We start from the raw sequence: 142,557 nt of genomic DNA, 5'->3' as shown, positions 1-142,557 counted from the left end.
AGCGTGTGGCACACACGGGGACAATCAACTACTGAGGACTTTCCCCAAACCTATTAGAAAACATCCATTCTCTCTTTGTCTGGGATCCTGTGCTTTAGGGATAATGTGTGCCTGCCTGGAGTTCTCAGTGCCCATCTTTAACTTCAGATGGGGAGAAACTGAGGGGCTTCCCCAGGTGGCTTAGTGGTAAAGAATTCGCCTGCAATGCAGGAGAGGTGGGTTCCATCCCTTGGTGGGGAAGATCCCATGGAAAAGGGCATGGCAACCCACTCCGGTATTCTTGCCTGGAGAATTCCATGGACAGATACAGTCCATGGGGTCTCAAAGAGTTGGACACAACTGAAGTGATGTAGCTTGCACAACTGAATCTAAGTCAGAGGAAACGCTCAGAGAGTGGGAGAGAGAGAGACAGAGTAAGAGAGCAATCATGGCATTTTGAACCTCTAGATCCAGTTGAGCCTGAAGCTACACCATGAGCTAGTAAAGTGCCCTTTTGCCTAAGTGTATTGGATTTCTGATATTTAGAATCATCAGCCTGAGCTAATACAGAAAGGTGTCTTTTCCTCCAGATAGAGAAGATTTAAAGAAGAGGGGATATATGAGCTGAATTTGAAGAACATGTAGGAGTTCATCAGGCAAAAAAAGTGATATTAGTTTTGGGGATTCGGTAACAAATCATAATTCCCAGGAGTTCTTGAGATTTTTTTTCCCCAAAATTATAAATTATTCTATACTTTTATAACATTTTATGTAGTTCTTTTCAAATAATAATGGGTGACCACAGCAATAAACTATGACTCATGTTTCTGCAGTAGGGTTATAATAAGCATTTCAGAGGTTTTGCATTTTTAAAAAGGTATAATAATAAATGCATAGTTTACTATTTTATGAGGAAATATATAGTGCTTATACATTGTATATTTCAGAAACACAAATAATCTCTACCTGATATAGACATTTGAGAGTATAAAACATGAAAAATTATACCAAAATAAATAGCAAAGTCATCAAAATTGAAAGATATTATCACAAATACTGAAAGTTATTGTTCTTAAAATGAAATGTTTAAACACAAAGAGCATCAATTGCCCTGAACAACGGTCTTGATCTTTGTTTCGTGACAAATTTTCCAGATATATAAAGACCTTTCATTTTGTGTTGACACAGGTTGGATTGTTGAGAATGCAACCAAAACCATCTTCAAGTTGGGCCGGAGAGTCCATGTTGCTTCATGTAAACTCATTTCCTGTGTCATGAGGAAAACATTGTCTCTCCCTGTCCTGATTATGATTTTGCCTTTAGAATAAGCATCTCTTTTGCTACTGCAGACTTTAGGCTGTGCCTGACTTTGTGTTGGAGGAGGGCTCCACAACCTCATCATCTTCTCATGGTGTTTCTTCTTTTCTAGCTGGGTACCCCCAGCTACTCAGCAGGGCTCGTCCATTCTGGCTCTGGGGAAGGCCAGCTGCTGGTGGTCCTGCTTGGCCTCTGAGTCTCCAGGTAGCTTTCAGCCCTTTGTCCTGTCCTTGGCCAAGGACCACGACACTCAGAGCCCTGGGCTCCCTTCTCTCTGTTTAACCTCCCCACAAATCCCAGGGGCTTCAGCAAGACCACCTCTCTCTGCATCACCTTGCTGTTGTTCAGAGAATGCCCCCCGGAGCAGGAAGCTGGCATGGATGTGGAGCCGTCCGTGTGTATCTCAGCTCTGAAGGGTCACAGCCCTGAGTTGCTCACAGTCCAGTTCCTGAAAACAGTTGTCTCATCTATTTTGCTCATTTTTCTAATCATTTTAGCAGGTGAGTATATCCAGTATTAGTTACTCCAACGTGGTCAGAAACGAAAGCTCACCCCTGATTTTCAATAGAAAATTGTGACTATGCTTATGATTATTATAATATCATCCAAGTTTATAGCATGTTTGTTCTGGTTTTGTGGCCATAATTCCACTCCTTTCTTTTCTTTTTAGCACTAATACTATGTTTAAATAGATCCAGTATTCTAATTTCCTAGTGTAATTTTTATAATTATCTTTCAGTTCTTGAGTGTTTTATTTGATTCATTCCCCTAAAGTTCTGATTTTAAAACAAAATAGGTGTTTTGTGTTTTTTGGCTCCAAAAAAGACTTATAGGTGCTACATTCCTGAGCTCTTTCAAGTTTGGGAATGTCTGCTTTTTGTCTTTATAATGAAACAGCATCTTATCTGGAGAAGGCAATGGCAACCCACTCCAGTTCTCTTGCCTGGAAAATCCCATGGACAGAGGAGCCTGGTAGGCTGTAGTCCATGGTGTCGCTAAGAGTCAGACACGACTGAGTCACTTCACTTTCAGTTTTCACTTTCATGCATTGCAGAAGGAAATGGCAACCCACTCCAGTGTTCTTGCCTGGAGAATCCCAGGGACGGGGGAGCCTGGTGGGCTCCCGTCTATGGGGTCGCACAGAGTCGGACACGACTGAAGCGACTTAGCAGCAGCAGCGGCATCTTATCTGGGCATCATTTTCCCAGCCATGCTTTCTCTATAGTGCTACATATTTGTCTTTATAGTGGTCTATTTTCTTCCTTAACTATTTTCCTAGTGACTAAAAAGGTCTTTAAAAATGTCGAACAACAATGAGATATCATCCCACAACTGTGAGAGCAGCCATCATCAAGAAGCCTACAGATAACAAATTTTGGTGAGGATGTGGAAAAAACGGAACCCTGGCACATTGTTGATGGGAATATAAATTGGTGTAGCTACTATGGAAATCAGTATGGAGGGTTCTCAAAAAAGCTAAAAACAGAGCTACCATATGATCCAGCAATCCTACTCCTGGGTATATAGCTGGAAAATATTGAAAACACTGATTTAAAAAAGGCACATGCAGCCCAGTGTTCATAACAGCACTGTTTATTAATATAATAGCTAAAATGTGAAAGCAACCCAAGTGCCCATCAACAGAAGAATGGATAAGGATGTTGTATATCTATCTATCTATATATATGTATGTGCAAAACAGAAACAGATTCACAGATACAGAAAATAAGCTAGTGGTTAACAAAGGGAAGACGGAAAGGGGGAGAGACAGATTAGGAGCAGAGAGTTAAGAGATACAAACTGCTATGTATAAAATAGATAAGCCAAGGATATATCAGATAGTACAAGGAATTATCCATTATCTTGTTATAACCTTTAATGGAGTATAATATAAATTAATTACATTAATTAATTTTTAATGTCTAGAATTTTGTTTCCTTTTACTTATGATATACTGATACCTACTGTGGTGGTTGTTTAGTCTGTAAGTTGTGTCAGACTCTTGCAACCCCATGGACTGTAGCCCGCCAGGCTCCTCTGTCCATGAACTTCTCCAGGCAAGAATACTGGAGTGGGCTGCCATTTTCTTCTCCAGGGGATTTTCCCAACCTAGGGATCAAACCCAGGTCTCCTGCACTGCAGGCAGATTCTTTACTGGCTGCGTTACCAGAGAAACTCCATACCTACTGTTTATAACCTATATATCAGAAATCATCATAAAATGGACATGTATGAATTCATCAGCTAACCTCCTAACGGGTACATTATTGCCACTGAAAAAGCTTCCTTTTAGGCACCTGCCCACACTGAGCTCCTCCTACAACCCTTTAGTTCAATTCAGTTGCTCAGTCATGTCTGACTCTTTGCAATCCCATGGACTGCAGTACACCAGCCTTCCCTGTCCATTACCAACTCCTGGAGCTTGCTCAAACTCATGTCCATTGAGTCAGTGATGCCATCCAACCATCTCATCCTCTGTCATCCCCTTCTTCTCCCACCTTCGGTTATTCCCAGCATCAGGGTCTTTTCAGGTGAGTCAGTTCTTCACATCAGGTGGCCAAAGTATTGAAGTTTCAGCTTCAGCATCAGTCCTTCCAATGAACACCCAGGACTGATTTCCTTTAGGATGGACTTGTTGGATCTCCTTGCTGTCCAAGGAACTCTCAAGAGTCTTCTCCAACACCATAGTTCAAAAGCATCAATTCTTCAGCACCCAGCTTTCTTTATAGTCCAACTCTCACATCCATATATGAGTACTGGAAAAACCATAGCTTTGACTAGACAGACCTTTGTCAGAAATGTCTTTGCTTTTTAATATGCTGTCTAGGTTGGTCATAACTTTTCTTCCAAGGAGCCAGCATCTTTTAATTTCATGGTTGCAGTCACTAAGTCTCTCACTGTTTCCATTGTTTCCCCATCTATTTGCCTTGAAGTGATGGGACCAAATGCCATGATCTTAGTTTCTGAATGTTGAGTTTTAAGCCAACTTTCTCACTCTCCTCTTTCACTTTCATCAAGAGGCTCTTTAGTTTCTCTTCTCTTTCTGCCATAAGGGTGGTGTCATCTGCATATATGAGATTATTGATATTTCTCCCAGCAATCTTGATTCCAGCTTGTGCTTCATCTAGCCCAGTGTTTTTCATGATGTATTCTGCATATAAGTTAAATAAACAGGGTGACAATATACAGCCTTGACATACTCCTTTCCCAATTTGGGACCAGTCTGTTGTTCCATGTCCAGTTCTAACTGCTGCTTCTTGACCTGCATACAGATTTCTCAGGAGACAGGTGAGGTGGTCTGGTATTCCCATCTCTTGAAGAATTTTCCGGTTTGTTGTGATCCACACAGTCAAAGGCTTTGGTACAGTCAATAAAGCAGAAGTAGATGTTTTTCTGGAACTCCCTTGCTTTTTCCATGATCCAGCGGATGTTGGCAATTTGATCCCTGGTTCCTCTGCCTTTTCTAAATCCAACTTGAACATCTGGTTGGACAATGACCCTTAGAGGAAGTCATGATACTAAATTTTCTATAAAACTTATCAGGAAATTTTCCTTAAGTAATATAGTTTTTTTAACATGAAATATGCAGTCTGTTTCTTTTTTTATTGGGGCAGTAGTCCACGGGGTTGCAAAAGAGTTGGATGCAACTTAGTGACTAAACCAAAAAGAAGTTGCTTCAGTCTGTTAGTTTCTGCTCTACAACAAAGCCGTCGCTAGTTGTATACATATCTCCCCTCTCTCTGGAGTTTCCCTCCTACCTCTACCTACCATCTCACCTCTCTAGGCCATCACAGAAGGCTGAGCTGAGCTACCTGTGCTATACAGCAACCTCCCGCTAGCAATCTGCTTTACACATGGTAGTGTTTATAAGTTAAAGCTACTCTCACAAATTCATCCCACCTCCCCTTTCTCTCCTCTGTGTCCATACGCTTGTGCTCTACATCTGTGTCTCTATTTCTGCTTTACAATAGGTTCATCTGTACCATTTTTCTAGATTCCACATAAATGTTAATGTATTTGTTTTTCTCTTTCGAATTTACTTCACTCTGGATGGCAGATTGTAGGTCCATCCACATCTCTGCAAGTGACCCATTCTCATTCCTTTTTATGACAGGAGGTCAAACCAGTCAATCTTAAAAGAAATCAACCCTGAATAGTCATTGGAAGGACTGATGCTGAAGCCCTTCCAAACTCCAATACTTTGGCCACCTGATGCAAACAACTGACTCATTCGAAAAGACCCTGATGCTGGAAAAGACTGAAGGCAGGAGGAGAAGGGGATGACAGAGGATGAGATGGTTGGATGTCATCACTGACTTGATGGACATGAGCTTGAGCAAGCTCTGGGAGTTGGTGATGGACAGGGAAGCCTGGCGTGCTTCAGTCCATGGGGTTGCAAAGAGTCAGACACGACTGTGTGACTGAAGTGAACTGAATATTCTATTGTATGTATACACCACATCTTCTTTATCCATTCATTTGCAGATGGACACAGGTTGTTTCCACATCTTGGCTACTGTAAATAGTGTGCAACAAAGGTCCGTCTAGTCAAGGCTATGGTTTTTCCTGTGGTCATGTAGGGATGTGAGAGTTGGACTGTGAAGAAGGCTGAGCGCTGAAGAATTGATGCTCTTGAACTATGGTGTTGGAGAAGACTCTTGAGAGTCCCTTGGACTGCAAGGAGATCCAACCAGTCCATTCTGAAGGAGATCAGCCCTGGGATTTCTTTGGAAGGACTGATGCTAAAGCTGGAACTCCAGTACTTTGGCCACCTCACGTGAAGAGTTGACTCATTGGAAAAGACTCTGATGCTGGGAGGGATTGGGGGCAGGAGGAGAAGGGGACGACAGAGGATGAGATGGCTGGGTGGCATCACTGACTTGATGGACGTGAGTCTGGGTGAACTCCGGGAGTTGGTGTTGGACAGGGAGGCCTGGCATGCTGCGATTCATGGGGTCACAGAGTTGGACATGACTGAGTGACTGAACTGAACTGATCTGATCTGATGTCTTAAGATTTGTTCACATTAACATGTGTAGCTTAAGTTTGTTTATTATCACTGTAAGAAAGTATTCAATTTTATGAATATGCTACAAGAAAACAGTGGAAACAGTGTTAGACTTTATTTTTCTGGGCTCCAAAATCACTGTAGATGGTGATTGCAGCCATGAAATTAAAAGATGCTTACTTCTTGGAAGGAAAGCTATGACCAACCTAGACAGCATATTAAAAAGCAGAGACATTACTTTGCCAACAAAGGTCCATCTAGTCAAGGCTATGGTTTTTCCAGTGGTCGTATATGGATGTGAGAGTTGGACTGTGAAGAAAGCTGAGCCAAAGAATTGATGCTTTTGAACTGTGGTGTTGAAGAAGACTCTTGAGAGTCCCTTGGACTGCAAGGAGATCCAACAAGTCCATCCTAAAGGAAATCAGCCCTGACTATTCATTGGAAGGACTGATGCTATAGCTGAAACTCCATACTTTAGCCACCTGATGCGAAAAGCTGACTCATCTGAAAAAGACCCTGATGCTGGGAGGGATTGGGGGCAGGAAGAGAAGGGGACAACAGAGGATGAGATGGCTGGATGGCATCATCGACTTGATGGACAGGAGTGTGGATAAACACCGGGAGATGGTGATGGACAGGGAGGCCTGGCGTGCTGCGATTCATGGGGTCGCAGAGTCAGACACAACTGAGCGACTGAACTGACTGACTGACAAGGTATCTATTCTCTTGTCAGTTGACTGGTTGTTTCTAGCTTTTTTTTATTCTATTATGAGCAATACTGTTATGAACATTCTTGTGCTTGTCTCCTAGAATATTTACAGTAATTTTTGTAGGATATACATTCAAGGGTGGAATGGGTGTGATTATAGATATGCATTTTCAGCTTTACAATCTAATGCTAAATAGAACAGTTAAACATCCATGCCCACTGTCGGGGGCTGGTGTTGTCTTTGCTTGGTGGTTTGTCTCCACTCTCTCCTGGCCTTGAATATCGCTTGAAGAGGACTGAATCTTACCAGTTTTTGCTTCTCTAGAATGATTTGCTTCTTCTGTCATCAAGATGCCTGAAGAATTTTTTCTTTATCATGACAGTTCACAGTTTAATTAGACTATATGTTGGTATGTAACACTCCACATCATGTTTTCTTGTAATGTAGTGTATACTTCTTATTTATATGCTTCAGTCATGTTTGACTCTTTGCCACCCTATGGACTGTAGCTGGCCAAGCTCCTCGGTACATGGGATTCTCCAAGCAGGAATACTGGAGTGGGTTGCCATGCCCTCCTCCAGGGAATATTCTCCACCCAGGGATTGAACCCACATCTCTTGCATCGGCAGGTGGATTCTTTATTGCTGAGCCACTGGGAAAGATAGTTGGGCCCTCTACCTAAGGGCTTTGAGTAATCTTTATATTCAATCATTACTTTTCTCTATTTCTCAATCTCTCTCTTCCATACCTATTTCTTTCTCATTTACATTCACATGACTATCTTAAGCTTTTCTCCTGCATCATAATTCAAATTTCAACAGTATCTATTGAGTTTCTTCTTATTTTGTTCTTATTTCTAATCTATATTTTCATTCTATAATAATATTGCCCTCTGTTTCCTTAAATCTGAAATCTTCTTTTTCTTGTCATTTCTGTTGTTTTACCATCTTGTCTTTGAGTTCTTTCACCAGATTCAAGCTCTAATTAAACCATATAACATGAAATTGGGAGGAATGTCCTTCTGTTGCTTAAGATGTCTGCTCATTCACAAGTTGCTTCTCCCCAACCCTCGCTCTGCAGTATGGTTTTATATGGTTTTATAGTTTTCATGCTTACGCTTTCCTTTTGCTCACGCATAGGGAACTACGTCTATTCAGTTTATTTGCTCTGATAGAGCGTGGGGGACTTGTGGACCCTCTCTGTTGTATCTGAGATCACTGTTTCATTGTAAGGATGGAGACATCTGTGGGGTGGTGGTGCCAGCAGGGAAGCTCAGTGGGCGGAGTGTTGGTGGTTGGAATTCCTGAGCGCTGCTCTCTTTGCTGTGATTTTGCAACAGTACCAGGATTTAATCCTCAGGGTTGGCGTTGGATAGTACACACCATTTCTTGAGGGGGCAGAACCTCAGGATTTCACTGTGGCTCAAATTCAGTTTGCTGCCCTGAAGCCTTTACTGAGGTCAGAATCAGCCCCGTTTTTCACTCCCCCTATTTTACCCATTTCTCCCCAGTAGCCATTTCTACCACTTTTCAGTCAGTGGAGGAAATGCAAGTGGACACCTACATGCTTGACTTCTCTTGGCTTTGGGGATATTAGTGAGAATTCCCAGGACTTGGCAGATTCTCCACTGCAGCTCCCAGGGCCCCAGGGACCAGGTTAGGAGTCAAGCCTTGTTGGTCTTCTCTACTCTACCCCAGCATCTTGTTTTCTTGCTTAATGGTTTTTGAAGTTTATTGTATTGGGCATGCCTCTTTCCTTATTTGTTTTTGGTGAATTTCTTCTGCTTATTTTTATATGGACCATTTTTAAAGTCTTTATTGAACTGCTAAATATTACTTCTGTTTTATTGGTTTTTTTTCTTCGGCCACAAAACGGGTGGGATCTTAGCTCCCCACCAGGTATCAAACCCGCACCCCCTGCATTGAAAGGTGAAGTCTTGATCACTGGACCACCAGGAAAGTCCCTATTTTGTTTTTATTTCTTTATTCTTTTGGCTATTTTTGAGGTATTGGCAGAACAAAACTTTGAGAAAGTTTCAATCTGCCGTCTTAATCCAGAAGTCCTTTATTTGTTGTGTGTTACCCTGTGACCCCATTGGAATGTAAATTCCATAAGGACAGGGATCTTGTTAGGTTTATCCTTGCGTTCCCAGGTCTAAAGCAGTGCTTGACTACAGTAGGGGATCAGTAAAAATTTATGTGCAGAATGGACAGACTAACGGACAGATGGGGGGGATGGAGAAACAAATCAATCAGAAGGCTATCACCTTAGTCTCATGCAGGGGTGATGCGTGCCTGAGCAGTGGAGGCAGACATGGGGTGGAAGGGGTGGATTTGAGTCACAAGTTGGAATAGAATTGAGTTTGATAACTCAGGTGGGATGAGGGGCAGTGAGTAAGAAGCCCTGTCACTCCCTTAAGGTAAACTGAAGACTCTAGGGTTTCTAGCTTGGATGGTGATATCATTAGGTCCTGAACTGAGAGAGGAAGAACCAAAGGAGCAGAAGATACCGGCTCACCGTGAGTTTGATTCCATCTGGCTGCTTTAGATACGAGGCTGATTTGGGGAGAACACACGGCTGGGCAGTCTGAGGTGTAATCAGCAGAGGTGGAGTTAGAGAAGAGAAAGGCAGAGGAGAGAACAACTTATCTGTATTTAAGGTGGGGGAGGGATGAGCGACAAAGAAACCCAATTCATTAAGCTCCAGATCCCAGACAATGTTTCTAGAAATAAAAAAAACGATTATGCAGATGTATATCACATTTGTGCCCAATCTGACTTCCTCCAGGGTCTGCCTTCTCCCCCATTCTACCATCCTTCCGCCTCCATCAAGTGTTTCCAGGGTACAAAAAGAAAATGCAGATTTATATAATCTCAACAAGAGTGAAATCACTGCATTTGGAATAGGAATGGTTTGCTTCTTTTTGCATTCACTAAAGTGCACACACAGTATGATGCATTTGAGATTCTGAAAATTCAGCAGAAACTGGGCATTTTAATAGTGTAATCAGTGGGGTAAAGGGGAATGGCGGGGTAGACAAGCATCAGACAGGAGGTGCTGAAGGTCAGATCAGGGAAGATCCCAAGAAGGTTTACCTTTGGTGATGCCTCTGGGTCTGGAAACAATGCCATCAGCACAAATAGCAGTGCTGTGATGGTGCCAGCTTGCCTCTGGCTTGGGTCGAGGACCCAGGGCTGGGGACACTTCCCATCATCTCCTAGCCTACCTCGTCTCCCCTGTCCCCGCCCCCTTTATCCTATAGTGTATTTAGGGCTGGGGTGATGAACCCAATCTCTGTGAGCTATGCCCAAGGCCATACTGAGCAGTATCATTCCTGACGCTCACAAAAATTGGACGCTGGGGATGTGGGTTGAAGTGGAGCCTCCCTGGCCTCCCAGGGCTTTAGTTACTGAATTGCCATGTACAGATCTGAGCCAGAAGGCATTTCTCTGTCAGGTAGACAGGAGTTCCTGTTTTGCAAGTTTTCATCTTTTTTCCATCAAGTAGCTGAGACTTCAGAGTAGGGTTTATTGCCAATTGTCACAAAAATAAAATTATAATTATTAGTAATATAATTGGCTAGTTACTGCTAAATTAATATCATTTTCTGTAGCTAATAATTATTTTCATTTATTATGGACTTAAAATGCTAGACTAATTAACTTATACTCATAAGCTTATCTACACCTAACGACTCCTGAAGTACACATTACCAATTCTGTTTATTAGTGAGGAAACACATTCACTCGTTTATTCGTTCAGCCAATGGTTAGGAATGCAATGTGAATGTAAAAAATGCTGTTGATGGCTCGCCCAGATCCCTTCACTGGGCGGGTGGGCCAGTCCCCAGTAGCTGTGTCCACTGGCTGCTAATGCCTCTCAGGATTGCCGTTGACGGAAAGGGAGACGCTTCACCTGGGAAGGTCTGCTTTCTGCTCTGCCGCCCATAGCCAATGACTCAGGCACCAGAGGAACAAATTTGGTTGCCTTCTTGGCTCAAGTTGGACAAATTACTCTGTGGTGTAATTCATTCTCTAGAGCTCCTGATGCGAGTAGGCTAAGAAACTACCTGTGTATGTTAGCCACTCAGTCGTGTCCAACTCTTTGGGACTCCAAGGACTGTAGCCCACCAGGCTCCTCTGTCCGTGGAATTCTCCAGGCAAGAATACTGGAGTGGTTTGCCATTCCCTTCCCCAGGGGATCTTCCTGACCCAGGGATCGAACCCAGGTCTCTTGCATTGCAGGCAGATTCTTTATCATCCAAGCCACCAGGGGAAAAACTACCTAGCCTCAACTAAGACTGTATCCTTCCTTTCACATCCTTCCCTGTCCTCACCCCGCCTTCCTTCGTGAGCACTTCAAAATAAAAGTGACATACCCTCGTGTCTCAGGCTCTGTCTGGTGACCCCACCAATAAATGAGCACAGGCTTTTGTTTCAGACAAGCTGAGTTCAAATCCATCTGTGTGGCTGCGTGAGCTTGGGCGAGTCGATTAACCTTTCTGAGTCCTACCGTACTCATCAGTAGGGAAGTAATACTACTCATTTAATCTTCATTTCTTCCTCCTTTCAATAACGTTTAACGTTAAACTCTATGCTGGGAAAATAGAGACCCAAAAGGTGAGTTTTGACAGAGAGCAGGTTCTGCGGCTTGTCTATCCTTTCCTCTTGCTTTTATTCCTTCCTCTTGCTCCCAGCCCCACCCTGTTCTGGAATTCTACCGGGCTTTCTCTGTTGTGGGAGCTTGCCTGAAGGGGCCTTTGACTGCACTCTTGATGATGAATAATGGAGGAAGGTTGGGAGCCCTTTAGGAGCGTATGGGGACACTGGGCCCTGGAGTTCAGAAAATCTGAAGGACTGAAGTGCTATCCAGGAGACAGGACCCCAAGGGAAATAATTTATTGCATTTACTCCAAGCCAAGCATGGATTGCATGGACTTTACATACGCAACATCAAATATTTATGATAACATGAGAAGGTAGATATTATTATTATTATCACTATTGCACAGATGAGGAATTTGAAGCTCAGAGAAATTTTTATTGCTTTGCCCAAATTACACTGTAATTGCTGAGCCAGTTTTTGAAACCAGGCACACCTGATTCCAAAATGCATACTCTTTTACATCCTCCAACATTGAATATGTTGCAACATCTTAACTTACAATGAACAATTCAGCATATAACAGGAGCTCAATACATACTTTTCATATGAATGGACAGATGGACAGGTGGATGGGATGGTTTGGGGTGCCACAAGTTGCTGTCAATTGAACTCTAGCCCTTGGTTGACGTTCCATCTGTGTAGGAAAATATTTGTCTTTGCATATGTGAAAGGTACAATTTTTCTAAATAAAGACATATTATTTATTCATCGAACTAATTATTATCAGTGACAATTTTTAAGCAATAACAAATACTTGAAATCAAGGTACTCTTTAAATGTTCATTGCAGACATTGAGAAAACATGAAATACTTTTTAAATGTTTATAATGCAAAGCTGGCAAATGGGACAATGTTTTCTTTGTTAGCAATGAAGAATTCATGGATGTTCACAGCTAAGGATTTAGCCATTATTCCTCCCAATACCCTCATTTTACAGTATTTTTTACATTTTATAAGTACTCGAGCCCCAATAAGGAACGTATATGCTTACCTGTTCACGTAATAATTATTCCGTGTTTTACTACAGGGAATACTTCATTTCTCTGTAACTGGTCCTTATGTAAATTATTTAATCTTTCTGTTATTCGATTTCAGTGCTTTTAAAGAGGGAATAATTATCTTATTTACCTTATGCCATAGCTGTGGGAATGAGATGACTAATACATGTAAATGACATATGCAAGGTCCTTAGAACAGTGCCTGGAACATAGTAAGAGCTCAAACCATTTAAATATCATTATGATTATTATCTCCTGGTGGCAAGGAATTGGATTGTTTAGTCATTAAATCATGTCCAAATCTTTGGACTGTAGATGGACTGTAGCCTGCCTGGCTCCTCTGGATTTCCCAGGCAAGAATACTGGGATGTGTTGCTATATCCTTCTCCAAGGGATCTTTCCAATCCAGGGATCAAAACTGTGTCTCCTGCATTGCAGGTGAATTCTTTACCACTGAGCCACCAGGGAAGTCCAAGGAATTGGGAGAATGTGCTAATTAATTCTTAGCTGTTGTTCCTTGAACGCTTATATGTGCTCCTGTGTCAAGCCCTTTGTTCAACCTGTGTTCTGTGTCGATGATCCTCCCCTGCAGAGAGCCTCCTGACTCTCCCCTTCCCTCCTTGCAGCTCTTTGTCACCTTAGCAGGGCAGTCTTCCCTGATCTGGAGTCAGAAATGGCAACCCACTCCACTATTCTTGCCTGGAAAATCCCATGGACAGATGAACCTGATGGGTTACAGCCCATGGGGTCACAAAGAGTCAGACACACTGAATGAGTACAAACACGTGCTTTTCTGATCAGTTCAGAAAGCAATACCTCTGACACTCTATGCCCTTTTACCACTCTTGTTCTCCGAAGTACTCTGCAATACCACAAACACAGTCACACACTCAATACATGCTTGTTACATTTGTTTCTGACGAAAGTGTCATCTTTCCAAGGTCAGGGATTGCATCTGTTCTATCTTCACAGTCTAGAATTTGCCTGCTCAACAACAGGGTTAGGAATAAATTAGTCTTCTCCCTTTTTTTACAGGTAACTGCTTTTTAATTATTTAAAGAAAGAAGGTTTTAAGAGACCTGAAATAAACCCCAGCGGACACGGACCATTTTTAGCTGCCCAGCCTCTGAGCCCCACATTCTAGCCTCCCTGCGGTGGGCACAGATCTTGACCAGGCTCAGCCTATCAGACACACCCACCAGATCTGGACACAGAGAAGCAGGGGCCTGGCAGGGCCACGTTGGTGGTAATGGGGCAGCCGTGGTGGCTGCACCCAGGAGGAACCCACCACACCACGAGCTGTGTTGACACAGCCGTGCCTGGTGCTGGACTAGTTCTTGGGCTCAGCACCGCCCCCTTTCCTAAGCCTGATTTTCCAGCATGCTTAGTGATTTTATGAGCTCCCCAATATCCTTTACTATAAATTTATCTTCTGCTTATAAAGGTTAAACTCAAATTTCTGTTGCTTGCCATTAAGAACTCTGACTACTACGGGGCTCTGCCCCGTGATACTCCATACAAGATAACCACCTGTACCAACAGAGGGTGGGGACATTCAGTGACCCCTGAGACTTGAGGGACCACTGGAAAAGCAGTAGCCTTGTACAAGCTTTCCTAACCTCTCACAAGCTACCTTCCCAAATGTGAGCAATTTAGTATTCTTTGCATCTCATAGTCCACCTCTATCCTTTTTCAGAGTGTCTGTGGTCTTTGGAACAGATGTCTATATTTGAAGTTCTTATACATCTGGGCATTCTGGAGTCTTCATATGGATTTCCTGCACATGATATGCGGAGAAGGCAATGTCACCCCACTCCAGTACCCTTGCCTGGAAAATCCCATGGATGGAGGGGCCTGGTAGGCTGCAGTCCATGGGGTCGCTAAGAGTCAGACATGACTGAGCCACTTCACTTTCACTTTTCACTTTCATGCATTGGAGAAGGAAATGGCAACCCACTCCAGTGCTCTTGCCTGGAGAATCCCAGGGGTGGGGGAGCCTGGTGGGCTCCGTCTATGGGGTCGCACAGAGTTGGACACGACTGAAGTGTCTTAGAAGCAGCAGCAGCACATGATGTGAGCTATCCAACTTGATGGCAATTGCACCACATGGAGACAGAATTTGGATGGGAAGCTTTCAACCCAAACATTCATGCTCCAGGACTCCTCTGGGGGATATTCTTCTAGAGCCTCATTTCCAGAATATTTAATTACTGAAGCTGTGCTCAGGAGTCCTGATGGAGGAAGAGGCTCCCAGCCTATCCCCAGCTCCATCTTCTGAGCTCTTCTTTAGTTGGGAGCCACCCTATCCCACCCTGTTTACCGCAGCTTTCCCTCCTTAATCATGTGTCTTAGTTGAGTTAGGTGCCTTAGCTAGGCACATAATAAGTAAAACTGAGGGACACTCAAAGTCAAGTTCAATGTTGGAGGCTGTGGACTCTAGAACCTGGGATGGGGGAGTAGGCACTCATCAGTCATTTTGGTTACAATTATTTTGGGAAAGAAAGATGTAATTACCTTGAGGGATTTCTGCTGTCTCTTAAGTCCACCATGGTGGACTTGGCTTCACATCCCTTCTGTGCCTGGCAGTGCCAGGCCATCAAATGAATGCTGGACCTTAGTGGAAGGGAGTTGCCCTTTGTAGGCTGGCAGAGCATCTGGAGAGGAGGACATGGCCCTGGAGCCCACAGCCTAGAGGGAAGTCAGCAAGTATTTATCAGGCAGTTATCAAAAGGATGGAGTGTCCATACCACAAGATACAAGGGCATTCTACTTTTACCACTGAGGTGACCTTGATGGTGGGTGTGTCTGTGACAGTCTTGATCACAGCCCTCTCAGGAGAAGCCTGGAGCTCAGGGTCTCTCATAGCTGGGGCTTACTTTGTGCATGACCTTGAACAGGCCAAATGTCCATCTGGTTCTGTACTAGTGACCTTAGTTACTGGCTTGGCCTGGATGTGGCAGAGCCCGAGGTAGGTTCTTCTGTAGACGCCATCTCCTTTAACCCCTCAAGAGCCCTGCAGGGTAAGCAGCAGTATTCCTATTTTGTAAATTTGGAAGCTGATGCTCGGAGAAGATACCTAACTTCCAGATTCACACAGCTCTAAATGTCAGAGCAGGAATCCCAACCTGTGACCATCATAGATTTTTAAAACAAAGTATAAGAATAGAACAACAGGAAAAGATCAAATATTCGACATCTTATAGGCCCACAGCATTGGCTTCCTAATCAAGCTTCTCAAGGAAGCATCACCAGAGGAGCCAGGTTGGTCCAGATAACCTCCCTTTGGATGCACAACCCCCCAAGATTACTCCTACCTTATTTTCTCCTGAATATTCTGAAATAGCTTAAGGACTGTCTCCCTCCCTAGAGATAGACTCTAAAATGACCCCAAAATATTTCTACCTATCGGTGTTTATGCCCCTGTGTAATCCCTTCCCCTTGAGTGTGACTGGGATTTGGAACTTGCTTCTAAGCAATAGAACATGGAAAAGATGATGAGCTGTGACATCTGTGATTATCTTAAGATCACCACTTCTGTCTTGCTAGCAGACTCTCTCTATTGCCTTCTCAGATCATATGTTTTGATGAAGCCAGTGGCCACGCTGAGGGGGTCCACATGGCAAAGAACTGAGGGCTGCCTCTGACCAAAGCGAGAAAGCAGCTGAATCCCACCATCGGCAATGTAAGCTTGGAAGCAGGTCCTTCCTCAGTTGAGCCTGAGATGAAATCTCAGCCCTGACCAGCACCTTATCCATGGCCTGAAGCAGAGGACCCAGGTAAGCCACATTGCATCTCACACACTCTGGGATAATAAATATGTGTTACAATAACTGTAAAGCAATTATCCTTCAATTGAAATAAATTTCAAAAAATAAAATAAATAAAATGAAAAACATGTGTTGTTTTAAGGCACTATGTTTCTGGTAATATTTTTTTAAATGTTTATGTGGCTGGATCATGTCTTAACTGTGGCACACAGGATCTTCTTGCATCATGAAGGATCTTTTGTTGTGGTGCATGGACTTTCTAGCTGTGGTAAGCAGGCTTAGTTGCTCCTTGGAATGTAGGATCTTCGTTTCCCTACCAAGGATCAAACCCCTGTCCCCTGCATTGGAATCCTGATTCTTTACCACTGAACTACCAGGGAAGTCCCCATTTCTGATAATATTTATGGTGATAAATAATCGGTATACACCCTCACTTGCAAGCTCCTGAAAGTCATCTTTGAAGTCCTAGCACCCAGCACAGGTGCTCTAAGATCATGGCCCCACTGCACTGGCCTCTGCCTCCCGTCTAATATATCCCTCCACATTGCCTCAAGGAGATGGTTCTAAAATGCTAATGTAATTGTGTCACTTTCTGCTTCAAACTCCTCAAAGCCCCTTATTATTTTTAATAAAAGTCCAAACTATTAGCATAGCAAACAGGGAACTTCACTGCATGTCCCCAAAGTGCTGTTCCAGGCTCTTCTCCTCCACTATTGACCCTCTGCCACACTATGCTCCAGCCACACCCACTTCCCACTCTTTCACCTGCTCCTCAACGGCCCAGAGCCCTTTTATATGCTGGGCCTCTGCCTACAATACTCTTTCTTCTTTGCCCAGTGAGTTTCTGTGCTGTGCTTAGTTGTTCAGTTGTGTCTGACTCTTTGCAACCCCATGGACTATAGCCCACCAGGGTCCTCTGTCCGTGGGATTCTCCAGGCAAGAGTACTGGAGTGGGTTGCCATGCCCTTCTCCAGGGAATCTTCACAACCCAGGGATTGAACCCAGGTTCCCGCATTGTAGGAGGATTCTTTACTGTCTGAGCCACCAGGGAAGTCCAAGGATACTGAAATGGGTAGCCTCTCCCTTCTCCAGGGGACTTTCCCGACCCAGGAATCGAACCCCGGTCTCCTGCATTGCAGGTGGTTTCTTTACCAGCTGAGCTACCAGGGAAGCCCACCGTACTTAGTCTTTATGATGCAGTTCAAACAGTGCCCTTTTCTAGAGCCTTCCCACCTCCTCCCCCAGCCCAAGGGCAGCCTGCCACTGTGCTCTCCAAGTACTTTGATTGCTGGAATTTTTGTTTTTGCTTTTGGCTGCATCATGCAACACATGGAATCTTACTTCCCTGACCATGGGATCGAACCTGAGCCTGCATTGGAAGAGCAGAGTCTTAACCACCGAACACCCAGGGAAGTCCCTGAATGCTGTTATAACACATATGGCAAGGAGTCATCATTGTTTTCAAGCTCGACTCCCCTTCTAGTCTGTGAGTTTTCTGAAGAACTTCCTAGACTTCTAGTCTTCTTCATGTACCTCCTCCTGTCCTTCTCTTCCCCTGCCCTGCCCCCCAGCTCTGGCCTGGAAAACTTCAGAATGGTTTGATGAGTGAACGAATGGCTTTAATATGAATAATAATACCCAAGGCTGGAACAAGGTGCCCCTGAGTCAAACAAGAGCTAAACAGGCTGTATTCATGGGTCTACAGGGGAAGCTCTAGACACCTACAGTGTTGATGGATGGTGGTTTGCAAGCACCAGAGATATGATCTCATGTTGCTAATACTGTTCCTTTATTGTGAGGGACAGGAGAAATGTGAGGCCTAAGAAACTTCCTCTTTTTGCTGGAGATAGTTGTCTATTTTGTATTAGAACCTTACACAGTGACCTTTTCTGAAACTCTGTCCTTAAAGACTCTGCGTGTAAACTTTACACTTCCTTCCTCTTCGTAAAATATTAGTTAAGGGGACAGGTTTGACTCAAAGGCCCTCTCTAGCCCTCTTGGGTTGGCCCGTTGAGACCACTCAACCCCAAGGTAGACTATATCATAACTTCAAAGAAAATGTCTTATAAATGTCATGTAACTTACATGTCCTCCATGCTCTTTCTCATCACTTCTTTTTGTCCTGGAGGTGTCCACAGATATCACACAAATCCAGTTATCTAGAGAAGTTGTCATGTAGATGCTGAGGCTGCTCCTTATTCCTTCATTTTTTAAACTTTACATTAAGAGCAGCCTCTTCAGTGACAAATAGGCCCAGTGATGGGAGGGGATGCCTGGAGAGGGGGTGTTTGTGGTGCAAAACCATAGAGCCAGTATCTTAAACTGATAACAAATGACTTGGTTGAAATTTGAGCGAAGTCTTGGCACTACATTTCAACTTGAATGTTTAAGTTGGCTAAGTTCACAATTAGGTACGGAAAGCAGGAGCCTGTCTTTTCAATCCATCTCTTATCAGGTCACAGCTGGTTGCAGACAATGAAGAAAATGCATTTGTATATATAAACCACTAGCTCAGATCATGGCAGATCCATGGCTTTTGCATGTCTGTGCCTGAATCAGATCTGCAACACAGCCAATGCAACTGTGCAGAAATCTGCTTTTCACGTGGGCGAAAAGTCTATTTGAAATGAGATGAGTGTTCCCCATGTAAATGGTCTACCTATGGATGCTTTGCTGCAGGAATAGATCCAACCAGCTTTGCTTTTCCCTGTCCAGCACCACCTCAAAACAGAAGGTCGAAAAATCCTTCTGTTTCTTGCCCATGCCTGGGGTGGATATACTGATCATGCAACAAACATTGATCAAGAAACTTTTCTCCATCAGGTCCTGCCGGTGTTGATGGAATGAAGCATTACAATTTCTTGCCTCAAAGAGGAGACAAAGGGAGCCGATTACAATGGGTGTGTAGTGAGGGGTGTTTATTAAATGATTGATGAATGACTGGAAGAAATGAAGAGTAAGCTCTCAAAACACAAGGAAGAACTGATACTGAACTGGACCCAGGAAGACAAGGGGCCTGGGGGGAGGGTCAAGAGGAAATTTTTCTTCTTCGTCTCAACCTAGAATTACAACATGCACAATTTGCATTTTTCTCCTCCAGATTCTATCTCCTACTACTAGTGGCAGAGGGCAGCAAGACTGTGTGTGTGTGTGTTTTTAAATAGCTTTTGTTTTTTTAGGCTGAGGAATTAATCATGAATAAATATTTATGTGTAAGGTAAGGTATTAGGTGTCTGGAGGAAGGAGGGGTCATTCATAGAAATGCCACAGCTGTTCACAAATCTAAGGGCAGACAGAATGTGCCAGCCACTTGCCATGCTGCCAGCTGGTAAGCCAACTCCCTGCCTTTCTCTCTCCCTGGCTTTCATCAGGTGCTGTGGTTTCTCTTGTGTCTGTACCTGTTCTGCACTCCCCACTCACCCAGGAACCCTTTGCTCATTCCTGGTTTCCTGCCTACAGCTCTTGTACGTGCTACACTAGCCCCAAGTTTACCACATGATCCTTCTGCTCGTTCCTGTAATAAGGATTCCAAAGTCCTGTGAGAGCAATCTGACTGACTGGTTCATATTTTCGTGCAAGGTCATTAGGCAGCCTGTGGATTAGCTGTCTTTGGGAGCTTTGTCCATCTCAGTCTAATTAGCTGTGGGTCCAGTGTGGCCCTTTGATAACCCAGCATTTCTAAGCAGGATCAGGCAGCCAGATTCACTTAGAAGGGGATGTGGGCTGGGAACAGGCATCTCTCATGTAGTTTCACGTGCCTGAATGTGAGCATAGGCAGCTAGATGTCATTTAGACCTCAGAATTTCTCAAAATAGAGCGAAGAGAAACTGCCCAAACCTCTCCACCTTTAGTGCTGTCGCCAAGAGTATGATCAGAGTAGTAGATCATAGGAAGGAAGGAAGGGTCTCTGGGTACTGAAGAATCTTATACTGGAAACAACTATTTATTATTGAGTACCTGCTATGTATAAGGCAGATTCTTAGATCCACTAAGTCTTGGATCTTTCTGGTGTGATGGGCTAAAGGATTGAGAGGTACTTTTTAAGAAGGCATATCTTTTGGAGTGTTTCTCTGTGCATTATCTAGTAGATCTTTATAAGAACACCGTGGAGGAGGGTATTATAATGCTTTCTGTTTTATAGAGCTCAAAACTGAGGTTCAGAGAGTTTCAATTACTTGCCTAAGGACACACAGCTATGGTAAATGAAGGTGCCTATAAGAACCTCAGATCTAACTAAATTGTGTCTCCCTCCTACCCTACTTGGCAGCGGCTGAAAGAAGCGCACAGCCTGTTCTGGATGCCTTTCTGGTCTCCCCCTAGACTCAGTGGCAGGGCTTATCTTCATCATCTTGTGTCTAGTAGCTGCTGCAGGCTTGATGCACAAGCTCCCACTCAGTGGTTCAATACCTGAAGGAAGGAGTGAGTTATCTACTGCCTTACACAGATCAGGGAAGGGGAAGGAAGCCAGTGAAGAAGGGGCCAGAGAGTCCGGAGCAGAGGTGAAAGGCAGTAGGAAGCTGCTTTGTGGCCTTGCTCTGCGCTGCACAGGAGAGGAGCCTCAGCCATGCCTTGGGCTAATGGTGTTTTGGAAACTTTATAACTAAGATTTCAAGGAAGGAGTGTAGGAGGAGGGAAAAACTGATGGAGACCTCCATCATCACCCCCTCTATTGCCTGCTCACAGCAGCCAAGTATGGCAGTGGGAAGCACTTCCTTCTGTCTGGGAAATAGGAGCAGGCAGCTTTCCTGATGTGCTGATTCCTTGGCCCTTTTGCATAGTGATTTGATTGCTTAATTCCTCTATTTTTTTTTTTAATTTAAAAACATATAAGACTGGCACAACATTGCAAGTCAACTATACTTCAATTAAAAAAAAACATTAAAAATAAATAAATAAAAACGTAAAGATCCATTCTGTGTAAGGCTAAAACCTAAGGCTAGGAAAATAAATAAATCAGGGTCTTTTCCTTGAAGGGACTTCCCTGGTGGCACAGCTGGTAAAGAACCTGCCTGCAAAGTGGGAAACCTGGGTTCGATCCCTGAGTTGGGAAGATCCCCCAGAGAAGGAAACAGTTACCACTCCAGTATTCTGATCGGAAGAATTCCATGGACTGTACAGTCCATAGGGTCACAAAGAGTTGGACACAGCTGAGTGACGTTCACTTCCTTGGAGAGCTCTATCTGATAGGGAACAAAGATGGGAAGACTGAAGATTTTTACTGTGTAGCCAATAACTTAACAAGAGGTATATATGAGGGGGATGGGGACACAGAGTTATTCCATGAAGTTCCTGAGTGAATTACCGGATGAATGATTTCATATTTTACCCAGAGATGATACTATGTGTCAGCCACTGTGCCTGGTACTCGGATGGAGGCCCATAATAGCCTTGTCAAAAGCTATATCTGTCCATAGCTACTTTTTTAAAAAGTATTTATTAAGTTATAATTGATATACAGTCCACTAAAGTGCACATATGTAACATTTTATAATTTGATAAATTTCATTGATGTAAACATTTCCTTACAATCAAGACAGTGAAAGTATCCATTACCTTCAAAAATTACCTCATGACCCTTTGTCTTCCCTGTCTCCCATACCTCCCCACAGTTCCCCATTTTTAGGTAGCAACCAATCTGCTTTTTGGTATTATAAATGAAGTTGTGTTTCGTAGAATTTTATGGAAAAGGAATTGCACAGTAAATATTGTTTTTAATCTAGTTTCTTTCACTCAGCACGATTACGCTGAAACTCATCCATGTTGTATGTATATTAAGAGTTCATTTTTTTGGTTGATGAATAGTATTCAATTGTATAGACATATCACAATTTGTTCATTCATTCATATGTTGATGAACATTTGAGTTGTTTGCTGTTTATGGCTAATTAAAATACGCTGCTGTGAACACTAGTGTATGTGTATTGTATAGACATTCGCTTTCATTTCTTTAGGGTGAATACCTAGGCGTGGACTGCTTGGGTCATACGATTTGTATGGTTAACTTTTTAAGAAACTGTCAAACTGTTTTCCAAAGTGGCTATATCATTTTACATTTCTGGTAGCAGTGTATGAGAGCTTGGTTCCCCACAATTTTATCAAGTAAGTTTTTGTATTTGTAACCATTCTAATAGGTGTTTAATGATATTTAATTTGGTTTAGTTTGCACTTCCTTACTGATGAATGATGTTGAACATCTTTTCATATGCGTATTTGTCACTCATACCTCTTTCAATGCCCATTTTTTATTAAGTTGTTCTCTTATTATTGAAGTTTAAGAGTGCTTTATCTCTTCTAGATACAAGTCCTTAATAAAATTTACACTTTGCATGCATTTTCTTCTAGTCTGTAACTTGTCTTTTTATGCTTTTCAGAAGAGCAGAAATTTGAAATTTTAATATAGTTCAATTTGTCAAAATTTTTGTGGATCACGCTTTCAGTATTGTGTCTAAGAAATAGATACAATACTTTGCTGCTTAACCAAAGGCCCCTAAGATTTTCTCTTATGTTTTTGTATAAAAGTTTTACGGTTTTAGCTTGTACAATTAGATCTATGAGCCAGAATGAGCTAGTTTTTTATATATGGTGTAAGATATGGATTGAAATTCTTTTTTTTATATGGATATCCAATTGTTACAGGACTATTTGTCAAAAACATTCCTTTCTCCACTTTTCTGCATCCGCATCAAAAATCAAATGTCCGCATGTATATAATGGACCTATTCATCTAACTTTATGCTAATACCACACATTCTTGATTATGATAGCTTTATGATAAAGATTTATCTTGGAATCAGTGTCAGTCCTTTCACTGTGTTTTCAAAGCTGTCTTGGCTTTTCTACATTTTTGTAGTTTTGAGCGAATTTAGAATCAGCTTGTCAACTTCTATAAAAATGAAAACTTGCTTCGATATTGATTTTGGTTGCATTGGCTCGACAGAAATTTGGGGAGAATTGACATCTTAACAATAGTGAGTCCTCCAATTCATGAACATGGTATATCTCTCCATTTATTTAGATCTTCTTTTAATTTGTCTTAGTAGTGTTTTGTAGTTTTTATTCTATGATTGTATACATCTTTTGTCATGTTTATCCCTATGTATTTCATAGTTTTTGATGCTATTAAAATGTTCTATATGACTCAGGGAACTCAAACCAGGGCTCTGTAACCACCTAGAGGGGTGGGATAGGGAGGGTGGTGGGAGGGATGTTCAAGAAGAAGGGGGCATAGGTATACCTATGGCTGATTCATGTTGATGCCTGGCAGAAACAAACACAATACTGTAAAGCAATTATCTTTCGATTAAAAGTAAATACAATTTTTAAATGTCATTTTTAAAGTTTTAATTTCTGACTATTCATAGCTAATATGTAGAAACTCAATTGATTATGGTATACTGGTATCCAGCAATCTTGTTGTTATGGCTGAATTGTGTACCCCCAAATTTACATGTTGAAGTCTTAATTCCTAGTACCTCACAATGGCCATATTTTGAGATAGGGTCCTTAAAGAGATAATTTAGTTAAAATTAGGTGGGTCTTAATCCAATATGACCGATGTTTTTACAAGAGGAGGCAATTAGAACACAGACACACAGAGAGAAGACCATATGAAGGCATACGGGAAAATAGCCATCTAAAAGCCAGGGAGAGAGGCCTTACAAGAAACCAAGCCTACTAACACTTTGATCTCAGACTTCTTGCCTCTTGAATTATGAGAAAATAAATTTCTATTGTCTAAGCCACTCGATCTATGGCACTTTGTTACAACAGTCCTAGCAACAAATACACTAAAAAGTTAAAGTCACTTATTAGTAAAAAGTCACTTATTAGTTCTAGTAGCTTCTTTGTAGCCTCCATAGGATAGTCTGCATAGGCAATCACATTGTCAGTCAATACAGTTTTACTCCTTTCTTTCAAATCTGGATGTCTTTTACTTCTTTTTCTCATCTAATTGCGCTGACCAGGACCTCCTCCTCATGATTCTGGGGCTGAAACTCCAGTACTTTGGCCACCTCATGCGAAGAGTTGACTCAATGGAAAAGACCCTGATGCTGGGAGGGATTGGGGGCAGGAGGAGAAGGGGACAACAGAGGATGAGATGGCTGGATGGCCATCATCTCAATGGACATGAGTTTGAGTGAACTCCGGGAGTTGGTGATGGACAGGGAGGCCTGGCGTGCTGCAATTCACACGGTTGCAGAGTTGGACACGACTGAGCGACTGAACTGAACTGAGGACCTCCAGTACAATATTGAATAGATGTGGCAAATTGCTTACCACTTTGTGCTTTAATTTCTTCGTATATAAAATGAGGGTAATAATAGTATGTATCTCATAGGATTGTTATAAGGATTGAAATATATAAATATATATAATGTGCTTAAAACAGTGCCTGGATAATAATAAGTACTAAGTGCTATATAACTTTTTTTCTTTGCCCATGTAAAATCAAGGGAGGCTACTAGATTCTGCTTCAAGATGCAAGCCAGCCATGCTGGCTTCCAGATATGGGTTTTGCTCCATCTTTCCCCTAATCTCTGTCATCCTTAGTAGCAGTTAGAATTTTAGACTGGTAGAACTATCGTTCTACTGCCAGCCCAAGGCAGGAATTTCTTCAGCATGCCACCCCTAACCAGTTGCTGGCTGCGTTTTAAGCAAGAACTCTTCAGGCTCACTGAACATTCAGGAAGCTCGGATTTCTCAATTCTAGGGAAGGTCAGTGATATCTGCTGTGTGAGGTGACAGTGAGAGTTCCCAGAGGTTAGAAAGCTAAGGTTCTGTGCTCACTGGATGCACTGTTAGGTCCTCCAGCTGTTTCCACCATAACACCTGACTGACATGGGTGTTTGCATCTCCTATGATAGAAATAAACTCCATGGAGTGGGTCTCCTGAGAACTGGCAGCTCCTGTTTCTTGCCACTAGGGAAGTGAATTAGGGACAAGGGTAGGGCTGCCGTCTATGCTTTAGCAACTGCCCAAGTCCTGAGTCAACACCTGAATAAACTCTGGGATCTTTTTATTTAGCCCCATAGGGGATGTGGGCTCCCCTGGTAGCTCAGATGGTAAAGCGTCTGCCTGCAAAACAGGAGACCCGGATTCAATCCCTGGGTCGGGAAGATCCCCAGGAGAAGGAAATGGCAAACCACTCTAGTACTCTTGCCTGGAAAATTCCATGGACTGAGGAGCCTGGTAGGCCACAGTCCATGGAGTTGCAAAGAGTCGGACATGACTGAGCGACTTCACTTCTTACTTCTATAGGGGATGGGATCTGGCGAAGGAAAAGGCTACCCACTCCAGTATTCTGGCCTGGAGAATTCCATGGACTGTATAGTCCCTGGGGTCGCAAAGTTGGACAGGACTGAGCGACTTTCACTTCACTTCACATAGGGAATGAGAGAGGACTCAGGCTCAGTCTTCTCAACATGGCACGTTAAAAAACAAGTGGACTCGGACGTCCCTGGAGGTCTAGTGGTTAAGAATCTGCCTGCCAATTCAGGTGACACAAGTTCATTCCCTGGTCTGGGAAGATTTTACATGCCCCTGGGCAACTAAACCCCTATGCCACAATTATTGAGGCTCACTCGCCCTGGAGACCACACTCTGCAACAAGAGAAGTCACTGCAATAAGAAGCCCACAGACTGCAACTGGAGAAAGCCTGCTCGTAGCCACTAAGACCCAACACAGCAATAAACAAATAAATCAATAAATTTAACCAAAAACAAGTAGGACTCAATATTATCTCATTCCTGGGAATTCTTAGCTAGAAGATCTCTTGGTTTCAGATTGAAGATGAGATTTTTCCTGATGGAGCAGCAGGCTGCTTTTGTCACTTAAACAGTATTGTTACATAAACAATCAAGAGACAGGTTTGCCACAAGCAAAGTTAAAATTTCTGTCTAAATTATGACTAATGGAATATCAGGACTGATTCAGGCTTCAGTATTTTACATTTCCTGAGCCTGGCAGCTGGGTTTTTCCTCTTTCCACGAAATGCTATAGTTTAGGATTTAGGGAATTATGCAAAACACACTTGCAGCGCCAGAGCTTCAATGGGTAATATCCCTGACGGGTAGTATTTGCTGATGGTGGGGGGAAATGTCTCTGGAAAGTGATCCAGTTGCAGGAGACTGAGCAATGGGTCCCAGGCCTTCTTAGTTCCAGGACTATCCTTCTTAAAATAAGTTTGAGAATGAAGTGCAAAAAATATGCCAATGTCACATTTGCTGAGTGCATTTAATAACAGAAAAATGTGCAATGCAAAGGCGTGTTTATACAACTAGCAATTGCACTGCAAAACCATTAACAGCTCACAGCCCAACCAGTCTTCCAAAATACAACTGTGATGCATTTAAAATCTGCAACTCTGCAAAGAGGTGCCCACAAAGTACCTTCTTCGAATTTGCATATTTGTGTACAAGAACACAAACCGTTTACGTGAGGCTTTAGCCCATTTAAAATGCTCAAAAAGATCCCCATTATTTGCTCTGCTTAAAATGCACACTCAAACTTTATTAAAAACATTTTTCAAAAAAAAAGTTTCATAAAGCTAGCCATCAGCGAGGCTCGATATAGGGGGTGGAAAATGGATCGTATATCTTTAACCCGCAGAACTTAAAAGGTTTTTTTTTTTGTTGTTAGCTAACAATGGAAACTTTTTTTTTTAAGTGTTTCCCTCCCTCGGTCTTGCCAAGCAATAGAAAAAAAAAAAAAAAGAAGAAAAGAAAAACTTGTTCCGCTGAGTTCAACCCCAGACAGGCTCACAACTTCCTTCCTGCTTTCCTCCCCCAAGCCCCCGCCTTTCTCCCTCCTCCCTCCTCCACCCCTAATCCCCCACCCCCACCCCCCCGCCCCAACTTTTTTTTTAATCGCACATTGAACAAACACTGAAGTAGCCGGGAGCAGACACTGACAGGGTAGTATCTCCACGGCCCAGAAGGGCGTGCAGGGCCGGCCGGCGTCGCCACTGCCCGGATCTCCCGCCCCTGCCAACCGGTTTCTCTTCTTTCCCACTCCCCCTTTTTTTGTCTTCCAAACGAAGTGAGGAAATCGTTTCTGAGCTTTAAAAAAAAAACTTTTAAAGTCATCTTTCACCTACGAGGTCTGCGTCCCTGGGTCATGTAGTCTGCACAGGACCCGGGAATCTGAGAAACTGCAGGTAAGCTTGGCGACTTTTTAATGGCTTTCGCCTCCGAACCCTCTTTCCCCTCACTGTCTGCTCTGGAGCGAATCTGAGGAATCTGGGATCCGAAAAAGCGCGGAGAGGTGGGCCGGGGAGACTGGAAAGGGGAGGGCGGCGTGCAGACGAAGGACAGGCGAGTTTTCGCCGTCTCTTCTGCTCTTCCGGACCGCTGGCTCTCCGCCGCCTACCCCGGCGCGCTGCAGGCATCCGCGGGCTCGGGCCGCCGGGCGGCCGGCTTGGCGCCGGGAGAGGGTGCCCTGGATGCGGAGAAGCCCTGCACTCGGCCCCGCGGCCTCGGGGCTTAGAGCTGGACCCCGGGAGGTTTGCAGAGCCGGGGCTCCAGCCCTGCTGCAGCAACGCACACGCATCGGTGTGGACGCGAGTCCCGAAGCCCGCAGAGGCAGCCGCGTCCTCGGACACCGGGTGTGTGGAGCGCGGACTCATTGTCCCCACGCGTGCGCGCGCGCGCGTATACACACACACACACACACACACGTCCCTCCACTGGGGTGACGGCGGGTGGGGGTGGGGGGCGGCAAGTATTGGTTCCGGTACAGGGGACGCGCAGCGCCTCGACACCGGGCGCGCGCAGACGCGCCCACACTCACAAAACACACTTGTTTGGGGACTGGCGACAAAGCCAGTGCTTAAAATGCCTCGGCTGCCGCCCTGCCGCGCGCCCAGGCCGTCGTAGGCCGAGGGACACAGCATCAAGGCCAGGGTCAGGAAGGTAAACGGCAGGCAAGCAGGGGTCGCCCCAGACCCGGGCGCAGGCAGCGGCCGGGAAAAGCAGGTTCACATCAGCTTTCCTCCGCGTCGGTCCCTGATGGCCAAGAGAAGGTGGAGCGAGGACATCCTGAAGCCCAAGATGGGGGGGGTGGGGGGGGAGAGGCGAAAAGCTGTCCCGTTATACCCGGTATAGCCAGTGTTTGCAAAGCCGAGGAGACCCCGAGACGGTGGAGAGGGTGTCCTCACTCTCAGAAAGCTCAGAATCTGCCGCGCCCCGAACATAGGATTCAAGTAGTTGTATATCGTTCCCCGCCCGTCCCGCGCGGCTCTGGAGACAACTCTTAGCGTTTGAAATTGGAAGGGACCTTCAAGCGTATCACACACAGCGCATCACATCACCACCGCGCTGGCGACCGAGGGGGGCCCCCCCAGGTTTATGTCCTCGCCGTGCCGCACTGCCCCTATAGATAAGCCGTCCAGTGGCACCAGATCCCCGACAGATTGGAGTTCCGTGGGCCGGGGCCCGTCTTAATCCCCTAGCCGTCCCCCACACCCTCCCTCTGGGGTCCTGACTTGTTTCCTTGTGTCTTCACAGCGGCGCTGTTGTTTATGGACCTCTGGGCGGGGACTGAGCCCACTGTCTTGCCCCCCGCCCGCCGCCCAGGCCATGCCGCCCCATCTGCGCGCGGAGCCGCTGCCGCCGGGCCTCCGCGGCTGAGCCGAGAGCCGAGAGCCGCGGGAGCAGGAGACGCCGGCGGCAGAGCGGGAACGGGAGCGGCGGCGGCGGGCAGCGCGCAGGACCCAGTACTATGGCCATGTACTGCTATGCCCTCAACAGCCTGGTGATCATGAATAGCGCCAACCAGGTGAAAAGCGGCGGCGGCCCTCGGTCCAGCAGCAACGAGACGCCCCCGCCGCCAGGGAGGGCCGTGTTGAGCCCCGGCAGCGTTTTCAGCCCCGGGAGTGGCTCCTCTTTCCTCTTCCCCCCAGCTGAGTCGTTGTCACCGGAGGACCCCGGGAGCCCCCCGGGCTGGCGGAGTGGCCGGCGCAGGCTGAATAGCAGCAGCGGCAGCGGCAGCAGCGTGGGTAGCCCGAGCTGGGCCGGTCGTCTAAGAGGGGAAGGGCAGCAGATGGTGACCGCCGGTACCCTCTCCCCTCCTGGGCCGGAGGAGGCCAAGAGGAAGCTTCGAATCCTGCAGCGTGAGCTGCAGAACGTGCAGGTGAACCAGAAAGTGGGCATGTTCGAGGCGCACATCCAGGCACAAAGCTCCGCCACGCAGCCGCCCCGCAGCCCGCGTCTGGGCAGGGCTCGTTCGCCCTCCCCGTGCCCCTTGCGCAGTGTCAGTCAGCCCCCAGGAAGGGTCCTGGTTCAGAGCGAGGAGCGGAGGACCAAGTCCTGGGGGGAACAATGTCCGGAGACTTCCGAGGTCGAATCCGGGAGAAGAGGAGGCTCGCCCAGCGTCTGCCTCTCCAAGGACAAGGAGGGAGTAGTAGCACCTTTTCTCCGCCCTGCGGCCCCGTCAGGATCAGGGGCTCAGGGTCCCAGCGCTTCGGAGAGAATGGAGAAGGCGCTCCCTGCCGGACCCCACTGTGGCTCACCCACCGCTATGGAAGTTGACAAGAGGGGGTCTCCTCCGTTGGGAACTCAGAACTCCCAGGCTCCCTCGTTGGGACTGGTCAGAGTGAACTTAACCGTGGACACAGCAGTGGCAGCCCGAGCCACATCCACCGTTCCACACCATCCACACGACCCTGCCCTAATTGAGCCGTCTGAGAAGGCTCGTGAACTTGGGGGTGCGCACCCCCTGGAGGCCCTGGCCAAGAGTCAGGGGCAGTTTCTTGGCAGTGAGACAAGCCCGGCCCCAGAGAGGGGCGGACCCCGCAGCGGAGAGCCCCCTGGGAAGGTGGGGAGAGGAACTCTGTCCGATGGCATGCCGAGCTCCCGGGCGCCTGGGGCTGACGGAAGGCCAGAGGAGAGGACTGGGAACGCACAGAGTCCGGCGGAGGTCCCTGAGGCTCCGACCTGGTTCAGGCAGGGTTCCAGAGGCTCTGCCGGGACACAAAGTGGGGCCCTAGTGGTCAGGGAGGCACCGCCGGCCTCTAACAGAGTGGATGAAGGGTCCGCGACGCTGGGCTTGCTTGGGGGCAGCAGCTCAGAGCAACCAGGGACCCCGGAGGTGCAGGCGGGAGTTCCGTCTGGTGGAATGTTGGAGCCTTTGCCCTGCTGGGAAGCTGCAAAAGAACTGAAAGAACCCCAGTACTTTCCTGGGGACAGGGTGGGCGTGCCGCCTGGGACCTCCAGGGTTTGGCTGAGCCCCATGGAAGAAGCCTGTCTGGCCTGGACGTGTGGCACAGCGGTGCAATCCAAGGGGACTTGGGGAGGCCAGCCACAGGGCAGAGACGCCCACCTCAGCCCAGAGCGGCTCTCCCCAGCACAGAAGGACAAGCCTTCCCTGGGAGAGGCCTGTGGCCGAAACAGCATCCCTGCCGTCATCATCACAGACATGGGTACAGACGCGGATGCCCAGGAGGACAGGGCCTTGGAGGAGGCGCAGGGAAGCCCTCGGGGCAGCCTGCCGCTGAGGAAACTCTCCTCTTCATCTGCCTCCTCCACTGGCTTCTCCTCCTCCTATGAGGACTCGGAGGAGGACATCTCCAGTGACCCTGAGCGCTGCCTGGACCCCAACTCTGCTTTCCTGCATACCCTGGACCAGCAGAAGCCCAGAGTGGTATGTCTTGCCTTGAGATTTTTCTAGAACTTGTGCTGCTTTCATGCCCGTGTGTCCCTTTTTCTTACTTTCTACTGAGTCGGGAAGACCCTGACCAGGGCCCTGGGGCAGTCACAACGTGTAATTCTCTCCAGGTGTTCCTGGGAGGCACCTAGGCCCTGGCCCTGCGCTTTGTAGCTTGGACAGCAAATTGGAGTCACTTCTGTTACTGTTTCCATGTACATCTTAAAAGACATTTTTAAAGGTACCTCGGGTAGGTCACCACTCACTTCTTGGGAAGATCATATTCATGAGTGTTACCAAAGGCTTCCTGATTAATCTCCAGAGATAGAGAACAGAGCTGTAGCTTTTGTCTGATCAGGTGAAACCCTTTAATTCTGTGATTCATTTAGGCAGAGGGGAAACTGACAAGGATGTCAGCAAATTAATTCAGCCTGTACTAATAGGCCAGGAAAATGAGTGATGTGATTCTGTGACAGGTCCCTGAAATCTGTAGATAATGGCTGTGTCTGTTGGGTGAAAAACCACCTCACCTCAGTCAATTGTCAGGATATTGCAATATTTGTGGGGCCAACAGATGTAAGAAAGAGTTTGCTGTATGATTTAAAACGAAAAGCATGGTTTGAGGTAAGGAGACGGTTTCTTTAATGACAGAATATTACAATAGGTTGAATTGCCTGAGATAAACACCTGGGTGATACCCTTAGCGTATATACCTCTTCATGGACATACTTATTGTCTGGTACAGGTACATTTCAAGTACATTTCCAAGTGCATCTGTTGTGATTCAGCACACTGACATGTTGTTCTGGCTATGGTAGCAGACAGGGGTTTATTTCTGTACACGGTTTATCTCAGTGCTAGGCTGTTTTAGCTCTTAGGAGGATCAGAGCATCGGACGGAAGACATAAGAGTTGAAGCTATCGCTTCTGAAAAGGTCTGGACTTTCTCTAAGCTTTTCCAGAGTCTGGGGAATTTCCTAGTTTGGTGTGTGAGGGGGTTCTTGTGCTACCTTGGGGGAAAGTCTGCATTTTTATTGTAGTAGGTAGTCTTCCGACTTAATCTTGAGTATCACGTACTATTCACTCAATGTGTTAAGCCACAGCAGCTGAGAACTTTATAGTTCTACACTACATTCTTCTCTAAGGTATTTTGGACTCCAAAGCATATTTCTATCACACTCCCACTTCAGAAATCACAGTCTGAATCTCAGAAGACCAAGCGTTTCTTTTCATAAGACTCTGCTTTCTGCTGATGGTGGGGAGGCAAATGTATATGCAAAATGTGGTCCCCATCACCCTGGCATTTTGTGGCCAGCACAAGGCACCTGACATGGACACATCTGGTCCACCTGGAAGGGGATGGTGGTAACGGGAAGGTGGAATATGCTTCTCACTGAAGGTATGGCCCAGATTTCTCTGCCCGCTTATCCACAATTAAAGGCCCATGAGACGGTCCTCTGTTCCTCTCCTCCCTTTGGCTTTTTAAACCCTGGAGCACAGCCGGCACAGCCAAGTTTTTTTTCACTTGTTCTCCAACTTTCCATTTGCCCTTTCTAGTGGTGGATTAGCAGCTCCTATTGGCTGGCTCTCAAAGTATTTTGTGTGTCCTGATGTTTGAAAAGGGCTCTTGTCTGGAAGTAAGTTAAAGGGGAGATAAATAATGACAGGTGATAATTTTTTTTTTTTTTCATGTGCCAGAAGGATGCCAGCTGAGAAACCAGAGGGTTGAGTGGTGTCAAGTTAGCAAACAGGTCCAGAGGTGGAAATGAGGCCTGACGGCTGTCCAGCTTACCTCCCTCCTTTAAATAAGGTTTCAGACACCCACAGAATAGGGCCAGGGAAAAAAAATCCCCCGACAGCCTCGTTTTCTGAATCACATGAGGCCAAGGGCGAGTGGGGAGGGGGGTGGAGGGAGGGAAGGGTGGGTAGCCAACTGGAAATTATGGGATCCTAGGGACTTTTGAGTTTTTGGTTGAGTGATAAACTCAGTTTTCTTTTTTTGTACAGATTGTTATGGTGGAGCCTTATCAGTGACACCGCAACATCTGTTCTTTGGGTCAAAAATCACTTGATTACCTGAGATGGATATTTTGTCTACAGAAGGCCAGACAACTTGATTGACTGGGCCTTTCGGCTGGGCTGTTCAGTGTTTGACAGATAAAACCCGAGCTGGCGCTGTTTGAGGTTCGGTCAACACTCAGTCCCCTTCTCTGGGCTGTGCTGCTTCTGTCTACACTGCAGCCCTGCACTCAGGGGCATACACATGCCCACGCACACTCCCAACACCCCACTGGGATGCACAGGTTGGAAACCTGAGTGTTCAGCCTGGCGGTCACACAACCAACCCCTGACCCTTAGACCCATGCTGAGAACATTTTTGTGTGTGTGCCACCCTGTCTTTCCACAGAGTTAAACCTTCTCGTGCTCTTGCGGAGGGGTGACTCTGTGTGACGCTGTGTGTGAGGGGTGACTGTGTGTGACGTGTGTGCCGGTGGAGGTGACGGCCCCGCAAAGCCTGAAGCCTGGCTGCCAGGTTAGCTCTCCTGCTCTCTGGCCTCTCTGCCTGCTCCCTGCCTGTGAGAAGCCCCAGCTTTCGGTGCAGGGGGATTCGAAGACGTCCTTGTACTTAAAAACAAAGTGAAAAGTCGTTTGGAAACACACTCTGAAACTCCTTTAGCCATTTAGATGATGCAAATGAGCAGAGGCCTTTTTACTGAACGGGTGTGTGGTGAGAACCTACTCTGCTCATTTGCTTCCCTGGGTAGGAGCTGTAAAGACACCCTCAGAAACATGCAAAGTGCTTGAGGCCTTTCCTGGGCTTCAGGCTTCAGAGGAGCCTGACAGATATGCTTGTCTCGGAAATAGAATGTTCCAAATTTTTGCACCTGTGTGTCTGTTTATAAAGGATCAGACGCTTGAAATTTGCTCAGAAGTAGTTGTTGTACGTGCCTTGCGTTCAATGGCTTAAATTCAGGCATGTTCACATTTACTCTTTTCTGAGATCTGAACAGAAATGAATTGCCCTGAGGAAGAATGGTGTTCTCGCTTGTTCTTTAAGGCAACTAGAAATTAATCAACAGTTCTTGACTTCCTTCTGTTAATCCATTTAAAAGTAAGTGGGCCATTGAAATGCCAGGTTTAAAGCACTAAGTTAAGAAAAGCATGCTTTTTACTTAAAAAAATAGGTTTTTATTGATTTATTCCAAAATCGTGCTAACAGTCATGTGTACGATAACGAAAACAAAATGTTGGTCTGATTATCTGGGAGGCATATAAAGAAGTATAATACAAAATCTTTACCTTCTTGGGGGTTACTACTTTTTCAGGGCCTTTGAAATTTTGTTTCCTTTACTTTATTCGTGTTAACTAGTTTTGTTGTCTTTTTTTTCAGGTTCAAAAAGCAAACTAATATATGGTAAAAAAAAATTTGAACATTTTAAAATGGTTTTATGTGGTTTTTAAAAGTGTGAAATTTTTCCAATTAAAATTTAGACGTCTTAGAGGGATCTTTGGGGGGAAACGAATCTAGTGGTAAGTTCTTTTAAGTGGAAAATTCTGGAAGAGAATATTGAAGGCCCAGATTTATGGGGTAAAGAGTTCAGGTTGCATATGTTGTTTTCCTAAGATGGGGCACCCTTCCACCTCAGGTGTATGGCGAGGGTCTTTCTGGAAAGGGCTTAGGACCTTTCAGATCTGAGAGAACCCCAAGTCATTTATGTGAGGTTCTGACTGTTACCCTGATCTGTTTAGGGAGGAGACCAAGACTCAGAGAGGCAAAGGGACCTAAAGACTGCAGCTCTGGCTCAGATTCCCATTTTAAAATATGCACTCTGCTTGAGAATGATCTCACGGGGACCTATAGAGTTGTAACTCTGCGTGACTATGTAATTCTAGAGATTGGATTCAAAACCTGCTGTATATGAAATAGGTATCAGAGTGTTTGGAAAAGTGACAAGATTTCTGTGGTGTGGACCTCAGGCAGCTGAGTCTGAAACAGGGCACATTTAATTCTGTGCTTTTCTCTCAGACCCATTCATTGATCTGTTTCTCTTACCTGAAAGAATGGTTCTTTATAATTCCACATTGAAAAAGCATCATCAAATAAATCAGTACTATACCCAAGATTCTCGTTAATGATTAGACTGATATTAGAGGCTGTGCTGGTAGGATGCCAGCATGCTAACCTGAAAAGTGAAAAATACATTCTGTTATCTGAGGGCTTTGGCCTCCTCAGATATTTAAGTTTGGAAATTGAGGCTTTGCCAGTACAGAGCCAAAACATCACTTCAAATAATTTGTTTTATCAAAGATGAAAGTATAATTCATCCAGCTTAAAATCCTTCAAGTAAAGGTGAGACAGAGGAAAACAGAGATGGGTATTTAGGCATCACAAAAACACATCTCAAGATTTACCAGGCTTTTAGGTTTAACAACAACGACAACAACAAAACCAACATTAGACTGGACAGTTTCTGCTTTTAGAGAAATGTATTTCAGGTGTTACATAAAGCATTTCCAGAACTTTTGTTTTTAGCGCTGAGTTGCTACCGAATCCCTTTTCTGCTTTTTGTTGGCACATACCAGGTAAATGTAGTTACAGATTAGATTAGTCCTCTGTAGTTTATTTATATTCCTAGGAGCATTGATAACATTGTTTAGGCTTGTATTAGAGGTTTCAATTTAGTTATCTAAAGGTAGAATTTAAAGCAGTTAATGGAAATAATTTTATGTCCTGGTTGAACAAGCTTTGTAGACTTCAGGTAATCAGAGATTCAGGATTAACTCATGAACTCTTCTGTATTGTGTTGTGGGCACGCCCTCAGCATGGAAGGGTCTATAGATTTCTTTTTTTAATCTTTATTGAATTTGTTACAATATTGCTTCTGTTTTAGGTTTTGTTTTTTTTGGCTGGAAGCCTTGTGGGATCTTAGCTCTTGGGCTAGGGATCGAACCCACATCCCCTGCATTGGAAGGCAAAGTCTTCACCATGGGACTGTTAGGGAACTCCCGTCTATGGGTTTTGTTAAGAGGCATGGGACTGTTAGGGAACTCCCGTCTATGGGTTTTGTTAAGAGACGAAATACTGGCATTGTAGGTTATGTATGTCATGCCCTCCAGTCCATGACAAATGTGTCTTGCAATTATTTTTTTCCTGACTAGGTGGAATTGACATTGTGAATGATTTATTTTTCATGTATCAGGGAGCTCATTGTTTACAAAATCACAGCAAACCCAACTGTGAACTTGTTGGTAACGTGAAAAGCCATTTAGAGTGCCAGTGGCCATTGGCTCGTTGGAATATTTGGGGTTTTGTAAGTCCAGTTCTCCTGAGTGCCATTCTGTGGTTGCGTACTGTTAACTTAGTTAATTAAGGGTTGTGGCACTATAGGTGACCTAACAACATAGCAACACTCAGCTTTATAGCATTCCCTCAGACCAGTGGGTCCAGTCTGCTTGACTGTGGAGGCCACCTGGGGGGCTGGAAGAATCTGCCAACCTGGTCCTATGACCCTGTAGTCAAACTCAGCTTGCTGTAGTTGTGCCCTCACCTCTCTCACTGTGGCCCCACCAGATACCTGGGCATTCATTTTTCCAGAGGTGAATTATTATTTAAAGACACTTCAGGTCTCCTGGGCTAAAAGACAATATAGATATAAATATGATCTCATTAGGAAGGTAGGGCTCTGTTCTTAGAATTTAAAAAAATAACAAAATTTTTTCTATGACCTGCATAATTATCATAATATAAATCTGAGTCTGGGAGAGGCTTTAGAGCTCCTTGCCTCCAATATCCACGTTTTACAGATGAGGAAAGTGAGGCCAGAGAGTATTCAATATAGTCATGTTTTACATTTTTTTTTTTCACTTATAAAACTTCATTAGTGGATAAACTCCTTACTCCCCTGGGAAGATCCACCTTGGCTTTCAGCATAGGACATGCTTTTGAAATGTGGGTTAATGGAATGGATGAATGCATGAGTAACAGGCAGTAGCTCTGCTGCATTGTCTACCTGTAGAAGAACTGTGGCGTTATCTGCAAGAGGAGGGACAAAGAAAGGGGGGAAAGAACAATGAAGACAAGCTCGTTGCTCATTCCCGAGACCTTTCTGCCACAGGAGTAGGGGTGTCTGACTGAGGTTTCCGAGAACTGGGTGAAATCCAAGGCCACACGTGCCTGCAAACCCTCTGAAAAATGGGGAGCGGAGGCATGACCTTGCAGAGTAGGGGATGAGAGTTCAGGGGGGCCGTGTTTTAAAGTGCCTTAGATGGTTCCCAGAATGTAGTAGAGGCTCAGTTAACGTTAGTGGAGGTGGAGTTAGGAGACACCTTGAGTAGTAATGTCTGGAAAATCCACTGGGCCTCTTGGAAGACATGCTTGGTAGCAGCTTAAGATTTTGTTTAGGTGTACTACATTACAATCCTAGAAAATGATTGTGCCTCACCCAGTAAGGCTAGAATGAAATCGATTTCTCAAAACCCGGTGTTTACAGTCTACTTGTGAATTCACCAGGCTTCCCTGGTGGCTCAGACAGTAAAGTGTCTGCCTGCAATGCAGGAGACCTGGGTTCAATCCCTGGGTTGGGAAGATCCCCTGGAGAAGGAAATGGCAACCCACTCCAGTACTCTTGCCTGGAAAATTCCATGGACAGAGGAGCCTGGTAGGCTACAGTCCATGGAATGGCAAAGAGTCGGACACAACTGAGCGACTCACTCTCTCTGTGTGAATTCACAGGCGACTGTGGGACCACAGCAGCTTCTTCAAGTGCAGTTCATACAACAGTGAGAAGGCTGGTCTTACCTTCTCTCTGTCTCCTAGTGTAGTTTCCTTTGATTCAGTGATGGGATTGGGGATCAAAGATCAGCACCAGCCTCAGGGAACAAGATCTCCCGGAGTGTCTGAGCAGGGAAGACCACTCTGATGATTCTCATGGGAAGGCAGGGCCCTCCAGGCTTTCTCTGGTGAGGAATGACATATGATCATCATTCCACTGATAAGCCAACACGCAGGCTTTTGACTAACTTGTCTGGAGTGTTTCTAAAACAGTTTCATTAAGAATTCACTCTTAGAGATCTGATCTTTCCCCTCTGTTGAGTTTTACTTGGGCATTTTACTGACTTGATATTACTTAATGGAAACCCATTCAACAAAAGATATCTCTTCAGGCCACTGGTCAGTACTACATGTTTAATTTGCTGAAAATTTTACTTCTGTTTTGCTCCAAACCGGCTGTTAAGTTTTATAAGTAACCAAAAAGAAGGAGGTACTGACAGTAAGCAAGCAGAATGAACCTTTGCAGTTCATATTTATGTAGGATTTAAAGAGGCGGGGGTGGAACATGGAGGGGGAGGATACATTTTTATTTTCCCATTGTAGAATAAGTAGAAAAAAAACTCCTCATTTGATCTGGTGGTGACAAATATTGGACTGAAGAGATCCCACCCTCTTGAAGGTCACTATTATTCTGTTAGTCTAGCTTTTTACCTTTGTGGTAAAATTCTGGGTGGAAAGGGAAAATAAAATGATGCAGCATCTCAAACAGAGGCATTGAGATCATTTCCATTGACCTGGTGACTAAGATTAGGGTTTGCCTAACCCAGAGATGGGGCTTCCCTGGTGGCTCAGTGGAAAAGAATCCGCCTGCCAATGCAGGAGACACAGGTTCCATCCCTGGATCAGGAAGATCCCCTGGAGAAGGAAATGGCAACTCACCCTAGTATTCTTGACTGGGAAATCCCATGGGCACAGGTGCCTGGTGGCTACAGTCCATGGTGTCACAAAAGAGGCAGACACAACTTAGCAACTAAACAACAACCCAGAGATGATGTAAGTATTATGATGCAGGGTAAGCCCTTTCCTTGGCCAAGCAGAACCTGGTCTATTTGCTCACGTTTATAAAACTGATCTTAATGCGTCCAGAAGGCAGGAACGAGGTACTTTTGCTTTGGGCTTTTGGAACTGTGACAGCACTTTTCTTTCCTGACCCGTCTCAATGGGTCCTCTGCTTCCTACTCCCCCCACCATCCATTTAATCAGGATGAATAAACTGATTGTACTGTTTCCCAAGAAGAAGCTGTAATACATTTTATATTAACAGCGCTTAATATTTTCATTCACTGTGGGGAGTCTTCAGAGTGCCTCAGAATGGAGGGATTTGGTTCCCCGGTGACCAGCCATCCACCAGCTCACCCCACAATCTCTCTTGGTATGCTGTGAGTTTGTGGGACCCCGGCAGTTACTGGGGAGGTCCCTGCACCCCCAGGCGGTTCCCAGCGAGTGTTTTTCCAGTTTCACTGACATTCTTTCCAGGCTCAGCTCAATTTGTTTTCTTCTTCTCTATGGCAATTGATGACTGAGTCGTAAAATGTATAATTCAGCAGGATCTCGTGTTAAGCGCTTCTTCCATAGTTGTGTAGGAGCTGGTGTTTGGCTAGTCCTCTGCTATGCATGGGTGTGTAAGGTTTTCTTTTTGCAAGTTAGCTATCTAAAGAGTAGGTTTAAGAAAATACACCTCATAACTATGGGGAAAGGATACCGGCTCGGGTACAGAGAGGAACTCAGGGAGTATCACTTCTGTAATCCTTATCTAACCTGAATCTATTAGCAGGAAACTGAAAAGGCCTGTGTATGACAATGAGATAAACAGTTTAATCTGTTAACAATGTCAAGTGGAAAATCCAACCGCAGCCAGTAGCTTAAGAAATGGCTCTTAAGAAACGGCTAGGACGTTTTGTTGGGACAGCAGATCCTGAGACCTGGGTTGCTGAGCCAAGCATAGGAAAATGGGTCGCTGTGTGTTCAAGCTGGGAGGTTGGGAAGACACTGGTTTGAGAGACTTCTGGAAAATCCTTACAGATAGAAAAATGTGCTGACGTACGGGACATTTTGAATGCGTTATAACTGGATATTTTAGTCTGCATGAGACCATCGAAATCTTTTCCTCCTCTTCACCATTGTCATCATCTTTGCACAGCATTAAGTAGTCATTAGTATTCAGCATTTAGCTAATTCCAGTAATTTAGGACACACAAGACGTTCTCTGAGAAGGTCTTACTCCAGGAGTGCAGTGTGCTGGAAAGACTAGGACTCTCAGATTCGGTCCTTGGTTTCTTTGGGTTTTGGTGACGTCATTTGTAAAATGGGTGTATCGATCATCTTCTGATCTCGTGTGGTCTTTTGTGAGTCTCAAATGACATTGTGTTTGTAGAGTCATTTTGAGAGTATCTGCTTTCCTGTCTAAGTTTTTTTTATTATGAATACTATGATGTTGCTTTTTTCCCCCCAAGTTTTCTCTTTATTTCTCCAGTACTCATTTGTTTATTTCTGTCATGCATACCCTTCCGTATACTTGTTTTTTTTTTAATAAACAATGATCTATATTATTTTTTAAAGTTGACATATAGTTACCTTATGGTATCATATTACTTTCAGGTGTACAAATATGATGTTGTTTTTATAAGTCTTTCCAAAAGTGGATGGATGAGGGCAAGCACTGTACCAATGCAAGATACGCCCACATCTGTGTTGCCAGAGGAGAAATTGCTAAGAAGTATGTCAGAGACAACCTTTATGTCCATAGCAGAGCCAGTTCTGACGTGGGCATGACAGTGGGGCTGGGAAGCAGGGATGAGCAGACACTCGAAATTGCATCCTAGTTCGACTCCAGCTGCTCAGTAGCGCACCTCTTCCTGCCTGAGTGACCATCGCAGCCAGAGCACTTTATGCTTCTGTGGTTTGCTAACCCTGCGAATGCGATGGACACGAGGAACGGCTGGCGGGAGTGAGGAGCGGGTGCAGAGCAGGGGTCTGATGTACCTCGAGCAGGGCTGTCAGCTCCTGAATAATTGAGACCAGACCACAACTCCATCTGGAGTCCAGGGATGCTTAATGGGGGCATTTTTTTTTCCAGTACCATGTGGTGGTTTTCTCTTGTGTCTTAGGAAGTGAAAGAGAAGATTTCAGCAAAATCTTGAGTCTTTAAAGCAGACATTTCATTTGGCAGTTAGATGCTGGGCACTTCTAAAGTATGGCTGGGTCCTGGCTAGATCCCAAAACCCGTGCCCAGAGCTGGACCTCCTTTCCGGTGACTGCCCATGTTGAGAGGCGGAGGTGGCACCCCCGTGGCTGCCCAAACAACAGGCATTGGTCTACCATCTCTGTCTGCAGTTACCTCTGCTGAGGAGAATGGCTTAATTGATGCGATCCCTGTCCTTGGGGATGTGCCCTCTAGGGCAAAGTGGATGCCAACAGACATACTTGAGATTTGCGAAATGCAAGAACAAGTTGTCTAACTATTAAACAAGCACAGTCATTAAATATGAGTTAATAAATAATGAATTGGTGTTGGCATGGAAAATGCGATCCCATGCCCTGTAGCCCGCCAGGCTCCTCTGTCCATGGGGATTCTCCAGGCAAGAATACTGGAGTGAGTCGCCATGCCCTTCTCCAGGGATCTTCCCAATCCAGGGATCGAACCCATATCTCCTGGATTACAGGCAGATTCTTTACTGTTTGAACTACCAGAGAAGCTTGAGTCTGAATCTTTGGAAGAGTTCTGGGGAGGCTGGCTGGGCTAGGGGCTGTGTAGACCCTTCCAGGGAGAGAGCCCTGGTGTGGAGTCAGGACAGTCCTGGGTTTGAGTCTAAGCTCTGCCACCTCCTGACTGTGTGACCCTAGAGAAATGTCTTACTTTTCTGTTCCTCGGTTTCAACATCTGTGCAGTGGGGCTGATAATACCAGCCTTAAGATGGTGAGCCTTAAATGAGGCCATGTGTGAAGTGCCTGGCGCCGTGTCTGGATGTATGAAATGCTCAACAGACAGCAAGGTGGGAGGACTTAGAGGTAGCCCCGCTGTCGTTCCTGAGCATATTAAGCTGAACTTGCAATGTCCACCATTCTCTTCGCTTAGGTGAAAGTGCTGAGGGCACCCAAGGGAATATTGCCTACTGGTGCCCTTCTTCCCCTAGAAGAAAAAGTGGGGACTGAGGTCTTTTGGATGCTGAGGTTAGTGGGAGGTGTAGGGAAGTTAGGGGGGGTCTGCTGGAGAAGAGGACTCCGGCCAGCCACAGGTGAAGTCACACCCTCACTCTGTCCCAGAGAAGAACTTCACCTCTCTGAGCCTCGGTTTCTTCATCTGCCAAGTGAGGATGACCACCCTTCCTCGTGGACTCTGGAGCTGATGAGCTGAGATTGTGTGTCTCAAGGTCCTGACACAGAACAGGCAGGGATAGAGGCAGCCTGTCTCTGGCCCCTCGTCCCCAACCAGGACCCTAACTTGCCTTCGTGGAGTGGCCCCTGGCCGTCTCACCCCAAAGTGCCGTTAACTGTGAAGGATGGTGACAGAATGGGTGGCAGGATTTGTTTTTCCAAGAAGGTTTCTCCGTTGTAGGAGAGGCCTCACTTTGTCACCAGGGCTCAGAGCTTCAAGAGTAGAAAACAATCCATTAGATCCAGCTGCTGGGCAAGAGGTGTCAGGTTACTCACCTGGGACCTGCCTCTAGTCCTTCTGTTTGGGAGGTGGAAACTGACAGGTCCCCCAGGCAGGAGGCCCAGCCTTCTAGGGGTGAGGAACCCTCCATCTCTTCTCTCCCCTCCCTTCGCTCCTCTGCTTTCTTGCTGCATTTTTTAGAGTCACCATCATGCATAAGAGAGAGGATGGAGTGTCTGGGTGTGTGTGTGTGTGTGTGTGTGTAAGAAACACCACCACTTTGTCTAGCTGTGGCTCTTCCCACCAGGGAGGTCTTTGAACTTGTATGTGGTTTGATTGGCCTTCATTGCTTCCCTGTAGTGTGTCTGCTGGTGGGCTGGGCACACGCTTATTAAGACAGGATCTTTCTTAGGGTTTCCCTGCCAGTCCAGTAGTGAAGACTCCACCTTTCAATGCGGGGGGTGAAGGTTCAACCGGTGCGGGGAGCGGGGGGAGGGGAGGAGCTAAGATGCCTCACAGCCAAAAAACCGAAACATAAAATAGAAACAGTATTGTAACACTTTCGATAAAGACTTAAAAAAAGAGAGAGAAGAAGAAGACAGGATCTTTCTTAGGTGGCTCAGCGGGTAAAGAATCTGCAATTCAGTGGACCCAGGTTCCATCCCCGGGTTGGGAAGATCCCCTGGAGGAGGAAATGGCAACCTACCCCCATATTCTTACCTGGAGAATCCCATGGACAGAGGCCACAGTCCATGGTGTCGCAGAGTTGGACATAACTGAGAGACTAACACTTGCACTTTTTTCACTTTTTCTTAGATTTAAGAGATGCTTTCTTCCACTGCAGACCCAACTGACGCCTTGAGGCCCAGGCTGGGTCTCTGCAGCCCGCTTTGCACACCCCAAAGGAAAGAAAGCACAGGAGAGCTTGCCCAGCATTTCCCAGCCCCACAGCTGCTTTTTGCCATTGTCCTGGCTCAACAGACCTGTTGAGCTGCTCTTGGGGCCGGGAGGGTGGGGAATGGTGTGGTGGGAGAGCACAGTCAGGTGGCCGGGCTGAGCTGGACCGCCGGGGCACACCAGCACACTTCGGCGTTGCAGGAGGGCCTGTAGGAGCCTATGTAGACTCTCCCAGGAACTGGGGCTGCGTGGCCACAGGTGGGTCCCCTTCCCCAACCCACAGAGCAACACAGACTGTCTGGGCCACACATCACCACCGTCTTGGGCACCCTGCCTGCCAAACACGGGCCTCTCCTCTGGCGTACTGCCAATGTGGAAATCCCCCTTTCCTTCTTGACTATAATACGCGGTGACAGCTTATGCTGTGATTCCTTGGGGTTCGCATCTTTCCTGCCTGCCTCTGGTCCTCACTCACCTTCCCATTCCCAAGTCGGCCACTCGATGTCCGAGCAGAGTTTCTAGACCCTGAACTGTTGAGTCCTTCCCATGATGTTACTGGACCACATACCCTTTCAGAGAGATGGGTCTCAGGGCTGGCCTGTGATAACATCCCCCTGAGCCCCAGTCTCCTGCTCTTCGCACGACGGAGGGGCTGACGTCTGGGAGGAATGAAACCACGAAAAGAACTTGTTAGCATGTGGCAGCCTTGACCTCAGAGGCAGTCTGGATGGTGAGTGTGCTGGACAGTAGCTCCCTTATTGCTCCGACCTGGAAATATACACAGGATGGTAATTAGTTTCCATCCCAGGCTAAGGCCGTATGGAGCAGTGTCTGAGACGCTGTTTGCCTTGCGGTATCACACTATACATTAAGCATCAGCCCACTCCCTCCAGGGAACCGCCTCCCGCCTCACTGCGGGCTGTTGGTTCATGCCGAGAAACTGAACCAACTCTTGCAGGTCAGAGGTTCTTCCTGGCATTCTTTCTTTGGCATTCTGGACTGGCCTAGATTTTCTGGTCTGTCACCATTGGCCTCAAATACCACATCCCCAGAGGAAGGCAGTGAGTCTCACCAGGAGATGCAGAGGAAGGGAGCTGGCCCTAAAGGTCGGCGTGGGTTAGCCTGGCGGGAAGTGCCCTGAATGTCCCAGGTGGCACATTGCTGGGGATTATTAGTCTGGGGCTTCTGACTGTGGCTTGCAGACATATGACATGTGACCTTGGAAAGAAGATTTCAAGAACTTCAGAAAATAGTTCAGTATGACTCCATGACCAGGTATTGTAAAAGGGAATATAAGGTCTCTGGTGGCTCAGTGGTAAAGAAAGTCTGCCTGCCAGTGCAGGAGAGACTGGTTCCATCCTGGTCCGAGAAGATCCCACGTGCTGCGGCGCAATTAAGCCTGTGTACCACAACTATTGAGTCTGTGCCTGTGAGCCTGGGAACCACAGCAACTGAAACCCCCACGCCCTAGAGCCGGTGCTCTGCAACAAGAGAAGCCACTGCAATGTGAAGCCCACGTACGGCAACTCGAGAACAGCCCCTGCTCTCCCAACTAGAGAAAAGTCCACACCCCGATGAAGACCCAGCACAGACCAAAATAATTAATGAATAAATAAAATTCTAAAAACAAAAGACTGTAAGTCCCGAATAGAAGTTTTACAAAGTTAACTGCATGAAGGATAGGATAGTGGAGACCTGGCTCAGAAATTTTTCTTTTGATATTCACTGGGAGTTATAATGTTAACAAACATTCAGCACGCACTAGTTGGTGGCACGTCTGTTACAAATGCAGTCTTAGGCTACACAGTACCGATGAAGTAACAGCAGCTGTGATTTCTGAAGTATATGTTATGTACCAGGCATGTTCTATAAGTTACTTTAATTTCTCCAAGGCATCTGTTAGTTTCCCCCTTTTATAATGAGCAGACTGGGGATCAGGCAGATGAGGTTGCCAGTTCCAAGGGCACAGCTGGTCAGTGGCAGGGCTGGGATTTGAACCTATCAATGTCTCCCAGGTCCCTGCTCCTTCCTTTGTATGTTACCTGGAGAAGAGACGAAGCGGGTGGAGCTCCATGCAGAGGGCTGCTGAGCTTAGTTCCAGGCCTCGTGCTTTTGGAAGATGAGGACTAACTGTGCTGAATGCAGAGGAAAATGGGTTTCCCCTGTGGCTTAGTGGTAAAGAATCAGCCTGCAATACAGGAGATGCAAGTTCGATCCCTGGGTTGGGAAGATCCCCTGGAGAAGGAAATGGCTACCCACTCCAGTATTCTTGCCTGGGAAATCCCATGGACAGAGCATCCTGGTGGGCTATTGTCATGGGGTCGCAAAGTGTTAGACCTAGCTACCAAACATCAAAGCAGAGCAGATGCTGGGCTGATGAGAGGTTTGAACCACAGGTTTGAACCACAGGTGGAGGGAACTAGAGTTGCTAGCTGCTGCTGCTACTGCTGCTAAGTCGCTTCAGTCATGTCCGACTCTGTGCGATCCCATAGATGGAAGCCAACCAGGTTCCCCCATCCCTGGGATTCTCCAGGCAAGAGTACTGGAGTGGGTTGCCATTTCCTTCTCCAGTGCATGAAAGTGAAAAGTGAAAGTGAAGTCGCTCAGCCATGTCTGACTCTTAGTGTCCCCGTGGACTGCAGCCCACCAGGCTCCGCCGCCCATGGGATTTTCCAGGCAGGAGTACTGGAGTGGGGTGCCACTGCCTTCTCCGAGAGCTGCTTGCTGCCTTGGACTTATTCCACCTGGAGGGCAAGAGAGTTGTCTTCACACAGGTGCCTTGGAGTAGCGCTTTAGTCTGTTCAAGATAAGTTTTCTGTTCACAGAGGTGGAACTAAGAGAGTATTCTTTTCCTTCTAATGAATAGGCTTTTGTGCAGAAACAGATGGGTTGATGGAACTGTAGCAGAAGTGAGCTTCTGGAGCCGTCTCTCTGCCCCTGGCCTGAGGGAGGGGAAAAGTGAAGAACTCCTAACCCAAAAGGGCAATAAAAACTGAAAAAGCTGCTCACTGCTCAGCCGGTGAACCTCTGACCATGGCAGGAGGGGAGGTCTTCAGGCCTTGGTTCTTGCAGCCTGGGATCTCTCCTGCCTCCTCCCATAGGAGAGAGAGGGCACTGCTGCCGGAGGGCAGGGGTCCTGCAGGTACAGAGCTCTGATCTCTAGAATCCCGGTTCCCCAGGCCACCCAGCGCGGGTGTCACGGGTCTCTCCATTTCACAGGTTCCTGGATTGATTACACTGCGCAGCCCCAGGCTTTCTGGCCCCTTTCAGACGGCACGGGTAAAAGCCTGTCTGGGGTTTATATTTCAAACATAACATTAGCACCTAAACTTGAAGTGTGTGCATCAGGTTGCATCACCTGCCTACAGACTTCAGCTAAATTAGGAGACACCGGATGAGCAGAGGGAAGAAATTTATTCCAAAGGGGCAGATGGCCAGGAGGCCCCAGCTTCCCACAGATGCTTGTCTCGGGGTTACTGACCTGCAGGAAGGGACCTCTTTGTTGGTAGCCTCAGTGGGCAGAGCCGAGACCACAAGGCGTGAGCTCTGAGCGCCTTCTTAGAGAGGAGCAGAGCACTGTTACCAGGGAAGGTGGCTTCTGATGAGCACCGTGTAGGGGCCACGTGGGGCGGTGAACAGCCGCCACGGGGCAAAGGCTTGGGGTGGAGTGAGCGCCATGCTCTCAGGGGTCCCTTAGCTTGTCAGTTGGAATCCTCACCCTTGGCGTGGCTTCTGAGACGCTGAAGAAACTCTCACTTTTAGGAGGGGACATCTGGGTGGTTTCCATTATTTGGCAATTTAGATAGAGCTGACGTGAACCTTCATGTACAGGTTATTTTTGTGGCCATACGCTTTCATTTCTCTGCATTGAATGTCCAGGAATGCAGTCACTGGGGCATAGGCTGTTGCCTGTTTATTAAGTTCTTTAAGAAACTGCCAAACTGTTTCCAGCATGCCCTCACCCTTGTGTGTTCCTACCAGCAGTGATCCAGTTTCTCTGCATCCTTGCGAGAACGTGGTGGTGTTGCTATCTTTTTTTCTAGCCACTCTGATAGCCAGGCAGGGCTGTCTCATGGTGGTTTTGTTTTTCCCTAGTGGTGGGCTGCCCCGGTGGCGCAGTGGTAAAGAATCTAGCTGCCAATGCAGGGGACAGGGGTTCGATCCCTGGGTCAGGAAGATCCCCTGGAGAAGGAAATGGCAACCCACTCCAGTATTCTTGCCTGTGGACCGAGGAACCTGGCGAGTTACAGTCCATGGGGTCGCAAAAGAGTCAGACACGACTTAGCAACCAAACAACAAGTGGTGTTGAACATCTTTCCATCTGCTTAGTTGCCATCTGTATATCCTCTTCGCTGAAACGATATGGCTTTGAAAGAAAATTCCACAGAGATGCTGTCAAACAAGAGTCAAAAGCCCTGGGCACTGGTCCCCAACCCTGGCGTGAGCTTCCTCTCTCAGGACTTTGGTGGGGGGCGGGGGGGGGATGCGGGTGGGTGCTTGGTCATCTCTGAGGTCCCTTCCTGCCCCAACCATCTCTTGATTCCAAAAAAAGCATGGTGACCCGGAGCAGCCGCCCCCACGGCGGGACGGCGGTGTGCAGGAGACCCAGGGCGCCCCCACCCACACGCTGCCACCCCCCAGCTCTGGCTCCTCAGGATCCCACCCAAGCTGACTCAGCGGGTGCTGTATTTAGGGAAAGGTGTTGTCGGGCCTGGAAATACAAAGAAAAACAAAGGAAGAGCTGCCGAGTGTCTCCATGCCGCCTCCCTGGCCTCCCGTGGGCCTCCTGGAAGGCTGTGGCCCGGCAGCCCCCCTCCCCGAGGCGCTCCTTCCCTCTTCGTCTCTTCAGTGGCGCCTGTACTGGATTTAGTTTTGCACCACGGTCATCCTGAAGGTCCCAGATATGCTTCCTTTTTTATATTAATTAAACAAACAGAGAAAAGTGTGTGTATCATTTAAAACCGGTGAAGACAGTGGCGACCGCAGTCATTTTTCAGGGTGCTCTGAATGGCATCGTCTCACCCTTAGTTGCTTGGAAGTGTTCTTGATGGTTTGTCTTCTGCCTCCTGGGGGTGGGGGTGGTGGCAGGAAGTGGTCCTGAGTGTTGATGGGATTGCTGCCAGTTTGAGGACCCGCAGGGGCGTTTGGGCTCCCCTGGGAGGCAGGGTAGCTGACTGAAGAATGCATTTATTTTTGTGTTTCTGCCTAATGATGTATACGGGACTTCACAGCACATGAAATAAGCATCCTTAATCTTCACGTCAGTGAGTCATAAGAAATGAAAGGACATGGTTGTTTCTCCCTCGGTCTAATGAAATATAATATTTGCAAAATCTCCTTTGGTGAATGTGCACAAACAATCTATCACAAAGAAGGAATTGTTTTCTGCGTGGCCTTAGAGGAGTTTTGGAAAACGAACAGAGGATTTTTACACGTGTCCCTTGAGCCCAACCCAGGCAGTGAGGATGGTGGATGGTCACAGGCTTTCCACACAGTCACCGTGGCCCATTAGAATATTCCAGCACATTTCAGCGGGTCATTTGATTGGGCCTGAGATCGAAGACGGAGCTGAATCACATGATGCTTTGGTCCAAAATGTTTTTCTGATTTGGTACTTTTTGAAAACCTAGGTTTATGTCTGGTTTGAACTTGTTCAATAGAGTTAAGAAAGGGGAAAACCCCTCTTGTTACATTCCTGGTTCAAATTAAAATTTTATATCTGCCCTTGGTTTGAGTGTGAATAAATAAAAAGTATTATGGCTATTGGTGAGAAGTTCATTTTGATTCAAGTCACTTCTCCAGATAGCATCACTGTTATAAAACTCATTTCCCATGAACTTGCATTCTTCCAGGATGGTGTGTATGTTGATCTCATTTCTTAAGTATTCTGGTTAATGAGAGTTACTATACTTGCAATAGTGCTCTGCAGTGAACTAGAAGTAATAAAATACTTGGCACAAAAACCAGCAGAGGTTTTGCTAAATGCACAGACTTTGTCTTCTTGGGACCAGGTGAAGGGTTTTATCTACTGTTTGCAACTTGCTAACTTTCAGGGAAGAGTGAACTCTTATAAATAACTCTTTATTCATACAGCCCACAATATTTATTGTGTGCTGTCAGCATCCAGGTTGTCCTGGCAGATATGGATCTGTGTATTAGTGAACCTTAGTTCCTATCCTCTAGGAATTTCCAGTTCAATCAAGGATGCAAATGACATACCCAACACCTATTATGCAATAATTTATTTCAGTCCTTCCCCCCCCCCCCCTCACACTCATGACTTGTGTGATCTTAATTCTCTGACCAGGATCAAACCCATAGTCCCTGTAGTGGAGAAACAGAGTCTTAACCACCGGACCGCCAGGGAAGTTCTTAACTATGCTTTTATTATGTGGTCAGCATTGAATGAGGAGTTAATCTGCCTAAAATCACAGTAATAGAAGAGTCAGAATATGAATATGAATTCAGACATTCTTACTCTAGAATAGGTTTTCTCAACTTTGACACTATTGACATTTTGGGGCATCATATATATATTTGTTTGGGGGGCTGTTCTGTGCACTGTAGGGGGTTTAACAGCATCCCTGACCAGTTGCACCTTCCCCAGGTTTAACAATCAAAAATATGTTCAGGCGTTGCCAAATGTCCCCTGAGGGGCAGATCACCTCTGGTTGAGTCACCGCTCTAGACCTTGTCCTAGTAACCATGGCCCCATACTGCCTATCCAGGTAATAGTGTTCAGCACAGTTTCTGTGTGTTTAGAATGATAAGTCCATTTGGAGTCCTGCTGGAAGCAGAGGACAGATGCCACTCCATCTGTGACTGTTGGGAAGAGAAATCTCCGAGGTGGTGCTGTTTGAGTTAAATTTTGGAGGAATTCACTTAGGCAGGAAAGGGGGAAGGATATTTGGAGTAGAAGGACCCCCTTGCACAAAAGCATGAAACATGAGAAAACAAATCTGGCTTAAGGGATGGCAGATAATTCCCTCTGGACCCTTCACTTCCCTCTCTGTTGCAGTTTTCTTGTCTTAGCAGCAAGCTTGGTTCACAGCAGCCTTATAATTTTTACTTTCAATCAGAGGTGTTGTATTAGTCAGGATGAGCTAGGTTTTATTGCATAACAAATAGCCCCGAAACCAACAAAGGTGTGTTTCTTGCTCATGCTGCCTACCTGACCTGGGTCAGCTGTGGGCTCTGCTGTTTGTTGTGCTCACCCTGTAACCCAGGCCGGTGGTGCTACCACTGTCTGGAGCTCCGCTGGGTACCAAGACAGAGCGAATGAGAATGTGGCGAATCCTGTCCTGGCTTGTAAAGCTTCAGCCAAGAAGTAGCACCTGCCACTTGTTTTTATATTCAATTGGCCAAGAAAGGCTCATGCCCTCACCTAACTTTAAGGGGACAGAGGACTCAAGACATACCACGTGCCCAGGAGAAGAACTGGAAATGCTGGAGATAGCACTCACGTCTCCCACAGATGTCAAAGGCCCACCCTAGGATGTGCGAGCATGGACACCTCATCCTCTCCCCGAGGGCCTCCTGCTTGGCTTTCAGTGATGGCCTATTGCCAAAGCCACTGTGAAATAGCCGAGCAAAAAGAGAAAATTAGATAATCAAGAGTCCAAAAAAATTTTAATTCTCTGAATAAGTCAGAGAGGTCTTTGTGGGTTAGGACTAAGTCACAGGCTCTCATTTTAGAGTTAGGACGTCGAGGGGTGAGAGTGGGAGAAAGGATTCCGGTAAATACGGCCTGGATGTGGTAGGTTGTTTTATGGAAGTGGGTGTAGGTGTTCAGGACACACACAGGTAGTTGTCTTCAACATTCAGGATGCTGGCTGTCTCTATCGTAAGTAAGTAGAAGAGCTTTCAAGCCTGAACTAAGTAGAAAGATGGTCTCCTTCGTGGGCTGTTCTGAGATACAAGGAAGAAATGAATGAGAGCAGGAGCCACCAAGAGCATTTAGGATTATTTTAGAAAGTCTCCACCGGTGCCTTATAAATAACCCAGGAGAAATTTTCCTTGTTGGAAACTCACTCAGACCGCGCCTCTGTCCTGGGCCCTGGGGCGAGGAGATAGACACAGAGACGGGCTGCCGTGGATCTAAAATGGGAAAAGACCGGAAATCTGCGGGGAGGATGCAGTCCTTGTCACCCCTAGGCAGAGGGGGCACAGAGGTCTTAGAAAAATAGAAATAAATATAGCAGTTGCTGGCCACTTCCCTCCCCAGTGAAGCGCCCTTTCCAAACCTGGTTTCCCCTCTATTTCCGAGCTATTTCTCACCATGGTGTGTGTAGGGAGCCAGGGCAGGAGGGGTGGAGAGAAATGAGGGGGTTGGGGGGGGCGGGGGGACTCACAGGCATCGACTCACGGGGAGACAGGATTAGTCACAGTCTGGGAACTTGTGGAGGGGGCCTCCAGAGACCAGAAGAGTGGAGAATAGCCAGCTAGGTCCAGAGTCTCTTCACCTCTGGGGTCTTGGTGGAGCATCTCGCTGCATGGCTGTAGGTGTGCACATGGGGGCCTGTGCCCGAGAGAGGGGTGCCACACCAGGTGTGCAATGGAGGAGCACTCCAGACCAGCCTGTGGTTTGCTGACAGCTGCCTAACCTGGCTGTATTAGCTTCCTCCCTCTGTTGTAGTCAGGTACCCCAGGGTGCTCCATGATGTACCAGGGTTCCCTAACATTTTTCACAGCCCCAGCCTCTTCCTCTCTTGGGGAGCATCAAGGTCTGTGGTGCCCTTAAGCAGGTTATGCAGGACCAGACGGGAACAGACAGGTGGGCCTGCTGAGCGCAGGGCCAGGGCCCAGACAGCCCTCTCTCCTCCCAGGCCATGTTCCCCCCACCAGGACCACTGTCCCTTCAACACCTTTTTCTCAGCTGTAAAGTGGGCACATGGGAGACAGCTGAGCAGGAACTGTGTGCAGGCGCATGGGCTCTAGGCATCTGTTCAGGCAGAGGAGGCTGGTAGCCCAGCTGCCCCTCGCCATCTTTCTCAGTTGCCCATGTAGCGTGGGGAGTCTTGCTCACCCATCACTCATCCTCAGACTGGCCCTGCGCCCACAGTGGCCAGGAGGGCAGGGGATCCAGACTCTGTGCCCCTCCCGAGGGCCCGACCCTTCCCAGCAGGGCTCCGAGAAGGTAGGTCTGCTTCCCAGTGAGCCCTGCTCACCCCTGGGGAGGCACGAGGTGGTTAAACCTGCCCTTCCTCGCTCTGAGGTCTCCGGAAGACACAGGTGCTATATATAAAACTGGGCGATTATCTCACGCTTGCTAAGTTTCCACCCTGGTGGCTCACAGCAGCCACCGCAGGGAGATTTCCTGAAGCCCTCCTCTCAGCCCTGGGCATCCGTGGGACCCTCCCCCATCCCTCCCAGGGAGGCCCTAGTAGGGCTTGCTTGGGAGGAGGAGGAGAGAGGAGGGCAATGAAGGGCAGCTAGAAAAATGACCAGCCTCACACTCCAGCTCCTGCATGGTCCCAACCTACAGTGAAACTCCTCTTCTCTTTCTTGCCTTTTAAGGTGGGGCCTTGGGGCCAGGGATGGGCGCGGTGGGTGAGGGGTGCTCAGTACTGGCAGACGCCCCAGCAGGTTCAGCTCAGAACTCGAGGGGACAACGGGCAGGACTCCAGAGGGATTTCTGTTGTCGCCTCCACGACAAAGGAGAGGAGGCGGCCCTGACGGGCAGGTTTCCACCGAAGCTTCGGTGACTTGAAATTCCCCTGTGTGGTTTTTCTAAGTGGGTGTCACTGCTGTGCTGGGGGGACCTGTCTCGTGGTTTGGGACTGCCCGGCACGCTACCGGTCATCTACTACCTTCCGCCCCTTTGCGTGTACTGATTCCCTTGTCCACTGAGCACCCCTCTTCCAGACATCCACTGGGCCCAGCCAGGTACTACTGCTGGTTAGGAACCACTGAAAGGAATTATTTACTTGGGCAGCATCTCAGGAGGATATCAAATGGAGCCAGAGGATTTTAGGGACAGTGGGGAGGAGACAGGGGTCGGGTGTTAGGCTGAGAAATGCCTTGTTACCTAGGGCCAGGTATGGGCCCAGTTTTTTTTGAAGTGATCGAGTTTAATTTTTCATCCTGTTTATGAGCACCGGGCACCCTCCGTTAGCTGGAGGATCTCTTGTGTCTGTTTTCTTTTGTTTCGTTGCATCCTCTCTGAATCTGCACTGTGACTTCAGGGCCAGTTTCCTGAGTACACGACCAGTGCAATCACACAGGGCCCCCTGCTCTCTCCCCCACCCTTGGGCTTAATGCTCTGCAGTCACCATCTTGACATTCTTAATAATTCTGTCTTTGAGTTGTGTTTTGTAAATGAAGTATGGGGAGACTGGGTCCCCTGGCTGGGGCTGCATCTGCCTCCTCTCCTCACCCCACACCCCAGCAGCTGATGATGTCCCAGCGGGGGCCTGGGGGAGGGCTCAGGGAGGGCCAGGGTCTGTGCCACTGGTGGGGCGTGGCGGCCCTCCCACCCGAGGCTGGCAGCACCACAAAGCAATGACTCAGTGGGGTCGAGTCTCCCACTCACTCCCTATCCAGGTACCAAGTGTGTCCCACGGGGAGGTTCTAATCCTGTGGATGCTTCTATCCTGGGGTGGGTCTGTGGGGAGAGGAGGGCTCTCTGACCTGGTGGCTGATGGAAGGGGACCCAGAAGCCCCCTTGAGTGGCCAGAGTCACGGGGCGAGGCCCCTGGGTCCCCTGAGGGTCTGCCCGGGCCTAGAGATGTCTAGACAGCAGAGATCGACACTGTATCAGGCAGAGAAAGAGAGACTGTGGAAGAGAGGAAAAAGGTTTTTATTTTACTGCCATTCCTGGCCCTATTCCCCACTTTTTGAAGACAAGGTGGAGCTGTTTTCACTTTGCACTGGGCCTTGCAAATAATACAGCATTTTTACCTGCCATTTCTGTTTAGTTCTCCTTCCTGTTTCTGGGAAGTAAAAAGGGGTCACTGTGAATGCAAGAGATTCCATTCGTTTTCTCCCTTCTGTCCTTCTGAAGTTCGTGGTCACGAGCCCCAAACTTTTCCGAAGATACCTTGTTGGCACAGCCCCTTCTACAAGAGGCAGCAAACTGGGAGGAGGAGAGAGGGGCTGGGGAAGGGAAATCTGTCCTGTCACTAAAACATGGCTGGAGTTTTTGGTCAGATCTTCCTGCGTCTGTGGGATGTTTTTTCACAGGCACTTACTGTGCGCCAGTGCTGGCCTGGGCAGGACACTGGAGGGATACCAGACAGGAACCATAAAGCCAGGTTCCAGGAAATGAGGCTCTGCTCTCATGGGCCAGCTATATTAAGGGATCGTTTGTGAGCAGGTGTAGACAGTGTCACACCAAGCAAATTCCACACACCTTGTCCTCGGCCTGGGGGATGGTGCCGTAAGACATGATCTGCTGGACGGAGACCACACTGCCGTCATGACCACAGATGAGGTAAGTCTAGAGAAGTGGGCCAGAGTCAGGGGACTCACATTCAGACAGAGTAGGCTGGGGGAAACATCTCTTCTGCTTCATCAATGAAGTTCTTATGGGGGAAGTTGGAAGTCAGGAGCCACTGTGCTCCCCCAAGTGCTCCACCACCTGCTGCCTAGCTGCCCACCTCCCGAAACCAAAGTGATGCCTGCCCTACCCCTGCCTTTTAAGCATCAGCCACTTCTTGTCTGTTCCTCTAACATGTGAACCAGACCTTCCTAGACTCATCGGAGACCTCATGAGGCCAGATGCCGGCCATCCTCCTGCCTCTGGGCCAGACACACTCAGGGATGCCCAGATGATGAGCAGGGGGCATGGAGGTCATCTCCGTGTCCAGTGTGCAGGCAGAGGCCTGTGTCCTGAGTCTGGCACCTGGCAGAGAGGGGAGAACTGGAGCAGAGGCATGGAAGCCTCACATGTGGGACATACTTAGTAAAAAGTTACTGTTCTTTATCTGACTCAGATTTAACTGGGTGTCCTGTGCGTTTCCTGGCAGCCCTACTCCAGAGGGCAGTTTTGTCACAGGCTTTGTGAAACATGTGAATCCAGAAATGAACACTGGAGTCCAGGAGGCCTCTGCCGGTCCCCTCTTAAGGGACCAGTAGGGAGCTCAGCCGCCCAGTGCGGTCACCAGCTTGCTGCACCATCTGGAGCTGTCCTTAGGCCAGGGTAGGATGTCCTTAGGCTGGGTAAAAGCCTAAGTTGTCCTTAGATCTTCTGTAGGATGGAGATAGAAGAGCTACTGCCTTTTTTCCTTCCACCCTGAGCGCTCTCCAGGATGGGCTCCAGCGAGGCCTCCTGCAGAATCCACAGGGCTTTGAGGGGCTGCCAGGCCTCCATCAGAAGGCTGTTCATGCTCCCTGCCCCATCAGTGAAGGTGCTCTCGCTGCCAGTAACAGAAAACTGCAACTCTGCTGGCTTGAACATAAGGAAAATGTATTTTGTTGCTGTTGTGGTATACTCGCTAAGTCATGTCCGACTCTTTTGTGACCCCGTGGTCTGTAGCCCACCAGGCTCCTCTGTCCATGGGATTTCCCAGGCAGGAATACTGGAGTGGGTTGCCATTTCCTTCTTCAGGGGATCTTCTGGACCCAGAGATTGAACTTGCGTCTCCTGCGTGGCAGGCGGATTCTTTACCACTGATCCACCTGGGAAGACCCTAAGGAAAAGGTGTTACCTCACCTTGATTCACAGGCCCCAGCACAGGCAGCTGCAGCCTTGGGCAATTCGTTAGAGCAGCAGGGTCACTCCTGTGCTTCGCATCAGTCTGCTGCATCCCCGGAGCATGGCGAGGCTCCTCTTCTAGGATGACGGGACAGCTGCTGCAGGTCCAGGTGTCCCGCGTGGAGGGGAAAGGGCGTGATTCTTCTCTGTGTCTGAGGCATCTTTCTCAGAAGGCGCCAGCAGATATCCCCAATGTCTCACTGACCGGAATGTGTCGCCCAAGTCTGCCTCTGGTGTGAGAGGAACTTAATTAGTACACGGTTACTCCCGGGGAGCTCCGCCCAGCACACTTGCGGCTGGGTTCCCTGGCACAGTGTAGACACCCAAACAGTACTAGGTCCCTATTTCTGTCCCCTGCCTCATCCTGCCAAAGGTTTGAGGCGGTGTTGATTATCTTCTTTATTCTTTTCAATTTTTAACATAAACATTACATAGAGAGTCTAACAGTAACAAGCAATTTAACTTTTTATTCTCAGTGGACTTTGATAAGCTGCATAACTTTGTTTTACATACTTATAATCTGATTGTAGTAGTTTTATCTTTTGCCTTTATCATTTGAATGTCATCTCGCGTTTTCAGGAACGGACATGGGGTCATCTGCTTGTCATTTTAAATGAATATTTAAAAGAAAAAATTTTTAATTTATTTGACTGCACCAGGTCTTAGCTGCAGCTCGTGGGATCTTTAGTTACGGCATGTGGGATCTAGTTCCCTGACCAGGGACTGAACCCGGGCCCCTTGCACTGGGAACATGGAGTCTTAGCCACCGGACCACCAAGGAAGTCCTCTTTGTAAGTTAATATGTAATAATAATAGCACCTAACTTTTATCAAGCACTTACTGTAGAACAGGCACTGTTTTAAGTGTTTTCCATGGATTATTTTACTTAATCCTCATAGCAACCCATTTTCAGGTGAGGAAATGGAGGCACAGACTATCTAGAAAGGGACTGAAGCCTAAATCTTGAGCCTTAGCTTTGAACCACTGCATAATTTACGTGGTCATGCCTTTACTGTTCAGTTCAGTTCAGTCGCTCAGTCGTGTCTGACTCTTTGCAACCCCATGAACTGCAGCATGCCAGGCCTCCCTGTCCATCACCAACTCCCGGAGTTCACTCAAACTCATGTCCATCAAGTCAGTGATGCCATCCAATCATCTCATCTGCTCTTGTCCCCTTCTCCTCCTGCCCTCAATCTTTCCCAGCATCAGGGTCTTTTGAAATGAGTCAGCTCTTCACATGAGGCGGCCAAAGTATTGGAGTTTCAGCTTCAACATCAGTCCTTCTGATGAACACCCAGGACTGATCTCCTTTAGGATGGACTGGTTGGATGTAGCTGTTGCTATTACCTTGGGAAATGGTCTTCTTAGTGGCATTGTTTTCAGAGCCCAAGAAGAACATACGACTGTGTCATTGTCCCACCTCACCCTCTGGAAAAACTGAACCAGTTCAGGGTCATCTGCAAGTTCTAAATGCTCTGGCTTCCCTACTACTGCTGGGTTTTCTAGTCTGGTATTGTCTAATTGTCCTTTAATCTTTTTTTCCCTTAGAGTTTTAATTTGTAATTCTTTAAATGAGACTCTACATGTTTCCTTGTGATGGTGGCCTTTAATTACTCATGTGCAAACCGACTGTCTATCCCCATTGAGCAACCATGTAATTAGACTGCAGTGTTCATGGCCCGTGTTGATAGCACTTGAAGCTATTAGTTCCATTATTACAAATATATTTCTATTCCATGACTTTCTCTGAAAAAAGAGAAAGTGTTTCATTCCAGTTTATTCTAATCAATCTCTATTTTCCCCCTTATCAAGTTGTTAATTGTCTTGGCCTGGAAATAGGGACCACCTGGTACTTGAGGGCAGTGGTTTTTACTGATTTTGCTTATGCAACCAACCTTTGTGATGGGTCCTTAGAGGACTGAACTGTGCCTCACCCTGTGAAAACTGGGTTTTCTGAAAACCCCCTTTTGAGCTTCCAGGAAGCAGTGTGATGTAAGCTGGTGCCTGGGTGCTAGCTAGCTGGCAGCTGGCCACATCCAGCCATCCCCAGTCCCCTGGCCATCTGTACACCTTGGCAACCAAGTGGTGACCGACACACCCAGACCCAGAAAGCCAGACAGAGTGGCGGCTGGAGACTTCATGGAATCCTTGTAATTAGAATGGGAAAGAGCCTGTTAGTGCATGCGGTGTCCTCCCCTCCCACGGGCCCAACCAGCTTTGGAAGGTGGCATGTAATTTGCTCTGTCACCTGGAGCATGCAGTTGAGTTTCTGAGCCTTATCTCTGAAGCCCGAGAGTTGGACTAGACTGATGGTTTTTGACCCCATTTTGGACCTTGTGTTTTGGAAAGGGGTTGAAAGTAGTGTGTCCTTTCCCTGGAAAAGTGCACATTTCACAAATCATTGTGTATGCTCTTTCAGGACATCTATAGCTAGAAGCCCACCTCCACTTCAGTCCAGTCTGCAGGTTTAGAACCCAAAGATCTGTTGATCTCTGAGGTCCCTTTTTAACTCAGAAAGCCAAAGTTCTAGAAAGTTTCTGGTCAAGGAACCTGGGATTGGAAGTGGCAAAAGGGAGCCTCTTATACTTACTTGGAGAAAGCAACTATCCAGCCCAGAGTTTTACTATCTGGTTTTTTGGTTGGTTGGTTTTGTGTTGTTTGTTTTTTTCCAGGGTTGAGTTCAACTCTGTGATACCACGTTCTTTCCCTGTATCTTATTCTTTGAAAATTTTGTACTGCCTCCGAAACCATTGAAATCTTTCAAGTGTATGTGGAGCTGGGTTCCAAATGCTTTTTGACATTCCTATCACAGGAATGGGGAGGGGAACATCTGCCCAGATGTCCCTGGCAACTCCCAGCAGCCCTTAGCCTTGCCTGCTGACCCTTCGCCTTTAAAAGCCTGGGACATGAGAGAATGGGCTGGTTGCGTTGTTTTTGTGAACAGATGGGTCCTTGGGAGTTGGAAGAGAAGGAGGAAAATTTCTTCTGGTTGATCAGATTGCTTTCCCAGCACCTCTGGGCTTACTTGGTTAAGAAGCTTTGCTTTAGTTCCCAGGGACTTTTCTAATTCCTCAAGTGACCTGCCTGAGAGGGAGCTGAAAGGAATGACTTGGGCCTCAAAATGTGTCTTAAGGAGTCAGGAGAAAAGTCCAAGTATCATTTGATATTAGCTGGAGGGAAGATGCCCATGGTCCCCAACTGAGCCTCCAGCTGTCCAGGCCAGCTCAGCCTCCTGCAAGGGGAGGGTGGAGACAGTCACAAATCCTTCTGGTGGGAGGTTAAAGGCATGTGTGCATATATGTGCACACTGCTGCTTCTCAATACTTGGATTCAACCCAGGAAGTCAAAAGGAGTTGGGGCATAAGGGAGAGAATCAGAGTCTTCAACCCTGATTTTATGTTTCTGGGATCTCTTCTTTCCCTCTGGCCATTGGAACGTTTCTGTAAATTGGAGGGCAAGTGATAAAGGCATTCAGTTCAGTTCAGTCAGTCGTGTCCGACTCTTTGCGACCCCATGAATCACAGCACGCCAGGCCTCCCTGTCCATCACAAACTCCTGGAGTTCACTCCGACTCACGTCCATCAAGTCAGTGATGCCATCCAGCCATCTCATCCTCTGTCGTCCCCTTCTTCTCCCGCCCCCAATCCCTCCCAGCATCAGAGTCTTTTCCAATGAGTCAACTCTTCACATGAGGTGGCCAAAGTACTGGAGTTTCAGCTTTAGCATCATTCCCTCCAAAGAAATCCCAGGGCTGATCACCTTCAGAATGGACTGGTTGGATCTCCTTGCATTAGCCCCTAGATATTTTACAGGATGAATATTTACCCCCTAAATATTAGGATGATTTCACTGTGTAGGACAGTGGCCTGAGTGTGGGGAACCTATGGATCTGGTTCAGCCATACCACTGATGCTGTTCTTGTTTCCTGCCTCTTCTAGAACTCATCTCTGAACGTTTAGCACATCTAACCAAGCAGGAGCAATGCTGTGATTCTTCTAAAAAGCACACCAACAATTTTGCCATTAGTTCTCCTTCCCAGTTCTAAACTTTGAGAAGTTTTTTTCACAGTGTAAAGGAGCTACAACTAAGAAAATCCAGTCCAGCTCAAGAATTCAAAAGTTGAAGTTGTGTGAAGTCACAGGTTTTCCTGTATCAGCTGTGGAGCCGAAAGCCTCCTGTTCCTAGACTGGGCACTGCATTGTTGAACTTCTGTTACTTGCTGTTTAAGTAGCCAGTGATCCCTGAAAAAAAGCCTGGCTGTAAAGTTGCCAAAATGATGCACTGCTTTGTTTCAAGCCACTGTAAACTCTTTCCCCACAGTCATTTTTATCTTCAGTGCTTTTGTCTAGGTCTTTCTATTTGTTTCCCTAGAATGAGAAAACGTTGCATTCTCCAGAAAGACAGTTTTCAATGTTGTCTGCTCATTCAATTCTTCATAATGACCCAAGAAAGAAACTAGATGGGTCTTTTTTTCCCCCCCAGTCTCATACATTTTCATCAGCACACACAAGCTTTATACAGGGAATTCTCACAACTTTTATCAATTATATTTGTTTTGTAGGGGGGGTGGCTAGCCTAGATTATATAGCAATTTTAAAAAAGATAAGTTGTTTTATTACTTTCTTAGTCATGTACAATTACACTGGGGATCTAATTTAATAAGTTTATAATTTTTAACTGCTATTTTATAGCATGCTAAATAGACTTTTCTTAAGTGCTTCTACTGTTAATGTTTATTCTACTCTAAATTCTGATTTTAGCAGCCTCTGTTTTTCATACTCAAAAGTATACTGAATTCAGCCTAAGATTGAATTATTCAAAAGTTCTCTGGGCTGTGAACAAATAGTATTAGGGCCTGACCCTCTCAGTGTTTGGTCTTGGGAAGCTTAAGTCTGCTGGGTTTGGATGCAGAACTGGTCAGTATCTTTCACAAGGTGTCCAAGGAGTTGGGCACACTGTTTTCTAAAGAAATGAAGGTTTTTGTTTACTTGTGGCATTTTTTTGAGTATCAGTCTCACACAAAGTTAACTAACAGTGAGACCAAAAACTCCTGGGGGTAAGAGGGATGGGGGAAGACATAGTCACCCAGTCGTGTCCGACTCTTTGTGACCCCATGGACCATAGCCGACTGTAGTCAATGAAATTCTCCAGGGAAAAATACTGGAGTGGGTTGCCATTTCCTTCTCCAGGGCATCTTCCTGATCCAGGGACTGAACACAAGTCTCCTGCGTTGCAAGCAGACTCTTCACCAACTGAGCCACCAGGGAAAACATCAGAGCTGATTTCGGGAATTCAGTCTAGGCTGAATTCAACATACTCGGCGATATGAAAAACGGAGGCTGCTCAACTAATGAGTGGTATTTAACAGTACAAATACTCCAGAATAAACCCGTTTAGCGTGCCATAAAATATCAATCACAAGTTATTGCTAACTCAGTGAAGTAGGTCAGCACACCTTCACTATCCCTTTGGTTTTTCACAAAATCCCTACAAAAGAGCTATTGTACCTATTTTTACAAATGCGTAAACTGAGACTTCTATAAGTTTTCGAAAAGACCGCGAAGCTGGCAAAGAGCGGCGCAGGGATTCCTTCCGAAACCGTGCAGTGGAGGCCCTCAGGTCTTTGCCACCACCGAGGAAGCAAGCTAATGAGCAGAATAGCATCTCCAGCTCCATTCACCCCGCCGCGGCCGCCGCGTGCAGACGCGCGGGCCCGCCCCTGCCATCACGTGACCACCACGGGCGCGCGCCCCGCCGCCAAGCATGCCGGGAGGCGGAGACCCCTCCCCGGCCGCGGGCTTCCGCGCGTGGGCGGCAGGCGGGGCGCCCGGGAGGAGCCCGCGCTGGGGGGTTGGGGCTGAGAGCTCGGAGGAACCGCGAGGCTGTGAGCCCCTTCGAGAGCCGGCCCTCCCCAGACCTCTCTGGCGGGGCGAACCCGAATGGAGGCCGGAAGGCCCGCCGCTCTGTCGGTTAATTGTAAACAACTCGAGTGGGAAATGAAGTCAGGCCGGGTCTCCTGGGTCCCCGGTGCAGGCTTCGTTGGTTTCAGGGGAGGCTCAGCCGGAAACACCCAGGGGTACTGACCCTCGCTTTTTCTCATGCTTAGGCGATGGGACTTTAGAGTGCAATCTCACTTTTCTAGCAATATCTGCACCCCTTTCCCCTTCACCTACTCAGACATTCCCATTTTTCTTCATAGTCACTTTCTCCTACTTAAACATACACACTTAGCCCTTGGCAAGCGAAGTGGAATCTTGGGTCCTTGTCAGACCTCAATGTTTAAGCTGCTAAAACACAGGGCATATTTGGTTTAGATATTTTACTGTTGTGAAAATAAACCACCTCCTGCAGTTACACCAGCTCAGATTTTTTCCTCGATAGGGTCAATGTAGATTATCTACAGGAGGAAAAAATGTTTAATTAGAAAGGAATGAAATTATTCTAACTCCTGGTTCCTTGATATTGCAGGGAGCTGGGGCAAGGAACAGTTCTATAGATCAGTACAAAACATACCAGGGACTGAAGAAAGCCCTTTGAAATGTTGGTTCCTGGTGATGACCCTTCTTTAAACTCGCTTTCTTGCTCTTAGCACACGAACGGAGGTTCCCTGGTTCTGGGTTTCCCGGTTCTAACTCCACTCTAGACTTAAGACTTGAATTTTAGACGGATGAAGTAGGGAAGTGCCCTGTTAACGAAACCGCGTTTACACCTGCCCAGTAAAGAAACAGTGAGAAGTTGTTCCATGGGTTTCTCAGGGCCAAATGATTTGACTTAAATCTACACTCTTACCCTGCAAGTGTAGTCGGCTCAGTTCATCTCTCTCTAGGCGTGGTGCCTGCTGTGTCCTGCCTTTTTAAGAGATAAAGTGAGGCCCTAGAAGAACATAGGCAGCCCAGCAGGTTAGTAATTCCTTCTTGGTGGTTCATTGTGTTGAGATCAAGGGGGAGTCTCACGTTGATTTTTCTGTTGGGGAAACAGTTGCCCTGCTAGACAAATAGCTGGTGAATTTTTTTTTTTTTTTTTTTGGTCTCTTTCTGTTCTCTGATATTTTCTCCGGTCTTAGGCAAGCATTTCCTGCCTTTTCTGATCCTCTCAGTGTGTGTGTGTGCGCACACGGGTGTTAGAGGAGGAAGGAGGAGGAAGCTTTCTGATAAGGGATCAATTGGTGAGCAGGAAATGGCTATTTGGTACTGGTTGTTCTGCAGAAGTAGGGATGTTTATGGTGCTGATGCTGTGTGAGGTCAGTGAGAAGCATTCAGCACATAAGGAAGGAGGAGGCTTCCCGTCACAAGCAGCTGGGTTAGTGAGTGTCCCTAAAGTATACTCATGTCAGGCCTGGTGAGCAGTGGGAGGACTCACCACCTCTCTTACTCCCTGCCATGCTAACAGTTCACTGAGCAAGTCTCCATGTATCTGCCGCCCTTAAGAGATGAGGTCCTTAGAGAAAATGGGGAAGGTCAAGTTTTTGAAGTACGGCCATTGTTAGAAGATGTTAGAACCCTCAGAGCCTTACAGGAATTCTCCTTTGGGGATTGTACTCTTCTGTAGAAATGGTACTTCTTCCAAAAGCAGGAAGTTCCTGGCTAATATAACAGGGAGCCTTGCCTGCAGCTCCCACCGATCCTGTGTGGCTGGCTTCTGATCAGAGTGCCAAGAGCATCTGAAGTTCTTGGAAGTGTGTTCACACGAAGATTCGAAGGTGCCGTGAGCAAGTACCCTGTGCAGTCGGAATTCCAGAGTCAAAGGGAAGGCAGCAGATGATGACAAACTTAGGTCCAGAGAAGGACACAGGCTTTTATAAGATAGTGAATTTGTTCTGAAGTCTACAGCATTTCTTTTTATATTCTTGTCCTCTCTTATTTGACTGCTGTTTAAAGGGCTCTGGTGCCGTCTTGCTCTGTGCTGAGCAGGTGGTAGTCAGCAGTCAGGCAGCGTAGCCTGTGGCTCTGGAGTCAGAGGCTGAGTTTCAATCCCAGGTGGCCAATTACTAGTATCATCTTAGGCAAGGTAGTTATCGTCTGTCAAAGTACTTCCTGCATTGGGTTTATGTGGGGACTGAGTGATGTAAATCCCCACGATGCTCACATGGTAAATGGTACTAATTGTTTTTGTTTCACACTGATGAGGCCATGCTGGGTACTGTGTAAGGACTGAGAAAGGACTGCTCTGAGAAAGTTGTCAGTAAAGATGCTGGTAGTTAACTCTTGTGGGCTTAATATACGTCAGGCGTTCTCGATGCTTTCAATATCCTGGCTTGTTTAATCCTCATAATGGGCCTGTGAGATCAGGCTGTTAATATATCTATTTTGGAGATGAGGAAACTGAGACACAGGTTAAGTAACTTCTCAAGTGTCAGGGAAAGTTCTAGTATGTGAACATAGGCAGTTTGGCTCTGGAGTTGAGGTCAGAACTGTTCTGCTCTCCCCGACCTCTCAGTGCAGACTGTAGACTAGGGAATCAATGTTGTCAGAGCCAGTGGGTGCCTGGTGGTGCTGAGACCCTCAGAGGTCATCCCCCAGGCATCCCGCCCTTGCACTTCGGCTTTCTCTGTCACACAGCCGCTGTGACCAGAAGGCTGCTTATTCAGCCTTCCTATTGAGCAAACGGCCCACTGAAAACTCCGCTTTGGGCTGAGACCTTTCGCTCTCTCTTGGCCTGACAGGTCTTTATTATCAGTGTGTTAGAAAGTCAAGGCTGCTCTTTATGGGAGATGGTGGTGGGGCGGGGGGAATGGAGGCCACAGGGCCATGGAGAGTTCAAGGAACCCGAGGAAAACTTAAGGCATTGTTCCTTGCCCATCAGCTCCTCCCTGGGTCCTCCCCAGCAGTATGTTTGAGTTTCCAGATGACCTTGGTTTGATACTCGTTTTCCAGCTCTTTCTTAAGCTGCCAGGCTCAGCCTTCTTCATTTTAAGTAAGTAAGTGCAGCAGTTTGGAGAGGGCACCAGCCTGCGCCATGACCAGAGTAACAGAGCTGGTGCAGCCAGGTGCTCTTCCTGGAGCCCAGTGGCAGGTCTGCAAGTGCTGAGTCACCAGGACTGGAGGAGAGGCCAGGTGCAGAGCTGGGCTCCAGCTCCGTGGTCTGACGAGGAGAGGGTTGCCCTGTCAGGGTGCAGCCTTCCAGAACCTTCTGCAGATAATGCCCCTCCTCTTCCTGATGCCCTGGTCCTGGCCAGGGGCTCCCTGGCTTTGGGATCAGCCACCTGCAGGAGGAGCATGTCTTTTCCATTTGTCTCCAGCTGCTGGAGTGACAGAGTTATGACCCATTCAAATGTGAGTGAACCATACCTGTCCCCTGGCCTCTGTCTTTCTAGCTGTGGTTTAGGTGGGCCCTACTCTGAGTCTGGGAAGAGGCAGAATAAAACAAGAAGGCACACACTCTTCTGCCTTATGATTCTGAAAAGCTCTCCTCCTCTCATTAGCTCAGAGCATCCGTGTCTCAGTTAAGAGAGGTTTCTCATCACCCATGGGCTCAGCATTCCTAGCCCTGCCCCTCTGCCCTGAGGTCAGCCCTGTTCAATCCAGAAATGAGCTGTAACTGCCACATTAGAGGCCTTAACAACTCAATGACCTTTCTCGTCTTGCACATCAACAGAGATTTCCTGAACATCTACCCTGTGTTCCAGGCACCATGCTAGGTGCTGCAGAAACAGAAATTCAACACAACTTCTGTCCTTAGGAAACGGTCCGTTGTGGGTCCTCTTAGCCTTTGACAGTCATACGCATGACATTTAGGGAACAGAAAATGAGATTTGATCCGGTTGGGCAAACAAACCCCAAGCTGCCTTTCAGCCTGTGGTACCATCCTGCCATGGGGCAGTGTTGCTGCCCCATCTGTCTGGAGAGGGCAGCATGACACGTGTCTGGGTCTGGTGGCCGTGACTGGCGCTTCCCCAGTAGGCCATTCGTTCCTTTCTGGGGTCCTTTACCTGCAGATGTAAAGGCATCTGTGTGGCTGGCTGTTCTTGCTCGTTCTGACAGGACCCTTCCCTGGAACGATCTCTGAGAAGATGGTTTAGCCTTCATGCACAAGGAAAGGCAGTTTTCAGGGACAATGTGTAGCATAGGACTGGACGCATCATCACAGTCTGCCGTCCCTTTAGAGTTCAGTTTTGGCAATTATATTTTCCCCTTGAGGGCTTGGCTTGGCTTGGGAAAGGCAGGCTTGGGAGCTCGTCGCCCCTCAGGCCTGCACTCACTTTGGTGAGGTCTCCCAGGAGACACCACCAACCCTAGCTAAGGGCCCTGGCCTGGTGCATGGCTGGGGCCCAGGTGCCAGGAGAGGACAGAGAACCGTGGTTTTGCAGGGGCAGCCCTCACCTGGAGAGCTCAGGGTTCTCTGCAGAGATGCTGAGAGCTCTGTCTCTCTCACTGCCTGGAGCGAGGTGCCAGTGTCTTCCCCTTTAGTCGCCCCCTCCTCTAGCTCCCACGGTCATGTCGAGAAGTGAGTGAGTGTGGGGAACCACACGCAGACCCTCCTCATGAGAGATACGCTGCATTTCAGTGCTTCTTCCTCAGCGTGGAAGCGGCGTGACGTCATTTGCAGACAACCAGAGCAAAGGGAACCCCCACCCGAGGTCCACACAGTGAGGGTGCCGAGAAGAGGAACCAGCGCCCTCGCTGGCCCGTGCCAGGGCTCCATCTGCTGCGCTCGTGTGTCTCTTAAGGCAGGGATTCTTTTCCTTGTGTTTGCTGTACTATGTTTGTGAACTTTTCAGATTTGCTTATTTGTGAAGGGGAAAGAAACTTAACCTCTGTTGAATATTTGCTAAACACCTCATCGTGCTCTTAAATGCGTCATGCCTTCATCATGCCCCATGATGATTATTTCTGCCATCTCTCAGCCAAGGAAACATGCAGAAAGGTTAACCGCCTGGTCGTGGACACATCTCTTTAATCAGTGGATCTCTTCCTGGACCTCCAGCTGGTAGTTGACACTTGCCTGTGTTTTCTGGTTCAGTGAACTATGTGGCATTATTCTCAGATCGTGACACCTCCAGATTCAAGTGAACCAGTTTGTTTAGTGGTTTCTGATATGATTTGTTCCCAGGAAGGCCAGGTGAATGAACGTCAGGGTGTGTCCTCTTTTTAATTAAGGACACTCTCTCTGTCCTTATGTAGGAAGTTGGTATCCCCAAGTGTGATCTGTGGTGGGTGTGTTTCCTGGGAGTGGGGACTGCTTGTGCTGAGCCCCCTGCAGTCCCTATGAGGGTAGGGGGTACTCATGCCTGAGGGGGAGTCTGGGACCATGTCACTTCTGCAATGTCTCAGCTCTAAGATTCTGTGACTTTAGTAAGTGTGATGAAGAACTTAGAAACTGTTCAGAGCCCTCACTGGATATCAAGGCATGGTGTGTTGTTTTTCTCATTGCTAATAGCGACAGTCACTTTTTTGTAGAAAATCAGTCACCTTAGTGGGCACTTTGTCTCTGAAGGGACCCTGAGAAGTAGGAACAGCCAATGCTCCAACAAGAAGACAATGTCCTCAGGAAACAGAGGAGAAAGTGCAGGGCCTGGCCTGCCCGTTTCATTTCTTAGCCGTGGCCTCGTCAGAGGTGGGAGCTGGCATTTGTGGTCGTAGAATAAGGTTACTCTTTCCCTGCCAGGGATATCCATTACATCTCATTCTAGCTACAGGGAGCACTTTCTGTGTGCCAGCTTCTCATTTAATCCCAGAGCAAAGCTATTATCCCATTTCACAGATATGGAAGCTAAGAGAGAGGCTAGTAATTGGTAAAGCCAGGATTTTAACCAAGTGTGTTGAATTCCAGAGACTCCCAGGTAGGGGCATTATGAGTGGGTAGTGGGTGAAGCTGGGTGTCCCGGGTGAGGGGCCAGGCAGAGGCTGGGGGACGAGGGAAAATGATGAAAGTGGGGATGATGGAGGGCTGAGGAGGAGGCCTGGGGGACACGCTCCACCTTATTCTCTTTTCTTCCTGGTCCTAGACTTAGGGGCCCCCCTCAGCCCCTCCCTGTCCTCACCCTCACCCTCCTGCAATGCCCCCGCCTTGGCGGTTCACTGCTGGTCTCGCCATGGTCTCTCCGTGCCCCGCCGCCTCTTCTCCCGGCCCTTTTCTCCAGTTTTCCCCTCTCTTCCTTCTTGCCATCTTGTCTGCTGGTTTCATTGCACACCAGACTCCTGGGAAGGGCAGGGTGCGGATGGGGAGGTGGCATGTTCAGGGGCTGTGTGCGCTCTGTAGTATCTCGGGGTCTGCTGCAGTGGGTGGGGAGGGGAGAGAGGACCATAGGGCAGTGCTGGGGCCATGGAGGGTGGGAGTGGGGAAACACCTGTGCTGCTATTCACACACTTGGCCCCCGCCCCCGGGTCCACCATATATAACCGCTGTGAAACCAGCACCCACCTCACTATATAGGGAGTATCTTCAACACCAAAATGTAGAACCTCCATTTTCTTTTATTATTGGTTTTGGCCTAGCAGTTTGCTCAAGATAATTCTGACTCCTGATTTCTGTGTTTTATCATACTCACTATCCATCCCAGCTTTTTGAGAGGGTAAGAAGAAGACCTACAGGTATTTTTGTCTATCACAACTTGAAGGGAGGAGGTACCACTGCTATTGTGTGGGTAGAGGTCAGGGATGCTGCGCGCCACCCTGCAGCGCACAGCAAAGCCACGAATTACTCCATCTGAGCAGTGAATGTGGCAGAGGTGGAGAAACCCTGGTGGCTGAGTCTGAGCTTCTTAAACTGCAAAATTAACGTCATGATCCCAGGCTCCCTCACTTGGGGGTGGGGGTGGCTCAAATGAGATAAAATATGTAAAAGTACTTGATAAAACTGCCAAGTGCAGTGTACGTGGCCAGTTCATTCATTTATCGATTATGATTGAGGCTGCTCCAGACCAGTTAGTCCTGCTGTATTTACCAGTTAAAGAAGTCATTGATCAACAGGTTGCCTGGGACTTCCCTGGTGGCCCAGTTGTTAAGAACCTGCTGCCCCTTCAAGGGACATGGGTTTGATACCTGGTCTGGGAGGATTCCACATGTCGCAGAGCAACTAAGCCCGTGTGCCACAACTACTGAGTCCAAGCACCTGGAGCCAGTGCCCTGCAATGAATAGTAGCCCCGGCTTGCTGCAACTGGAGAAAGTCGGTGTGCAGCAGTGAACACCCGACACAGCCAAAAATAAATAATAAGTAAATAAATAAAAATTAGAAAAGCTTGCCTAGGATTCGACTTAGGGAGGAACCCTCTGGGGCCTTAACAGAAGCATTCCTTGGGGTTAAATTTCTGCTGTCAGTAGCCCCCGGGATGTAATTCAAACAGCTTCAGAACTAATTACTCACTGTCTAGTACAGATTTTATTTCTCTGTTTTTTCATGCAACTTAATGAGATATAAACTCATTCTCTGTAGCATTCTTCCTGATTTTGTAGCCTGCATCCAAAGAAGACATGAGAGTGGTTTGCTGAGATTTTTTTTCTTGCTAAACCCACTAGACTGGTAGTGATGTCTACTTTTCTCTGTAAATGCTTACAACTCACTTGTTGTATAAACCAGCCCTATGTTTGCCAGTCGGAAGCTTCCAGAATCCAGTTTGGCAGAACAGTAGGCAAATATTGACCTGTCTTTAGTCCTCTGACCCTTCTCCCATTCTCTGTGCTGTCTTAAAGGTTACTAGCAACGGTTCTGTGAACACGTAGTGGAGTTCTTTGGGGCTGCCCCAGAAGACAAGGATAGTCAGCAATGTGTGCTGGGATATCCCCCGTGACTGGGGCCCTTGGATAACTTGAATTCTCTTAAAAGCACTGGCGTGAGGCTTTGTGGGAAAATTGGAGTTATCCAGGAAAGAGGAATAAGGTACAGATGAGCCCCCTGATGTAGATCTTCCATCCGACCCATGGTGTCAGAATGTGAGGCCTGCCTCCTATGAACCACAGTGGTTTTAGAACTACAGAGCATGACCTCCATGGGGGTCAGCATAGATGGGTGCAACCAACATGTTTTAATGAATAGAGTCGAATAGGGACGTCAGAAAAGCATCACACAAGCAATGGTAAGTATGTTTTGCGAAACGTCTGTTTTCTAGTTTGTGTGTGTGTGTATGTGAGGGATGTATTGGGGCATGCTGTAAATTTGATTGCCCCAAAAGGGTCACAATGAAAAGTTTGGCCACGCAGCAGGCGGTGGTCTCTAGACCCACATAGGAAGTGGTGCTAAAGTCTAGAAATTAAATTCTAAAACCGTAACTCTTAGACAAGGGTTTCCCTGATCTCTTTGTGTGAAGAGATTCTCAGCATTGCTTGATGGTTTGGTTTAGACCAGTGAGGAAGAGGCAGGAGAGGAAGAAGAGGGTGATGGAGGGGCCTGACTTCATTGAGAAGCCCGAGGCATTCCTAGCTCAGTGTCTTCAGTGCTCTTCTGCTCTTGGGCTCCTGGGCCTCCCCGTCCCCAATAGGAACTTAAGTTCAGCTTCTGGAAAAGTAAGGCTCTGCACTGTCTGCTCCTAGCAGTTGACTGGAGGATTTATTGGAACAGTTGCCTTGAAGGGCTCTTTGGTCCCCAGATTAAAGAAGCAGACTGGATCGAAATGCCTGGTTTGTACCGTGACCAGTGAGCTCTGTTCTACTCGGGTCTGAAGCAGTTCCAGGGTCAGGAGACTAAAGCCATGGACTTAGGGCCAGATACTGAGAGTATATTGTCTGCTGATTGTTGGTACGTGTGAGGAGAAGAGAAGGAGAAATGAGAGACAGCATTTGCATTGGCAAAATTATCTCTACAGAGTAGTGTCACTTGGTGTGCTGGTCTTTTTCTTTCTTTCTTTCCATTTTTTAAGAAGTTGGCACCTTCCTCAAACCTGAGTATTTATATTCTGGGCATTAACAGTTTTGCAGGTGAAGGCTGTCTCTAGAATGCCACATGCCCTCCCGCTCTTTTTTGGGGAATAAGCTAGGTGCTGGTGTGATGTGACTTTTCCTTACAGTGGTGGCTCAGAATTAGCCACCATGGCCCAGACCCCCAGGCTCTCTGGAGGCCAAGTTCAGCCTCTGGGGGCGGGTAGGCTGAAGATCAGCCCTGGAATCCCAGGGAGGGAGGTGCTTTCTTTAGAAGCTTACCCCTTTAAAAATAATTTCCACTTTCCTATTTATTTAAAGAGGCTTTTGGACTTGTGTTTATAAAATCTCTTCCCGCCATTTCATGTGACTTGGGACACAGCAGCTGGGATGATGTTCTTTTTACCCAAATGGAAAGTTGGACTGGGTTGGGGCCTACAGAAAACTTGGGAAAGCAGAGCAGCCAGTCAAGTGAGATTTAAAAAAAAAAAGTCATTCTGAAAGGCAGCTGAGCGTAATGGAAAGAGTGTAAACCCTGGAGTCAGATGACTTGGAATTGAGTTCTAGCTCTGCTCCTTGGGCAGACTGCAGAATTTCTTCCCTTTCATTAAACTGGACAATTACAGGGCTGTGACGGCTCATGAAGAATAAAGGCCTAGCCCCTTGCACATAGTAGGCTCTTGATAAATACTGATTCCCTCCCAGGACTTTTATCCTTGTTTTTCCAGAGTGGTTATGTTTTACTGTTGGCCCGTCATAGGTCACCCATTTGGGCTCCAGCCGGTACCTGGGAGCCCAGGACAGAGTGCCCGCTCTGGACTTGGGTGGGTCCTGGTTAGGCCTCCTGGGACCCACTGAAACCTGCCTTCAGAATTAGAGCTGGTACAACCTAGTGTTTCTCCCAGAGCCCTTCCGTGTTTATTTTTCGTTTGGGGGTCATTTAAAATTGAACCCATCATATCCAAAGACTCGGTGGGGAGAGATGGAAGCAACACAGGACCATTTGGAAGCAGAGCACACAGCTGCTGCGGTGACAGGGCAGGCTGCTGGGCATTACGGCATTATTATTTATTAGGGAAAGTTGAACTTGGTCAGAGAACAAAGTTTTCCTTAACACATCAGTCTTAATACCAGAAGTCTCTTTTCATTGTTCCTGTGTTGAAATTATTTGCTGTGCTCTCTACTGGGCCAAATATACAAGCCAAAGTACTGCTTTGCAAATTGGGAAGGGGTGTATGTCTTGCTAATTTTAGGCCCTCCCTTTCCTCCTGTTGATTCAGGCTTGGGCTAAGGCATTTATATATATTTGGGGGATTTTTCTGGGGCTGATTTTAGACTGTCTGATGACTGTACAGTCACATTTGGCCACCACCAGTCTCCCGCTGCTGTTACTGGAAGCCTTATGGCCTGAGGTTGGGAAGAGAATAGAAGAAACTGATCTTATGAACAGTTTATAACTGTATAAATAGCTATATAGTTGTATACTATATATAGATACATATACACACATTATATAGTCTTTTTATTATGGGTTGTTGTAAGAAATTGAATATAGTTCCCTGTACTATACAGTCGGTCCTCGTTGGTTTCTAGTCTATATATAATAGTTTGTATCTGTTAATCTCAGACTCCTAATTTATCCCTCCCCCACGGCCTTTCCCCTGTGGTAACCATGAATTTGTTTTCCATGTCTATAAGTCTGTTTCTGTTTGGTGAATACTTGTATTTTGTCCACTTGTGTCACGTTTTAGGTTCCATGTTTACGTGATACCATATATTTGTCTTTCTCTGACTTCACTTATTATGATAATCTCCAGGCCCATCCATGTTGCTGCAAATGGCATTGTTTCATTCTTTTTATGGCTGAGTAATAGTCCACTGTATATACGCACCACACCTTTATCCGTTCATCTGTCAGTAGACATTCAGGTTGCTTCCATGCCTTGGCTATTGAAAATAGTGCTGCTATGAACATTGGTGTGCATGTATCTTTTTGATTTAGTTTTCCCTGGATATAGGCCCAGGAGTGGGATTGCTAGATCATCTGATAACTCTATTTTTAGTTTTTTGAGGCACCTCCATACTGTTTTTCAGAGTGACTACATCAGTTTACATTCCCACCAAAAGTGTAGGAGGGTTGTCTTTTCTCCACATCCTCTTCAGCATAAAATTTACCATCTTAACTGTTTTAAAGTATGCCTTTCTGTGGCATTAACTACATTCACATTGCTGTGTAACCAATGCCAGAACCACCCGTATTCAGAACTTTTTCTTCTTCCCAAACTCAAACTCTGTACCCATTAAATACTAACTCCCCATCCTCCCTCCTAGCCCCTGGCAACCACCATTCGACTTCCTGTCTCTGTGAATTGGACCGCCTCACGTCAGTGGAGTCATTTAGTATTTGTCTTTTTGTGACCGGCTTATTTCAGTTAGCATAATGTCTTCAAGGTTCTTCCACATTTCAGAATTCTCTTCCTGTTTAGGGCTGAATAATATTCCCTTGTACGTGTAGAATACATTTCATTCATGCATTCATCCATTGATGGACACTTGGGTGGTTTCCACCTTTTGGCTATTGTAAGATACTAGTTTTGATGTGTTGGGATGAAGGCCTGCTTTCCTTGCCTCCTTGTGAGGTTGACAAGTACTATCCTATGGACAGTACTCTGTGTGAGTGAGTGAGACACATCTGGATGTGTTTGGAAGTCTGTCTGTCTATGTTTACGTAAATAGTTAGGAGATAAACGTCCTGGCTCAGTGGTAAAGAATCTGCCTGCAGTGCAGGAGACTTGGGCTCCATCCCTGGGTCAGGAAGATCCCCTGGAAAAGGAAATGGCAACCCTCTCCAGTATTCTTGCCTGAGAAATCCCATGGACAGAGGAACCTGGTGGACTACAGTCCATGGAGTTGCAAAGAGTCAGACGTGACTTAGCGACTAAACAACAACACGTCCTATTTTATATGTGGAAAAACTCTTCCTGCCCACCTGACTTGTCTAAGACCCTTTATGAAAGGGTAAACAGTAGACACATGTGAGGCCAGCTCCTGATGCAAGAGGAGACATACACAACAAGCTCCTCCCTCAGGTCCTGGGTGCCCAGATCAAGTTTCCCTGCTCTGAGCAGTCTCTCCCGACTTGCCCCATCCCACTTCGCCTCCTTTACTTTCTTTTTTATTTTATGACTTTACAATATTGTATTGGTTTTGCCATATATCAAAATGCATCCATGCCTCCTTTACTTTCTAGTGCACACATACTCAGTCATGTCCGACTCTGTGCGACCCCATGGACCGTAGCCCACAAGGCTCCTCTGTCCGTGGAATTCTCCAGGCAAGGGTACTAGAGCATGTTGCCATTTCTTAGTCTAGGCGATCTTCCTGATCCAGGGATCGAACCTGCGTCTCTTATGTCTACATGCACTGGCAGGTTAGTTCTTTACCCCTAGTGCCACCTGGGAAGCCTCATGTATTAGGATGGCCTATATACTGCCGGGTGCTGCAGGGGTGGGAAGTCCTAGCTGGGAGCCTGACAGCCTGGGGCCAGCACCAGTTCTGCAATTCCTGGGTTGTGTGACATTGGCTAAATCACTGAACCTCGTTCAGTCTCAGTCTTTGCATTTAAGAAGACTTTTCTTTTTTTTTCTTTCTGGTGTGCGTATTAAAGGCAACGTATCAGAAGTTGTTAGCACAGAACCTGGCTTATGGTATACAGTCTCCAAAAAATCTTTGTTCCCTTTCTCCTCCCTTTTCTACCAGGTAGTGTGCACTTCGATAGGACAGGCCTTGTTTTACTTACCTGTTTGGCCTCGGGGCCTAAAGTGCAGCGCTTACCGCAGTGGCGGCTAGTTCAGGGGTTACTAATAATATGCTGGACTGTATGCAAAACAAAGGCTCTGCTACAACCAGGCTTTCCAAAAGTGTTCTGAACAAACACAGCACCAGTGGAATGAGGGCAGGGCCTCCTAAGGAGAACACTTTGAAGAAATATTATTTGGATGGGTAGATTCTGGCCGGATTAAAAACCAAAAACCTGATATTGGTCTTGTTACGTTTTTGGTCGTTGCCTCCTTGTCTGTGTGTAGAGCACTTCTCGAAGATTATTAGTTGGGACTTTAAAAATAGGCCAGTTGTCAGATGTCTTGGCAAGAAAACATATCCCAGTGGCTTTAGGTATTTTCATAAAGCTAAACAACTCTCCTTGGAGAGAGCTGTTTTGATGAAAAGTCACTAAATACTCTGAGGAGGTCAGAGAACAAATTCAACCCCTCCCCAGCTAGTGGCGTGGAATCTGAAGGTCAGTCAAGCTGGGAGGGCTTGTGTGTTGCGGGTGGGGACAGATGGATTGGTGATGGGAACAGGAGTTCCGATCATTCTTTCCAGACCACCACCCTCACCCCCACCCTCACTAAGGGTGTCTGTCTTTGGTTTGACCAATGCATCATACCAGTCTCCATGGACAGTTTGCGGCTTGGGCAGAGAGGAGGATGCAAGGGTTGTTGGTGGGGGGTTCCAGGAGCCAGGTAAAAGGCAGAGGAGAAAGTTCTAGCATAAAAGTTCTGTCCTGCACTGGACAGGCTGCTTCCACTCATGGGAATGTTGTACTAGCTCTGATATCCGTCTGGTGGCTGAGCCGTCTGCTCATGGCGATGGTCCCCGTTAGCATCAGCAGCGTCTCTGCCATCAGGGTTGCTTTGGTGACAAGACTTCCCTTCCTCCTTTCTCCTCGTGGCCTTTGTGTAATGCCAGATGTAGCAGGATGGGATGGCTCTTCTCTTTCTCTTACAGGAGATCCTAAACAGATGGGACCATCCTGCAGTGCCGGGGATTTGCATGCTGGGTCTCTAGGAGCAGCTCTGCACAGCACAGCACCTGTCCCCTGTAGGACTGATTAAGGGAGAGCTCTTCTTTTCTTTTCCTGGTGGCTCAGACGGTAAAGAATTTGTGTGCAATGTAGGAGACTCAGGTTCCATACTTGGGTCGGGAAGATCTCCTGGAGAAGGAAATGGCAAACCCACTCCAGTATTCTTGCCTGGAGAATCCCATGGGCAGAGGTGCCTGGTGGACTGCAGTCCATGGAGGTCACAAAGAGTCAGACGTCAGACAAGACTGAGTGACTAACGCACTTACACTTCTTTTCTGAGACCTCAGGGCTGTAAGGATCTTCTTCACAGTGATACCACTAGTCTGATTTGTCATTTCAGAGGGACTCAGAATCGGTGCTACCATTTAATGGGTTAAGTCCAGTTTGTTTTTTCCTTGCTTTGGATTTGGGGCGGGTTAGTGTATAAGCCTCCACTTTTCCTTATCCTCAGGAAAATTTATGGAGATTGGTGCTTTCTCCTGTTTCTTGTTTAGAAAAAAGGGTGGGGGAGGTGGTTGTTGCACACTGGTCTGGTTGCAGACCCTTGACTGGTCCTTGTTATTGGGAGCAGCTCTTCCCTCTCCCTAGATGCCCAGAGGAGCTGGTGAGCTCCTCAAGAGGTGGGGGGATAGTGTCTTTTGAGCTCAGCCTCCGTTGCCTCACTGAGGGCCATGTGTAAGGGGACCTGGAAACTGAGGAGCGATCCCAGAGCTGTGCAGGTCCCCTCTGGCCTCTGCTCGCTGTGTCTACTTCAGGCCGAGCCACGGGAGGCACCAGTCTCTGGGTGAGGGGAGCTGCCAGGGCAAGACTTCAGGGATCTCGTCGGTTTCACTGGCTTCACGTCGTCGGCAACTTCAGGAGCAGGCTTTGTGTCAGAGCTCGCTCACGTTCCTTTTCAGTCCAGGAAGCTGTTTCCTGGGCTGACCCCTGAGCTGGAGAACAAAAACCAGGGAGCTGCGAGGGACACAGGCCACGGCAGGTGGCAGCTGATACCCTCACATGACCCCTTTTTCAGCCCACTTTTGGCAGATTGGTGTGGGCAGTGGGTGAGGTTTTTGTTTCCATCCCAGCATGGGAGCTGTAGACTCTTGACTGCGAAAGAGCTCTCTTCGCAGATAATTTATGGTCCTGTATCTCATGGTCTATTTGGCGGCATTCCTGTTTCCTCTTCCTCTGCACTGCTTCTGCCTTCTCTTAACCAGAGTTTACGTTGCTCCACCCTGAACTTATTTCAGTCCACGTGTAAATTACGTTACAGGAAGATTCCTTATAGGAAGATTCCTTTTTAAGGTATTCCTTCTTGCTCACTGTATGTAGAACTAGAAATGCAAGGCAGCAGATGACTTGAGCCGCATCAGTGAGGCAGGAGTTGGCCCAGGGCCACAGCGCTCCCTGGGTGCATCCAGTCCGGCGAGCCCTCCGGGGGCGTTTGTTGTTACACAGTCGGATCCTGCTGACCAGCACCTTCTCCCCACGTGTCCTTCTGCACCTCTGCTCTGCTTCAGCCCCTGCCATCACCATAAACCAGCCACAAGCGGCCCCCTGGGTACAGAGGCCAGTTTGTACTTGCCATACAGAACAGCCCTTAGGAAGACTGGATGTACACCCAAACCCTTTGAGTGCCCTTTTCCAACATTGTACATAGTTAATACTGTATTTCAGAAAGAAATCATAGGTAAGCAAGAGGGATGTTTAACACTGGGTTGGTCTGTATTGGGTGAAGGGCGCTCACAGCTCAGGCTGGAGGAGACTGGGCTCTCTCTCAGGCTGGGGAAGGGCTGGGTGTAAGAAAACTTGAATGGGCTGATCTTTTAAAATTTCTCCCATTTTCCCCAAAGCCTGGGGCTTCTTTGGTGGTTCAGATGGTAAAGAATCTGCCTGGAATGCAGGGGACCAGGATGGATTCAATCTCTGGGTTGGGAAGATTCCCTGGAAAACAAAATGGCTCCCCACTCCAGTATTCTTGCAATGGACTGAGGAACCTGGTGAGCCTCAGTCCATGGGGTCGTGAAGAGTCAGAGAAGACTGAGTGACTAACACTTTCACTCTTCACTTATCCCAAAACCCAAGGTGGATCCCCAGCTCTGGACTGCAAAATGCTGGCGAGGACCTGAGTCCAGTAATGCTATCCCTGTGAAGCTGAGGGAATTTTTCCATGTCTGTTAGTATCTAAACATAACCTCTTTTTCCATCAGTACCAAGCATGACCAGAGGTGAAATTAGATCCAGTGGGTGGCTAAAGAATTAGAGAGATTCTCCAGCCACTGCAGCCTCACTGCTCGTCTAAGGGCAGATGCTTCTGTGACCTGCCCCCCTGCTCACCTACCTCCGCTGCCTCAATACAGCAGACAAAACCGGTTCAAAAGCCTGCTAGCCCACATGGCTTTCCCGTGGGTTCTTCTGAAGTTCCCTGTGGGCAGGAGCCTTATCTACCATGCTGGAGGAGCTCTTTGCTTTCCAGTGGCAGCTGGTCCTATTCATCAGGGGTGGATATCTTTATCCTCCCCCGACTCTTTGCACAGCTTCCACAGAGCTGTCATCAGCTCCCATGTTGCTCTACGTTTACCTGCTCACGAAAAGTCTCTTCCTAAAGACTGCCCGTCAGTCCCCTGCCCTTCTGGCACCCAGAAGAAGCCACTTCACTTCCCCAGGTCTGGGGATTTTTTTCCCCCTCTACAGTGTGTTTGGACTTTTTATTAGTTCATTTTATAAACACTGAACTAAACACCTGTTACATGCTAAACATTCCAGCTGAGCGAGGCCCTGGAGGAACTGGAGATGTAGCTGATCTCAGGTCCAATCAGATCAGGAGCCTGGGAGCGGCAGGGCAGGGCTGTGGGGCATACTGGGAAACCTCCAGCCCACAGCCATCCCCGAAGGCTCCCTGGACGTGGTGACTGTGGAGCCGCGTCTTCAGTGGTGAGCTGGACATCAGTGCCTGAACAAGGGAGGGAAGGCGGATTCCATGTCACACGATCCAACAGCCAAGAAAGTTGAGAGAATGTGGCGGGACCGGGAAATGGTGAGTGAGTGAGTATCCCAGGACTGAGGAGCAGGGCTGGGGAACAGCTGGGGTGTATGTACTGCTATACCAGGTGTACTGAATACTAAGCTGCTCAGGAGTTGCACTTTGGCAGGCTGCACTCTTAGGAGAGTAAGCTATCCTGTGGGTGATAAGAGAACACGTCAAGTTTGGGGAACATCATCAATATATCTGAGTATAGAGAGGCCACTCTGTTGTTCCTGTAGAAGACTGTTTCCTCGTGGTACGTGGGAACCTGACCTTGGTTTTGATGGACCAGGAATCAGTCTGATTCTGAGTTCTGTATTCTCTTGCCCTGGGAATGCTGACCCGTGGGCATGAGCGGCAGAGGGCAGGAGGCAGATGCCAGGATGGAGGGGCCAGCTCATGGCCTCTGAACCCACCTGTGTGTCCTTCTGGACAAGTGGTTTCGGCCCCTGTGTCTTGTTTTTCTTCTCTGAGGATGTGAATGACTGCCTTCTTTCTGGATTCTCCCTGAACAGCAGATGATACCCCCGAATGTGTTCATTTGCAGCCCTGTACTGGCCCTCCCAGGGGCTTACACCGGCTTCTTTCCATTGTGGAAAGAACATTTGGCCCCAGGAGAAGGGCTCTTAGAGACTCCAGTTCTAGGCCAAGTATGATTTCAGGTTTGTGTGGACTATACCTATGGGTCTCCCTTTTTGGTTTAAGAAAAAAAAGATGCTACCTTTTTCCCACTCTTGCCCCATCATTGACAGACTCTGTGAATACAAATGTAGGCATTCCAGACAGGGTTTCAAGAAAGATTGGCTCCCTGGCTGGTGCGCATCTCCTGGAAGCCTCGTGCCAGGAGGGCAGGTTGGAGAGGAGCTGGTAACAGAGGAGCAGAAATTTCTCCTGCCCTGAGTTCTTTGGGGGCGAGTCTGCTGTTTTCCTCATTTCCTGCTGCTAATGCTTGTGCTGGTTCCATTTCTTCCCCCTTGATTTTGTTCCTAATAGCCCAACGTCCATCCTTGATGCTAAGGGTGAGAGTCCCATTGATGAGACTTGGGTGCTGTACAGGAGCTATTTTTCCACTAGTTTAAATTCATTTGCTCTTTGTATTGGACATTTCCCTTAGACCCGGAAAGCCAGATGGTTTGTCAATACAGAGCATGCCTTGGGGAATTAGCAGGATATCTGTGCCTTCTGCAGCTGGAACTTAACATTTCCCGCTTTGGGCCAGCAACTAATAAAATCTCTTTGCAAAATACCTTGCACTATCCTCATTTCCTTAGTTTTTTTGTTCTTTTTTTTTTTTTTTGACCGTGCTGCATGGCATGCTCTTAGTTTCCCAACCAGGGATTGAATCTGTGCCCCCTGCATTGGAAGTGCAGAGTCTTAACCACTGGACAGCTCGGGAAGTCTCTCATTTCCTTAATTTTTTAAAATGAAGTTTGGTAAGATTAAAGCTCTGTTCTGGGGGCATAGACCTTGTAAGGGGCTTGGAGGTTGGTTTTTTAGTCCTCCTTTAATCTTTGCATTGGTAGCCTTGCCATATCTCAGATGAGGATAGGAGAGAGGGAATGATGTGTTGCTTAAACTTACAATTTTGGAATTGAAAATCAAACCAGCTACCTCTCCTCACCCTCCTCTCCCCACCATTTCACAATTGACTTATACTGCACAAGTGGGAGGGCTGTTGAAATGGGTAGGGGCGAGGGGACATAGCATGGCAGAGAGAAATGGGTTCTCAGTACACAGACATGGATTCAAGTCCTGGCTCTGCCCCCGATAAGTTCTGTGAACTTGAGCAAATCATGGGATCTGCTGAGCTTCTACTTTCTTATCAGTGAGTGGGGGTAATTTAGTCCCTGCATCTCTTGCCTCCCACGGCTGTTTGGAACATCATAGGATATAATATATGCAAAAAGCCCCATCAACTCTGCGGATGAGGAGGAGGGAGAGGAGAGGAAAGGAGAAATAATTATGTTGGAAGCAGGATCTTTTATGCTGGGCTGCTCAGAGCATGAATTGGCAACTGTTGTTCCAGAGTTGGGATTCCCCCTTGTCTCTGCCTTGGGACACCTGACACAGATTGCCAAGCTCTGTCTCCTCCACCCAGCTGTGCACACATTTGTACAGAACAGGGGCCAGGTTGCAGTGGTTTGGCCGCCCCCTGGGACCTGGCTTTCCTCAGAGCATCATGGCATCATAGCCTAAAGTAGGAGGGAAGAAGGAGGAGGCAGACACACCTGTCCTGGGCAGAGCTGCCGTGCGTGGGTGACATAACCTAGGGTGACATAATCCAGTCTGATGACCACCCACTTTGGGAGGTACAGCTGTAGCCAGATGCTTTTGGACTCTCTTCCTAAGTTGCCACCTCCCTTTAAAGCTGAACTTGGAAGTGAAACGGGGATTCCATATGGGCAACCAGAGTGGGACGTGTCCTGGAGACTTGTAAGGTTGTCCTGCCTGTCTCCCACGCCACTTTCGGTTTCATGGGGCTCCTCCCCAAAGAAGTATGACTCTCACTCACTCAAGAGGGCCCCTTTTGTCTGCCCACCACATCCCTTTTCTTCATGCCAACCGCGAGTTAATCCCAGGTGGTTTGTTAACAGTCACAGGTGTCACCTACCAAAGACCTCATGCCAGGCAGTGTCCTAGTACAGCTAGTTCTTAACACAGTCCCGTGAGGGAGGTATTATTATCACTCCCATTTTACAGACCAGGAAACTAAGGCTCAGAACCATGAAGTGGCTTGGCCTAGGTCACACAGTGGGCCAAATGCTGGAGTTAGGGTTCAGATTTCTGCTTGCTTGGCTCCAAAAACCTACCCTCTACACACCTTCACTGCCGGTCAGCAGAAGTCCTCAAGAACCCTGAATGGCTTGCTTCATGAATGTTACTTCCATTTTCTCAGCTCTTTGGGGCCACTATGACCAAACACTAGCCCCAAAGTTCTTCCCCAGGCTGCACATTGGAAATGTGGGAGCATTAACCAATCCTGATACCAAACCACAGTCCAAACCGAGTAAGTCAGCATCTCTGGGAGGGGGACCCAGGCAACAGTGGTTGTAAAGCTCCCAGGTGATGTTGTGCAGCCAAGGATAAAAATGTTGCACTTGTCCACCAGGCCTCGAGCTGGTGGTGCTCCTTTGAGTAATCGAGGTGAAAGGTGACTGGGATCCTTCAGGAGGCTGAGGAATCCTTCAGCCCTTTGGGTGACCCACCTCTATGGCGGCTCCACTCTTTCTAGATACCTCTGCCACTGTCTTTTTATTTAATGGTGTCAGTCAGCCTATAAACTTTCTAAGCAGTATCTGGAACTCCCAGCTTGGGCCTCTCAAGACAGATGCAGGAGTGCGAGTATTTGTTTTGAAGGGGGAGGTACAGTATTGTCCAGGAGAGCTGTGTCCTGCAGGGCTGCCAGTAGACCTGCACTCACTCCCTTTTTCAGCACTCAGGTTGAGGCATGTAAATGTCATTGCAGGTGGGAAGGGGTAAGCACAGATCCAAATCTGTACAATGCAAAGATATGCAAATTGGGTTTTAAAATAAAAGACTAATTTTTAAATCAAATCTTCTGCCTTGATGTAGGTGTTCCAGGCAATTGAAGGAAGGCAAGCTGACATCTAGCAGACCTGGGTTAGACCTCGACTCTGGATTTATCAAAATTTCTGCACTTACCCACTCTGTGCCCTTGCCACAGTGGCTGATAAGACTGAGGGAACAGACACAGTCCCTCTTGCACAGTGCCAGGCACAGAGTGCACACCCAACACATGAATTCTTTCCCTTTCCTTCTCTGCCCCATTGTAAAGATGAGGAAGTTCACTATTCTACAATAGTAAACCTGCTGGTCGACCTGATGGTAAGTGAAGTAAGACCCCTCAAGAGCAGAAGAGCTGGTCTAGACAGGATCCACAGGCTGGGAAGAAAGGTGCCAAGAGCCCACCACCTGGTGTTCCATCTTCTCTCAAGACCACACGGTCTGACTTGGTAAAAGGAAGCAGATGGTTAATTTTCTGACCAAGGTGCTCAGCTGAAAGGCCACCAGAAGTGGCACTAATAATTTGGCCATCCCTGGTGAATTTTGGTTTCAGAGGACAGTGCCTCTCAAAGGCACCCTCGGGCACAATGACGTCACCTCACAGGCTGACCATTTCCTATGTGGGGACTTTCTCTCAGCTTATGAAGAAACACTCACACAGACCTAGCTTATCCACAAGGTATGTGTGTGCGGTGGGGTGGAGTATGGTCTTGCATTTACCCAGCATGAGGTGGAACATTCTTCCCTGTTTATTGCAGGGACAGGCTAGCTGTCTTGTGTCCAGTGGGCTTTGAGGCGAGAGGGCAGCATAAATCTCTGTGCTGAGAGAAGACACTTTAAAATGTATCCCGGACAACAGGGCACTCCTGGCTTAGTGCCCTTGCTCTAACTTTTCTTTAGTTTGAGTTGCATCCCAACTCAGCTGAAAAGCCTGGGTCCTCCTTTTTGCTTCCTCCGCAAATGGTGAGACTTGGCTTTCCTTTTCAATAAAAATCGTGGATAACTTAGTACAGTTGATCACGGTGAAGTCACTGTCCAGGAACTCTCGTCCACCCGCTTTTCTTAGACAAGGACCCTGACACATTCAGCCTTATCTCCTTAGAGGACGAATTTCTGTTCCTCCTCGGTACTCAGCTGCCTTCGGGATTTGCTGCCTTCGGGATTTCCTGCCTTCCGCCTCGCGGCCAAAAGGGATTGAGAACCTCGATGCTGCCTTTCAAACCTCAAAGGAATGAGAATTAAATTTGCAGCAGCCGGGGGCTCTTTCGGGGTCACGCGGTTTCGGGCAGCTAGTTGCACTCCGGCCCCGCCCTCCCCCGCCTCGCCTCGCGCTCTGCCGGGGCCTCCAGTGCCGCGGCTCCAAAAGGTAGGGGCGGAGCCGCGCTCACGTGGTTGTTCCGAGGCCTAGAGGCCCCGCCCTCTGGCTTCTGGGTTACATTTTTGCCCCTTTTGCTGGATCTAGGGAGGCTGAGGAGTTGACCAGCGCTTCTGAGATCAGTTTTAGGCTTGGAGGTGGTCTCTATAGGTAGGTTAGAAGCGCAGACGTGGGGCCAGGGTTGTCCATAACAATAGGAAAACAGATTTGCGGGGACTTTTCGCATTTCCCCTTGTCCCACGTTTGGCATCACTTTAATTCTCCGATTTCTGCCTTGTTGGGCCAAGTGACAGCAGCTTACGCTGGTGAAGAGGGGGATTTCTTAAGACAGATTCTTTCTTAACCCTGTCTCCGGCACTTAGTAACGTAAAACGTTATACGTCTGTTGTAGATAATTGGATAAATCTAGAAAACTATAAAGAAATAAAAATCACTTATACTCATCGTGCTAAACACTTTAAAGCGTTTTTTGAAAAATTGCTTTCATACTGTCAAAATACAGTTTAAAATATATGCTTTGGGTTACTTTGATAAGGTAGAAAATTTCCATTCTCTTATCTGCTTTCTCCCTTAAAAACCACTTTAAAAGGGAAGCAGAATATTAACACAGATCAGTAACCACAATTGAGCCTTTTTTGAGAGTATCCAAAGACCACGGAATTTCAGAGCCAGCTGTTATTTTTTAGTTTATGTGGTGAATTCGTCTGTTTTATGGACTGAGGCTCAGAAGTGACATGACTTGCTTGGGGTTGCCAAATTAGCTCCCTAGACTCTTAAGAGCACAGAATAGGGCAACTCATTTTCAGGTTGGAGATTTAAAAAAGAAAGCCTGAGAAGGGTAGAGGGGAGGTAGGCAGTAACATTAGAAAGGGACAGTTTTCTTTGGAATTTTGATGCATTCTATTTTTTTTTTTTTAACAAATGGAGCTAAAGTGACATATTCTAAAATTCTAAATATTGATAGACATTATTCCTCCATGGAAGAAAACAAGGAGACAGATACATAGAGAGGCAGAGAGTGCTGTTTTAGAGAGGCATGTGTTTCTTTGGGATACATGGACCAATCTATGAAGACGTCAGTCCCAATCTCCTCTAGCCTAAGACTTAAAAAAAAAAAAATTATTTTAATTGGAGGATAATTACTTTACAATATTAAGATGGTTTTGCCGTATATCAGTATCAATCAACCATAGGTATACATGTGTCTCCTCCCTCCTGAACTCCCCTCCTACATACATTCCTCCCCACCCCATCCCTCCAGGTTGTCGCAGAGCACTGGCTGTGGCTGCCCTGCTTCATGCATCAAACTGGCACTGATTATCTGTTTTACATATGGTAATGTATATGTTTCAGTGCTGTTCTCTCGGGTCGTCCCACCCTCTTCTCTCTCGCAGAGTCCGAAAGTCTGTTCTGTAAGTCTTGACAATGCCTTTTGCTGGGCAGCCGCCATTCTTCCTTCCTCCATTATTAGCACCTCCACCAGGACTGCCCCTCAGCAGCCACCCCGGGGCCTGCCCCCTGTTTCTCCTGCTGGGAGTATTAATTGACGACTCCTCATCACTTCCTGGGAGGCCTCCCTCTTCACACAGGAAACCTCTTTCCTGACAGCAGCCTAAAGTAAGCCTACTCTGAGTAGGGTTGTCAAGACCATGTGAAAACCTGACCAAAACACAATGTTGCTCTTTTTGAAATAGATAATTCACTCTTTTTCTCTCTGACTGGGACGGTAATGATAATACAAGTGAACACCTAAGAGACAGGAAGGAAGGGGGCAAGGCACAAGGATTAAAAAGAATGACACAAGCATTAAGAACAGGATACCACAAAAACTGGTTAGAACCTCCTAGGCCCAAGATGGTGGAAGATTCGCTTTCCAGTGGACCTTGAGCCTCATTGTGCGCTCACTATAAAATATTAGCATATACTAAATGACTCACTAGAATATTCCTCCCACTCATGAGCCTGTGAAATTACCCAGCCCATAAAAACTTACCACCCCCACACATCGGGGCCTTTTAAGACAGAACAGACAGGATTCCGTCTATGGAATGTGTTTCTCCCAGTGCCTTTTGAGAGGCCCGGACCCACTATCCTGGGGCTATAGCTCTTGCCTTCTGTGGTGGCCCATTCTGTCTCTATGGAGTGGGCATCTCACTAAATAAGACTGTTTTCCCTTTACTGTGGCTCACTCTTTTAAGTTTTTTCCTGCACGAAGCCAAAGAGACTGCACTTGGAGTCCCATGCCGAGGACTCACGTGAGACCTGGGACGTGACCAGTGTCTCGTGCCTTGTTTTTTCCTACAGCACCTAGAGAGTGTCTAGTGCTATCTCCCCGTGTCCCAAGCTCTTTTCACAGATAAAGCGATGGATGAGGCACAGACCAGCTTACCTGAAGAGCTAGTGAATGGCAGAGCCGGAGTTCACATGGCTGGCTCCAGAGATGGTATTTCTAACCACTAGACTAGGTGAATTGATTTCCTTTATGGGCTCAGCCTTTTCCCCAAGGGGCAGTATGCTAGAGGAGGTCTCAGCCAGCTGCACAGGGATTTTCTTTTCTTCTTTCCTGAGCCAGACTCTGGTGTCTTTCAAACACTAAGTTAGAAGCCTTGGTTCCGATGCCCTCATGGCAGCCAGTTTTCATTTTGTGTCATTTTGTTTTCTTTTCCATAGGATGTTTTTTTGTCATGTTTAAGAACTAATTTGTCACTGAGTAACTTTTGTAAAACTTTTCATACCAGTAATGTTAGAAAAATAATCTTCGTTAGCTTCCATGTCCTAGTTTGGGTTTGGACAAGTGCAAATGTGTGACCAGAGAGAGCGTATTATGGGATTGGACAGATCTGTTTGAATACAAATCCTACCAGTGACCAGCAGCATATTTTTTAAAAAATTCCTTCGTTTGATGTTTTTCAAACTGTTCAAGCTTGATATAGCATGTGAAATAAGTGAAATACCCATACAGGTGGGATAATACAAGATGTAGAGAAGTGAAGTTGGTCATCTCCCCCTTCAGCTCTGTCCCTGTTAATCAGTGTTAGATACTTTCTTCTACTGGGCAGTTTACTTGGCCTCTCCAAGCTTGTTTTCTTGTCAGTAATACAAGGATGATGCCCCACTTTGTGAAGGACTGAGCATAATTTATGTAGAAGGTTCTCTTCAAATGGTAGTTGTTTGCGGAACCTAAAAGAATGATACAAAGCAACTTATTTACAAAACAGAAATAGACTCACAGACATAGAAAACAAATTTATGATTACCCCAGGGGAAAACAGGCTTCCCTGGTGTCACAGACGGTAAAAAATCTGCCTGCAATGAAGGAGACCTAGGTTCGATCCGAGTCGGGAAGATCCCCTGGAGAAGGAAATGGAAACCCACTCCAGTATTCTTACCCGGAGAATTCTATGGACAGAGGAGTCTAGTGGCCTATAGTCCACGGGGTCGTAAAGAGTTGGACACGACTGAGCAATTAATACACATTGAAAAGTGGGGTGGAAGTAGGGGTAAGGGGGATAAATTAGGAGTTTGGGATTAGCAGATACACACTGCTGCTGCTGCTGCTAAGTCACTTCAGTCGTGTCCGACTCTGTGTGACCCCATAGACGGCAGCCCACCAGGCTCCCCCGTCCCTGGGATTCTCCAGGCAAGAGAACTGGAGTGGGGTGCCAGTGCCTTCTCCAGATACACACTACTATATATAAAATAGACAGCAAGGACCTATTGTATAGCTCATGGAATTATAATCAATATCTTGTAATAACTTATAATGGAAAAGAGTGTGAAAAGGAAATTATATATATATATGTGCGTGTGTGTGTGTATAACTGAATCACTTTGCTGTGCACCTGAAACATTGTAAGTCAACTATATTTCAATGACATAGCAAATAAAATGGTAGTTATTATGTGTTGGGAACATATGTCCATTTGGGCTGCAGTGAGTTGCATTTTTGCCATGGAAAGAAGCGTTCATCAACTTTCCCGCTCGCTCAGTTTCTCCAGTCTCCTCTGTCTTGCAGCCTGTGGCATAACCCAGAGCTCAGGAGTGGGCAGCTGCTTGTGGGAACCCCTAGCCAGACCCAAAAGGCAGGTGGAACTCTCTTCCCCAACCATGAGCAGTAGTCAGAGTGAGTCTGGGTCTGAATTCCAGGCCTTCTGATCCTGGGGCTGGGCTTGTGTGAGATTCAAATGAAGTTAGAGGACTGAAGAGGAAGGAGAGACTGCCTTAACCCCCGCTCCCTCCCCCTCAAACCTCAGACAGCTCCCTGTGCTTCTCTCCTGCACATGCACCTCTTCCTGCCTTCTCCACCTGGATGCACTGGTCTCTCCCCAGCCAGGTGGCGTCTTGCCTGGGTGCTAATAATAGACAGGAGTAAATCTGCCAGGCAGTGCATTCAGGAGACTGTCCCAGCTCTGCTCTTTCACCGTGATCCTGGCAAACGGGCAGGGCTGACTTGGTAAATAGCCCTTGTGAGCAGAATAAGCCTTTGTGTGTCCTAGAGACTCCTGCTGTCCCTCCCTGAGGGCAGCACCCTCCTGGAAGGGTGATGGGGATGCCTTTGGCCTGGAAATCTTTGGGAAACCTGGTTTCCAAGAGCCCTAGACTTCCAGGCCATCTGGGGGCTGGGAAGGGACATTGAAAGACGGCTACTCTTCATAGATCTGCCTAAAAGGCAACACGATATGTTTATGTTAGTCCTTTTCGAGGCTCTAAAGCAGAAATCAGAGTGAAAGAAGAAAAGTAAAAGATCTACAGTTTTCCTATTAAAAAAAATAAGAATCCCCAAAGCCTGCCTACCCAATGCAGTAGATAGTTCTTGTAACTTGCTTGTATAAACTAATTTAGAAATTGTTTCAGCACCCCTCTGGGCAGCTACCTTAAATTCTTTTTAAATTTCAAGGTAGGATATCCGTCCATTAATAGATTAAATGAAACACTTCCAGCCTTGGGGGTTATTCTCCAGGTACTTTTGCTAGATACCTTGCATTTGGATGATGTTTTGTGGTTTGCAAAGCACTTTCACATCTGTTTTCTCACTTAGTTGTCACAATAACCTTGGGAACCAGGCAGGGCATGTCTTGTTATTATCCTTGTTTCACAGATGAGGAAGCCATGGTTTTGGAAGGTTGAGTGGCCTGTTCAAGGTCACACAGGGGTAGAGAGAGCCCTAGAGCTCAGACTTCTCTTAATTGGCCTGCTTCCCACTGAGATGAAATAGCAGGATGGTTCCTGGGACCCAAGATCTGGGGTGTGGGGGGATGGAATTAGGGGGAATGTTCTTAGATTAAATTAATTCATAGTTCTTCTTTATGAGTGTGTGGACTTGCTGGTTCTGGCTACTTTTCTGCTTCATTAGAATTTGCAGGTAAGCCAAGATGGCTGACTTTGTGTTAGGCCATGCACAGTGGCGTGAATTAGCATGGGCGTGTCCGTGACTCTCCTTTCTGCATTGCTTTACACATCAAAATTGCCTGGCAGGTAATCATGAGTTAAAAGACGGTACACAAAAGGCATCAGGCAGCAGCCAGATGTTCATTTTAATAAATGGAAAATATGACTCAGAACTGGGGCCACTCTGACCCTCCAGGCAGGCAAATTAGCCCTTGAGGGTAAAGTCTTTGTCTTTGGATCGATTGTAGAGGATGTGGGAGCCCAGGGTCAGGTAGTTTTGTTTATTTCTCCCCACTTCTTGTGTTTGGTCTTGCTTAGATTCCTCTCGGCAGACTTTACAGAATATTCTACCAAAATTCTGCAGAACTGTGGGCAGTAATAATAAACAAGGCTCAGAAGGATGAGTTGGGGAAGTACTCAAGTGGAAATGTAGCTGAGGGGATAAACTGGAGGAGACAGAGTTCAGCGCTCAAGAAAGCTTTGTAAGGTCTTGATTCTTGTTGATGGTAAAAGCCTACCTTTGCATAGCACTTTGGAGTGTCCTGAGAACCTTCACCTTTATGCCTTATTCCATATCACTCTCACAACCAAAGACGTGAGCAGAGCAGTTAATAATATCCCCGTTTTATAGGGGAAGTAGAAACCGAGAAGCAGGAAGGTTGAGTAATTTGCCCAAGGTTCCACAGCTAGTAAATGGCAAAGCTGGGCCCAGAGCCCCGGTTGTCCGACCCTTGCTCAGTTGAGTATTCTTTCCAATCCACCATCCAGCCTTCTTCCCCCTCGTCCTCCCCCCAGCTGCCCAGGGGCTCCTGACCATCTGTCTGCTTAGAGATAAGGGAAGCGATAGTGAGAAGTTTTCCAATGCTGAGATGTTTCTGGAAAAGAGCAGACCTGTATCTGGATCCTGATCTGTGCTTTTTGAGGGTAATGGGGCTGAGCCTTAGACACTCTGCTCTGGAGGAGAGTGCTGTGCAAGCATTTCCAAGTGTGGCGGGCTTCTTGCACACTGCTGGTGGAAAGTAGTAAGAGTTCCATTTTCCTGTTTCAAGCGAGCATTTCCCCCTTGGGGTTATAGTAACCACTTCCTCCTCAGCACCCAGTGGAACGTGGTAAACACCAGTTACAGCAGAGTATTCCCTTCTGAGAGCAGGGTTCCTTTTTTTCCTCTTGTCTTGAAATACACGCAGGGTCTGATGGATAAGTCTCCTTCCCCTCTGATACAGGGCTTGGGGAGTACAGAAAACCCACATGCAGGTCAACTGCAGGTCTCCCGAGGTGCTTTGTCATCCTGCTTCGTTTTGGAGGAAACTGGGTTGGCCTTCCACCTAGTAGGAATATGGAGCGGTTAATTATCAGGAGTTGGGGGGAGCACGCTGCATCAGGTTGCTAGGAATGAAAAGGAACAAACCCTGCAGGGTTTTTTTTGAAGACTTTCAGGGGAGCAGAGCAGGACTTGGTGGTTAGGTAATGATGAAAAGGAAGCAAGTAGGGATTCTAGAGAAATGAAAAGAGTGTGGGGGATATAAGGAAAGGATCAGTAAAGAATGAGTAAGATGTTTGAAGAGGGGCTGTTGATTTTAGATATTTTTAAACTAATACTTAAAATGTATATTTATTATTGCTGGTTTGCCATACACTTGGTACAAGAACTTCTGAATCCACCCCAGTCCTTTGTAGAACCTTGAAGACCATGGAATCCCACTCCCAGAAAATGCTTGTGATGTAGGCCTGATCACGCCAACTTTGGAGGGCGGCAGCTGAGGTGGAGTGGCATGTGGGTGAGCTTGAGGCATGTGTGAACCATAAAACCTCCTGACTCTGTCCTCCAATTATGCAGTGACTGAGCCAAAGAAGGGGAAAAAGTAAAACCACTCTTTGTGAATTTGTGCTTAATCTTTATGCATTATAAAACAGAACAATAAAAGAGCAGGTCTCTGAGCCTATCTGGAAGAGTGATCTCGGCAGAACAAGCGGGAGCTTCCTGCAACTCTAGTGGGTTTGCAGGACAATCCAGATATAGAAACTTAAATTGCACACAGGCTTGTAACATTTCCCACTTTGTGCAGATAGATAAAAAAATAGATAAAAAAGCCGAAAGGCCAAGAAGTAGAAATATATGACATACATCTCATGTATATGATGTGCATTATGTATCAATCTATGCTGTGCTATATTCTGTACTCTATAGGTACCAAAGATCTATCAAAATTTCCATACATCTTGAGAATTTAGAAGAATCCCTTGATAGGTAAGAGTTGAGACTCTGGCTACAGGTTGGGAGTTGGCTGGAGTCACAGTTCCTATGACTGTATTTAGACCGCCGAGGTCTCTGTGTTGGTCTTCTTCATGCCATCCCTACTCCTCAGCAAGACTGAAGGTGTTTTCACAATTGCTCCAGTGCTTCCCTTTTTAAAAACAGGAATATCTAGAAAAACATCTTGCCATACACTTGGCACAATTTAAAGCACGTTCTCCATGTTCTCCACTTGTCAGAAGCAGGTTTCTGGTTAGGAAGGACCAGTGTTCTGAGGGTAGTGGGTATTTCTGATCACTGGAATTGGGGGACAGAAACCAAATGCAAGCTCTGTCCCCCAGACCGTCTTCCTGTTTGTCTGCCTGAGTTCACACCTCTCATTAGGAGCTGCAGTCTGGAGCGAGATATCTACAAAGTGAAAGTGAAGTCGCTCAGTCGTGTCCGACTCTTTGCGACCCCATGGACTGTAGCCTACCAGGCTCCTCCGTCCATGGGATTTTTCTAGGCAAGAATACTGGAGTGGGTTCCCATTTCCTTCTCCAGGAGATCTTCCCGACCTAGGGTTTGAACCCGGGTCTCCTGCATTGTAGACAGACACTTTACCATCTGAGCCACCAGGGATATCTACACCCCTTCATCAAACCTGAAATTCCTTTCACCTCCCACAGAGGCACACCCAGGGCAGCACTCCTCACCAGCCCACAGACAGGTGCTTATCTCTGGTCCAGAATTCCTTCCTGTTTTCATGTTGTCAGGATCCCAAGGCCTTTGCAAGCACCTCCTGTGAACAGGGATCTCACCTCCAGGCTGGAGTGGGCATGTGAAAGAGTCGTGCTCTCACACCCAGAGGTAAAACAGTCATGGTCCAAAGCAGAGAGCTGTTGGGTGTTTGTTTTTTAATCCATCTTCCTCTCTTACCTGGACAATCACACAACCTCAAAACTGATCTCTCTGCCCTGCTTTCTGTTCCCCAGGTCTGTCTTCACACAGGCTGAATGAGATCTTTAAAACCCAAAGCTGATCACAATGCTCCTCTCCCAGAACCCCCACTGCCTTCCCATATCTCTCAAATAGAAGCCAAGATCCTCAAGGCAGCCTGAGGAGCGCTGCCCCAATGGGCCTGTTTTTTTTTTCCCACCCCCCTTTGCTCGTTCCATTCGGGCGCTTGTAGCTCTTGCTGACCTTTGATCCTGCCCAGCACACTGTGTCTTAGGCCCCTGAACTGGGCTGCTCTCTTGACCTTGGCCAGGACCAGGCCGTGTGCAGGGCTCAGCTCCTCACTTCCTGCAGGAAGGCCTTCCCTGAGCGCCCAGCCCAGATAGCAAGCCCTCCCCCTGCCCTGAGCCACACCCTTTCCTCTGCCTCCCTTTATCTTTCTTCAAAACACTCCCTGCCATCCGATGTACCCGGTATTTATTTATATGATGTACCATTTATATATTTATGCCTTTTTCCACTGGGAAGGGAGGGGCTTTGCTGTGTTCACTGCTGTAGCCGCTGTGCCTCGGACACAGCATGTGGCAGATACTCTATAAATATTTGTTCAAAGGCCAGCAGGGAAATGAACCCACCAGCAGCAGCATTTATTGAGCTCTTGATTGGGCACCGTGTTTGTAGCAAGGGGTACAAAAATGACCCTCACGGTCCTGCTCGAACCATCTTGCTCTCGTCTCTGTGGGAGGGAGTCACACGTAACTCTGTCCCTCACTACTGTTCTGAGTATTGGAAAGGCCACTCACTGTGTTATTCTAGCTGTTATCCTCCTCTGATGTTCCTGGGCTTCCAGAGTTCCATGGGGCCCCATTCAGGGAACAGTGTCCAGTCTGGACCTTGAGGAGCCTGCCCAGAGGGGAAGGAAGGCTGCTTCTCCCTCAGATGAAGGAGCATTTTGGAGGCGGCTGTGTTCTTGGATCAAATGCAAGGAGAAGCACTGAAGGTGCTGGAGGAGACAGAACAGCAGGGTATGCATGTCACGTGTGTGTGTGTGTGTGTGTGAGAGAGAGAGACATCTGGGCTTCCCAAGTGGTGCTAGTGGTAAAGAACCTGTCTGCCAATGCAGGAGACGTGAGACGGGGGTTTGATCCCTGAATTGAGAGGATCCCCTGGAGAAGGGCGTGGCAACCCACTCTAGTATTCTTGCCTGGAGAATCCTATGGACAGAGGAAGCCTGGAGGGCTGCAGTCCATGGGGTCGCAAAGAGTCAGACACGACTTAGCTTGCTTGTGATCTGTACATTTTTAAAATTGTAAAAGCCAACTAACTGTATCACAGACATTTTAGGAATAAAGTAAAAGAACCTATAACCCTACTATCATCATAACCCTAAAATTTTAACTAAGTCTATTGATTTGTTGATTATTAATTAACTGGTTAATTTATATTCCATCTTCTTTTTAAAAATTTTATTTATTTAGCTGCATCAGGTCTTAGCTGGGGGTTGCCTTGGGGGCAACTTAGCTGCCCCAAGGTATATGGGATCTTAGTTCCCTGTCCAGGGATCGAACCAGTGTTCCCTGAATGGCAAGGTGGATTCTTAACCACTGGATCAACAGGTGAGTCCCTGTATTTCATCTTAATTCGAAGAGGTTTGAGGATGCTTACAAGCTTATATGTAGTACAATAGAATATAATAAATAACTAAGAAATCAGAACAAAGGCTTAAATAGGTTTATGGAAGTCAATATAAACTTTATGCAGAAATGCATATTAATATAACTATTCATATACATTCATGTATTTCCTCCTGGCCTTTTAATTATGCACAATCTTCATAGACTATTCTGCTTTCCCCCCTGCCACCATTTAACACTATACCAAATTTTCCATGTTACCTTCTAACTGTTATTGTTCAACACGGAATGATGAATCCCAAGGACGTACCCCTAATTTATTTAATCATTCCTCTATTGTTAGATCTTGAGTTATTTTCAATGCTATTGTTAAATAAACAATGGCTTAATTAACATCTTTGTGCTTGTAAGTTTTTCCATATTTTAGAGTATTTCCTTAAGTAGATTTCCAGAGGTAGAATAACTAATGAAAGCTTCAGACATTTTTATGGCCTTTAAAACATATTCGTGAACTGATTTCCCTCAAGGTCCTATACAGCTGGGTGTCTCCAGCAGCCTCCCACTGTGCACTCCTCCTCACAAGCACTTGTATTGATTATGTCTCTGTTTTTTACTGACTTAATGGGGAAATCTTATATTGTTTTTTTCATTATGTGTTGGTTGATTTTATGTTGCCATGTTATCTATTGGCATCTTAGAGGTTTTTTTCACCTATTTCTGTGAGTTCTTTATGTACAGAATGTGTTAACCCTTCCATCATAATGTATTCTGTAAAATATTATTCCCAGTTTGACTTTTACTTACATTTGGGGGTTGCTTTGCTCTTAATACTTGGAAGTCTTACATTTGGGATAGTCAAAGCTCTGTTAGTTTCCTCTGTCGTTTCTACCCATTTCCCTGGAGACCATAGTCCAAGTTCATTAGCCCAGCAGTCCAGGTCTTAGTGATCTTGGCTTGGTTCTCCTCTCCCAAAGCCTCACCTTCTCTTCTCCTCTTGAAACCATCTTGTCAGAAAGCTGAACCAGTGGCATATCTAGCATATTTGGCATGTGGCATGGATTTTTTTTTTAAACACTCTTCTGTATGACAAAATTGTTTTCAGTGATAATAAAGAAATAAATAATGAAAATGGCCAGGAAAGATTTGCAGACAATAAAACTTTTCTACTATTGAATTTTGTACATATGATCATGCCAGTCAATAAAAACTGTGGTGGTGCTGGTGGTTGTGGGTCGGGGGGTAGAGGCAGAGATGAGTAGTGGATTTAATCCTTTTTAAAGATAGTAATGCATCCTTTGGGAACAGGGGAAAATTTGCACTTACATATTGGTCTGTAGCTGTAATGACTAATAACATTATAGCTCCTATTTCTGTTGTTGTTGTTTAGTTGCTGAGTCATGTCCGACTCTTTTGCGACCCCATGGACTGTAGCCCGCCAGGCTCCTCTGTCTCTGGTATTTCCCAGGCAAGAATACTGGAGTGGGTTGCCATTTCCTTCTTCAGGGGATCTTCCCAACCCAGGGATTGAACCCTCATCTCCTACACTGACGGGTGGATATTTTAACGGCTGAGCCACCGGGGAAGTCTTCTATTTCTGAGGCTCGTATAAATTTGTCAGACTTCATAAAAACTGACCCTCCTTTGCATATTCATGTTAGGTAGACAGAGCCAGATTTCTCCATCTGTCTTCGCTTGTAGTTGGTTGTAAAGAATTTTTTATTCATTTTAATTTTGAAAGTTTTTTCAATTGAAATGTCAGGTATACAAGTAGGAAAAAAATCTTAAACATAAAGGTATGTTTGGCAGAAATTCACCAATTTCCCATTTCACAGTAAATCCAGAAACTGTAACACTGTCCTTATCTGTCTTTCTTTGGGGTTGATTGTATGTCTCTCCTTTTGAAAAAATTTAAACATTAAAAAAAAAAAAAAATACACAAGTGGTCTTAACAGAATGTCAGGGAAGCCAACTTCTGTGTAGAAAACAGTAAATTTATTAGGATAAGTAATGGGCTTCCCTGGTGGCTCAGACAGTGAAGAATCTGCCTGCAGTGTGGAAGACGCAGGTTCGATCCCCTGGGTCAGGTCGATCCCCTGGAGAAGGGAATGGCTACCCACTCCAGTATTTTTGGGGCTTGCTTGGTGGCTCAGACGGTAAAGGATAAGTAATAAAGCTGTGAATTTGAAGCTTACATATGTTATTAAAAATTAAAGTCATGTGCTCAATTGTTTAGAGTTAGATAAGAGGCTTGGAGGAATTAGACAAAATGTTAGGTTAGGAATATGTTCAATCAGAATTGCCAGCTTGTGGTGATAATAAAAAGCTGATCAGTTTTATTATTGTTATAAATTTCCCAGCAGACTGTTAACCCTCTTAATTGCTTACCTCTGAGGCAAACTGCCCCCCTTCGCCTGGGCTTGTTGGTGAGCTAACCTGCTTGCTGTTCTGAATGTGCTTTTATTTCTCTGTTTTGCTTATGTTTTTCCCAGGGCTGAAATCTTACCTGAAACACACACACGCCCTCTGCACCATCCTCATCTTCCAGGATGTAGCTTAAATGCCACCTTTCCTGTAGAGCTTCCTTAATGTATTTCCCCTGATTCCCAACTAAGCTAACTTCCTATAGCCCCTATCTGCACCTCCGTAAAATCGCCAACATTTTCTACACTCTAATGTAGTTTTTTATCCCCCATAAAGAACTCAGCACTGAACCTAGGACATAGTATAAGGATTGGTGTACCTTGCTGAATTGGAATGGGTACAAACTGTCCTGGGTGGTAGAGGACAAAACGAGGAGGAATAGGCAGGAGGGATCACGGGATTTTGGATTTCATAAGCAGGGGAGGTGAGTGGAGGCTGTTTTTGTCGGGACAGGGCCAAGGAGAGAGCAGAGTGCGACTGTTTGCTCTCAGTCAGGATAGAAGTTTCTGGAGAGGACAGCCGACAAAGAGGTGGCACACTTGTGGAACCAGCTTTGACCTGGGTTTGTAGAAACCTGGATTCTTCTCTGTTGAGCTTGTGGTCTGGGCAGGTCCCTCCCCTCTGGGCATTCTTTGCAGTGAGGGACCTGCACAGAGTGGCCTGAACTCTAGCTGCTTCTTGCTCCAGCGTCCACAAGGTGAACTTTAGGCGCCTTTGCTGCTGCTGCTAAGTTGCTTCAGTCGTGTCCGACTCTGTGCAACCCCATAGACGGCAGCCTACCAGGCTCCCCCATCCCTGGGATTCTCCAGGCAAGAACACTGGAGTGGGTTGCCATTTCCTTAGGGGCTCCTAAAGGGTTTAGGGTTCACACAAGGTGCCTTTAGGGGCTCCGCCTTCCTTTTGTGTCCAAGTCCCTGGCCAGCCGTGCCCTGGGTCTGTGGGAGGAAGCCAACCCCTTCTGGGAGTTGTGTGCAGCCTGGACCAGCCTCTGATGGGGATGGGAGAGGCCAGGGAGCCTGCTCAGGGTGACCTGTCTGGGTCCTGGGTCTGGGGTGCTCCTGGAGGGGCTGGCCCTGGGGGCAGGACCTTATGAAGGCCTTAGAGGCTGCTGCCTCTGGTTCTTGACTTCTGGGTGTGTGTGAAGCTCCTCCTTCTGCTTCAGGAATCACAGCTTTCAGCCAGACTCCACAGTGAGGACTGGAGCTTCTGGAGGAGAAGACTCTTGCCTTCCCAAGCAGCCTCTGAGTCCAGGAGGGCACTAGGCCTTTAGTGTAACGGGCATTGATTACTTCTTGACTCTGGGAGGGTCATGCTTTAGGGCCTAGGATTTCAGCTGTTTGCTGACCTCACGGATTGCTCGCTGTAGTTTGAGTGACACCCATGGTACAACCAGATAATTTGATTTTGCTCTAAAGGGAGCCACAAATGAACATGCAGGGTGTGGAGGAGCAGTTCTCCAGGGAAGGAAGCGATGAGCTTCTGCATGTGTTGGGCAAGGGGACATGTGGTGTGGGGAAGGGCAGAGAGGAGGTGATGAGTGAGCAGGGTTTGAGAGAATGGAGACCAGCTCTCTGGGCAAGTCAGGAGGGTGGCTCTCCAGCCAGAGGGAGCAGCATGAAAGGCTCAGAAGCATGAAGCCACATTATGTGTCTTGGCGGAAAGGTCAGATTTTCTTCTTCAGCACAGGGGGTGGAGGGACATGGCTGGGCCAGAGCTCTCAAGAGCCCCTCTGAAGGAGTTTGGTCTCTGTTCTGAAGACTTTGGGGAAGCTGTTGAGGGTTTAAAGCAGGCAGGGGTCTGCTGAAATTGGCGAGATGAGCTTTACATTGTAGAAAGAGATGCGGAGCGGGAATTGGAGGAAGGCACACCTGGAGAAAGGGAAGGCCGTCTAATCCAGGTAAGATGGGAGGAGCACAGGGTGGTGCAGATGAGGATGGGAGAGCTGTCAGGGAGATAAACTCGGGGGCCTTGGACCATCTGCGCCAGAGTCTCCTTAGCTCCCCTGAGGGGAGATCCCCAGGTCTTCCACATGGTTTGTGATCCTCATTAGTTCCTGTCAGGCCTGCTGAACGGGTGTCAGGGCAGGACTCTGCCCAAAGCCCCTTCAGCCCCCAGCCACCAGGAAACCAGTGAGGTATGTGGGCAAACAGTGGGACTCCTGTCTTCCTGATGCTCTCTGAAGGAGCTGGTTGTCTTGGGAGCAGTGAGCAATTGGGCTCTGGCCTCTGAGAGCCTCTGGCTTTGGGGGAGGCACCCTGATTGGGTGGCTTGGTCACCTTGGCGTCCCCAGCCCCCAGCCATAGGCGCTCTGGCCACAGGATCCCATCTGGTGGTCCCTGCTCTTCTCATTTCATAGCCGGTCTCTCCCTAGCCTTCCCTGCTGACAGCCTGTGCTTCGTGCATCGCCTTCGGGAGGACTGCAGGGTGGACATGAGACCAAGGCATTTATCGCTCATACCTCTCCTTATCCAGGAGAAGCCCCTTGGTGGCTGGCCCTCTTCCATCCAGTTCATCATTTTATTCTCATTTTCACCAGATTTAGGGGAAGAGAGAGGTTGGGCAGGAGCTTTGGCTCTGCTGCTGCTGCTAAGTCGCTTCAGTCGTGTCCGACTCTGTGCGACCCCAGAGACGGCAGCCTACCAGGCTCCCCTGTCCCTGGGATTCTCCAGGCAAGAACACTGGAGTGGATTGCCATTTCCTCCTCCAGTGCATGAAAGTGAAAACTCAAAGTGAAGTCGCTCAGTCGTGTCCAACTCCTAGCAACCCCATGGACTGCAGCCTACCAGGCTCCTCCATCCATGGGATTTTCCAGGCAAGAGTACTGGAGTGGGGTGCCATTGCCTTCTCCATTGGCTCTGGTGTGGGCCTATACCTAAAAGTGCCCCTGCCACTGCCCTGGGAAATACTCAGAGGCCATAGGACCCTCTGGTTTCTCCTAGCATTCTTTTTTTAAAAATTTTTATCAGAGTACTATGTGTGTGTTAGTTACTGAGTCGTGTCTGACTTTTTGTGATCCCATGGACTGTAGCCCACCAGGCTTCTCTGTCTATGGATTCTTCAGGCAAAAATACTGGAGTGGGTAGCCATTTCCTTCTCCAGGGGATCCTCCCAACCCAGGGATTGAACCCAGATCTCCTGCATTGCAGGTGGATTCTTTACCGTTTGAGCCACCAGGGAAGCCCATACTTAATCGGAATATAGTTGCTTTCATTTCAGTTCAGTCACTCAGTTGTGTCCAACTCTTTGTGACCCCATGGACTGCAGCACTCCAGGCTTCCCCGTCCATCACCAATTCTCGGAGCTGACTCAAACTTATGTCCATTGAGTCGGTGATGCCATCCAAGCATCTCATCCGCTGTCATCCCCTTCTCCTCCCACCTTCAATCTTTCCCAGCGTCAGGGCCTTTTCCAGTGAGTCAGTTTTTCGCATCAGGTGGCCAAAGTATTGGAGTTTCAGCTTCAGCATCAGCCCTTCCAATGAATATTCAGGACTGATTTCCTTTAGGATTGACTGGTTGGATCTCCTTGCAGTCCATGGGACTCTCAAGAGTCTTCTCCATCACCAGAGTTCAAAAGCTTTACAAAGTTGTATTGGTTTCTGCTGTACAGCAAAGTGAATCGGCTATACATATATCCATCCCCCCTTTTCTGGATTCCCCTAGCATTTTGAGTGTTAGGTTTTGTGGCTAAGACATTAAGGTTTCTCCTGACCCACTGTGGTGATGCCATGGTGAGCGTCTCCTCCCCAAGGCTGGGTCACAACTGGTGGTCCCAAGTGCCGGGCACCCCTAGTTCTAAATTCTGCTCTGATTTGAAGCCCATCAGAGCCTGTTCTGTTCAGCCATGACCCCGTGATGTCCCACCTCTCTGGTTGAGGAGACTGGGCCTGGTTGTGTGGCTCAGAAGTGCTGGGTTCTCCTTCAGCTTCCCTAAGTAACCACTGAGCCACCTCTTGCCTCCCTCTCCCTGGCTACTAATCTAATCAGAGAGGGCACCTTTCTTTGAGTGTTTTATCCTTTAGACCTAAATGGCCATGTCTCACCTTGCCTGTGGGGTGGGCAAGTGTTGAAAGCATTCCCCTTGTTCTCCCACATCATCCTCCCGACAGTCCGAGAGGCAGGGTGGTCCTGTGCACTGTCTGCAGATGGAGAAGAAACTCAGGGTGGTAGGTGACTTAACCATGTTACATGGCAGTGAGTAGTGCTTTTACAACCAGTTGAGGTCCTAAGGCATCCTTGGAGCCTGATCCCCTTCGTCTGTCATCCAGAAACTCAGCTTGAATGCTGTCGGAGGCCAGGCAGGTAATGCAGGTGAACACCCGGTGACAGGTGACAGAAGGTCCATCTCAAGGTGTGTAGTTTAGCTCCGGCCCACAGACGGTCATCACCCCCAATTGCGGGGGGGGAGGGTGGGGGCGCAGTGTGAAGCACAGTATTTCAAAGAATGCTGGAAATCTGGATGTTTGTGTAAAATGTCCTGATTTTTAAATGTTGGCAACTAGTTTCGGACAAAACAAATTGTTGGCAAAGAAAGCGAATGTGCTGGCCACTGGCTGGAGGCTCGGTCCTGCGTCCTCCGGCCACTCAGTGGCTTTCCTCTGGGTCTGGTTTGGAGCTGAGGGGGAACTCCGCCGCCTGACTTCCCCAGCCAAGGGTTTGGGAAGTTGGGGAAGAGGAAACCGTCCCAGGAGCTGCCGGTCCATCCGCGCCCTGCTGGCCAAGCACCCTGTAAATAGCTCATCTGCTTGCATTCCCGGGGCAAATACTTTCCATTTTCCTCTTGGGTCACTGTGAATTCTGGGGTTCTCTGGCAGTTTATTGCCTCGCTTCCTCTTCCAAAGATTGAAATGACGGCGGCTTGAAAATATTTTCTCCATTTGGGTTTTTCCTTGGTGACCTCACTCGGAGACAGATGTGCCCTAATAATAGCATCGAAAATTGAGGGGGATAGATGAGCCAGCTGGTTCTGTTCCCTAGAAGTTATGTTACAGTTCCCAAATGTGGGCGGTCCCCAGGGACCTGGGGTGGAGGCAGAGCCTGTGACAGGGCCAGGGTCACCATGAGACTCCGGAGTGCCCCCCTCTCTGGGACAGAGTCCCTGCGGCTGTGTTTACCCTGGAGGGAGGCTCTCACGCCTAGTCCGGGCTCCCAGCTCAGCTGCTGGGCTCCCGGCACATGGCAGGTGGACAGTGCAAAGGAGGTTTGCACTTGGCATGGATTGGCAGACCGAGCGCTTTCTCAACTCCTGCCTTTTCCCTGTGCCCAGAGGCTTAGAACTTGGCGAGACCTAAGCCCAGTCTGTCTGGAGCAGCCAGTCTTCCAAGGGTCTCTCTGGTTGCTTTGGCTCAGGCCCGCTGGCTGGAAGGACCCTCGGTCCTTAAGCCTGTTTCTCAGCTTCTGCCATCTGAGAATACGTTTTCCAGACAACCCACTTGCATCTCTCAATAACCTTTCACTTCCCCCGACTTAGTTGGAAGAGGCTGGAAACACGTCTAAGGGAATCAGAAGCATTCCATAAGCCATGTGGGCAAGAAGGGGGACTTTTGTAGCTCAAGCTTTGAGGCAGAGGGTGGGGTGTCCCTTGTATAGAAAACCCTTCACCATCTATATGCAGGTGCTGGTGCTGGGTTGTGGGTTAGCTCCTCTGTAATCTGAGGGAGAAGCTGGGAGAGCCTGTGGCAGAAGCCGGCTTTCAGTTCAGTTCAGTCGCTCAGTCATGTCCGACTCTTTGGAACCCCATGGACTCCAGCACACCAGGTTTCCCTGTCCATCACCAACTGCCCGTGTCTTCACACAGGAGATCCCCAACGTGGTGTTAGGATCCGTTCCCTGTGTGACTTAATTATCCCAAGAGCTGCTGTAAAATACTTCAGTGTGAGATAAATGTTAATGCATTGTAGCCTAAAGCAGAAAAGTGAAGGAAACAATTGTGGGGTGTGTGGGAGACCCCCCTGAAGTTGGGCATGTGAGGGATGCAAGGGCTGCCAGGGATGGGAGTTAGGGCAGGAGCCCCAGGTCTGTCCCCTGATTGGGATCCAAGCCTGGATGAACCTCTTGGCCCCTGGGAGCTGCTCAGGGAATGAAAGGTGCCCTGGGAGGCTCCTGCTATGCAGTAAAGTGCTAAGTAAGCACTCAGGGCCCCAGTTGACAGAGAGGCATGGGGATGGGTGATGAGTCAATCTGTTTATGAAAATCACACATACCGACAGACGTCAGGATGACCCGGGGGACAGCTGCACTCTGATAGCTGACAAGTCTTGCTCATACTTGGGGGTTCACTGGTGTGTCTTTCTGGCAACCCATTTCCTGTGCCTCCAGCAGTCTGCACGTGAACAGATGCATGACCGCCTCACTGAGACAGGCCTCTACCCAGAACAGCCCTGGTCGGGAGAGGGAGGCTGGGTGACTCAGAGCTCTGCCTCAGCTCTGTTGGGCAGGGCCGCCGCAGTCGGGTTCCGAGCCTCTGCAAGCCCGCCTTCCTATTTGCTGAGCGCCACTCAGCCACAGGCAAATCAGCGTCATCTGTTAGAAACATGAATTGCAGCCATGTGTCTTGCTTGGAAATATTTTCTAAATATAGCTAAATATTTGATACTGCACATGATTTGTTCTCATGTGGTATTCACGCTCTTCCTGAAAAGTTTGCTTGTTAGAAATGCCTTTGGTGGGAGTTCCCCCAAAATCTGACTTTGGCATCAGTCCAGAATATCCCCTTTTGACCAACACCCTTACAGGTGCTTCCTGGGGTCTCAGAAACTACTTAAACAGTAGTTTTTAATTTGTGAATGTTCTTCCCTAGAGAAGAAAACTTTTATCAAGCTGAGGAGTGAGGAGTTCTTGTCTCTTCTAGTAATACTATGTACACAGTAGGATCCTCAGGTTCTTAAGTTTATAACCAGAAGATTTCAGTCTCAGAGCATCTTTGAGAGAATACAGGGAATCTCTGAGCTGCTAACACAGGAGAAGCTTGTTTCCATAAGCAGTGCTGTTCTGCTTGTGAGCACTGGAGGAAGAGAAGAGGACATTCTCCATTCTTCCACATTTTGCAGAAAACTTCCTCTCCGATTCCTGGCCTTTTAAATGTCATCTTCTAGAAAGGAGAAGGGGCTTCCCAGGTGGCGCTCATGGTAAAGAACCCACCTGCCAATGCAGAAGACAGACGTCAGAGACTCGGGTGCGATCCCTGGATTGGGAAGATCCCCTGGAGGAGGGCATGGCAATCCACTTCAGTGTTTTTGCCTGGAGAAATCCCATGGACAGAGGAGCCTGATAGGCTACAGGCCACAGGGTCACACAGAGTCAGACGTGACTGAAGCGACGTAGCACGCGGAAAGGAGAAGGGGGCAACAGAGGATGAGATGGTTAGATGGCATCATTGACTCAATGGACATGAATCTGAGCAAACTCTGGGAGATAGTGAAGGACAGGGGAGCCTGGCGTACTTTAGTCCATGGGTTGCAAAGAGTCAAACACGACTCAGCAAGTGAACGACAGCAAAGCATGGGGAGAAGAAGTCTGTTTCCAGTGGGCCACCTGTCAGAGCTGCCTGGAGCCTGTTGCCTGGCAATAGGCAGAGTGACTTCTTTCACATCTTGGGTCCCTGGGGGAAGACTGGGGTGGTGAGAGGGGAGGGTCACCAGTAAATAGAGGAACTGCTGGTAGTTGCTGGGCAAGGCTGCCTCTCATACCCATCCTAGAAGGGCCCCTGGGAGTTCTGGACTTCCAGGAAGTCTCTGCTTAAGGAAAGAGTCGATCTGTTTCTGGGGACCTGCTGCCTGATGTCTGTGGCCTTCATCCTCTGCACTTTCCTCTTGGAAAGGTGGCCTCCGAAGGCCAGGGCTGGGGTAGAGAAGGAGGTGATCAGACCCTGCTGAGCCAGTGCAGAACCCCCTTCCATGTGCTTCATCCCATGGACGGGCTCCTGTCCTCAGGAGGCTTGCAGACCAGACCAGACACATGAGAGGTTTGCAGTACTCACCTCTACTGAGCGCTTCTTCTGTAGCAGGTACTGCATAGAGAGACTTTAATCCTGTAAATAACCCTGCCAGGTAGGTGGTATTCCCATTTTAAAAATAAGGAGGAAACTGAAGCTCAGAGAGGTTTGGTAACTTGCCTAATACCACCAGCCAGGAATAACAGGATCTAAACCTGGGTTTATCTGGCTATAATGGTACATGTTACAGATGACCAATGAAGCAGCCTAGCAGAGGGATGGACAGCTTGGACCCTGAAGCCAGACTGCCTGGGTTCAAATCTTAGCTTTGCCAGTTACCATTTGTAATTGGGCAAGTTGCATTCTTGGGCAAGTTGCTTAATCTGTTTCTCAGTTTCCCCATCTGTAAAATGGGCTAATGAAATGACCTAGGTGACAGGTTGAGACACTTGTATTATGTATATGTAATACTTACAAAGCATTTAGCATTGTGTCTAGCTGTAGTAAACACTCGAGCACACATGCATGCATGCTCAGTCATATCTGACTCTTTGCAACCCCATGGACTGTAGCCCCCCAGCCTCCTCTGTCCATGGGATTTTCTGGGGAAGAGTACTGGAGTGGGTTGCCATTTCCTCCTCCAGGGGATCTTCTCCACCCAGGGATCGAACTAGCATCTCCTGTGTCTCCCGCGTTGGCAGGAGGCTTCTTTTGCCACTGCCTGCCCAGAAGCTGAGATGGAGGGTCTGGGCTGAAGGAGGTCTGTTGGAGCTGTGGTTGTCCTGACTGGTCCCTGTGAGGAAGTGGCTCTGGGAGGGGCACTGGGGGTACTCAGCCTTCAGTGCCAATTGTCTGTTGACCAGTAAAGACCTCAGTAAATTTCCACCCTCTGCAACTTGGCCTTGTTTTTTGCATTTTAACCAAAGTAAAAATAAAATCTCTGGGGAGGGGTGGACGAGGCGACGGGAGGGAAGGGACCTGTGTGTTGCCGGGCAGCCCCCACCAGCTGGGCAGGGCCCCGGGTGCCCTTTCCCAGAGGAAAGGCTGAACCTTTCTGTCCTGTGAGCTTTGTCCACTAGGAAGTCAGCTGCTAGAAGCTGCTACCCCCACCCCCAGGGCTCTTCCCCGGCCCCCTGACCACTCCCTGCTTCCTGCAATTGTTGGCTCCCCCAGGCCTCTGCTTCTGCGGCCCCACAGACTCCTGGTGGGAGAGGTGGGCTAGGCCCCTGCGCACCAAAGCATTTCCTATGCTTTCAGCTGCTTCCCCCTCCCCGTCTTGCCTCTTTCCTCTAGCGCTCCATTATTTTTAGTTCTTAAGAGGATGAAGTCCAGGAGGGAGGAGGAAGGAGGAGCCAAGCCCGTGACCTTCTCAATCAGAGATGGAGCATTTGCTGGGGCTGCCTGGTAGGGAGTGTTCGGAGCATTTCCATTTTGGGTGAAGGATACCTCCATTCCTGGGTAACAACAACAAAAAAAAGGCTGATTTGGCAAGATTGTAAGCCCCTTGATTGCCAGCTTCTGTAAAGTTAGGAAGAGGGGAGGAGGGTGGATCTGAAAGAATTATTGGTAGAAGTGCTTTCTTCATGAACCAGAGTGAAAGAACATCCTCCAGACCCTGATGAGTGTGTGTGAAAAGGCCCCTGGGTCCGGCTCCGCTGTGCTGGAGCCTGGCGGTGTGTAGTGAACCCCAGGCAGATTGGACAGGAAATCCCCATAAGTATGCCCCCTGGAGATGTCTCTGGAAAGATCCAAGCTCAAGCATGTGAGTGTAAAGAGGTAGGAGCTGGTTTAGATCTGTTTCAGGTCCTATGGGACTTCCCCAGTGGCTCAGTGGTAAAGAATCTGCCTTCAGTGCAGGAGCCACAGGAGACGCAGGTTCGATCCCTGGGTCAGGAAGATCCCGTGGCGGAGGGCACTGCAACCCACTCCAGTATTCTTGCCTGGAGTATCCCATGGACAGAGGAGCTTGGCGGGCTACAGTCCATAGGGCTGCAAAGAACCGGACACGACTGAAGCGACTTAGCATGCGTGCATGTAGTTCCTAAGAGGTGGGATATAGCAGAGCCTCAGCCCTTGCCGTGTGGCTGGGTCTGTAAACTTTGCTCATCCGTCACATGGCTGGTTGTATCGTACTCCACTCTGTCCAGCCTGGGGCGCATCTAGCAATGAGAGGACACACTCCCGGTTCTCCAGAAGCATACCCTCTGATGGGAGACACAGTACAGCCCAAAAGAATCCCTCTCAAAGAAGCTCTCAAAACCTATCCTGCTGGGAGGAAGCTTCCTGGAATGGTGTGTCACTGGTCTAAGCTTTATGGAGAAGATAGGGCCGGCTCACAGATTCTAGCATTGTCGGCTGGAGCCACAGGTCAAATGTGGATCAAGGAAAGGAGGACAGAAAGCTTTGCAGGCAGAGCACCTGCATGGGCGAGGACCTGGGGCTGGAGCAGTTGTGGGACGAGAAGATGGCCCAGGGGAATCAGAGAGGACGGTGAGGAGCCTGAGTGTAGGCAAGGAGGGCGCACAGGCATCTGGGGCGGCCGCGTGTGCCTGTGGGGCCTTGATCCTGCCTGCAGGTGTTAGGAAGTGCTCGCTGGGACCTGCCCTGGCCAGCTGGGCCTGGGCAGCCTTGTCAGGCAGGGACTTTGGGTGATGGTTGAGGAGGGAGAGGGGCCGTGAGGGCCGACCCCTGTGTGCCACACCAGGTACTACCCTTTTCCCCGAATCTGGGCTTCCGGTTGCAACAAGACAAAGGCCATTGCTCAGGAGAGAACAGCTGGGCCACTGCTCAGGGTTTTTCTGGCTTTGGCTAGAACATGCCACTAGGAGCTGACCGACTGAGGTGGACATCCCTCAGAGAGGGCCAGGCCAAGCTGCACACTCCCGTCGGGAGCCCTGGGTCCTGAGCAGCTCCTGCCCTCCAGACCTGGAGCAGAGCAGCCCTCGAAACTGACCAGGAGTGGGGAGGACAGAGCACTCCCCCTGAGAACACGGAGCCAGAGCCCACCTCTCGAGTGCACAGGAACCAGGGGGTCCGGGCCTGCTGAGGCTGGTGAGGACCGGCTCTTCTCGTTCTCCAGCCCTAGAGCAGCCGTTGGTTCTGGGGGAGGTGCTCCACCCACCCCACCCCTCAGCGTGATTCTCACCCTCTGCTGTGGGTTTTTTGCAGGACAGGTGAGGAAAGGGCATGCCAGGCACAGCCCCTGTGAAAGGTGTTCTGAACCACCCAGCATGTGGGAACATCATGTAGGGGCGGGAGCGGGGTACAGATTAAACTCAGCACTACTCGGATCTTTCTCAAAAAGTGTTTTTGCATTTGGCTTTTAGGGGAGTTTTCTTGTTTGTTAAAGGAGGAAGATGGTTAGTCTTCAAATCCAGATTCTTATTTTTAGCCGGAGCTACCTGCCCTGCCAAGTCCTTGGGCTTCATTTTTCCGATCCTTGGTGTCTAGGTTTTGAAAGGCCTTCCCTCCTCCCCTCCAGGCTCCCGGCTCCCTTTGGCAGGGGGAGGTTTCGCTTTTGGCCCCAGCCAGGTTTCTAACCAGGGCTTCGGGACGGAGCTGTTGAGCCAGGGGCCCCTACCTGCCTGGGCCTGCACCCAGCTGCCGTCACAGGCAGGCTCTGCCAGGGCGAATACAATGAACAAAGTTGGCTGGCCTCAGCTCTGCAGCCTGGGAGAAGCACAGGCTTTTCCCCAGCGGAGGAAAGAATGATCACTAGGGAAACCCAAGCTGCTTTTTTAGAAAGACCAAAAGAAGAAAAGAAAGAAGAAAAACGCATTTTTTCCAAACAAGGACAACTCAATGCTTTTCTCTCAGACTTCTGCAAGAGCAGGACAAAGACACAGAGCGAACCTCCCGGGGCAGGGGCGTCTTCACCCGCTCTCAGTGCTTTGTCACTGCCTTCCCGCAGTGTCAGGGAGGCTGTTCTGGGAACAGCTTGGAAAGGAGGGCAAGGCAGGTCTTTATTCAGACCCACTCCATCTGAAAGGTCACTCTTCTGACAAAGCACTTGCTGTTTATCCGAGACTATTTTTTAACTGGAGGAGAGACGATGGGGGCCCAGTTATCCTGTTGGCTGAAACAAAACAAGATCCTTGGAGCACACCAGGAAGCTGTGTGACCTTGGGCAAGTTACTTAACCTCTCTGAACATGTTTCACCATTTGCATAATGGTGATAACTGGATGCATGTAGTGAGTGAGGATTACATGAAATATTAGCATGGTACCTAGTGACATGTTAGGCATTTAATAGGTGATTTCTCTGCCTCTTTTCCCAGACAAGCCAGGTTATCATCACTAACCAACACACATATGCACAGGCATACTTGTATGCACACGTGTGCAGCAAGGCAAAGGATTTTGGCAGTATTGCTTTGGAGAGACATGGGATACAGAGATAATTTCCCTTTTCTGATATTTTAGAGATTTCCCTTCATCTCTTTCACTCAGGGGAAAAAAAAAAAAGGATACTCTTTATAATTATCTGAAAATAAAAATTAGCCAGGTGATCTACTTAAATGAAAAGGGAAGTGCTGGAGGAGACAGTAGCATATTAAGGGAACAACTCAGGTGAGAAAGGGGTTAAGGAGAGTGTGTAAACCCCAGTACAAAATGAAATCCGTTGAGCAGGCCCACTGTTTATTATTTTCTTCACTGGAGCCTAGCAGAGTTACACATGTGTGAAATGGGGTTCTTTGGGAAGCTCTTCTTTCTCTTTTTAGCAATATTACTGACTTTCTGAACCAGAAACTGCTGTCAAGACACCTGGGCGCTGGCCACCTCTGCTGTCCCTGAGTCATGGAGCTCGGAGGCCATGGGAGCCTCCCTGCGGGTTCCCAGCTGCCTCGAACATCCAAAGGGAAGCGTTGTAAGCAATTAATCACACAATTAGCTCATCTTCTTGCCACTGGCAATGATTGACCCTCTAGAAGTGCCCGATGGATTTTTTGCCAGTCTCTTACGCCTCGGAGGAGAAAACCATTCAATTTTGTTAAAAAAGGAAAGAAAGATAAAAGCTTGTACACAGAAGTACAAAGTGAACATCTAAGGTTCACCTGTTCAATGACCGTATACAGAGCACCCATGTATATATGTTACCGCTTCTTCAGTTCTCTCTCTAACCTGGTGGGGTGGCCAGTGGGAGGTTATCATGTCCAGTTTACAGATGAGAACACTGAGGCAGGAGAGGTTCAAAGACTTGCTCACAGCTGCAGCTGGGAAGCGGCAGAGCAAGGGATCATTCTAGCTCCAAAACCTAGGTTGTGTGCCTTCTGGAAACAAAATCCAATGCTGTGGCCTGCCTCAGAGAAAGAGGACTTTGGACAGACTCGAGGTGGAGGGGGGGAGTACAGAGAATCTGCAGGGCGGAAACGCTGCAGGCCTGGCAGGGCCAGCGGGAAGGGAAGCTGCAGAAAGGCCGGCTGCCGTGGACGAAGTGGGGTTGTGAGGAGCTGTCTTGAAGAGGCCTGCTTGTCAGAGACAGTCCAGGCTCCGCTGGGGCTGTTAGGAGGGGAGCAGAGCCCGCAGAGGCCTGCAACTTCATCTCGCTTCGAGCGATTTTGACCAGGTTCCTGATGGGTGACGTTGGATGTGGTCGCCGTCCTGCTGAGCCATGGGGGACCCCTCACAGCTGCAGGCCTCACTAATGGTGGTGACCTCTCCGGGGACCCTCTCAGCAAGCACTGGCTGAGTATCTGCTGGGGCCAGGTGCAGGGGCTCCTGGGTCTCTGGAGGGTTATACTCACCCAGAGCAGAAGTGGGGAGCAGGTGTGCCCAGAGCACCTTGGGAGCACCCTGCTCAAACAGAGGAAGGGCTTCTGGGGAAAGGGGTCTCTGAGCTGCCTAGGGGTTAGCGGAGTCCTTTGCCTCTGTACCCATGCTTGTGAAAAATCCCTGGTGGCTGAAAGTGTTGAGGGCGGGTAGGGAGGGATTTAAGGAGCCAGGAGTTGCCTGGAGAATCTCAACAGTCCTGAGAGAAGGTGTGTTTGTGTGTGTGTATGCTTAGTGGCTCAGTCGTGTCTGACTCTTTGTGACCCTATGACTGTAGCCCTCCAGGCTCCTCTGTCCATGGGATTCTTCAGGTAACTGGAGTGGGTTGCCATTCCCTTCTCCAGGGGATCTTCCCAACCCAGGGATTGAATCCAGGTCTCCTGCATTGCAGGCAGATTATTCACCATCTGAGCCACCAGCAAGGCCCGAAGGTGTGTTTAGTGAGCTGCAGATGCCGCCTTGTGTGGGTGGGGGAGGGGCACCAGGCCTGGAAACCTCCTACTACGTGTGAGACAGTCCTCTAGCAAAGGGGCATCTGCACCCCCAGGACACTACCCCTTTTTCCTCCACCCATCCCAACTTTTGTGGAGAGACACAGCGTTGGTTTGGAGGGGCAGGCGGTGGCTCGAAAGAAGACAGGAAGCAGGCCCCGGACGGCAGTGTGGGCTGAGCTGAGGAGAAGATGGTATTGACCCTGGGCAGCCCGCCCTCCTGTTGTGGGGGCTGGATCGGCTCCGACGACACTGCCGGGCCCACTCCCTACTCAGTGGACGAGAAAGAGGTCACGAGCAAGGGCAGAGCAAGGCCAGGCCCTGAGGAATGTGCAGAGGGTGAATGAGGGGAGAGCTGAGGACATCATTCCCCTTCTGCGATTTTTGGGGTGTACTACTGGGAGCCCCCCAAGGAGAACCTTAAGCACCTTCAATCTCCAGCCCTCCCCTCCCAGCAGTCTGTGGTCATCGGCAGAGAGGGAGTAAGTCAGGAGCCGAAAGGCCTTGCAACCCCCGAGTCACCTGCTGCCACTTAGCAGCAGGGCTCTTTTCCACCCCGGGAGGCAGGGCCGGCTTCCCGGGGGAGTGAGAGCATGCAGCCCCTGAGGGCCCTCAAAGGGGCCCCACGCTTGGTGCATGCCGTGCCTCCCCATCCTGATATTCTTAACAAGTTCTGGGCCTGGGGCCCGAATTTTGCTTTGCTCTGGGCCCTGTGTATCATGCAGCCGATCCTGACAGCAGCTGAAGCATCCTGTGGGTAGGGTGGCTGGAGGCCCCCTCACGCCCTAGCCTCGGCTCTGGATCCCTGCTTTCCCTCCTTCGTCTTTCTCCTCATCTCCACCAGTCCTTTTTGCCTGTTTGATGGCCCAGCTTTGAGGTCATCCGTTTAGTCCTTTCATTTGTCTTAAGGCAATGTTCCATGCAGCACGAGGCAGATAACTGGTTGGGGGAGCCGGCCGGAAGGCGGCGTTTGCCCAGGAGCCATTAGCATCATTGGGAAGCTTGGAGTCTGGTTAAGATAAACACAGAATCAGAGACGCTGCCCAGGCTTCCTCCCTGGGGCCCCGGCAGCCCCACCGGCCAGTGGATCGTTTCCGCGTTGGGCTCTCAAGGGCTCCGGGTGATTCGAGTCCAGGCCAGAGTGGGGGTGAGGAGCAGCTTTCCTGGCCAGGGCTACCCCGGGCACTCTGAGGCTCCATGTGCTGGGTGGAGGGGTCGCCTCTAGAGAGTAAACTCACATCTGCCCTGAGGCCTGGAATCTTCAGGCAAAGATGCGGAGGGAAAAGTGAGACAGAATGTGTTAGTCCCCAAGCCTTCCAAAAGCACCTAGTGGCTGGAGAGGGCTCTGCTCATGCTTGCCAGGTTCTGAAACTCCCTTTCCGGGTGACTTCTGTCACCTCAAGCTTGAAGAGGGTTGGGGTTTTGTTGTTGTTGGGTGTTTTTTTTTTTTTTTTCTCCCACTGCAATCCCTCTCTCCACATTCTCTGAATATTTGAGCTCCCGTCAAGTCAGGTATGAAGGGAGGGAACTAGCCAAAGCAGTGTCAGAGCACCACATATCTCTTGAGTCTTAAAGGACCAGCCTCTGCCCGCTGGGGCTGGCTGTTTTCTGATCCTCCTGAACTACTCTGAGAGCGTTAGGGTTCTGCGCCTTTTCCCGTGCAGCCAGAGTAGAGAACAAGACCCCACCTCTCACAGAGCAAGGTCAGGGCTGTAGCAAACGTCAGCAGAAGGCCCTCCTGTCCTGCATGCAGGTAAGAAAACAGAGCAAAACCCAGACCAGTGCTTATTTAGCCCAGGCGTGCAGGCAGTCATCTAGGGATCTGTGGAGCCAGGTGATCCAAGCCTACGAAAAACCTTACTTCCGGTCTGCAGTTGACTTACATCCAGCACAGAATCAAGGTGAGAGATGTGCACCTCCGCCCCACCCCCCGTCCCCCTGCCATCCTGCTTGACAGGCCATCAGCTTTGTGGGGCTTGCTTTCCCCTTGGAATGCCACCCAAGAACATCCCCAGTGCAGGATCCCAGCCACAGTCTAGGAACGATTGGTCTGATCTGACTCATGGGCGAGCCCAGTGTCACCTGGTGGCTAAGCTGGAAGTGGTTCCTGCCCAGCTCCAGAGTGAGACCTGTCTGGGGTTTTGGTGGTCAGTCATGGAGCATCTCCCAAAGACTCTGGGCCCCTCTGCTGAAGAAGCAGCCTGAACACCTCTTCCCCCTGAGCAGCGTCGTGCCCTGGCTGCCCAGGGGAACTGCCGTGAAGAACCGTCCTTCCCGCCCGGTTTTCTGTCCCCGTCACCTCATCCAGCATGCTCTGGGCTGGGAGGGGCCCTGCTTGTGGATAGACACCGCTGTTGGTATCTTGGTGTGGGGTTCCCAGGATGAACTGGCACCTGCGGCTGGGGGAAGAGTGGAATGACTGGGAAGCAATTCAACTGGTAAGATTCTTCATTTTCCAGAGGTGGACTCCTGTCCACCATGGGGCTCTTTGAAGATGAGAAATGCGGCCGTAAAGGGCCCAGCCCAGCTCCTGTCACATAGTGAGAGCCCATAAGCGATGAGTCAGTGCTGAGGGAGGCTGGCGCCCATCCTGTTGCACGTCTAGGGAAATGAGCCCTCCTGGTGAGATGACAGACGATGCCAGCTTGCAGGCAGTTTCTGAGAGCCATCCCCTTTGCTCTGTCATGCTCAGCAGACTGGAGGGGAACACCCCAGCTTATCCATTTAGTTAAGCCGGTTCCACACCTGCATGTGAGTAAGGAGTACATCAGAGCTGAGCTTGCCTGAGTCAGCTAGCCGACTCCTCAGATTGACATGTGAGGATCCTGCCGCCCAGAGAGGTCAAGGGGGCGTGTCAGCCAGGTGGAGCTTCGGGGGCATTCCAGGGAGGGTCAGCGGAGGGTGTCCAGATAGCCCTGGTGACTGGGAGGTGATGGAGGACCGGAGCCAGCGAGATCAGCAGGCAGCCAGTCCTGCCCTGGAGGAGGGACCAGGCACCCTCGGCCACACCACTTTCAAGGCCTGTGAGGGCTGCCTGTGTGTCTGACATAGCTGGGCTCAAGAAGCTTGAGACCTGGGGCTGTGGTCTGATTCCAGTGGCTGACGCTCTTGAGGCTCTCCCCGGATAGAAAAGATGATCTCCTCCTCAAGATGGAATTCTTCCAGATTGTCGGGCTGTTCTCCTGTCTTGCTGGCCTCCTGTCTTGGGTCGGGGCAGAGGCCTGGCCTCCACTTCTGAGAACTGTGGCTTCCTCCAGCGAGGGGCTCGGAGGGAGACTGCTAGCCCCCACCTGCCTTCTGGAACTGGCTGCCTGGGACATGGCTTCTACCTGGAGCAGGTGGTCCCTGGATGGGTGCTGGGGTCTCCGGCATCATCATAGGCGAACCGATTCTCTGCGACCTCCCACCTTTCTGTTTCTCTCTGCTTCTATGGGCTAGGGGTCGGGGGCCATGATCACCCTGCAGCCTCCTTTCCTGGGCCTGGACCGGGATCTGCTTTTCTGTTTAGTGTTTGGCAGCGACCTTAGGCACGGCCTGGGTGCTGCTATTTAAAACCACAGGAAAATCCCCTGCGTGCTGCTGCCAGCGCAGTTGAGAAATCCCCTGGTGTGCACACCCGGCCCAGTGGAATATTCCACCTTGGAAGGGGCGGGCTCTCTGGCCTTGGCCACGTGGGGCCCATTTTCACGTTGAAGAATTGCTTCCTTGTGGAGGAGGTGTGGGAAAAGGGAAGCTACCCAGAAAAAGGTCTCGTTTACTCAGAGCTCGGCCATGCTGGGAGGCTCTTGGGTCCCATAAGCCATTTGAGGACCCCTGCCCTGGAGCACCCTTCTCCTTTTCAGACCCCTGGACCTAGAGGTTTCACAGCTCAGATGCCTCCGCTGGGCTGGACCTGGCTTTTCTCAGCCAGCATCAGTTCCCTCCTGCCTCCTGCGTCCCAGGCCCCCTGCCCAGTGGGTCCCAGTGGGTCCCCAAAGAGCTGCATCCCAACTGGGTGGGTCTGGCCCAGCCCCAGCTCGATGGCCTTTATTCTTTAGTAAACTTATCTCCAGACTGACTATTCCTGGGCTGACTTCAAGGACACTCTTCCTTGAACTCAGACCACTAAGACTCTTCTACAAACACCTCTGTGCCCTGTGAGCTCCTAATGGCTTTACCTCCTGGGACCAAAGGAAGCTATGTGTTATTCCCATTTTACAGGTAAGATAATAAGGCCTCAGGAAGGGTCCTACATGTCCCAGGTCAGTGAGGAGTGGATGGAGCCAGGACTCAGGCCCAGGGCAGCCTGTCTCCCCCACACCGCAGTCCCCTGAGTCCAACCATTTCAGCCCGGCATCCAGAGCCGGTCTTGCCTACTCGCGCTTATCAACCACTGCTTCCAGCTCTCGTTCCCACCACACATGGCCCAGTTGCTCTAAACCCCGGTCCTGGGCCTCTGTTCCCACAGGCCCTGCTGCCTGCAGGAGTCTTCTGCCCCCTCGAGTCTGCCCTCAGACCGCCTCTGGGGGTCAGCCTTCCTTCCCAGCAGGCCTCAGGCATCACCCCACCCCAGCCCCACCCCGGCAGCCGACACTCCTCCCTGGGTCTTCTGCTGTCACTACATCTGCAAATCGGGGCCTCTCGTCTTTCTCTGAGGGGCCCTTGATCTTGGAATGTGAGAGGGGTTGTTTTTCAGAGTTCTAGAGTGTCCACATTGAGAAGGTGAGGGCACCCCACTCCAATACTCTAGCCTGGAAAAAATCCCATGGACGGAGGAGCCTGGTAGGCTGCAGTCCATGGGGTTGCGAAGAGTCGGACATGACTGAGCGACTTCACTTTCACTTTTCATTTTCATGCATTGGAGAAGGAAATGGCAACCCACTCCAGTGTTCTTGCCTGGGGAATCCCAGAGATGAGGGAGCCTGGTGGGCTGCCGTCTATGGGGTTGCACAGAATCGGACACAACTGAAGTGACTTAGGAGCAGCAGCAGCAGCAGAGTGTCCACAGGACCAAAGAGCATGGGGGACCAGTTGTCCATCTCTCCCTAGACAGATGAGAAAACTGAGGCCCCAAGAGGGTTTGTGAAGAAGGGCAGTGTGGGGGGACTTCCCTGGTGGTCCAGTGGTTAAGAACCCAACTCTCAGTATGAGAGATGCAGGTTCAATCCCTGGTCAGGGAACTAAGATCCCACATGCCATGGAGCAACTAAGCCTGCAAGGCCAAAAACAAAAGTCAGTGTGGGTTTAGTCGACCTCTTATGGGGGAGTGGTATAGGACGGGGTCAGCTTAGCCCTGGTTGGAGAACACTGTGCCTTCCCCCGCCTCCAACCTGGCTCTGAACCTGTCGGATCCTCGTCCCCTCTGAGCTCTGTTGCAGGAGTGTGATCAGAAGATGGTGACCACTATGCGCTTTGCTTTTGGACCCACCTAAACGTCTTCCCCCTGGGTCGAACACACCATCACTTGATTGGTTGTCTCATGTAACTAGATTTTCCCATTGCTGCCCTCATGCATTGTCTGCCCTGAGTATTTATGCAGCCTTCTGGGTCTTAGATAAGAAACACTGGCTTTCCTTAGCCTTCTTTGGTGATCTCCATCAGAAAGACCTAGAAAAAACACCCTTGTCGATGAGGCCAGCCCTTTGTCATGTGGCCTGGCAGAGCACTGCCCTCACTTAAGGATAGAGTAGGTCTTGACGGTAGAGCGAGGGTTTCTGGGATGGGGCAAACATTGCCAGGTTCATGTAGGGAAGAATTTTTCTCCTTAAACAGATTTTAACTTGAAAACTTGATGACAGAAGTAGCTGAGTCTCACCACGGAGAAAAAAACAAAGACCAATTTAACCTTGATTTACCCTTGGGGAGTCCATTCAGCATGCTTTGGGTGGCTGCTGGCAGACGGTTCAGGACAGGAAAGGAGGAGCTGCCTCTCCAGGGTGCCCTGTCCAGGCAGGACCCCCTCTTCTGCAGAATTCCCAGCTTCCCCTTCCCAGCACAGAGTCTTGGGTTTACTGTCTGTGGTTTTGCTGGTTCAGGGATCCACTTCTCAGGAACTTGAAATGCTTCTCAGTTCACTTCTCATCACCCGCTTCAGGGGCTCAAGACACTTGATCTTCATGTCTACAACCCATTCTTATTAAAGTTCACTTAGGGATATTTTTATACAGAGAAATGTTTATTGCTGGGGATAAAAAGGATTTTTTAAAAAAGTAGTCATGTAGGTGAGGGTTTAAATGTTGCTGTGTTACTTACTTGTCTGAGGCTGGGGTTCTGCAAATCGAAACGACAATGATTGCCATGCTTGCTGAGAAAATAAAGTAAGGTGCTCAATAAAGGTTAGTTCTCTTTTCTGCCCAAGGAGCCCCTCCTACACACACACACACACACACACACACACACACACACACAGTTTTTATTTAAGAAACGTCCTGAGAAGGAGAAGTACAGTGGAGAGGGAGTCTCACAGGCATGCTTGCAAGCCTCAAAGACTTGCTTGCAAGTCTCAAAGCCTTGGTGGCACTGCAGTCCCTGGGGAATTCCCTTTAAAGTCTCCTCACGCCTCTCATAGGCAAGAGCTGCCTCTGCTGCCACTGCCTGTGCCAGTGCAGAGTGAGATGGCACGCTGCCACGGGGCGACCATAACCTCTCTGGTCTTCCCCTTACGAGCCCTTGCTGTTGGGATGAGAGAGGTCATTTTCCAGAGTCCTAGAGTGTCCACTGATCCAAAGAGCATGGGTACCAACTAAACCCTCCCTAGATAGATGAAACTGAAGGCCTGAGAGGGGCACGAAGAAGGGCAGTGTGGGTTTAGCTGTCCCCTGACAGGGGCATGGCATGGGATGGGCTCAGCCCTGGATAGAGAACCTCTGCCTACCCTGCCCTCTGTTCTGAGTGCGTCGGAGCCTGTCCCCTTGACTCGAGGTGTTTTGCTCAGCCTGTTTGTACAAAGGGGCAAAGCCCCCTAGATATATGCCACATAGACGTTGGAGGCGAGGACCTCGGAGGCTAGGTCCTCAGAGGCTAGGTCCTCAGAGCTGCCTGCTTTGTGGGCGTGGCACTCACCTCTCGTCCTGTGGCCAGAGCTTACCTGGCTTTGAATTCATCCTAACCAGAAAGTAGCAGTTCTGCTTCTAATGTTGAGTTTTTCGTTTGCTTGTTTCTAGAGCAAATCATGGAGGAAAATAAAAAACATGGTGCACTGGTCTCCCTTTGTCATGTCCTTCAAGAAGAAGTACCCCTGGATCCAGCTGGCAGGACACGCAGGTAGCTGCAGCTCTCCCGGGACGTCTGGCTCTGGGGAGGTGACCAGCACATGTCGGGGGCGGCCCTGGATATTCCGGGAGTTCAAGGTTCCGAATAGAGATGCTTTCCAAGAGAAGGGCCCTAACACTGCCTTGAAAATGCACATGACAATCGCCCTCTCCATACTGCGTCACCCCTTCACAGATCACACACCTCTCCGCCTTCAGTCTCTGTCTCTTTCGATCTCTTTCTTTCAATCTTTCATTTTAACTCAATAAAACAAAATCATCCGTCTTTTTAGCTCGCCTGCCATTTGTCCCCCTGGACAAAGAAACAAAGCTAAGTGCTTCCCCAAGTGCCTGTTGTATGCTCCCCTCACCGTGCTCCTCAGGGTAACAGCATGAATGCAGATACAGTGTCTGCCCCAGAGGAGACTCGTAGCTGGTGGGAGAGACGGCAGGTCACTCCACGAGTGTTAGACGGTGGGAGTGCTGGCTGCAGTGGCCAGGCCCTGGGCTAGCCATGAGGTCTCCAGGTGGCCCTCAGTGACAGGGGAGGGCATCTAGAGCTGTCTAGCCCACTAGCCATGGCCCTTTGTCATGCATCGTCCTTTGTAATGATGATCCATCCATCATCAGGGGGGTTTTCAGCGGCTGCCTGTGGACTTCAGGGCAGCACAAGGTCTGACGTTTTTTTATATCCTCGACTACGTTGGCCTAGCTCAAGGCAGGCCGATGGACACCCTTCCTCAGTACTTGCCTGAGGGTGTGGCTCAGAAGTGTGGGGTCCACACTTCTCTGCCGGTTTCCCTGTCCTGGCACTAAGTCCCATCTTATCAGGGCTTCTCCACTGAGAGTGGAGACACCTTCGTGGCTGGGAAGGGTCAATGGTGGGGTGGGAGGTAGGAATCACATAAAGGGGGGTGCATAGGTCCTGCCCAGACCTCTACTAGCCTTGCTCACCCTCCAGCTGTGAGCACTGCTCTGCTTCCAACTTCAGAGGAGGAGCCTGGGGTCTGGGAATTCAGGGAACCAGCCCAGAGTTGCCGTCTAGGTGTGGGGGAGACTGGGACTTGCCCCCACTCCCTTTAAAGGGCTTGTTCCGCCAGCAGAGACCTGGGCACATCCTGAGCCCTGTGCTTAGCCAACTCCACAGCATCCCGTGATGGAGGGGCGTGTGTGCCAGGGGGGAAAGGTCAGGGCGGGGAGGGCCCGGGCCAGAGACCCAGGGTCTCCTCCCACCTCGCTCCGCAGGGAGCTTCAAGGCGGCTGCCAACGGCAGGATCCTGAAGAAGCACTGTGAGTCGGAGCAGCGCTGCCTGGACAGGCTGATGGCCGACGTGCTGAAGCCCTTCGTGCCTGCCTACCACGGGGACGTGGTCAAGGACGGGGAGCGCTACAACCAGATGGACGACCTGCTGGCTGACTTCGACTCGCCGTGTGTGATGGACTGCAAGATGGGCGTCAGGTGAGCCAGGCTTCTGGGGTGGGGCCGCCCACTCCTTGGCACCCAGCTGGCTGGCAGCAGTTACTGGGCAGGGCAGCGCTCAGGGATCCCAGGAGGCGGGGGCTTTCTGGGGGTCCCTGAGGCCTCGTGTGTGCGAGGATGGGCCAGAGGTCTGGGTGGACCCCACCCCGGTCATCTCACATATGTGCGGAGGGGACAGGAAAGCTGGCTCTTCTCAGGACGACCTCTTTCCTTCTCCAGTGAGCCAGGGACCCAGGGGACCTGGAGGAGTGCGGAGCCTCCCCACGGAGAGGGCTGCCCATTTGGTCAGGCGGGATTGCTGGGGTGAGCAGTGGGGGCGGCTTCCTGTTGCATGGGTCACAAGGGGGGCACCTGGAGTAGAGGCTCCTCTTCTCCCATTCTCCCACTCCTGCCACCTGCCCCCATGCTGGTGAGTGGGAAGAAGGAACTGGTCAGTAGATTGTGTTGATATGCCAAAAGACTCAAGCCTGCCATAAGGGAGCAATGGAGAAGGAAGTCCAGGGGCACAAGAGGTCCTGACAACAGGCATCAGCTTGCTGCCTTCTGGATTGGGGCTGGTGGTGGCCCCAGCCTGGCAGCTGCATGTTCCCGGGTCAGGGGCAGGACATATGGCCAGATGGGTATGTGGGCAGCCTGTATGTGGAGTTGGGTCCCGCCACCTGACCCCAGACCCTGCCCAGACAGGAGACAGGAGGAGTGGGCTGGAGGAGACAGGGCGGTGAGCAGAGCCCAGAGGGCCTGAGACCTGGCTGCCGGCCCTTCTTTGCTAGTCGGGTTTTCCTCATCTCTCAGACTCTGAACATTTCATCTCAGGAGTCACCGAGTAGCTCCTTCTCCCCAGCAGGGCAGCGGGTGGGGAAGTCCCCGCAGGCCTCAGAGAGCCACCCAGCTGCAGGTGCCGAGAGGAGGCGGCCAGACGCCGGCTCCTCCATCCCGCCCGCTGCTCGCTGGGGAGACCAGGCTCCCAGCCGCAGAGCTCACAGCTGGAGCCTGTGTTTGCTTTGGATGGTTTAAGCAGTTTTACTTCTTAAAAGAGGAGATTGAGAAAGAGGAGTGTGTGTGAGAGTGTGTGTGCACGCGCGCGTGCGTGCAGGAGAGAAGCAGGCAAGCCGGTCAGTTTTCTTTCCCTCTTCATTCCTCCTGGGAGTTGTGTCATAAAATCAGACCCTGCAGGCTGGCTCACTGTGTCCCCTTGGCATTGCCCCGAGGGCGGGGACGAAGGGGTGGGTAAGTATAGGTCCCAGTCTTTGCTCTGGCACTGTCCCCAGCCTCCCAGCCTTCTCCTCCCTCCATCCAGGGGTCTCACCATCTCCAGCCCACCGGGGAGGAAACAGAACATCCCTCCAGCCACCACTTGGCCACTGCTCTTCTCCAGAGTCTTAATTTCTGTGCCTGGAAGGCACTCGCGTGATGCACTAGGAAGTACCTCTCAAGGGGAGACACATAAAAATTCTGATGGCTGTACAGTCAGACCACGGCCAAAATAAGCACACCCCGTGGGAAGAACGTGTGGCCAGTCAGTCCCAAAAGGCTGTGTGTGCCCGTCTGTTCCCTGGCAGGCTGTGGGGGACAGGAGCCACCCCCTCTCACCAGGGCTGCCCCCTCCCTCTGCCACCTGTCCCATTGCACACAGGGCTCTCGGGAGCCACCAGGAGGGCTGGGGCACAGTTAGCTCAGTCCTGGGCAGAGCTTGGAGACTGAGAGTGTGGGCAAGTGAGGGCCCGAGTGGAGGGAAAGGGAAAGGTCTCTCTCAAACCAGTCCCCCTCCAGCCCCACCTTCCCTGTCTCGTGGGTCCTGAGTGTGGAGGGCCCTTCTGTGCTCCGAGTGTTGAGGACCTCTTACAGCCATCCTGGCAGATGGGCCTCAGGCCAGTCTGGGGCAGAAGCCCTTTGCCACCAGAGGCTAAGGGACTCACCAGGGCCACGCAGCCAGACAAACACACCGCCCACCTCTGCCGCAGGCCTCTGACTGCCAGTCTAGCCTGGGCTGCAGCTTGGCCCTGCCCAGGGGCTCTGTGGTTGTCAGAGGGAGGAGGCTGGAGCTGGGGCCACCACAGACCCTGAATCCCCAGCAGGAGGGGCTCAGACTCATCACAGACTTGTCACTGTGATGGAAGGACGGATCAGCAGACTGAGCCTTAGCCGCGGTGGAGCCCGAGGAACGGGTGATGGAGGCAACTGTGGTGTCCTAACAAGGGGTGTTCTTGGGACCCCGGTTCCACAAGGACATCGGCCTGCTTTGCTCTAGGGAGTTTTCTTCGATTTAACCTGTAACTTTGTGTCTGGAGAATCAGGAGTGTCTTCCTGATGTTCGGGCCAGAGACTGGCAGGCAGAGACCGAGCTGCCTGTAGCACCTCTGCCCTTGTGGAAGCAGGTTAGAGAGGGTGGTGGGAATGGGTGGCTTTGGTGTGTCACCTGTTGGCTCGCCACGGGCCGGCTGCCTTCCTGAGAGGAGCCCTCCCTCTGCTTCATCTTGTGGCTTCGCCCCTTGGCCTCTGCTCCTCCACGTGACATGGAGGCGTGACCTTCCTGCGGGGGTGGGCTAGGTGGGCTGGGCCAGTGTCAGGACACCCTCAGTGGACCCCTGACCCCACCACCCGGCCCGTGACCCTTGTGGGCATTTGCCCAGCCCCTTTCCTCCCTGGAAGGCGAGCAACTCTGCCCAGATTGAACTGCGCAGGTCGCTTTTTGAAGAAAGCCCTGTGTGGAAAGGGATTTGACATTGAGGCTTGCTTCCTGTTTAAGGAGTTACTGAGAAATCTTTGCAGAAGTGCACCCATCCACCCGCCCTGCAGGCCCCTGCAGTGCACTCAGGAGCATTGGGATGGCAGCCCCTTCCACACCGCACACACAAATACACGCAAATACACACACGGGCCAGCACGACACAAGTCCACACAGAAGCCTCCTGCCCACAGCCTCTGCCCTGAAGCTCTCAGCATCACTGACCTGGCTCTGTACCCAGTGGTGTTTGTGTGCATGGGCGTATGTATGTGTGCATGGTGTGTGTATGCATGTGTGTGTGTGTAGAGGGCACAACCAAGGCAGACCACCTCCTATGGTCTTCATCATTCCCTGTGCTGTGCTTAGTCGCTCAGTCATGTCCCACTCTTTGCGACCCCATGGACTATTATAGCCCGCCAGGCTCCTCTGTCCATGGGATTCTCCAGGCAAGAATTCTGGAGTGGGTTGCCATGCCCTCCTGTAGGGGATCTTCCCAACCCAGGGATCAAACCCAGGTGTCCCACATTGCAGTGGATTCTTTACCGTCTGAGCCACCAGGGAAGCCCAAGAATACTAGAGAGGGCAGCCTATCCCTTCTCCAGAGGAATTTCCTGACCCAAGAATCAAACCAGGCTCTCCTGCATTGCAGTCAGATTCTTTACGGGCTGAGCTACCCAGGAAGCCCTCATCACTCTGGAAGGTCCTAAATGACCAGACCCAAGTTCACACCCAAAGATTTGCTTCTTTCAAGAGTTGGTCCAGTGGTTCTGGAAACTTTTTAATAGATTTAGATTTGACTAGTGTTTTCTGGGTCCCGCACTGGCAGGTTGGAGGTGTGGTGGGTGGCTGTGGAGCAAAGTTCCCGGGGACAGACGGTGAATGGAGGCCAGGTTGGTTGTCACAGGCCACTGTGTGGGCAATGCCCACCCACACTGGCCTGGGGAGAAAACTTCCCTCTATTCAACTGACGCTGCAGATTTCTGTCTCAGGAAGGGTCGCAGACAGCAGCTGAGCTCGTTGTGGGGGGTGACGGGGAGTTTGAAATAGGAGCAGGGAGGAGGGTGGGCGTCTGATGTGCAACAGTGGGGTGACTCACCCCATTGGCCCTGGGGGTCAGGGAGGCGGCCTGGGGCCAGGAATTCAGTGCCAGGCTGCCCAGAGTCTGTACCGTCCCTGCTTCTGCTATGTCCGCTGGTTTCTAGGGGACCCCTGCCAGTTGGGCCTGCAGGCTTCATCCCCGCCCCGCCCCCAACACCTGTGCAGAGGGCGCGGTGGTGAAACAGTTTGCTTAACTGTGTCTTCTCAAGGCCTGGTGTCTGAGAGGCAGGAAGAGCCCAACATGTCTCTTCTGTAGCAAAACGGAGCCCCGAGGCTCCCCTCTCCTCCCCACCATCATGCGTCTCCCTCCAGCACTGTAGCTCCTTCAGAGACCGCCTTCTGGCCTGGCCTTTTTACTCAAGAAGGTGTTCCCTCTTCAGAGAGAGGCTTCAGGATCACCAGGGAGATGGACAGGGTAGAGGGACAGAACATGCTCCCAGACCCATACAGTTTCTGGCTTCCAGAGCCCTCGCTTCTTGGGAGGGTCCCAGGCAGATGTGGGGGGTTGGGAAGCTGGGCTCTGAATGGACCTGCCTTCAGCCCCCTCCCCATCCTTACCCCAGCAGGACGAGCCTCCAAGCTGCCCTGCCTCCTCCTCCCCTGCTGGTCCTGTGAGCTTCCCCGAGAAGGAAGAGCCCCTTGGGCTTTGTCAGGCCTTCCCAGTGGTCCCGGAATGAAGTTGCCCCTGTTAGGCAAGGCTGCCCCGGTCTCTGTCAAGAGCCAACCCCAGCCCAACCCAACATGTGCCCGCCCTGGGTGAGCCTGGCTTGGCCAAGCTGACTGCAGCCCTTGGGCAAGGTGGCAGTGGGCCTTGGTCCAGCCGGCGGCCCTCATGTGGCCTCCCTTCCCTCCTAGGACCTACCTGGAGGAGGAGCTCACCAAGGCCCGGAAGAAGCCCAGCCTCCGGAAAGACATGTACCAGAAGATGATTGAGGTGGACCCAGAGGCCCCGACCGAGGAGGAGAAAGCCCAGCGGGCCGTGACCAAGCCACGGTACATGCAGTGGAGGGAAACCATCAGCTCCACGGCCACCCTCGGGTTCAGGATCGAGGGCATCAAGGTGAGGACGGCCAGGTGGGGCCTGAGGCTGCCTGAGCCGCCCAGCTCCTGGACGGGAAAGGACTGGGTCCTTGGAGTCCACCAACATTCACCCCAGGGGTCCTTCAGAGACTGTAAGATTCCTCCCAGTATAGAGCCAGGGCACGGGCAGCCAGCGTTTGGGGAAACTGGCCTTCTCCTTGGTCTGAGGTGGGGTGGCCATGGAGGGAGCTGGGGCCTCGGAGCAGGGGTGCCTTCTAGCTCTGCCCAGCAGTAAGCGCTCTGCCAGTGACCCTGCCTTCAGTCCAGACCATGCCTGGCATTGAGTACCCACACAGCAGGGCCCTGCCTGGATGCCAGGGCTGGGACCTGGCTCATTCTGCCCAGGGTCCCAGAATGAGGACTTTCAGTGAGATGCAGGCAAGGGAGGGAGCCCGCTAGCTGCTTTGACATCCGAGTCGTCTGCCCAGGTGGGCAGGACTAGGCACTGCTCTGTCCGGGTCACCAGACAGCTCTGGGGAGCCTGCACTGAGGCCACCCCTCAACTTCCAGGCCACCTCATTCTCCTTTCTTTCCCCTTCACTCATTTGAGTAGGGCCTGAGAATGCGCTCCCCAGAGCCAGGCTCCCAGACGCCGCCTTTGCTGTCGGATCTGGGCGTCTGCTCAGACGTGCGTTTCGTCCCAAGCAGCATGGTGTGAGGTGCTGGCCCCTCGGTCTCAGGCAGCCATCCCTGTCAGTGGAGGACAGTTCCTGAGCATTCTTGGGTTTCTCTTCTCTGTCCATTCTTGGCTCATGTTGGCCGGCCCTTGCCCAGAGTAGGGCATGACTCCCAAGCAAGTGAAGCCAGGGCAGCCTCCTTGCAGATGGCATTGGGTGGAAGTTTCTGCTGGGCAGTGGCCCCTGGGACAGCTGCTTTATGAGCTGAGAAAGCCACTTGCTCCTCCCCTGTCTTCTGAAATCAGCTGTTGCTGTTGTTATATGCACATCCTCTTCCTCTCAGCGCTCCTTTTCCTTTCTGGACCTGTCTGAAGCAGTCTGCTTTCCCCTTTACCTCTCTCTCCATCTCAAGCTGGATCTTCTGGTCTGTCTGTTGTCTAGCTGTGTGGGAGCAGCCCACAGCTTCTCGGGCTCTGAGAGAAGCCAGCTGCCTTCACCAGCTCTCCACCAGCCTCTCCCCTCCCTTAGTCCAGGAAAGGCCCCCCGCAGAGACCCTCTGTGGGGTGGGGAAGGCCCAGGCCACCGCTCTCTCCCTCTGCCCAGGGTTCTTACAGAGGCAGCCACAATGCTTTAAGCTCAACTCCTGGGGTGCACAGACCCATGTCTGGGGGCTCCTAGGAGAGCCATCCTTTCTCACTCTTTGATCTTAAAGAACAGATATCCTCATAAAGGTGCTAATTAAGCCTCACGTGTTGCCTGGTCTGCCTGGAACAGACATAGCACCAGGCTTAGGAAATGGACCCATTTCGTGTGCTGGGCGGGGCTGGGAGCCGGGTGGGCTGTTAAATCTCAGCTTTCAGGGAGCCTAAGTCAGAGACCTGAAATTACAAAGGGAATCTGAATGTGGGGCAAGGGGCTTCTCTCTCCTGTGGGGAGCAAGGGCGTCCCTGGGCAGCAGGGAGCTTCTGGCACCCAGGTTCCACGGTGCCGACACCCCGGGCCTCTATGGGCAGCAGAGGCCCGTGCAGCTCCCTCAGAGCCCCACTGCTCGCACTCGGGACCCTCAGGATGGGCAGCTCTCACGGCCCTGCTCCCCCAGCTTGGCCCAGGTGCCCCTCAGGCTTCCAGGCCTCCCTGATGCCCTTCCTCTCTCTGAGACTCTGGTGCCACCCGCTGCCTCTCCTCAGCCAGGGCCCAGGTCAGGCGCCCCTCTGCTGTGCTGTCCCACTAACCGCCCCGTGCCTGGTCAGTCCAGCGCCTGCCTCCTGGTGCTGCATGCGGGCGCCTCACTGCCTGGGGGTCAGTTTGGGGCTCCTGGCTCTGAAGCATGGGGTGGGGGAATGAGTGCAGTGCCCACCTGCGGGCTGTCTGCTGAACTGCCTCCCGGGTGGGTGTCATTCTTTTCAGAAAGAAGACGGCTCTGTGAACCGGGACTTCAAGAAGACCAAAACGAGGGAGCAGGTGATTGAGGCCTTCAGAGAATTCACTAAAGGAAACCCAAACATCCTGGTGAGTCGGGTGCCCCTGGCAAAGGGGGCTGGGCCCTCTCTGGGGGTGCTTGCCCAGCCCAAGACTGAGCAGTGGTACCCATGCAGAAAACCATGGCCCCGAAATTCTGCTTGGAAGGTGGAGAGGGAGATGCTGTGGTTGTCAGCCTGTCAGTGGGTGAACATGTGCTTGTTTTTTCCTTTCGTCAGAAACTCAGCTCCCCAGAACGTCTCCATCCCCTTCAGAGCAGCCCTTTCCAGAACTGTATTCCTCTAGCACCCCCCCCCCCCCCGCCTGCCATGTATTACACCAAGTGCTCACCAAACCTCCAGAGCAGCCGCCTGCAGCGGCTCAGCATCCTTGTCCCCATTTTACAGATGAGGAGACTGAGTGGTCAAGGGCACACAGCAAGGAAAGCAGGGGAGCTGGGGCTCACACCCAGGGGCCTGGCAGCCTGCTGGTCTCTGCACTTCTAGGCCTGGCCAGCCCTCCACTAGGCTGAGACTGAGGGAGGGAAGTGTGCGGGGGACAGAAGGTGAGATGTCACATCACCCTCCCCAGCAAGAACTGACAGGCTCTCTGAGCCTGGAGGTGTGGGTGGCATAAGTTCGTGACAGATGACTTCATTTGCTGTAGGCAGGCTGGACAGATGCTCTGAGCACTGGGATCATGTGAGGTAGGGCGTGTTGAGCCCCCACACCCCGAGGACAGGGCACCCTGTGACAATCAGGGCCTTGACTACACCAGGGAGGTGGGCCCTGGAGCCCTCCTGAGAGGCACCTTCTCCTGCATGGGCTCGCCAGGACTGCTGAGCAGGAGGGCTGGACCCAGACAGCCCTTCTCCAAGGAGACTCAGCACCGGCTGGTACTGGGCAGTCTCCCTCCCGCCTTTTCCAGCCGAGAGACTTCAGTCTGTGGTAAGAGCTAGGCTTCAGTCATGGGACAGATGCCCCAGCTCAGCAGAGCTGCTTCAGAGTGCACGGTGCCCGCGCCTGGACAAGAGGGGTTTATTCCTGGCGCTGAGCCCCAGGCTGGCGCTGCTGCACATGGGCGTCGAGGGGACCCTGTGTGTTTGTGTGTGATGGGCTTCCCTCCTTGCAGCCCCCCGGGAGGGTGGATGCCCCAGGGCCAACACAGCTCTGCGGAGAAGCCACTGGCAGAGAGATTTGTGGCTTTGGCTCTTTTATGCTGTTCTTTTCAAAAGTTCAGGGCAGTGAAGTTTGTGTCAGGAAGTTCGCACCATGGCAACCGGGCCCCTGGGTGCTGCCTCCACACTGCTGGCATTCCAGAATAGACTTAACCCCCTGTGCGAGGGGCTCCTGGACTGACTCCCCTCCACCCCAGCACCTCCTGTCACGAAGCAGTGTGGAGTAGAGGGAGCGTGGGACCAGGGCCTCAGCTGCCATGCCTTCATGAGTCTCAGTTTCTTCATTTCTAGATGAGGAGCTTGAAATTATCAGAGTGCTAGGACCCTCTCATGGTGACAGTCAGTGACTTTTAACAAGGTAAATGACACCTAACCCCACCACACCACCCCCCCCCCGATATATTTAAAAATCCGGGCATCTTTCTGTTCCCAGATTGCCTACCGGGACCGGCTGAAGGACATCCGGGCCACCCTGGAAATCTCTCCCTTCTTCAAGTGCCATGAGGTAGGTGTCAGGCGTTTGTCCTCAGGGGTGGAGACCTGTGCTCTGTGTGGTGGCCCATGACTTTGGGGCGCCTTCCTGAGTTGTGGGCCTGTCCCCCACGCTAACAGACCTGCTCCCGAAGCCCGAGGGCCATCCTTAGGCTGACTGCAGCCGGGTCAGGCCCCTCACTCCACTCGGGAACCACACTGCAGCCATCTGCCAGGCTCCCCGGACGGCCACGGGGGCTGTGAGCTGTGGTCCTGTCACCCTCTCCTCCCTCTCCCTCCCGACCACGGGGGCTCCTCCGTTCTGAGTGGCTGTGGCAGGACTTGTGTCTCCTACGCCCGAGGGTCTCTGAGCTGCTGGAGTAGCCAAGAAGCCCTCCATCACCACTCCAAGATCCTCAGGAAGGGCAGGCAGATCTCAGGGTACCTCTCTGGAGCAGGGCTCCTGCTTTCCTCTGCAGGCAGAGGGCAGCACGCAGGGAGCCTGAGAGAGAGAGAATTTGGGCCTCACCTGAGTGCAGCTCTGCCCACTTCACACTGAGGTCTCCGGCTTTCCCGAGCCTGGTCTGCAGCAGGGTGAGGTCAGGGTAGGGCCTGGCCCTTCCCAGCCTCATCCCCTTTCTCCCCTCCAGGTCATCGGCAGCTCCCTCCTCTTCATCCATGACAAGAAGGAACAGGCCAAGGTGTGGATGATCGACTTTGGGAAAACCACGCCCCTGCCTGAGGGCCAGACCCTGCAGCACGACGTCCCATGGCAGGAAGGGAACCGGGAGGACGGTTATCTCTCGGGCCTGAACAACCTCATTGACATCCTGACGGAAATGTGCCCCAGTGCCCCGCTCGCCTGAGGCCACCCTCCGCCCCACCTCACCACCGCCCTGGCCTCTTCTCCCCCTTGCGTTTTTTCTCCTTCTGAATTTTCCCTTCATTCCCCAACTGGGTGCAAGCCCCAGAACTGACCCTCCCGATCGATCGGCACTACAGGACACTTTGTAGAAGGGATGAGATTTTCTAGTTACTTCCTAATTGAAGGGCTCGAAGCCAGGGTTTCCACTTTCTTTGTCAGTAGGATCTCCTACTAGCAGAGAAATACCCAAACCCAGGCTTGGCCACCTGCTGGGAGGCCAGTAGGGTTTAGAGCTGGGGGGAGGCTCAGGCAGCCATGGAGTTCCTGGCTCCAGAGGGGACCCTAACAGAAGAGCACCCCAGCCTCTGGGCAGGTTACCTGTGGGGGCCTGCTGCCCCCTGGTGGCTGGTGCCGGTGATGGCACTGTTAGGTGGGGCCCGCTTCTGCCTTACCCTTTGGGGATGGGCTGACTGTTGCTCTGGACGTGGGGGCCTGCTGCCAGGCTTTCTGGTATTTGGGGCACAAAACCATGTCGGCCATGAGTAAAAGACTCTGCTTATCAGCCGAGGGACTCCCAGAGATGCCCTGGTGGCCTTTGTAGGTCTGCCAAAGCAGGGACCCCTCCCATTGGGTATTGAAACACCCCAGCACTGGGATAGACCCAGGATCCAAAAGTCCCAGATCCAACTTGACTGTGCTCTTGACATTGAGCTTCCTGGGAGGGCACAGGCAGGAGCTTTGTTCTTCCTTCTGTGGTCTTGGCATGAATTCAGGGGGACACTCTGCAAACCTGAGCTTTCAGAGATGTCCTCTGACCCCCAGGGCCTTCCACCTGTGCCTCCCACTCCCCTCCTTACTTTGAGCAGTCCTGAGGGCTGGATGGCAGCGGGCCAGAGCCCAGGCAGCCCCAAGGGAAGAAAGAACCTGCAGAGGACGCTCCTGTCCTCTCACCTCCCCACTTCCTAGTGCCAGCTGGTCCCCCTGATGCACACCCAGGGCTCTCACGAAACCCAGAGTGTCCATCAGTTAGGGGGCAGAGCCTCAGGCCAGCGCTGAGCAAGGAGGAAGCAGGACATTGGCTCACTGGCATAATTTTCCCCCTGAAATAGCAGCCTGGAGGGCTTAGACCAATTTCCCAAATGTGCTGTGGGCAGCTTCCAGAATATGTGGAAGATGCCAGGCATCTCTTCCTGGGGTTACTAGGTTGTTTGAAGATTCATAGGGAACCACTTGTAAGCCTTATTTTAGTTGTAAAACAAGTAGATCTGTATTATTGAGAAGGATGTAAATCTTGCATGACTTTTAAAGAACAAAACTCCAGCTCTGCGGCCGTTTGGTGCTGTGGCCCAGGTGCTGCTGCAGGAGGTTGGACCCATGGCTCTGCAGGGAGATGCTCCAGGGACACATGGAGTGGATGTGTCCCCAGGTGTGTGTGCCTGGAGGACCAGTCCACAGGGAGGGCTTCCTGGGCTGCCCGCCATCACCCCAGGGTCTCTGGGGGAACTGTCAACTTGCCCACGTGACTTACGTTTCCCTTTCCATCCTGAGTGAGTGACAGTTGGTGGGGGCGGAGAGTGGGACACACGAGGATGTGTAAGTACAGATTTTAAAAAAGGAAATCACTTTTCAACTTCCTGGCTCTTGTTCAAAACAGCAGTGAGCTCCCGTGTGGGCTGACTTGCTAAAGGTCACACCCCCGCCCGGCTGAGCACTAGAGAGCTCGTGACACCACCTGACCCTAGAAGCCAGAAGCGCCAAAGTCAGCTCGGGGTCTGGGAGCTGTGGTCAGCTGGGTCAGAAGGGACCCCAGGGGTCTCTGCTGCAACTGTCTGGGGGGGTCTGGGACATCATGAATTCAGATGTAAAGCCCCACTAGGGGCTGGTCGGGTTACCCTCATTCTATCTATGAAAAAAAGTTTGCTAAAGCAAAATAATGCTATGAACAAAAACTACAGGGGACCAGCCTAACCAATTGAAGAGAACAAACTTTCCAAGCACTTTAAGCAGACGCCAGTTGTTTGCAAACAGTGTGCTAATATACAAGTGATTTGTTCATTAAAGGTGCCCCAGAGGGCCTCCCCTTGGCAATTCTTTGCTTTGGGTGACAAGTGTATACCTGAATGGTAGAAAGTGGTATCTCTGTGGGGTTATTCTATTACTTAGGGGTTTGAGGGGTTTGTATTTCCTGTGCTACTTCTCCTGCACACCTCCTGTCTCGCACCCCATTCCCCCCGCTGTCCCCCACTCCTCCGTTGTCCAAGCGGGCTGATGGATCCTGGAATGGGATTCAGGCAGTCTGGAAACCTTCCCCAGCCAGCCCGGTCCAGGTGGGGACCCCCTGGGCCCTGGCCCTGCAGGTGTCAGGAGGGAGGGCCGAGGTGTGCACACCTGCACACACGTGAGTGGGTGGCCCCGTGGGGCTCCTGGGGTTCAGCACTGCTCAGCAGTGGAGGGGGGTTCTCAACTGCTTGTCCCAAATGTGCTTTTAGTATCATGTAAGAGGTTTTTAAGTTATATTTATTTTGTGGGTTTTTCAATTGCACAAAACACTAAGTCTGAGAGGCCGGATGCTATTTCTCCTTTAAAGCTCTGCCTTCTTTCTGAACGTCTTTTCCCACCCAGTGGAAAGAGCCCGGATGTAGCCTTGGCCACTGCCCCCCTCCCCTCCTCACTCCCCATGGACTCTTTCCACCGCTAGCTGTATTTAGCTTTGAGTTTCTCTGCGTCTGGCCAACCCCCATGTGTATATAACCCAGGCCCTTGCTTGGGAAGAAGCAAGGTGCTCACCCCCTGCCAGTGCCTTTTTCTGGAGAAGAAGACTCCCCCGGGTGTTCTCCTTCCCTCTGCACCCCTCTCCTCGCCACACCTTTGGAGAAAACTGAGCTGTTACAGACCCCTGCAGCGTGCCTGTCAAACAGACTTTACACGCCCTGTACCTTCGTGAATAAAGGCCCTGGAGACCATGGTGCTGGGCGCCATCTGTGTGCTGTCCTTCCCACCCCACGTCCTTGAGGGGTGTCTGGGGGCGGGGGCAAGGGTATCTTTGTAAGTTGGAGGATCCAGTGGGGCTATGATAACTCCCAGGTGTGTGGGTCAGATTGGGTAATATTTTAATCGGCAAAGGGTTTTAAACACTTTTCAAAACTCTTTTCTACTCTTCCCATGAAAACTTCACATAGTATCTCAGGGACGAAGCCACAGTCTGCTCCCCCCTGGAGCTGGCAGAGCTGCCAGCAGCCTTTGCTTATGCAGCCTGGCTCTGGGTGCTCACGTCTCTAGTCCCCTTGGATCCCGGTATCGGCTCCATGAGTAAAGCTGTATAGTCTACCAGTGGGGAAACTGAGGCTTAGAACAAACACCTTGTCCTGGGTAATAAGTGGGAAGCAGGGATTCAGATCCAGAATTTGCCTGTTTTCAAAACCAATTCTGTCTTCTCCCTCCCTGGGAGGACATCTGGAGGGCAGAGAGCTTGTCTTGTCTTTGCCATGCATCCCAGGCACTGAGCACCAAGCCTGGCACATAACAGCCGCCCAGCGAGGGTTTGGTGGGCTAATGCACGGCCGTGGGGCTGGGTTGGCCGAGGAAGACCACTGAGAGCAGGAACCCTGGCAGCATATCAAGGATTCGCCTTGCCCTTCCCTTCAGGCCTCTCCCAGCTCTAGATTGCTGGCGGCTTCATTTGCAGAACCCAGCGTTCTGTATCCAGGGGGCTGGTTCATCCTTATCATTTTGAAAAATTACAGGACAAAAGCACAAAACAGCCACAGTGCCTTTGCACCTTCTGTCCCTCCTGGCTGGACTGCTCTCCCCAGGTTATCCCGTGGTAACTGTGCTCATTCTCACGCCTGTATCTCATTCCTGTCCCTGCCCCACACTAGCTCTGTGGGCTCCAACCAGATTCATCCCAACTGCTTCCTGCCCTTTTTTTCCTCTCAGCCCAGAGCCCTGGGACGTGCCCATGTGCCTGTGTAACCCTGAAGTCTGGGGAATTTAACAGTCCCCCTTCCCGTGGTACAAACCTTTCCCCAGTGGGAGACAAGAACAGGTCACTAGGTCCCTGCACCTTCACCACACACCCACCTGCCTGATGGATGCAGCTCCCCAAAGGTCCTATCAGATCAGACCAGCAGCTGGTCTTCATTCTGACAAAGAAGCTTCATTGGAGAAAACTGAGCTGTTACAGACCCCCGCAGCGTGCCTGTCAAACAGACCTTAAACGCCCTGTTGCCTTCCTGAATAAAGGCTCTGGAGACCATGGTGCTGGGCGCCATCTGTGTGCTGTCCTTCCCACCCCACGTCCTTGAAGGGTGTCTGGGGGCGGGGGCAAGGGTATCTTTGTAAGTTGGAGGATCCGGTGGGGCTTCATGCTGATAAAGAAGCAGGAAACAAGCCTCCTCCTCAGGCTTTGCTCCCTGGGGAACCTCAGCAGAGAGAACCATCCTTTAGCTCTTGGCTCCCATGTTAACTCCTTGGAAAAGTCTCTGAACCCCTGGCTAAAGCGAGTGCACCCCAGCTACACTCATCTCCCACATGCTGCTCAGTGTTTCCAAACCATCTACAGGACTTGGGGTCTGTCTCCTCCATTCCGAGAGCAGAGACTTGACCTTTTAACTACAGTTTTCCACATTTTGCAGTGCCAGACACAGGGCAGGCGCTCAGGCAGTGTTGATGGGGTCCCTGAGCACCCCCAGTGACCATGGCTTTCGGGCACACAGATGTCCCTTCTTAGGCAGGAGCAGAGCTGCTCCCAACCGGCATGGATTACTTGGCCTCCATCCTCTGCCGCCTTCTTGTCTGTGCCTCTTTCAGCCATCTGTTCTGAGTGTCTTTCTCTAGACCTTGCCATTGCCAATAATTGCTCAGTAGAGGCACTCATGGAGAGTACTCCAGTATTCTTGCCTGGGAAGTCCCAGGGACAGAGGAGCCTGGCTGGCTCTAGTCCATGGGGTCACAGAGTCGGACATGACTGAGAGACTAAAGAACAACAACAAGGCTCACGACAGTGCTTTCTGGGATGGGTGAGTGTCACTCCCTCTCCTCACCATCATCACCCCTGCCCCCGCCAGGCTTTGTGATCGCTCCCAACCCATGTGCAGCTCCTGTGGCCATGAAACCCTGGCCTCGTATCCGCCTGGTTTCCCTGCTCAGCCGCCTATGTCTCCAGCACAGACTGATGGAGACATCGCTACAACCCACCAAAGGTGCCGTCTCCACACCCTGCCTGGGACCTGGGCCACCCACTCGACCGGGGCTCCTCTCCAGCTGTGCAGTCAGGGCACCAGGAGCATCCAGGCCTTCTCAGCTTCCGCACTCCTCACCCTGCTAACCTGGAGTGGACCCTACATGTCCCCTAGAGGCTCGGGCCACAGAGAAAGGACCAGACCCCAGGCCATGGGGACACAGAGGAGCATGGGTACCACCAGGGCACACGTGCCCCTGAATGGGGAATAGCCATCCTCTGGCTTACTTAATGGGATCTTGGGTCTTTCTGCCTGCTTCAGACAAACTGCAGTGGCCAAGGTGGCCCGTCAAACCCTGACTGCCCTGGGGAGGGAGAGTCAGCACGTGAACCAGTAGAGCTCAGGGACCCTGCTGCCTACAGGCCACACACTTCGTAGGTGGAGACAGGATGGGCCAGCGGGGGGCGGGGGCAGGGTGTGACGGAATCACTCCAGTGTGGCTCCACTGCCTCAGAAGGGTTTGACCTTAACGCAGCCGGTAAGTGCAGACCCTTCTAGAACTAAGTCACATCACGTACCTCGGCCAATCACAGGGGCCTGCCCCTGCTCACCTTCCACCCACGCTCCACTCCACCGGAACAAAGCGGGAGAGCCCTGGGCACAGACATGGCCTGGTGGGCAAGCTGATACCACCACCCCACCCTGAGGTTCTGCTTCCTAAGGGTGACCAGCTGTCGGGGACCTGTGTTGTGGGGAACTGGAAGGTCAGTCACCCTGCCGCTTCCCAGAACCACTTGTTGTACCAGCTGCCTTGGCAGGCTTCGCTGAAACATGGACGCCAAGGTAAAGGCTGATGTGCTAACACTTCATTGGGAAGAGCAGTCCCTGGGGGCAAAGGTGAGGGGTGGGGTAATCGAGGCAGGGATAAGGGCAACATGAACAGGAGGGAAGCTTACAGAGAGGCCTTCATGCTAGGGTCTGTGGTCGGTCCTACGGGGCAGGGAGGAATGGACATTCCCACTGGTTATCTGTGTGCATCTCTGGGGTGACACTCCAGCTCCTTCAACAACCGGAGCACAGGTGCCTGTGCTGGGTCAGTGCTGGGTGGGGGTGGGGGGTAGGGGGACAATGTGGCTCCTGGACTGTGGGGGGCAACAGAGGGCTTTGCTGGGTTGCTCTGGTTTCTGGGGTGCTGTGGGAACTAAGTCTGGTGAGGAGCTTTTTTTTTCCATAAATTATACCAACAGGGCAGCTCCCATCTGACACTCCTCTCTTCTGCCTCTTGCATTTCCCTGACTGAGGGACTTACCCCACACTCAACTGGGCAGGACACTGGACACATCAAACCACCCTGCAGGTGTGCCAGGCCTGGGGAGGTGAGAGGGGTCGAGAAGAACAGAGCTCTCTGAGAGTCTACAGAGGGCCAGCTGGAGAGTTTTTGGCTGTCTGGACAACATGGAGGCTGTCTCTGCCCCAGGGATCAGCAGGAAACCTCCTTGAGATAGTATGAGGCCCAGCGGTTAGGGGAAGTTCTTGGGCGGTGTGGGCGGAAGGTACAGGGAGCCCCTTACCTGCCCCCTAAGCAGATGTGGCCTGCTCAGCCAAGGGACCGCTCTTCCCACATTTGACATGGCCCCGAGGTCTCCCCAGGAATGTCACTGAAATCAAGGGAGTCATGTGGCTTAACACAGAGGTCTTTCACCTTTTGAGGGTCATGGATGCCGGAGATAATCTAGAGCAGTAGTCCCTAACATTTTTGGCACCAGGGACCAGTTTTCATGGAAGACAATTCTTCCAGGGACTTGGGGTGGGATTGAACTGGGGGTGGGGGGTGTATGTTTCAGGATGATTCAAGTGCATTGCATTTAGTGTGCACTTTAATGCCACCACCAATCTAATACCTCCTGACCTGACAGGAGGTAAGGGTCTGTGGCCCAGAGGATGGGGACCCCTGATCTAGAGGGAGCTATGAACCCTCTTCTCAGAAAAACGTCCATGAGCACACGCACAGACAAATTTATATATGAATGCAGGGACTTCTAGACACTCCACAAAACCCCTTGAAAAATTCCCAGATAGTATATGGGCCCTGGCTTAAGAACTCTTGGATTGTAATTGCCCTTCCCAACAAAACATTATGGACATGTGCCCCACCCATCCCCTCACTGCAAGGACGTCTCTGCATGGGAGACTTGCCTGGCCTCTGCACCCCCTCCATCCTCTCCCTTAACCATGCGACCTTCTAAACAGGCACCATCTTAGAACTGCAGTCCATCTGTCTTTAAGCAGAGCTTTATGGGAAACAGCCATGCCTGTTCCTTCATGTACTGCATATGGCAGCTTTCGTACTAAACAGCAGAGTTGAGTAGTTGCCAGAGACTGAACAGCTGCAAAACCTAAAATATTTACTATCTGGCCCTTCACCAAAATGTCCTCCAACCCCTGCGGTGACCGCTGATGAAAAATTGCTACCTGTCAGGCACCACATCAGGTGACTTAAGGCTACAGAAAAACTTATAAAACTTCACAAAATGGGCTTTGTTAATCCCATTTTGTACACAAGAGACACAGAGAGGGTGAATAACTTAACTAAGGTCACGCAGCTGAATCAGTCTTTGAACCAAAGCTCTAGATCTTTCCATGACCCTACATGACCGAGCCTCCCACGCAGCCACGTTTGTCCCCACACTGACTGCATCACAGGATTGCTGGGATGGCTTGTTGTCAAGCCGTAAGTCCTGGTTTCGGTGACTATAAACCTGACCAGGCCCTGGGGATGTTCATCCCAAGCATGGCTTCTCCTAGGGGTGGGTGCTGAGCTGCAGAGCCCCCAAGACCAAGAGGCTGCCCCTGGTCTCCAGCCAGCCTTGGGGGGTTGGGCGGGGGCGACCCTGGATCAGGAGCTGTCTGATGAGGCACTGTTTGTTCTGGACTCTGAGTGACCCTTCAGGGAAGTGCGGCCTGCGCAGCACTGTGACGCCACTGCTCGCCCCACCCCAGCCCAGCAGCCTGTGCAGAGCCAAGCGCATGTGCTGGCTCACGGGGGGCCTTTCCACAGGAAAACAGAAAATGCATCCTAACTTTTGAAAACACCAGGAAACCGCTCACGCGTCATTTTTCTCTCTTTACTGTGATGGCATTGGTCGGCTCCTGGCTTCAGCGGGACACACGGAGGCCTGAGATGACAAATTCAGCAGAGAAGTCAGGGAGGGAGTGGAAAGTGCTGAGAAGAGGGCTTTCACTCTTTAGCAAAAGGTGAGGGCTTAAGGTTATCTTTTTCTAATGAGAAAATAACTAGTTTGATATAATACTAACAACAATAATAACCTAAGAAAGGGAAGGGCTTTCCTGGGTAGGTGCCTGTCTCAAAATGTAACCCAAAGGCATACACTGGGCGGCTTCAACAACAGGGATTTATCCAAGTTCTGGAAGTCCTGGATGAACGTCTGGCGGGGACTGGGTTCTGGGGTGAGCTCTCTTCTTGGCTTGCAGACAGCTTCCTTCTCTCTATGCCCTCACCCGAGCAGCGGGTGGGGAGGAGTCAGCTCTTGTGTCTCTTCCTCATCTTCTAAGGTCACCATCCCTATCTAATGAGGTCCCCACCATTATGACCTCACATAACCTTTATCAGGCCCTCACAGGCCCCATTTCCAAATACAGTCACACTGGGGGTTAGGGCTTCAGCATATAAATGGGGTGGGGTGGGGGTGTTGTGGGAGGGGGTGTGGGGGTTGGGAACACACAAACATTCAATCCATAACAGAGCCCCTGTGCTACCTAATACCTAGGGCTAGTTCCACCTCCACCTTCCGGTCCCGAACCTTCCAAACTCGTGAATGAATAAAGCAGTTTGAAGGGTAGGGATGGGTCATGCAATGCTAATTTCTGTGGTTTGCAATGTGGCAACATGTATTTGGGTTATTTTAAAAATAGTTTCTGCAAATCATGGACAACCAGTATCTTACTGAGACAATTTGCTGTTGACAGCAGCCCTGTTTTATTTCAATGGGAGAAAATGCCCAAGTTTAGTCATGCTTTAGAGAACACGTGCTGGAGTGAAATCAAGACTGCAGCCTACAGAGGCTGCTGAAGTAGAGAGCAGTCAGAGGAGGGTGCCCCCTTCTGGACAGACATGTGCATTACAATGTACAGGAAGAAATGGAAGATGATGGAAGATGGGTCAGTCAGTTCAGTCACTCAGTCGTGTCCGACTCTTTGCGACCCCATGAACCGCGGCACGCCAGGCCTCCCTGTCCATCAGCAATTCCCGGAGTTTACCCAAACTCGTGTCCATTGAGTCGGTGATGCCGTCCAGCCAACTCATCCTCTGTTGCCCCCTTCTCCTCCTGCCCTCAATCTTTGCCAGCATCAGGGTCTTTTCCAGTGAGTCAGTTCTTCCCATTAGTTGGCCAAAGTATTGGAGTTTCAGCTTCAACATCAGTCCCTCCAATGAACACCCAGGACTGATCTCCTTTAGGATGGACTGGTTGGATCTCCTTGCAGTCCAAGGGACTCTCAAGGGTCTTCTCCAACACCACAGTTCAAAAGCATCAATTCTTCGATGCTCAGCTTTCTTTATCGTCCAACTCTCACATCCATACATGACTGCTGGAGCCCGGGGTGGGGGTGGGGGGAACATCTGGGGACGGGCCGGGGAGAAGGGTGTGCCCAGGCACACTTCTGGTGCTGTGTGTGGACTTTCTCCCATTGACCAGAGGCTTTTATGCCAGGGCGTGATGAGATCACATTTGTAGTGGTAGATGGCTCTGGCTGCCTGTGCCCTGGGGGTGAGCGGAGGGGACAGATGAGGTGAGGGGACTCGTTAGGAGGTTAGGATAAGCCAGAGGGTCCTGAAAAGAGGTGGAGACCATGGACTGAAGAATGTGAGAGGCATAGTGTGGGTGCCCATGCACACATGGCTGTGGGAGGGCTGGGCTGGGGTGCCCAAGGGTGACCAGCTGGTAGACTGGGGCAGGGGAAAGGCAGGAGGAAAAGCAGGACTAGGGGTGGGCGAGGAGGGGAGATGGCGAGTTTAGTTTAGATGACTTGAGATAGAGGTACCTGGGCAACATATCCAGGTGGAGCCGTCTGCCGGCAGCTAGGCACGTGGGCCTGGAGTTCAAGAGCAGGCCTGGGTGGGGAACGGGCTTCTGGAGTCATGGGAATAGACTGTGGGCTTCCCCAGGGAGGCTGGAGTGGGGAGGATGTTCACAATATCATGGTAAGTGACGAAAGCAGAATTCAGAATTGTATGTGCTATTTGGCCCAAGTTTTAGAGTTAAAAGGAAAACCTCAGGTCCGCACTTCTTCCGTCGGTCCTTCCTTCCTGCCTGCCTGCCTGCCGCACCCGCACGCTTCGAGGCATGGGGCAGAGCTTCCGGCCCGCCCGCGCCACCTGAGGATCCCGGAAGCCGCCCCCGCCATGGAAGAGGACCAGGAGCTGGAGAGAAAAATGTCTGGAGTGAAGACCTCAATGGCTGAAGGCGAGAGGAAGACAGCCCTGGAGATGGTCCAGGCGGCTGGGACAGATAGACACTGTGTGACATTTGTGTTGCACGAGGAGGACCACACCCTAGGAAATTCTCTTCGGTACATGATCATGAAGAACCCAGAAGTGGAATTCTGTGGTTACACCACAACCCATCCTTCAGAGAGCAAAATTAACTTGCGCATACAGACCCGAGGTGCCCTCCCCGCGGTCGAGCCCTTTCAGAGAGGCCTGACTGACCTCATGAATGTCTGCCAGCATGTGCTTGACAAGTTCGAGGCCAGCATAAAGGAATATAAAGATCAAAAGGCCAGCAGAAACGAAGCCACATTCTAGTCCCTCACGCACCATACAGGGAGAACTGACCTCTAGGATGTTCTGTATGTGCTCTTGGCAAAAGAAGTAAAAGATTGTGGTGACAGCACGATGTGACCTGCAGAAAGGCCTGCTTCTGGTTCATAACTCATCTTAGCGGTTGGAGTCCCTGCGAGAAACTGTATTCTTCTAATAAATTCCCTCTTGTACTCAAAAAAAAAAAAAAAAAGGAAAACCTCAGATTATTCACAGTGCTTTTTTTTGAGTGATGGGATCATGAGTGTTTTATATTTCCTTCCTTACAGTTTTCAGTTTAATCAAAAATTTCCCAGCAGACATAATTTGCTTTCATAATCAGAAATATGTACGTGTGTATGTGTTTTGGAGTCGCAAAGAATTGGACAGGACTTAACGAACGAAGTTTCCCTGGTGGCTCAGACAGTAAAGCGTCTGCCTACAGTGCGGGAGACCTGGGTTTGATTCCTGGGTCGGGAAGATCCCCTGGAGAAGGAAATGGCAATCCATTCCAGCACTCTTGCCTGGAAAATCCCATGGACGGAGGAGCCTGATAGGCTACAGTCCATGGGGTCGCAAAGAGTCGGACACGACTGAGCGACTTCACTTTCACTTTCACTTTAGCGAATGAACAACAATGTGTTTTGTTTTTAGTCACTACCTCTGAAACCAAAATGTCCTTAACCCTCCCTTCCGAGCCCCCAAGCCCTGCTCTTTGGGTGCTTATCACACACTGTTGTATTTGTTCACCTGTGGGAACGTCTGAGTCCTCGTCATCCTGGGGTCCTCAGCTCCAGCCCAGAGCCTGGCACATACAGGCAGCATGAGAAATCCTGCATCAGTGGAAAAAGGAAACTTAGAAGGCCCACCACAAAGCATGTACCCAATGGCCAGGCAAGACCAGGGGCTCCCTGGAGCCCTGACAGTGCCCTTGCCAGGATCTTAGGCTAGGCAGGGGACAGGAACTTGCTGTTTATGGAGCTCTCAGTCCTTGGCAAAATCTGTTTATAAAGAAAAAAATCTAACTATTTGTAAATGTTCATGAAATGCTAATATTAATTATAAGGATCAGCAATGAATAATATATTAGTTCATAAATGAGCTCATAAAAAGCATCACTACTTTTATAGAGGACGATTTGGCAGTAAATAGTCTCAACCTTTTAAAATACATATCCACTGACTGAGCAAAACTGTCCAGGTATTTATTTACAGATACCATAGCCCATGTGTCCGATGACACCGACATAGGAAAATTCAATCCAGGACAGCCAAAGATTGCAAATGCCGTCCATGTCATTGTGGGGCCAGGCTAAATGAAATGTTTCCAATGCAGCTGTTAAATATGACGCAAATGAACATATCTTTGAAAAAGAAACAGACTCACAGACATCGAGAACAGACTTGTGATTGCCACGGGGATGGGGGTGGGTGGGAGGGGAATGAACTGGGAATTTGGGGTTAGTAGATGCAAACTATCATGTTTAAAGTAGATAAACAGCAAGGTCCTACTGTACAGCACAGGGAACTATATTTACTATCCTCTGGTAAACCAGAATGGAAAAGCATTTTAAAAAGAGTGTGCATATAAATATACACACTCACCTCAGTCGTGTCTCACTCTTTGCATCCCTATGGACTGCAGCCCACCAGGCTCCTCTGTCCATGGGATACTCCAGGCAAGAATACTGGAGTGGGTTGACAGGCCCTCCTCCAGGGGATCTTCCCAGCTTAGGGATAGAACCTGCATCTCTGATGTCTCCTGCATCTCTGATGTCTCCTGCAGATAGATAGATAGATAGATAGATAGATAGATAGATAGATATCTGAATCATTTTGCTGTACAGCAGAAATTAACACAACATTGTAAATCAACTATACTTCAGTTAAAAATAGACAAAGGAGTAGGACACGAGAGAGTTCAGAAAGAGATCTATACACGTGTTATGAATTCTTTTTCAACAAAAAATGCAAAAGTAACTCCATGAAGAAGAGACAGTGTTTTCAACAAAAGGTGCTGAAACAATTGGGCATCCATATACAAAATAATCTGAACTTTGACTCAAATTTTGCATCACATACAAAAATTAACTCATGTAAACTGAACTCAAATAAAACCTAAAATTATAAAACTTCCAGAAGAAAATATGGGATAACATCTTGGTGATTTAAGGTTAGGCAGAGGTTTTCTTGGGTATGTCACCATAAAAGAAAAATATGATAAATTGGACTTCACTAACATTTAAAGCTTCTGCTCTTTTAAAAACTTTGTTAAGAAAATGAAAAAACAAGCCACAAATTGAGAAAAAATATTTGCAAAACACACATCTGACAAAGGATGCAACCATTATATCCAAATGTATGTTTTTAATTGTGGTAAAAAAGCCACATAACATGAAATCTACCCTCTTAACAAAATTTTAAATGTTACATTACACTGTTGTTAACTCTATGCACATTGTTGTACAACAAACTCTAGAATTTTTTCATCTTGCGTGACTGAACCTCTATATTCATTAAACAATTCCGCAGTTCCTTCTCCACGCAGCCCTTTGTAACCACCATTCTATGCTCTGTTTCTGTGAGTCTGACTACTTTAGATACGTGGAATCATGCAATATTTGTCAGTCTGTGGCTGGCTTATTTTACTTAGCAAAATGTACTCAAGTTTCATTCATGTTACAGCACACGACAGGATTTCCTACTTTTTCAGACTGAATACTATTCCACTGCATGTATATTCCATGTTTTCTTTGTCCGTTCATCCCTTGATAGATGGCAGAAACTCCTGAAACTCACCAGTAAGAAAACAACCTTCCACCAAATGGGCAAAACATCTGAACAGACATCTTACAAAATAAGACAGGGA

General features: G+C 49.3%; 1 protein-coding gene and 1 pseudogene across 2 annotated transcripts; both read left to right on the top strand.

Annotated features, from left to right (window-relative positions):
* The first annotated feature begins 27,332 nt into the window (after positions 1-27,332).
* ITPKB (inositol-trisphosphate 3-kinase B) lies at positions 27,333-131,656 on the top strand. 2 transcript variants are annotated; one of them, XM_024976710.2, is made up of 8 exons: positions 27,333-27,600; positions 28,949-31,082; positions 117,634-117,733; positions 118,966-119,179; positions 123,879-124,083; positions 126,128-126,229; positions 127,789-127,860; positions 128,477-131,656. In XM_024976710.2, the coding sequence occupies exons 2-8, from the start codon at positions 29,163-29,165 to the stop codon at positions 128,690-128,692; spliced, it is 2,829 nt and encodes a 942-aa protein (XP_024832478.1). In that variant the 5' UTR covers positions 27,333-27,600; positions 28,949-29,162; the 3' UTR covers positions 128,693-131,656. The 2 variants fall into 2 exon arrangements, with proteins under 2 accessions (XP_024832478.1, XP_059731671.1); XM_059875688.1 differs by lacking the exons at positions 117,634-117,733; positions 118,966-119,179; positions 123,879-124,083; ... (1 more) ...; positions 127,789-127,860; positions 128,477-131,656 and adding an exon at positions 82,339-117,622.
* Positions 131,657-139,188: 7,532 nt separating this feature from the next.
* On the top strand, positions 139,189-139,904 carry LOC100335838 (DNA-directed RNA polymerases I and III subunit RPAC2; annotated as a pseudogene).
* The last annotated feature ends 2,653 nt before the right edge of the window (positions 139,905-142,557 follow it).

The sequence above is a fragment of the Bos taurus genome, chromosome 16, assembly GCF_002263795.3.
Source record: "Bos taurus isolate L1 Dominette 01449 registration number 42190680 breed Hereford chromosome 16, ARS-UCD2.0, whole genome shotgun sequence".
NCBI lineage: Eukaryota > Metazoa > Chordata > Mammalia > Artiodactyla > Bovidae > Bos > Bos taurus.
This window is presented reverse-complemented; position numbering and strand designations above follow the sequence as displayed.

Excerpts from the sequence above, each read along its gene's own strand:
- ITPKB (XM_024976710.2), top strand. The coding sequence starts at position 29,163 with ATGGCCATGTACTGCTATGCCCTCAACAGCCTGGTGATCATGAATAGC. Across the intron at positions 119,180-123,878 it reads GACTGCAAGATGGGCGTCAG|GACCTACCTGGAGGAGGAGC; the intron begins GTGAGCCAGGCT and ends CTTCCCTCCTAG. Across the intron at positions 124,084-126,127 it reads TCAGGATCGAGGGCATCAAG|AAAGAAGACGGCTCTGTGAA; the intron begins GTGAGGACGGCC and ends CATTCTTTTCAG.